At 39.6% G+C, this 144,179-nt stretch overlaps 1 protein-coding gene across 1 annotated transcript; it reads left to right on the top strand.

The window, feature by feature from the left end:
• The first annotated feature begins 47,494 nt into the window (after window positions 1-47,494).
• LOC128663633 (volume-regulated anion channel subunit LRRC8E) lies at window positions 47,495-131,082 on the top strand. Its single transcript, XM_053718054.1, has 3 exons — window positions 47,495-47,670; window positions 77,084-77,241; window positions 127,482-131,082. Exons 2-3 carry the CDS (start codon window positions 77,104-77,106, stop codon window positions 129,753-129,755), a joined length of 2,412 nt encoding a protein of 803 aa, XP_053574029.1. The 5' UTR covers window positions 47,495-47,670; window positions 77,084-77,103; the 3' UTR covers window positions 129,756-131,082.
• The last annotated feature ends 13,097 nt before the right edge of the window (window positions 131,083-144,179 follow it).

Below are 144,179 nucleotides of genomic sequence, written 5' to 3'. Positions count from 1 at the left end.
GCTGGCCAGGAGTGATATTCCCAACAGTAATTGATGATGCCGTGGACTCACCATATCTTAGGAAAGAAAATAATAAATTTAACAGTACAGTGTCACTTCCAATGTCAACATTTATTACAAATTTAAAAGGCTTTTGAAAAGTTTGGTCTAATTGAGCATCAGCATAATGTAGAGATTTCAGGCTTTCAGTGAAAACAAGCTACACAACTATTTGTTAGGTAATAATTGCAATTAAGTGTATTTTGATTGTACAACCAACCTGCAATCTTCCAACAACAGCCCAGTTACTCCCTCTGCCACCCTCTGCATTTTCCATCCAGCCACTGAGAATTAAGTCTCTTCATCACCATCTTCCTCATGCCTCACTATCTGCCCGCTCGACCCTATCTAATACCCTCCCTGTCTTCCACCCTCACTCACATCTTCAACCTATCTCTCTCTACTGGTTCATTCCCATCTTCTTTCAAACATGTAAAGGTCACTCCCATACTCAAAAAACCCTCCCTTGACCCTAATTCTCCTGAAAGCTACCGCCCCATATCACTGCTTCCACTAATATCAAAACTCCTTGAAAAACTAGTTTACATTCGCCTAACCCACTTCCTGTCCACCAACTCCTTGCTTGACCCCCTGCAATCTGGATTCTGCCCCAAACACGCAACTGAGACTGCCCTTACCAAGGTTACAAACGATCTTCTGCTAAAAGTAATGGCCACTACTCCATACTTATCTTACTTGACTTTTCAGCTGCCTTCGACACAGTTGACCACCCCCTCCTTCTACAGACCCTTAGCTCTTTTGACCTCTGTGACACTGCTCTTTCTTGGATTCACTCTAATCTTTCTCACAGGTCCTTTTCTGTGTCATTTGCTGGTGACTTCTCCTCTACAATGCCTCAGTCTGTTGGAGTACTTCAAGGATCTGTTCTGGGTCCTCTACTCTTCTCCATTTATACTTCTTCACTGGGTAAACTTATCAACAGTTATGGCTTCAAATATCACCTCTATGCTGATGACACCCAGATCTACCTCTCCACCCAGCTATCTCTCCCTCTGTCCTTTCTCATGTCAGTGACTGCTTATCTGGTATTTCTTCCTGGATGACCTCTCTCCACCTAAAGATTAATATGTCCAAGACTGAGCTCCTTCTAACCCCCCCCCCCCCCTCAAGCTCTATACCGACTTCTGACTTTTCTATTTCTGTCGACGGCATCACCATCTCCCCATTGCCCCAAGTCCGCTGCCTCGGAGTTACACTTGACTCAAATCTATCCTTTGTCCCCCACATCCAATCGCTTTCTTTATCCTGCCGTAACCTAAGCAATATTTCAAAGATTTGTTCCTTTCTGATCGCTAACACTACAAAGCCAATAACCCACTCCCTTGTTATTTCCCGACTTGACTACTGCAATAACCTACTTACTGGCCTTCCTCTTTCCCACCTCTCCCGCCTTCAATCCATCCTAAATGCCTCTGCCAGGCTAATCCACCTTTCCCGTCGTTCTGTTTCTGCTGCACTTCTCTGCGAGTCCCTTCATTGGCTCCCTATTCACCCTTACATACAAAGCTCTCACCAACACCGCTCCCCACTACCTATCCTCTCTATTCAACAAATATACTCCAGCCAATAATGACCTGCTTGCATCTTTGACTATCACCTCTTCCCATCCTAGACTGCAGGACTTCTGTTGTGCAGCACCTACCCTCTGGAACACTCTCCCTCGTCCTGTCAGGCTTTCCCCTAATTCTTCTTTTAAATGCTCCCTGAAGACTTTCTTGTTCAGAGAAGCCTACCAACCAACTCAATAATAAATTAATTTCACTTACCTAACATTTCCCTCATCTAACTCTGCATTAACATCTTTCTCAATATTGTAGTTCTCACCTCCTGTTTCTCAATCTCCTACCCTTCTAGATTGTAAATTCCCACAGGAATAGGGCCCTTAATTCCTCCTGTATGTGTTTGTAAAATTTCGCCTTGTCTCTTACAAGTTTTATATCATTGTTTTATTTAAATTAATTGTACCCATGGACAGAGCTGCTGTTGGCGCTTTATAAATAAAGTATAATAATAATAATAATACTACAATAAAAAAATATGTACTATAATTATATATTTATTATACAAACTGTTTATTAGCTAAGTGAAGGGACGTTTGATCAGGGTCGTAACTACAGAAGTCTCAATTGAAACCAGCCCACACACCTAGGGGGCCATCTGGTCCATTCAGTAGCCATGTTGCTACGGGGGGCTTGGGCTCCACCTGCTTCATATCTGAACCCCCTGTGTGCTCTCCCCCTGCAAAACAGGGCTCACATTGTATGTAAAGTATACAGTTTTGCCTTTGGAAATATGGTGGCAGGGTTTCTAAGATGGCCACCACTGTGTTGTTGTACAGACAAACTTGACACCATGGGGTAGATTTACCAAGCATCGGATGCTGCAATCTACCCCGATGTTTCCTGCACGCCGGAAACATAAGTTAAGAAGCAGTGGTCATAAGACTGCAATCATCCCGATCAGATACGACAGGGGGCGGCATTGCACAAGCATTTCACCAGAAATGCTTGTGCGATGTTAAATGCGGACAGTATATGCTGTCAGCATTTGGATATGCCAAGTGAACATGATTCCCTGCTGCGAATCATGTCCGCCACGCATTTGACAAATCGGCCCCCATATTTGTACAGGAAGGCTGCGCAAGAGCATTTTCTGTGGCTTAGACTAACCAAGGAGAAAGGAGGACTCACAGTCACATACATGGGTCAAGTCCTACAAAAAAAAGTGTGGGAACTCACCAAGTCTTCCACCCCCTCATAATTAATATTGTTTTATACACACACAGACTGTATTTATATGTATATAATCTATACACTTTGGTTGATTAAAGCAAATTAAAACTAATGAATGGTTGAATGGTTGCCTTTGGGCATGAGACTCCTCCTCTGTCACAGAGTCTCACCCACTTAAGGTGCAATAGTCCTATTTCTGCTGAGGGGAGCTAAATAACCCCAGAGCAAGCCACACAGAAATGTAAGTACCATGTCGCCCACACAGTGCAGGGTGATCACACAGCAGGACCGCTAACAGGCTTGAATTTAGTGTATTGTAGGAAGTGTTACTGCACATTACTAGAGGATCTCACTATCCCTCTAACCAGACTGTGCTCGAGCTCCTCCCACCAACAGCAGAAGTGTTTACTGAAGTGTTTCTGTTCTCTTTCCAGGGGAAACTTAGTTCCACCTGCAAAAATAGAATACATTCCCACTGGACTTGACCCCTGGCTGTAGCTCCTCTTGTTCTTATGTGGCTGAAATTGATCTATTGGAATGGGGGACTCTGCCTCAGCCTTTTCCCTGAGGACCAGTGAGGTATAGTTACCCCGCCAGGGTTTTATTTATTGTGGGAACCTTTATTATTACTCTGCATTATTATAACAATTGAAAGGATAAGTGCACTTATCATTTTAACTTACTGCTTGAGCAGTGTATTTATTAAGGGAGTTTCAAGTTGAGGATGATAAAGCTAGTGTGGTAGTTTGTATTATGTATGTTTTTATTTGTATTATATGGGAAGATCTAAAGTGGATCCACCTATATGGGGCAAAGGGTGGGTAGTCAAATCCTGTCCCTTCCCTATGGAGGACAATGAAGATCACATGGTAAGTATTACCTTATTTTTTTTATTTTATTTTTACCTTGTATTTTTTTTTTTTTACACATTACAGGTGTGTTTGTGGTTATAATATTAACATACAATTTCCAGTAACTGCTGTATTTCTCTTTTTACGCATTATGTATGACTTCCTTTTAAAAGGCTCTAGAGATCTGGATTGACTCATTTACACCATATACATTAGTGTATCGTTACATACATTACTAATGTATTTTTAACTCTATATACTGGAGTACATTAGCACAATGCAGGTTTATATATCAATAAAGGTCGGTACTGCTCCTTTAATACTGCCTCTAGTACATTAGAGCGTAGTTTCCTGTCAGGTAATGCTCCAGAAACCTACCTAGATATCTCTCCAACAAAGAATACCATGGAAACAAAGCAAATTTGATAATATTAGTAAATTGGAATAATTGTTTTAAATGTTATGCTGTGTCTGAATAAAAAACATTTTTTATTTGGGTTTCATATCCCTTTAAATCAAGATTTTTAGAGTGATTGCTTCACCCATGCAGGAGTTTAGATAGACCCGCTCTATCTATTGCAAGTCAGTAGTAGCAAATGCGCATGCGCTGTTGGTGCCGGTTTTGTGTGCATGCGAATGAGGAACAATTCTGCTGATAATTATATGCATAAACAGAGAATCCGATTGGTTTGTGATTGCATACACGTAGGTCCGAAAATAGTAGGCTGGATATCATGACGTGGTCGGCAAAAAATAAAATTTAATTTTCAAAGTAAATGAGGCTTCGATTTCCAAGAGGTTGGTAAAGTTTACTTTAATACATGTTAGTTAGAATATGTGTTTTTGTTATACAAAATCGGGCAAAAGTTTGTAATCCTTTAATTTTGACTAGACTATCCCTTTAAATAATTTATCCTTACCATCTCTAGTAGAAGTCTATTCCATGGGGCCGATTTATTAACCAGCATATGCTGCTCATTCCGCGTGAACCTTCCAGCTTGCCGGAATCAGGGGTTAAGAAGCAGCAGTCGTAAGACCGTTGCTCCTTAACACATCCACCTCTGAGGACTGACACCCCCTGCTAGCGGCTGATTAGCCGCGAATGTGCAGGGGCGGCATTGCACAAGCATTTTACCAGAAATGCTAGTGCAATGATAAATACCAACAGCACTACAGCGAATTATGTCCACCCGCCATTTGTTAAATCTACCCCATGAAACAACTGTCCTTTCGGTAAATACATATTACTCAAAAAGCTGCTGCAGCTTCCCTCCAACTCGAGATCATGACACCTTCATTTGGTCCTTTTCTGTGATTTTTTTTTTAATCTTTGGCATAATTAAATATTTTAATATAATTAAAGGACCAGTAAATACAGTTGAATTGCATAATCAAATGCATAATAAAAAGACAATGCAATAGCACTAAGTCTGAACTTTAAATGAGTAGTTTTTTTTTTAACAAATCAGACATCAGACAATCAAAAATGCATATACTCTGTGAATGAATTCTTGCACATGCTACTGTGCACATTTTGTTAATTGCATTATATTGTAAATTTGTTTAAAATTGCATGCTCTATCTGAATCATGAAAGTTTAATTTTGATTTGAGTGTCCCTTTAACTTCTTAATGACCAAGGACGTACAGGGTACGTCCTACAAAAACTGTCACTTAATGACCAAGGATGTACCCTGTACGTCCTCAGGGGTTTCAAGCGGTGGAAGCGATCGTGATCATTTCCAGGCGCTTTCAGGGAATTGCAGCGATGCCTCGATATTGAGGCATTGTGCAATACCCTTTTGTTAGCAACCGATGCAGAGAGAGACACTCTGTGGCCCTCTCTGCATCGGCCAGCAATGGTGCAAATTGTTGGTGGGTGGGAGCAATAGCAGGGAGGCGGGTGGGCGGCCCATCGCTGGAGGATATCCGGTGCAGTGGAAAGATCGCGCATGGGGGCGGGAGCATGCATGGGGGCGGGGGCGGTTGGGACCGCTACACTATGGAACTGTAAAGTGAAAGGGAAGGAGGGAGAGGGGAGGGGGATAAATGTTGTCCAAGGGATCTTGGAGGGTAGGTTATTGAGGGGGGGCAGCTACACTACAGAAAAAAAGTTTTGTTTTGGGGTTTTTAAAATAAAAAAAACGCCCATTTTATAGCAAACTGGTAGACAGCTGCCAGTACCCAAGATGGCGGCAAATAGGTAGAGGGGGAGGGTTAGAGAGTTGTTTGGGGGGGATCAGGGAGGTTGGGGGCTAAGGGGGATCCTACACTGTAGAATATATATTTAAATTTTTTTTTTTAAAAGCCTTTTATTTTAGTACTGACAGACTTTCTGCCAGTACTTAAGATGGCGGTGACAATTGTGGGGTGGGGGAGGGAAGAGAGTTGTTCTAGAGGGAAAATAATCCTAAATTACAATTAAAATAAAAAACCTTATTAAAATTAATAATAATTAAAATAAAAAACATTATTTAAAAAAAGAAAATGTATGCTTACCTGATAAATGTATTTCTTTTTTGACACAATGAGTCCACGGATCATTTTAATTATTTATTTATTTATTTATTGATTATCATTTATTTGTATAGCGCCGCCAAATTCCGTAGCGCTGAGTACAATGATAGGGGTATACAATGACAAAGATTTGTGATAAAATACAAAACATAACAAGACTAAACAAATCTAGCACAGGAGGAAGAGGGCCCTGCTCCGGAGAGCTCACAGTCTATAGGTTTAGGGTGCAGAGACATAAGGTTGGGGTAGCTTGTTACATTGGTTGTATTTGCAGCAGTGAGTCAGGCAGTTCATGTACATGTATTAGCTTGGTTCGGATGCGGGATGGAGGAGAGATGGTAAGCCTCTCTGAATAGGTGGGTTTTCAAGGATCGTCTGAAGCTATACAAGGTTGGAGACAGTCTGATGGAGCGGGGTAGAGAGTTCCAGAGGACAGGAGCAGCACGTGCGAAGTCTTGGAGGCGGGAGTGGGATGTAGAGATAACAGGAGTGTAGAGACGTAGGTCAGAGGTTGATCGAAGAGGACGGGATGGGGAGTATTTCACGATGAGAGAGGAAATATAGTTGGGAGTTAGACTGTTGAGTGCTTTGTAGGTTAGGGCTAATACTTTAAATTGTATTTTGGAGTGTATGGGGAGCCAGTGTGGAGACTGGCAGAGCGGAGCAGCTGATGTAGATCGTCGACTTAGGTGGAAGAGTCTAGCAGAAGCATTCATAATAGATTGGAGGGAGGAGAGGCGGTGTTTTGGAAGGCCATTTAAGAGTAGATTGCAATAATCAATGCGTGACAGGATGAGGGAATGAATAAGTATTTTTGTAGTTTTTTGAGTAAGAAAGGGACAAATTCTGGAAATGTTGCGTAGGTGTGAACGGCAGGATTTGGTAAGTGTTTGTATATGTGGGTTGAATGTGAGTTCTGAGTCTAGTGTGACCCCAAGGCAGCGGACCTGGGGTGAGGTGTTGAGAATAGAGTCTCCAACCATCGAAGAAATGTCAGGTGTTGGATGTTTCGAAGAGGGGGGGATAAGAAGCAGCTCAGTTTTGGACAGATTGAGTTGGAGGTAGTGTGAAGACATCCAAGAGAAAATTGCAGAGAGGCAGTCAGAAATCTGGTTGAGTAAAGAGGGAGAGATATCAGGAGAGGAAAGATAGATTTGGGTATCATCAGCATATAGGTGGTACTGGAATCCAAAGGAGGCTATAAGTTTTCCAAGGCAGGATGTATAAAGAGAGAAAAGCAAGGGACCCAAGACAGAGCCTTGCGGTACTCCAACTGAGAGAGGCATAGGATCACATAGGAAACTGAAAACGAGCGGTTTGAGAGATATGATGCAAACCAGGAGAGGGCTGTGTCTCGGATGCCAAATTAATGTAGTATTTTTAGGAGGAGAGGATGGTCAACTGTGTCAAAAGCTGCGGACAGGTCAAGAAGAATTAGTAAGGAGTAATGGCCTTTTGCTTTAGCTGATAACAGGTAATTTGTTACTTTAGTAAGAGCGGTTTCTGTTGAGTGTTTAGGGCGGAAACCAGATTGTAGTGGATCAATTACTATTGGGATTACCACTCCTGCCCTGCAGAAGGCGGCAAAGAGCACCACAGCAAAGCTGTTAAATATCACCTCCCTTCCCTCCCAATCAAGTCATTCGACTGAAGTAAAGGAGAGAAAGGAAGTAACAAGGTGCAGAGGTGTCTGAAATTTATAATAACCAACAACCTGTCTTTCCAAAACAGGGCAGGCCGTGGACTCATTGTGTCAAAAAAGAAATAAATTTATCAGGTAAGCATAAATTTTCTTTTCTTTTTAATGACACGATGAGTCCATGGATCATCTTAATTACTATTGGGAATCAACACCCAAGCTAGAGTACACAGATGATACGAGAGGGACAAGACAGGGAACCTAAACAGAAGGCACCACTGCTTGAAGAACCTTTCCCAAAAGCAGCCTCAGCCGAGGCAAAAGTGTCAAATTTGTAGAACTTTGAAAAAGTGTGAAGAGAGGACCAAGCTGCAGCCTTGCAAATCTGTTCCACAGAAGCTTCATTCTTGAATGCCCATGAGGAAGCAACAGCCCTCGTGGAATGAGCCGTAACTCTCTCTGGAGGCTGCTGTCCAGCAGTCTCATATGCAAAACTTATGATACTCTTCAGCCAAAAAGAAAGAAGTAGCCGTAGTTTTCTGTCCCTTACGTTTTCCTGAGAAAACCACAAACAAAGCAGAAGACTGATGAAAATCCTTAGTCGCCTGCAGGTAAAACTTTAAAGCACGAACCACGTCCAAATTGTGAAGAAGCCTTTCCTTCTGAGAAGTTGGATTAGGACACAAGGAAGGAGCAACAATCTCCTGATTAATGTTCCGATCAGAAACAACCTTAGGAAGAAATCCTAATTTAGTACGTAAAACTACCTTATCTGAATGGAAGATAAGGTAAGGAGACTCATACTGCAATACCGAGTGCTCTGATACTCTACGAGCAGAAGAAATAGCAACAAGAAATAAAACTTTCCAGGATAACAACTTAATATCTAAGGAATGCATAGGCTCAAATGGAGCCCCATGAAGAACGTTGAGAACTAAATTCAGACTCCATGGTGGAGTAACTGGTTTGAACACAGGCCTGATCCTGACCAAGGCCTGATAAAATGATTGTACATCTGGAACATCTGCCAGACGCTTGTGCAACAAAATAAATAAGGAAGATTTAACCCTTTAGTGAACTAGTTGATAAACCTTTCTCCAAACCCTCTTGGAGAAAGGACAAAATTCTAGGAATTCAACTCTACTCCATGAGTAGCCCTTGGATTCACACCAATAGAGATATTTACGCCATATCTTATGGTAAATCTTTCTAGTTACAGGCTTACGAGCCTGAATCATGGTCTCTATGACCGAATCTGAAAAACCCTGCTTGGATAAAATTAAGCATTCAATCTCCAAGCAGTCAGCTTCAGAGAAACTAGATTTGGGTGAAGGAAGGGCCCCTGAATTAGAAGGTCCTTCCTCAACGGAAGTCTCCATGGTGGCAGAGATGACATGTCCACCAGATCTGCATACCAAATCCTGCGAGGCCAAGCCGGTGCAATGAGGATCACCAATGCCCTCTCCTGCTTTATTCGAGCAATGACCCGAGGAAGAAGAACAAATGGAGGAAATAGGTATGTTAGACTGAAGGTCCAAGGTACCGCCAGGGCATCTATCAGTACTGCCTGAGGGTCCCTTGACCTCTACCCGTACCTCGGAAGCTTGGCATTCTGCCGAGATGCCTTGAGATCCAATTCCGGATGAAAGGTCTGCCTGCTCAGGAAGTCCGCCTCCCAGTTGTCCACTCCTGGGATGTGGATCGCCGACAGACAGCAAGAGTGGGTTTCTGCCCACTGAATTACTTTGGTTACCTCTGTCATCAATAAGGAACTCTTCGTTCCTCCCTGATGATTGATGTAATCCACTGAAGTTATGTTGTCCGACTGGAACCTGATAAACTGGACTGGGGCTAACTGGGGCCAGGCCAGAAGAGCATTGAAGATCGCTCTCAGTTCCAGAATGTTTATAGGTAGCACAGACTCTGACTGAGTCCAAACTCCCTGAGCCTTTAGGGAACCCCAAACAGCTCCCGATCCTAGAAGGCTGGCATCCGTTGTCACAATCACCCAAGATGGTCTGCAAAAGCAGGTTGCCTGGGAGAGATGATCCAGAGACAACCACCATTGAAGAGAATCCCTTGTCTCCTGTTCTAGAAGTATTCAAGGAGACAAATCCGCATAATCTTTGTTCCATTGCCTGAGCATGTTTATCTGCATAGGTCTGAGATGGAACCAAGCAAACAGGATGATATCCATTGCCGCCACCATCAGCCCAATTACCTCCATGCACTGAGCCACTGATGGCCGAGGAGTGGACTTAAGGGCTAGACAAGTATCGAAAATCTTTGATTTCCTGACTTCTGTCAGAAAAATCTTCATTGATAGGGAATCTATTATGGTTCCCAAGAAACCAAGGAATTCTTTTCCAAATTTACCTTCCACCCATGAGATCGCAGGAAGGATAACACCATGTCCGTGTGGGATCTTGCTTGTTGTAAGGATGGCGCCTGGACTAGGATGTCGTCCAGATAGGGTGCCACTGCAATGCCCCGTAACCGAACACCGCCAACAGCGATCCCAGAACCTTTGTGAAAATTCTGAGAGCTGTGGCAAGACAGAAGGGAAGAGCCACGAACTGGAAGTGTTTGGATAGAAAGGCAATCCTTAGGAACTTGTGATGATCCCTATGAATGGGAACATGTAGGTACGCGTCCTTTAAATCCAATGTTGTCATAAATTGACCCTCATGGATCAAGGGGAGAATGGAACGAATAGTTTCCATCTTGAAGGACGGTAAACTGAGAAATTTGTTTAGACTCTTGAGATCTAAAATTGGCCTGAAGGTTCCCTCTTTTTTGGGAACCACGAACAGATTGGAATAAAATCCCAGACCCTGTTCCTGAATTGGAACAGGAATTATCACTCAGATAGAGGTCTCCTACGCAGTGTAAGAACGCCTCTCTTTTTGTCTGGTCTACAGATAATCTAGAAAGCAGAAACCTGCCTCTGGGAGGAAAATATTTGAACTCTAGTTTGTATCCCTGGGACACTATCTCTACTGCCCAGGGATCCTGAACATCTTGAACCCAAGTCTGAGCAAAGAAGGAAAGTCTGCCCCCTACAAGATCCGGTCCAAGATCGGGGGCAGGCTCTTCATGCTGTCTTTGATTTAAAGGGACAGTCTACACCAGAATTTTTATTGTTTTAAAAGATAGATAATCCCTTTATTACCTATTCCCCAGTTTTGCATAACCAACACAGTTATAAATAATATACTTTTAACCTCTGTGATTATCTTGTATCTAAGCCTCTGCAAACTGCCCCTTTTTCAGTTCTTTTGACAGACTTGCAGTCTAGCCAATCAGTGCCTGCTCCCAGATAACTTCACGTGCACGAGCACAGTGTTATCTATATGAAATACGTGAACTAACACCCTATAGTGGTGAAAAACTGTTAAAATGCAATCAGAAAGAGGTGGGCTTCAAGGTCTAAGAAATTAGCATATGAACTTCCTAGGTTAAGCTTTCAACTAAGAATACCAAAGAAACAAAGCAAAATTGGTGATAAAAGTAAATTGGAAAATTGTTTAAAATTAAATGCTCTATCTGAATCATGAAAGTTTATTTTGGCCTAGACTGTCCCTTTAATCGCAGGCTTCTTGGATTGTTTCCCCTTATTCCAAGACTCATTGGGTCTCCAGGAAGGTTTGGACTGTTCCTGCTTGGAGGCGGAAGAGGAAGAATTTCCTTTGAAATTTCGAAAGGAACGAAAATTACTCTGTTGTCCCTTTTGTTTGTTTCTCTTATCCTGAGGGAGAAGATGATCCTTATGATTATTTCCGTCAAGCCAGGTCCAAACAAGGTCTTTCCCTTGTAAGGAACCGCTAACAGCTTAGACTTAGATACATCCGCAGACCAAGGTTTTAACCATAAGGCTCTGCGAGCTAGAACAGAGAAACATGAATCTTTGCTCCCAGTTTGATAACTTGAAGGGAAGCATCCGTAATAAAGGAATTAGCCAATTTAAGAGCCTTTATCTGTCCTGGATTTCATCCAGGGAAGTTTCAGTCCTGATAGCATCAGACAACGCATCAAACCAATATGCCGCCACACTAGTGACGGAAGCAATGCACACAGCTGGCTGCCATTGTAAGCCCTGGTGTACATACATCTTTTTGAATAACCCCTCTAATTTTTTTTCCATAGGATCTTTGAAAGCACAACTATACTCTATGGAAATAGAAGTTCTCTTAGCTAAGGTGGAAACAGCTCCTTCAACCTTGGGGACTGTTTGCCAAGCCTTCTTAACTGAGTCGGCTATGGGAAACATCTTTATAAATATAGGAGATGGAGAAAAAGGTATACCCGGTCTATCCCACTCCTTAGCAATGATCTTAGAAGCTCGGTCAGGTACCGGAAAAACGTCTATCGAGGAAGGTACCTCAAAATATTTGTTCAGTTTACTGGGTTTCTTAGGATTAACAACAATCGTGGAGTCGCTGTCATCTAAAGTAGCTAAAACCTCCTTAAGTAACAGCCGGAGGTGTTCTAGCTTAAACCTGAAGGATACAACTTCAGTATCAGCAAGAGGCATTACACTGTCAGAATCTGAAATTTCACCTTCAGATGCTACTACGGTATCCTCCTCTTCAGGCTACTGGGAGGGTGCATACTCAATAGGAATAACTGCATCAGAAACCTCACTTACTGAATGTCTGATTTTCCTCTTACGCTTTCCTTGCAACATAGGAAAGGCAGACAATGCATCTGAAACTGCAGAAGACATGAGAGAAGCGATGTCTTTTAAAGTAACCCCAACTGGAGCCACTGAGGAAACGCAGGGCACTGCATGTGAGGGCGGTAAACTTTGGGACGCTTGAGGAGAAAGCTGCGGCATAAATTGAACTTTATTATTAGATTCCTGACCAGCATCCTCCTTAGAAAATGTTGGCTCAGGAAAAATTCTATCCCTGTAACTTATAGTTCTCTCAATGCAAGAGGAACAAAAAGGGATTGGTGGTTCCACATTGGTATCAAAACATAAAGCACAGGTGACATTTTACAAGGTCTCATGGTCCATTCTCACTCTTAATGAATAGAACTAGCAATCAAAAAGTGAATTTTTTAAACAAAATTAAACTTGACAAAAAAAGTTACTGTCTCTTTAAAATTTAAACTGTAACTTTTTTACTATAAACTGCAGATTGCGGTAAAAACGATACTTAGACAAAACATTCAAACACTTCTACACCTCAGCTGTCTGCTGAGGTGCCTACCTGCCCCACAACACAGGAGATAAGCCCCACTGGCAAAACCAATGATCCGTAGAGCAGCAGGAAATGAGTTGAAAACCGCTCCTAGAAACGCTTGTCTTTTATGCACCCAAGTGCTTCTAGTCGGCCTGTAACTGTGTCACCTCCGTAGATGCGAGAGAAATGGTGCGTAATGCTCAAAATCTCATCACATTTAGCCCCGCCCCTCGTGGTTGTCTCTAATTAACAATCTCCCGGTCGGTATTATTCAAGTTAAACAGCCGGGAGCAGTGGAACCGCCATAAAAATGTTTAACTACGCAGCATCCTCAGACCCTTTTAGTGCCTGCTATGCTGTCTAATAGTCTCCTTCAGTAAGGAGAATAAAATGTCACAATTGAGAACAAAAAGCTCCTAACGAAACAGCCCTTTCCTCCTCTCAGTAAATATAGTGCCCACTTTTTCTGAGTGATCCAGAAATAAATAAGCACTTACCTGACCAATGCCCGACAGCAAGGCATCTCACCCGGCTTGAGAGGTCCTCTCCCTCACATAGGCCTGTGGACAAAAGAGACTGAGTATTTCCCCTCAGGTCTTCACAATTAGGGCAGCATAAATTCTATGAGAGGCGCAGTGAGAATTATGTCCCACCAGTTCTAATTGCTCTAACGCCACCACTGCACTACTGAAGAGACTGATGTGGACTACGGCTACACCCTAGGACAAAGCAGCACAATCTTGCACCACTTCAAAAATAAAAAAACTCTTAATTGAAGAATCTAAAATAACACCTAACTTTACCACTTCCTAGCACTTAACGTAGGCAAAGAGAATGACTGGGTTGGGAGGGAAGGGAGGTGATATTTAACAGCTTTGCTGTGGTGCTCTTTGCCGCCTCCTGCAGGGCAGGAGTGGTAATCCCAATAGTAATTAAGATGATCCGTGGACTCATCGTGTCATTAAAAAGAAAATAAAAAGCTTAAATTAAGCTAAAATTACAGAAAATAAAAAGTCTAACATTACATAAAATTATCAAAAATTAAAAAAATTAAACCCAATCCCTATGAAAATAAAAAAGACCCCCCCAAAAAACACACCCTAATCTAATACTAAACTACCATAAGCCCTTAAAAGGGCCTTTTGTATGGCATTGCCCTAAGTTAAACAGCTATTTTTCCCCCTAACAGTAAAAAACCCCCACCCACCAAACCCCCAAAATAAAAAAAACTAACACTAAAAAATCCTAAACTACCCATTGCTCCTAAAGAGGCATTTGTATGGGCATTGCCCTTAAAATGGCATTCAGCTCTTTTTCAATTGTCCAAAATCCCTAATGTAAAAAATAAAAAACGCCCCAAAAAAAAAAAAAGTCTAACTCTAACCCCCACATAGGTACTCACGGTTCCTGAAGTCCGGCGGTGAAGTCTTCTTCCAAGCGGCGACCTCTTCTATCTTTTTCCAGGACCATGGAACTGAAGACCGGCGACTGCGGAACCATGGAGCATGGAGGATCCTCTTCGTACGATCGCCGCCTTACAATGAATAGGGAATTTAAGGTAGGTGATTAAAAATATGGTGTCCCTTGCATTCCTATTGGCTGATTTGATTCTTTAAATTCAAATCAGCCAATAGGATGAGAGCTACTGAAATCCTATTTCAGTAGCTCTCATCCTATTGGCTGATTTGAATTTGAAGAATGAAATCAGCCAATAGTAATGTTAGGTTTTTTATTTTAATTGTAATTTAGGATTATTTTAATTTATGTAATGGGGTTAATTTAGGGGGTGTTAGGTTAGGAGGCTTAGTGATTAGTTATTTGCGTTGTGGGGTTTGGCGGTTTAGGGATGTAATAGGTTAATTATGATGTGGGTTAATAGCGGATTAGGGGTCAATAGTTTAAATAGATAGTTTGTGTTGTGGGGGCATTTGCGCATTAGGGGTTAATAGTTTAAATAGGTAGTTTGCATTGTGGGGCATTGCGGATTAGGGGTTAATAGTTTAAATAGGTAGTTTGCGTTGTGGGGCATTGCGGATTAGGGGTTAAAAGTTTTAATAGCTAGATTGCATTGTGGGGAGATGGCAGTTTAGGGGTTAATAACTTTGATAGATACTTTGCGGTATGGGGGTTTGCGGATCAGGGGTTAATAAATTAGTTATTGCGGTGGGGGGTTTGCGGTTGAGAGGTAGATATTGCGCATGCGTTAGGTTTTGATTTTATTTTAACAGCGAGCAACAGGTAAAATATACGGCGCCGCACTTGTATGCATGCCATATATGCAATCGAGTGTAGTGTAAGGTCGGGTTACCATAGTAACCTATTAATGTTTTAGAAATCCGGCATCGGGTGGAAGCGTTAACACAACGCAAAGCCGTAACCTTTTCAATAGAGACCTGGTACTAAAATGGAGCTGTAAATTACTTTTAGCTGTCGGCCGCTTCGGTAGCTCCATTTTTAACGGCTCAATGGAAGCGAGCTCTCAGTGATCTATAAAGTGACGTAAGAACTTTTTTGGCTGCCAATACCTTCTAGTCAAATAATAAATTGCAAGCATCTGTAAAGAAATACATTTCTCTGACATCTTTCAAAAACAGAAAAATCAATGTACTTTCTTTGGACAATTAGTTGTATGAATTATTCATAGGATTCAAAGAGAAGTTAACCTATAAGCAGACATTTTTCCTCGCTGGAGGGCAGTATACCTTGTTAAAGGTTTTTATTGTTCACTGCAAGAAGTCCTTTAAAGCAAATAATGTCACAAGCAGGTACAAGAACAATTGTCTGGGGGTTTTTTCCACCAGGGAGTAATAACATATAATGTTTCCTCTGCAGCTGAGGATTATGGGTAGTGACAGACTAATAATACTCTTATTGTATCACATTTGTCAAAATTCTTTAAAAAAAGGGGCGGGGAACTGAACTCTGAAAAGGATATAGGTATTAAGAAAAGCTTTGCTTTTCCACACAGGTGTGTCAAATCAGATGACGCAACCACAGACTGAATCACTGGATTCCAAACTTAGTATATTAATAAAACCTGTTCTGTTACTGACAGCTGAGTTCCACTGTAACTGAGAGGACAATCCATACTGGAAAACTAGGAGTTCTGTCAATTATATACTACTCTAGGATTAAAACAAAGAACTTGCAGAGCAAAGTACTAAGTAAGTTTACCTGGCAAGAAATCATCGGGTCATTACTTTTTTCATATATATATATATCTATATATATCTATATATATCTATATATATATATAGTACTTAAAGGGCCATAATAGTGTAAAAATGACATTCTCTAATTAGTTAGAGCAGGTAATTTTAAGACTATCAACCCTACACTACTGCATTTTTAACTCCTGCAAAGGGTCAATAGTTTTAAAATGACATGCTCTAATGGATAAGAATATGTATCTTTTCTACTGTAATGGCCCTTTAATTAACTAGAATATCTCTAGACAAGAAAGTCTCAAATTTACTTCCTTCTGTTGGTATCTAGGAGCCTACCTAAGTATGATTTTCAACAAAGAAGACAAATAGAACAAAGCAAATTAGTCATGAGAAGTAAATAGCAAACTTGTTTAAAATGCCATGCCCTATCACAAAAGTTTAATTTTGAGTTTACGGTCCCTTCAAACAGTTATGACTTTTCACACTTTTGAGAACTGGGGGTGCCTGTATCTGATAACCACCCCATCCTAGATCTGACACTAGATGCTTGTACATTCCTAGCCAATCAGAATAATACATGGAAGTAATCACTTAGACAGCAACTCAAATACTAGAAGCAGGTGTATAAGAACGGCAGTTTTGTTTAAAGGGCCATAATACCCAAATGTTTAAACACTTGAAAGTGATGCAGCATAGCTGTAAAAAGCTGATTAGAAAATATCACCTGAACATCTCTATGTAAAAAAGAAAGATATTTTACCTCAAAAGTTCCTCAGTAGCCACCTCCCATTGTAAAGGATTTCTAAGCAGCATTTTAGTGTGTTTGTCCTGGGACAACTGAAGGGACTAGCATCGTGCACTCTCATATTATTTCACCAATCAGGTAAAGGAAGCTTACTATGAAATCTTATGAGAGTTAAGTCAAATCTCATGAGATCACAGTAAGAGTTCATGACCTCAGCACTGCTGATGCTGATTGGCTGCTGTTCATTTCTTCATTTTTTTTAAATTTTTTTACCTGCAGCTGGGAGCAGCTGAGTATAACTTTTTACACAGAACTTACTCTGCTGAGCTGAGGAGATTGTGAGGTAAAATATCTTCCTTTTTTACATAGAGATGCTCAGGTGATATTTTCCTGTCAGCTTTTTACAGTTATACTGCATCAGTTTCAAGTGATTTAGCATATGAGTATTATGTCCCTTTAACAGCCTTTTATTATTGTAGATATCTATGGGGTCAATCACAATTTAGAAAAAAAAATAATCTTATCCACAGAAAATCCCCATTAAAGTCTATGTGAACCTTTGTAGATCAAACATTTGTAAACTCTTCTACAGGATTGCAATTGCCCTCTGTGTGATTGACAGCAGGAAAAGTAACAGAGTGAAAGTTAAAGGGACAGTCCAGTCAGAATTAAACGTTCATGATTCAGATAGGGCATGTAGATTTAAACAACTTTCCAATTTACTTTTATCATCAAATTTGCTTTATTCTCTTGGTATTATTATTTAAAAGCTAAACCTAGGTAGGCTCATATGAAAAAAAAAATTAAGCCCTGAAGGCCGCCTCTTATCTGAATGCATTTGACAGTTTTTCACAGCTAAAAGGCATTAGTTCATTTGTGTCAAATAGATAACATTGTGCTGACGCCCATGGAGTTATTTATGAGAGGCACTGATTGGCTAAATGCAAGTCTGTCAAAGGAACTGAAATAAGGGGGCAGTCTGCAGAGGCTTAGATACAGGATAATCACAGAGGTAAAACATGTATATTAATGTAACCCTGTTGGTTATGCAAAACTGGTGAATGGGTAATAAAGGGATTATCTATCTTTTTAAACAATGACAATTCTGGAGTAGATGGTCCTTTTAAAAATGCCTGGGACATGTATAGGCTATCCTAGGAAATAAGTAAGTTTACACTGTAAAAGTAATAGGGTAGACTTGATGGGCCTTTTGGTTCTTATCTACCGTCAAATCATATGTTTCTATGTTTCTATTTGCAGAACTTAAAGGGACATGATACCTAAAAATGTTCTTTCATGATTCAGATAGAGCATACAATTTTAAATACCTTTCCAATTTACTTCTATTATCAAATCAACTTTGTTCTCATGCTATTCTTTGTTGAAGAGATAGGTAGCGTGCACACGTCTGAAGCTCTACATGACAGGAAATAGTGCTGCCATCTAGTGCTCTTGCAAATGTATAACATTAATGCAAAACTGCTGCCGTATAGTGCTGCAGACACGTGCACACTCCTGAACTTACCTTCCTGCTTTTCAACAAAGGATAACAAGAAAACAAAGAAAATGTGATCATAGAATTACATTGTAAAGTTGTTAAATTGGGTTTTATGTCCCTTTAACCATATAGTTATCTACAAGCAATACTGCAATATTAAAATGTTCTAGCACATGAGTATTATATTATTGCTTCTTTATGTCCCACTGTTATTTTTCTACAATAAGTTTTATAGTGTATGGGCATTTATTTCTTTACTTTTTTCTATGTAAAGCTATATTTTATCCACCAGCCATGGTGGAATTATCTTTGTGATATAGATATGGATGTGAAAGTGCAGTTAATCACGGGCTGTACAAACAATTTATTTGATAGCACAGCTCTGTTATTCAAGCTCAAAGTAAGAGAAATCAAGAAAAAATGGTACAGGTTAAAGGGACAGTCTACTCCAGAATTGTTATTGTTTAAAAAGATAGATAATCCCTTTATTACCCATTCCCCAGTTTTGCATAACCAGCACAGTTATATTAATATACTTTTTACCTCTGTGATTACCTTGTATCTAAGCCTCTGCAAGCTGCCCCTTATCTCAGTTCTTTTGACAGACTTGCATTTTAGCCAATCAGTGCTGACTCTTAAATAACTCCACGGGAGTGAGAATGATGTTATCTATATCGCACACATGAACTAGAGCTGTCTAGCTGTGAACAAACTGTCAAAATACAATGAGATAAGAGGCTGCCTTTAAGGGCTTATAAATCAGCATATGAGCCTACCTAGGTTTAGTTTTTAACAAAGAATACCAAGAGAACAAAGCAAATTTGATGATAAAAGTAAATTGGAAAGTTGTTTAAAAATCCATGCCCTACCTGAATCATGAAATTTTAATTTTGACTGGCCTGTCACTTTAAAGGGACACTGAACCCAAATTTTTTCTTTCGTGATTCAGATAGAGCATGACATTTTAAGCAACCTTCTAATTTACTCCTATTATCAATTTTTCTTCGTTCACGTGATATCTTTATTTGAAAAAGAAGGCATCTAAGCTGTTTTTTTTGGTTCAGACTTCTGGACAGCACTTTGGGTTCAGTGTCCCTTTAAGTAGCTGCTCTCACTGGACCATCCTTGCTAATGCTGTAAATAATTGTGTATCTAAATTTAGTACTATGTGTGTAGTATTTCAAATTAATTTAAACAATGAGAACAACATTAGAATGAAAAAGGAATTATGTGCATTATACATTGGGGAGGGGGGGCAGCCATAGCCAGCAGTCGAGACAAACTCTTTCTCTAAAATGAAAGACAGGATATTCTTTCAAATTAGAGGTAACATGACTCTCTTGATATTATATGGCTGATGGAAATGGTGAACTATTATACAGATGCAGATGAGGTCAATATTAAAATTAAAAAACAATTTCTATATGTATTTGTGTAAACCTGTTACAAATATGTTGTGCATGGGAAAAAAAGACAAAGTAAAATGTATTTTTAATTTAATTTTTTGAGAGATGCATCTACAGGCCTGATTGCTCACTGGCTGATAACTAAATCCCCCACTGCTTTATTGATTAACGGTGGCATACCTCACAACCGTAACAAATGTAATACATTTCCTATTAGATACAAAAAAAAAACTATGGCTTTAGTATCCCTTTAAATTATCAGAAAACTGTTCTCTTGCTTCAATAGTTTGCCTTTTCTACACTAAAGTAAACATTAGTTAAAAGGACATCATATTATATCTTTCCCGCCCCCAAAATGTGTTCAAAATAATCAATTTAAACTTGCTGCAGTCTATTAAATTGCTTACAAATAGCTCCCCATTACCTTTATTTTGCTATTTGAAATAGCTGATTTTTCCCTGTTGAATACACCACATATACTAAAGAGGTAGTATCAGAAATAAACCTCACATCTGTTTGTCTGTGTACATTGCTTTCTGTAGCATTCCTAAACCTCAAAGGTGAAAACAGTTCTGAATTTACCATATATTCACAGTTACAATTCAGTCATTTAAAGGACCATTAAATTTGACATTTTAACAACGCATAAAATGTTTCATTATTGTAATACTACTCCTAAAGCCTGTTCACACGGGCCATTTTTTGCAGTACAGTGGTCCCACCCCTTGAGCTCTCTCTCTCCCCCTCTCTTTTGCTCTCTCTCTCCCCTCTTTTGTGCTCTCTCCCCCTCTCTTTTGTGCTTTCTCTCGCTCCACCTCTCTTTTGCTCTCTCTACCCCCTCTCTTTGGCTCTCTCTATCCCCCCCTCTCTTTTGCTCTCTCTCCCCTCTCTTTTTGCTCTTTCCCCTCTCTCTTTTTGCTCCCTCTCTCCCCCCTCTCTTTTGCTTTCTCTCCTCCCCCTCTCTTTTGCTCTCTCTCTCCCCTCTTTTGTGCTCTCTCCCCCTCTCTTTTGTGCTTTCTCTCGCTCCACCTCTCTTTTGCTCTCTCCCCTCTCTTTTGCTCTCTCTCCCCTCTCTTTTGCTCTCTCTCCCCTCTCTTTTGCTCTTTCCCCTCTCTTTTTGCTCTTTCCCCTCTCTCTTTTTGCTCCCTCTCTCCCCCCTCTCTTTTGCTCTCCCCCCCTTTCTTTATGGCTGCTGGAAGTGTTTTAAATTTTTTTTTTTTTTTATTTTGTTTAGCTTCCTTTTTATCAATGAGGGGGTTAATCCACTGCAGCTGGTGTATTAGGTACAAGTTAAATCCTTGTTGTGTTGTGCGTCAGAATGTGTTACTGGCGATCAAGCAGGTTAAGTCCCTATTAGTATTTAGTAACAAATGGGTTAACCCTTTCATGACAGGGTTAATCCCGCGATCATGCATGCGATCGCGAGATTCCAATTATAGGATCAAGTCAGTGGGGCGTCCCTATGACGCTAGTCACGCCCTCCAGACCACAATCACATCCTGGAAGCGCCAATGGCTTCAGGACAGCCAAACGTCTATGACGTATTCCGTCCTAACGACGCTAAAGCCCAGTGCCGTTTGGACTGAATACAACGCCATAATGGTGCTTAAAGGTTAAAAATGTGTGTATGTGTTTGTAGGTGTAAGACTGTGTGTTTGTATGTAGATGTCTCTAGTTATGCCCTTAGCATTGCATCAGTCCCTGATTTAAAGGGATAGTACCTGGATTTTGTTGTCTGTCCCTGAAAAAGTCCCCCTCCAGGAGATTTGGAGGGCTGCAGCTGAGCTGGGTCATGTGTGACACAAATTAATGGGAGGAGCTGCCGGCAAGGCTGTGTGTGCAGCAAGTACTCTGCTTGATCACTCAGAGCAGGTCTAGGCAGGGACTCCTTGTTGCACCTTCTCTGAGTGGTCGATGTTTAAACTGCCATAAATCAGATGAAAAAAAAAACTTTTAAACAGCTCCAACACAAAAGGTAAGGAGCTGGGCTGATTTGTTGTAAAAGAGGATGGATTACTTGGCTACTACTGTAAATAAAGTATTGCTTGCATCTTGGCATTATTTAGTCTGACAGTAATCGTCATATTTTAGCACTCTGTATCGTCTGCAGATTTAGCATGAGTTTTAAACATACACCACTTCCTACACACAGTGCAAAAATATGAGAATATAAAAAATATGAAAATTGTTGTCAGACTAAATAATACAAAAATAAATTTGCCCCAACAGCTCACCCAGCCGCCCAACATTTGGGGCGCGATCCGATAAAGATCGTAGTTTGCGGTGAAAGCGAGGGAACCCCCGCCGCCCGCAGTTTCAGCTCGCAACTCGAGCTATCCTATATACGGTGCCGTCAGAGGCTAAAGTGCCGTAAGTCTGACAAACCAGCTTTTGAAACTGGCGGCGCCTACAAAACCTGACTAAGTTATAAAATCCCCCGTACTGTCTAACACGCCTCCTAAACATAGCCCGACACGTCTACCTTACCTACCCCGTAAAGTGAGCCCCTACCCCGCCACCATCTACCTTATCTACCCCCTAAAGTGAGCCCCTTCCAACGCCGCCATCTATTTTAAAAATATTAACCCCTAATTTAATCCCCCTACACCGCCGCCAGCTATAATAACTATATTAACCCTAATTATATTAGGGTTAATATAGTTAATATAGTTATTATATTATATTATATATATTAACTATATTAACCCTAATTATATTAGGGTTAATATAGTTAATATCGTTATTATATTATATATATATTAAGTATAATAACCCTATCTAACTCTAACATCCCTAACTAAATTCTTATTAAAATAGATCTAATTAATATTAATATTATTAATTAAAATATTCCTATTTAAATCTAAATACTTACCTATAAAATAAACCCTAAGATAGCTACAATGTAATTAATAATTACATTGTAGCTATTTTAGGGTTTATATTTATTTTACAGGTAACTTGGCATTTATTTTAACTAGGTACAATAGCTATTAAATAGTTAATAACTATTTAATAGCTACCTAGTTAAAATAATTACCAATTTACCTGTAAAATAAATCCTAACCTAAGTTACAAATACACCTACACTATCAATAAATTAAATAAACTACAATTATCTAAACTAAAATACAATTAAATAAACTAAACTAAATTACAAAAAAAACCCCCACTAAATTACAAAAAATAAAAAAAATTACAAGATTTTTAAGCTAATTACACCTATTCTAAGCCCCCTAATAAAATAATAAAGCCCTTTAAATTAAAAAAAATTCCATACCCTATTCTAAATTAAAAAAGTTCACAGCTCTTTTACCTTACCAGCCCTTAAAAGGGCCTTTTGCAGGGCATGCCCCAAAGAATTCAGCTCTTTTGCATTTAAATAAACATACAATACCCCCCCACACATTACAACCCACCACCCACATACCCCTATTCTAAACCCATCCAAACCCCCCTTAAAAAAACCTAACACTACCCCCCTGAAGATCTCCCTACCTTGTCTTCACCCAGCCGGGCAGAACTCTTCATCCGATCCGGGCGATGTCCAATCAAGCGGCAGAGAAGTCTTCTTCCATCCGGGCGATGTCTTCAATCAATCGGCAGTGAAGTCTTCTTCCATCCGGGCGATGTCTTCAATCAAGCGGCAGAGAAGTCTTCTTCCATCCGGGCGATGTCTTCAATCAATCGGCAGTGAAGTCTTCTTCCATCCGGGCGATGTCTTCAATCAAGCGGCAGTGGAGTCTTCTTCCATCCGGCGATGTCTTCAAGCAAAGCGGCATCTTCAATCTTCTTTCTTCGCTCCTCCGCCTCAGAGCATCCATCCGGCACGAAGACTGAACGAGGAATGAGGTACCTTTAAATTACGTCATCCAAGATGGCGTCCGTCGAATTGTGATTGGCTGATAGGATTCTATCAGCCAATCGGAATTAAGGTAGAAAAATCTGATTGGCTGATTGAATCAGCCAATCAGATTCAAGTTCAATCTGATTGGCTGAACCAATCAGCCAATCGGATTGAACTTGAATCTGTTTAGGGGTTAAACACTTTATTAGGGATTGCGGCGGGGGATCGCGGTTGACAGGTAGATAGACATTGCGCATGCGTTAGGTGTTAGGTTTTATTTAGCTGCATTTTGTGGCGAGGTGAAAATGGAGTAAGATTTCTCCATTTTCGTCACGTAAGTCCTTACGCTGTATATTGGATACCAAACTGCGCTGGTTTGGTATACCTGTCTATGGCCCAAAAAACTACGGGCGAAGGCAGAAATATATGAGCGTTACTTCTAGGTTACGCCATATATAGGATACCAAACCAGCGCAAAATTCGGCGTCGCCGGCTTTTGCGGGCGACGCTGCATATCGGATCGGGCCCCTGGTGTGTGTGTTGTGACAATAACCATATGCCCAGAATGTGTTCCAGAGACTGGTATTGTCAATATTATGGGGTAGGTGTAAGAACTTGGTGCTGTAATCTGTATAATAAGCTATGGACAAGTCTAAATTATACTATTACTATCAAATGGGTGTGTTTTAATTGCAGAGCTGAGTGGGCAGAGCAGTTGAAGAATAGGTCATCAATACTCCAGTGACCGGCTTGCTTGCTCTGCTGCAAAGTGTCCCTGGAATTTATTTTTAAATGTTGGCGACTATGGCATTGTGAGTTGCTACCATGCCACCCCCTAAACAAAGCAGATCTTATGTCAGTTATTTATATAAAATATAAAAGTAAGCAAATATAGTAAGCCATGCATCTTTTTGGAGTTTATGTGGCATACATACTTGGTATAAATTGTACTTGGGAGCCACTGATTACAGGGTTTTAATGTGGCATAAAACTGACATACAATGTATAGTTTTCATTAAAATGCTATAATTTACAACAACCTTACTGTTAGTATTGCACAGTATGCATGTGCTGTGCTTGGGGTTGATCCTGAGACCTCATGCATGTGCTGTGCTTGGGGTTGATCCTGGGACCTCTGGCCGGTTGCCTTTTGCCTGAGCCACTGGAGGATTCAGGTTTTTGCATTAGAACTGCTTATTTTACTATCTGCTCTAGTTGGCCCTCTGGCTCCACAGTTACTCAATCAACAGCCTATATAAGCAGCTTCCTGCGTGTGCCTGTGTATAGGATCTTTTCCTGGGTGTGATTAACCTGAGAGACTTACGTGGCTGATCTTGTTGCAGACTTTGCTTGTTTTTGACCTCTCCTTTGGACCACCATTCTGTCTGCCTTTGCCTGGAAGTGTTTTAACCTTTTGCCTGGACTTTGTTACTCGTTGCCTACCGATTCTGTAATGTCTTTTGCCCGCTCGTTGCTGACCTCTGTCCTGGATATCGACTCTGCTTCCTCCCACTACTATTTTGGTCACGTCCTGGGTTTTATCCTCTGTGCTGGGACTGTGTTTTTATAGTCACACCCCAACCTTAGGGTCGCTTCCTGGACAGACAATATACTACCTGTGACAGTATACACAGGCCAACATGGACCCTGAGGAAGTGACTAAGGCAGTGACTCATCAGGGACAGTTGCTTGAAGTTCACGCTGCACAGTTTGAAAGTTTAGATTCGAAATTAGATCACCTCACTTCCATGCTTAAAGCTATCTACCAAGTCAGTCAATCTGCACCAGCTGCTTCCCAACCAATCACTCCTTTCATTGTCCGTGCTCCAGGTCCTAAACTACCACTCCCTGAAAAATTTGATGGTACTCCGGATGATTGTAAGGGATTTCTTAATCAATGTAGCCTGCACTTCAAGAACGATCCACATTCCTTCTCTATCTCAGATGCAAAAGTCACCTTTATGAAATCATTATTAAAGGGAAAGGCTCTCTCCTGGGTCTTTCCTCTCCTGGAAAAGAATGACCCAGTGCTACAAAACTCTGAATCAATGCTATACAAGTTGTCTTTGAAAAGCCTGGTAGAGTAGCTATGGCTGAGCACTCATACCTAGAATTGCAACAGGGTTCAGAGGCGGTGGCCCTATATTCTATAGAGTTCTGTATACTAGCTGCAGAAACAGACTGGAACACCGGGGCTCTGAAGGGTACATTCAGACGAGGTCTTTGTGAACATATAAAGGATGAACTGGTATATAGAGACATACCCGACTCCCTCAAAGAGTTTATCTCCCTCTGTATTAAATTACACTCACAACATCAGGAAAGACAAATAGAAAAGGACCGCAGCCGACAAACCTGTAAACCTATGATTCGCTTGGCTGCTCGCTTCAGTTCTCCACTTGCTGTAGTATCGTCTCCTCCTCCTGAGGAACCTATAGAAATCAGTTCCATCCATCTTTCTGAGGCTGAGAGGGCACGCAGATGTATATTGTGGCCAAAAAAGTAATCTAAGTAAAAGTAAAGAGTCCGAGCTTAATTCTATTTGGAGGGGCAGAATTAAGTCACAAGTCCAAAATACTCTCCAACAAGTCTAGAATACTACTACCAATAACTCTTCATTATGCCACCACCAAAGTACAGACTGTTGCTTTAATTGATTCTGGGGCAGCAGGAATCTTTATGGATAATACCTTTGCTACTCTTCAAGGCCTACCAGTTAAAGAGAAATCTCCACCCTCTTACGTTTCAACTATTTCTGGTCAGCCATTAGGATCAGGTATAATTACTCTGCAGGCCAAACCCCTTATCACCACTGTGGGAGTACTCCACACAAAAACTCATATTTGATTTGTTTTTATCACCTCATGTTCCAGTCATCTTGGGTCTCCCCTGGCATAGAAAACATGACCCTGTCTTTTCCTGGTCTACAGGAGAGTTATCTTCATGGGGTGCTGCTTGTTTTAACCAGTGTCTGTCAAGTCCTATAAAAAAGAACCGCACTACACAGCTTGCCTCTATTTCCCCCTCGGCACTTCCAGATGTGTACTCAGATTTTCAAGCTGTATTTTCCAAACGGAATGCAGAGATCCCTCCTCCACATCTAGAATGGGACTGTGCTATCAACCTGCTTCCTGGAGCACCTATTCCTAAGGGGAAGACCTATCCTATTTCTCACTCTGAATCCAAAGCTTTGGAGGAGTACATTTCTTAAAATCTTAAGCGAGGGTTTATCTGTCCATCCTCTTCCCCTGCGGGGGCTGGGTTCTTCTTTATTGAGAAGAAGGATGGGGGTCTCAGACCTTGCATAGACTACCGGGAATTGACCCGAATCACTGTTAAGGACTCTTAGCCTCTTCCGCTCATCCTTGAGCTTTTTGATTATCTAACAGATGCAACGATATATACCAAATTAGACTTACGTGGGCCTTATATTCTAATACTCATAAAGGAAGGAGTTGAGTGGAAAACTTCTTTCAACACTCGCCTAGGGCATTTTGAATACCAAGTAATGCCCTTTGGACTCAGTAATGCTCCAGCTGTGTTTCAGCGTTTTATTAACTAAGTATTTTGGGACTTTATAAATAAGTTCATTATCATTTACATAGACAACATACTTATATACTCTAAGAACTTGAGTGAGCATCAACAGCATGTCAAATTGGTACTACAAAGACTACGGGAGAATCGTCTCTATGCCAAGTTGGAAAAATGCCTTTTTCACCAATCTTCGATTCCCTTTCTGGGTTATATCATCTTATCCTCTGGATATGCTATGGATCCCTCAAAATTAGCCGCAATACAGCAATGGCCGCAACCTACCTCCCTAAAAGGTATTCAACACTTTCTGGGTTTTGCAAACTACTACAGACTTTTCATCAGGGGTTTATTTTCCATCACTGCACCCATGGATGCAGCCATGGATGCCCTTCAGAAACTTAAGCGGCTTTTCAGTACAGCCCCAGTACAGCCCCAATTCTGCAACATCCGGATCCTTACCTTCAGTACATTTTGGAGGTGGATGCTTCAGATATGGTTGCAGGGGCAGTTCTCTCTCAGAGAAATCTTAAATCCAGACAAATACACCCAGTAGCATTCTTCTGAAAGAAATTCTCAAGATCTGAAAAGAATTATGAGGTTACTAACAGAGAATTACTAGCCATCAAACTGGCCCTAGTTGAGTGGAGACACTTACTCAAGGGCACATCTATGCAATTCTTAATCTTGACCGATCACAAGAATCTCATATACCTACAAACTGCCAAACGTCTCACAGCCCGAAAAGCCCGGTGGTCACTGTTCTTTTCTCGGTTCAATTATAACCTATCGTATATACCAGGCTCCAAAGATAAAAAAACGGATGCCCTTTCAAGACAATTTTCTCCTCATAAGCCTTGGGAAGAACCTATGGATGTGATCCTCAAACCACAACAGGTCATTGCAGCCATTTCCACTTCCTTGCTTAAACAATTACAGGATGCACAAATCAAAGACCACCTGCTACACCCGCTAACACATTATTTGTTGCACCAAAGCTGAGAAAGACTCTGTTACAATGGGCTCATGACAGTACACTTCTGGTCACCCTGGCATTGAAAAGATGCTCCAACAACTTCAGCCTTACGTCTGGTGGCCTAAAATGTCCCTTGATGTTAAACAATATGTCTCAGCTTGTACTCATTGTTCGGCCAATAAGATTCCTCTTCAAAATCCTTACGGACTGTTACATCCACTCAAAGTACCAAAAACAACCGTGGACACATTTGAGTATTTCATCACAGATTTACCTAATTCAAAAGGAAACACCACCATCTGGGTAATTGTGGATAGATTTTCCAAAATGGCACATTTCGTACACCAAAGAAACCTTCAATCTGCCAAGGAGTTAGCAACTTGCTTCATATCACAAATCATACGACTCCATTGGTTACCTAGTAATATAGTTTCTGACAGAGGTACCCAGTTGATTATATCAAGATTCTGCAAATCTGAATGCCAAAATCTAGGAATTACAGTTTCTTTCTTCTGCCTCTGATCCGCAGTCTAATGGCCAGATTGAAAGAGTAAATCAAGATCTGGAAGCCTACTTAAAGAACTATATTTCAGAAACCCATGACAATTGGACTGAACTACTACCATTGGCTGAATTCTGTCACTATTCTACCTATCACTCTGCCCAACGAATGTCACCTTTTTTGGCTGCTTTTGGCTTTCAACAAAGAAATTTTCCTCTGGAACTATAGTCCACGGGGGTACCTGCTGCAGACCACAGAACTCTGTTACTTCAAAAACAGTGGAAAGCCATTCATCGGATATTACAGTTCACTAATGACCGTTATCAAAAGACCGCTAACCGTAAATGTTGAGTACCTCTGGATTATCGGGTAGGCAATTCGGTATGGCTTTCCACTAAACACATTAAACTCAAACAACCCTCAGCTAAATTAGGTCCCAGGTTCGTCGGCCCATTCCGCATACTTCGTCGAGTCATCTCCACTGACTTTAAGATCAAGTTGCCTTCCTCTTTTCGGATACATTCAGTGTTTTATGTTTCCCTATTAAAACCTGCTATATGCAACCAATACACCAAAAAGATGCAGTATCCTGCTCCAGTACTTGTTGATGGTGAACCTGAAAATGAACTTTTCAATATATTAAACTCTTGCATTCGCAATCAGCACCTACAATATCTTGTAGACTGGAAGGGGTATCCCACTTCTGAGAGGTGCTGGATTCCTGCCCAAGATCTCCATGCCCCTCTTCTGATTGCTTCATTCCACAGAGGTTTTCCTCATTGTCTTTGTAAGGTTTCCTGGAGAGGAATCTTGAGGAGGGGGTTATGTTAGCAATGCACAGTATGCATGTCCTGTGTCTGGAGTTGATCCTGGGACCTCTGGTCTCTAGCCGGTTGCCTTTTGTCTGAGTCACTGGAGGATTCAGATTTGTGAATTATAACTGCTTATTTTACGATCTGCTCTGGCTGGCCCTCTGGCTCCACCTGCCTGCCAGCTGCAGGTAGTTACTCAATCAACAACCTATATAAGCAGCTTCCTGCTTCCTGTGTGTGCCTGTGTATAGGATCCTTTCTTGGGTGTGATTATCCTGAGAGACTTACTTGGCTGCAGACTTTGCTTGATTTTGACCTCTCCTTTGGACCACAATTCTGCCTTTGCCTGGAAGTGTTTTGACCTTTTGCCTGGACTTTGTTACTCTTTGCCTACAGATTCTGTACTGTCTTTTGCCCGCTCGTTGCTGACCTCTGGCCTGGATATCGACTCTGCTTGCTCCCACTACTATTTTGGTCACGTCCTGGGTTTTATTCTCTGTGCTGGGACTGTATTTTTATAGTCACTTCCCAACCTTAGGGTCTATTCCTGAACAGACAATTTACTACCTGTGACACTTACTTCATGATTTCGCATTTGTCAAAATTTGAAAGGAGCAAAGTAGTACCTGGGCCAATGTGTTGTACTTGCCCAGTGGAACAAATTTTTCCAGTCCTCTCCTGATGCTAATATTTTTGTTTTGTAATTTTCCTTATGGGCTTTGCACCCAAGCTGGCCTGTGGTTAAAGGGACACTCAGGTCAAATTAAAATTACATGCTGTATCTGAATCATAAAAATTTAAACAACTTTCCAATTTACTTCCATTAAAAAAAAAGTGCATAGTCTTTTATATTTACACTATTTGAGTCACCAGCTCCTACTGAGCATGTGCAAGAATTCACAGAATATACATATATGCATTTGTGATTGACTGATGGCTGTCACATGGTACAGGGGGAGTGGAAATATACATAACTTTGAAATTTGTTACAAAAACAATCTACTACTCATTTGAAATTCAGAGTAAATGCTATTATATTGTCTTGTTATCTTGCATTTGTTGATTATGCAAATCTACTGTATTTACTGTTCCTTTAACTGTCTGAGTCACTGAGTGTTGTGTAGCTGTCTATGAGTGCTGGTGAGTACCCAGGGCTTTGAGGAATTTTGCAGTGACAGTTTTGCAGTTTGAAAGTGTAGTCCATTTCCATGGTTTAAATGTATTTAGGAAAATTACAAAAGTCCTGTGTCACCCTTGTTTGTATCTCAGTTTGGTTGAATGCATGCATTGTGTTCTTTTTTTCTTCTCTTTTTGGGCTGGCTTCTAGATTTTCATATTATATTTGTCAAGCCCTGCCTTATATCTAAGCATAAGCACCCTCTTGAGTCACTTTTCTGACACCAGTGAGCCAACCAATTATGTGCACCTCATGCCCACGAAGAGCAACTCTGTCTGCCTACCATGCTACCACTGATATTATTATACTTAGGTTATTTTATTTTTTGCCCCACCCCTGAAAAACATAATTTATGCTTACCTGATAAATTCCTTTCTCCTGTAGTGTAGTCAGTCCACGGGTCATCCATTACTTATGGAATATTTCTCTTCCTAACAGGAAACTGCAAGAGAATTACCCAGCAGAGCTTGCTATATAGCTCCTCCCCTCACCTATCATAGTCAGTCATTCGACCAAAGCAGACGAGAAAGGAGGAACCATAGGGTGCAGTGGTGACTGGAGTTTAATTTAAAATTTAGACCTGCCGTAAAAACAGGGCGGGCCGTGGACTGACTACACTACAGGAGAAAGGAATTTATCAGGTAAGCATAAATTATGTTTTCTCCTGTTAAGTGTAGTCAGTCCACGGGTCATCCATTACTTATGGAATACCAATACCAAAGCTAAAGTACACGGATGAAGGGAGGGACAAGGCAGGAACATTAAACAGAAGGAACCACTGCCTGAAGTACCTTTCTCCCAAAAATAGCCTCCGACGAAGCAAAAGTGTCAAATTTGTAAAATTTTGAAAAAGTGTGAAGCGAAGACCAAGTCGCAGCCTTGCAAATCTGTTCAACAGAGGCCTCATTTTTAAAGGCCCAGGTGGAAGCCACAGCTCTAGTAGAATGAGCTGTAATCCTTTCAGGAGGCTGCTGTCCAGCAGTCTCATAGGCTAAGCGTATTATGCTACGAAGCCAAAAAGAGAGAGAGGTAGCCGAAGCCTTTTGACCTCTCCTCTGTCCAGAGTAAATGACAAACAGGGAAGAAGTTTGACGAAAATCCCAAGTTGCCTGCAAATAGAATTTCAGGGCACGGACTACGTCCAGATTATGCAAAAGTCGTTCCTTCTTTGAAGAAGGGTTAGGACACAGAGATGGAACAACAATCTCTTGATTGATATTCCTGTTAGTAACTACCTTAGGTAAGAACCCAGGTTTAGTACGCAGGACTACCTTGTCTGAATGAAAAATCAGATAAGGAGAATCACAATGTAAGGCAGATAACTCAGAGACTCTTCGAGCCGAGGAAATAGCCATCAAAAACAGAACTTTCCAAGATAACAACTTGATATCAATGGAATGAAGGGGTTCAAATGGAACACCTTGAAGAACATTAAGAACTAAGTTTAAGCTCCACGGCGGAGCAACAGACTTAAACACAGGCTTAATCCTAGTTAAAGCCTGACAGAAAGCCTGAACGTCTGGAACTTCAGCCAGACGTTTGTGTAGAAGAATAGACAGAGCAGAAATCTGTCCCTTTAACGAACTAGTAGATAAGCCCTTTTCTAAACCCTCTTGTAGAAAGGACAATATCCTAGGAATTCTAACCTTACTCCATGAGTAATTCTTGGATTCGCACCAACGTAAATATGTACGCCATATTTTATGGTAAATTTTTCTGGTAACAGGCTTCCTAGCCTGTATTAAGGTATCAATAACCGCCTCCGAGAAACCACGCTTTGATAGAGTCAAGCGTTCAATCTCCATGCAGTCAGCCTCAGAGAAATTAGATTTGGATGTTTGAAAGGACCCTGAATTAGAAGGTCCTGTCTCAGAGGCAGAGACCACGGTGGACAGGACGACATGTCCACTAGGTCTGCATACCAGGTCCTGCGTGGCCACGCAGGCGCTATCAGAATCACCGAAGCTCTCTCCTGTTTGATCTTGGCAATCAAACGAGGAAGCATTGGGAATGGTGGAAACACATAAGCCATGTTGAAGACCCAAGGGGCTGTCAGAGCATCTATCAGCACCGCTCCCGGGTCCCTGGACCTGGATCCGTAACAAGGAAGCTTGGCGTTCTGACGAGACGCCATGAGATCTAGATCTGGTTTGCCCCAACGACGAATCAGTTGAGCAAAGACCTCCGGATGGAGCTCCCACTCTCCCAGATGAAAAGTCTGGCGACTTAGAAAATCCGCCTCCCAGTTCTCCACGCCTGGGATGTAGATCGCTGACAGGTGGCAAGAGTGAGACTCTGCCCAGCGAATTATCTTTGAGACTTCCAACATCGCTAGGGAACTTCTGGTTCCCCCTTGATGGTTGATGTAAGCCACAGTCGTGATGTTGTCCGACTGAAATCTGATGAACCTCAGAGTTGCTAACTGAGGCCAAGCTAGGAGAGCATTGAATATTGCTCTTAACTCCAGAATATTTATTGGGAGGAGTTTCTTCTCCCGAGTCCATAATCCCTGAGCTTTCAGGGAATTCCAGACTGCTCCCCAGCCTAGAAGGATGGCGTCTGTTGTTACAATCGTCCAATCTGGCCTGCGAAAGGTCATCCCCTTGGACAGATGTGGCCGAGAGAGCCACCATAGAAGAGAATCTCTGGTCCTTTGATCCAGATTTAGTAGGGGGGACAAATCTGAGTAATCCCCGTTCCACTGACTTAGCATGCACAATTGCAGCGGTCTGAGATGCAGGCGCGCAAATGGTACTATGTCCATTGCCGCTACCATTAAGCCGATTACTTCCATGCACTGAGCTACTGACGGGTGTGGAATGGAGTGAAGGACACGGCAAGCATTTAGAAGTTTTAATAACCTGGCCTCTGTCAGGTAAATTTTCATCTCTACAGAATCTATAAGAGTCCCTAGAAAGGGAACTCTTGTAAGTGGTAATAGAGAACTCTTTTCCACGTTCACCTTCCACCCATGCAACCTCAGAAATGCCAGAACTATCTCTGTATGAGACTTGGCAGTTTGAAAACTTGACGCTTGTATATAAAAAACGTTACTGTGCCTTTAAGAAGCACAGAAAAACTAACACAGTTGAAATAACAATGATCAAAAATAGTTATAGCAACCAAATTTTCACAGTAAATGTATTAAGTTAGCAAAGGATTGCACCCACCAGCAAATGGATGATTAACCCCTTAGTACCCAAAAAGGATAACAATTATATAATTAACGTTTTTCTCACAGTCAAATACACTGTCACAGGACTACTGTGACTGATTACCTCCCTCAAAATGGATTTTGAAGACCCCTGAGCTCTCTAGAGACGATCTGGATCATGGAGGATGAAGTAGACAGATTGTGACTGAATTTTTACTGTGTAAAAAAGCGCTAAAATAGGCCCCTCCCACTCATATTACAACAGTGGGGAAGCTCAGAAACTGTTTCTATGCAGAAAACAAAAATGGCCATGTGGTAAAAATCATGCCCTAATAAGTTTTATCACCAAGTACCTCACAAAAACGATTAACAAGCCAGTAAAACGTTTTAAACATACATTTAAAAGTTATGTATTATTATTTACATGCCTGCTACCAGTCGCTTTTACTGCAGTTAAGGCTCATACATTATTTCAGTATTTACAGTATTTTCAGAGTCAATTCCATTCCTTAGAAAATACATTCAGTGCACACACACACACACACACATCAGCCTGATACCAGTCGCTATCGCTGCATTTAAGGCTGAACTTACTTTACAATGGTATCAGCAGTATTTTCTCAGTCGATTCCATTCCTCAGAAAATAAATTACTGCGCATACCTCATTTGTTGCAGGGGAGCCCTGCATGCTATTCCCCTTCTCTGAAAGTACCTCACGCCTCAGATGAGAACAGCCAGTGGATCTTAGTTACGTCTGCTAAGACCATAGAAAGAAACCCAGGCAGATTCTTCTTCTAATGCTGCCTGAGAATAAACAGCACACTCCGGTGCCATTTAAAAATAACAAACTTTTGATTGTAGAAATAAACTAAGTTAAAAAAACACCACAGATCTCTCACAGCTTCCTACTAGTTAGGCTGCAAGAGAATGACTGACTATGATAGGTGAGGGGAGGAGCTATATAGCAAGCTCTGCTGGGTAATTCTCTTGCAGTTTCCTGTTAGGAAGAGAAATATTCCATAAGTAATGGATGACCCGTGGACTGACTACACTTAACAGGAGAAAACTTTCTGTGAACGTCCATGCATGTATACACATATCTATATGTATTTATACATACCTACAGATATTTAGACATGTAAATATGTGTATATATATATATATATATATATATATATATATATATACACACACACACACACACATTATAGCCCTTTCCATTCAAACACCATGTCATATACCTATATTTATTTTGAATATTTCTATGAATAATTTTTATTAGATAGTGTGTGTATATATGAGGGTAACGCCTTATTTAAATGTATTTATGTTGTGTTAAATGAAACGTTTTTTTCAACCCTAACCGTTTACGCAAGGACATTAATGTTGCTAACCTGACAAGCGCAAATTTAAATTTGTGCTTGTGCTGTCGCGTTTACTTTCAACTTGTAGTACACGCGAAAATTAAGTTGGGCGCAATGCTTGGTAACACAAAGTGCTAATCAGCCAATCACATAGCAGCAACTCAATGCATTTAGGCCTCTAGACGTAGTGAAGATGACTTGCTGAAGTTCAAACCGAGCATCAGAATGGGGAAGAAAGGGGATTTAAGTGATTTTGATTGTGGCATGGTTGTTGATGCCAGATGGGCTGATCTGAGTATTTCAAAAACTGCTGATCTACTGGGATTTTCACGCACAACTATCTCTAGGGTTTACAGATAATGGTCAGAAAAAGAGAAAATATTCAGTGAGCAGCAGTTGTGTGAACGAAAATGCCTTAAGATGTCAGAGGTCAGAGGAGAATGAGCTGACTGGTTCAAGATGATAGAAAGGCAACAGTAGCTCAAATAACCACTCGTTACAACTAAGGTATGCAGAATACCATCTCTGAACGCATAACACTTCAAACCTTGAAGCAGATGGCATACAGCAGCAGAAGACCACACCGGGTGCCACTCCTATCAACTAAGAACAGGAAACTGAGGCTACAATTCGCACAGGCTCACCAAAATTGAAAAAAAAGATTGGAAAAATGTTGCCTGATCTGATGAGTGTCACGCCACGCTGCTCTAGCTGTTGCTAGGGTGCGGCGTCTCCTTCCTGCTCGTTGTCAGGGGTTGTTTTGGGTGCAGATGCGTGCAGCACTGACATCGCTGCACGCTCCTCTCTCTGATGTTGGTCCGGATTCCTGTGGCGCGAATCCTGCGCCTATGTAAGTTGCTTGGAACGATCTATCACTGCCCAAGTATAGGTGTTACTTTGTGTGCTCCTGGCTGTGATAGATCGTTATTGCTCTGATTGCCTTATTCTTGATGAACCCTCCCTGTCTGACCACTCTGCCTGTTAACCCCTAAATTACTGGATTGATATACTGCTGCTGAACTCTGCTTGTCTGGCCACTCTGCTTGATTAACCCCTATTGTTCTGGATTGCCTCTTTGTTTCCAAACCCTGCCTGACCATTTTAGTGGTTTACCCTTGAACTGCTTTACCGTTGCCTGCCTTCCTGACCCTTTCTTTCTCTGGTCTGGGATATTCCCTATAATTCTGGGTCGACACCGGGATAAGAAAACTACTGGTCGAGTTTGTAAGATAGTAGACTATACGACGAGCATTACAATGAGTCTCCATTTCAGCTGTGACATTCAGATGGTAGGGTCCGAATGTGGCGTAAACAACATGAAATCATGGATCCATCCTGCCTTGTATAACGGTTCAAGCAGGTAGTGGTGGTGTAATGGTGTGGGGGAAATTTTCTTGGCACACTTTGGGCCCCTTAGTACCAATTGAGCATCGTTTAAATGCCACAGGCTACCTGAGTATTGTTGCTGACCATGTCCATCCCTTTATGACTACAGTGTACCCATCTTCTGATGGCACCTTCCAGCAGGATAATGCACCATGTCACAAAGCACTGTACTCCAATGGGCTCCAGTCACCAGATCTCAATCCAATAGAGCACCTTTGGGATGTGGTGGAACGTGAGATTTGCATCATGGATGTGCAGCCGACAAATCTGCAGCAACTGCGTGATGCTATTATGTCAATATGGACCAAAATGTCTGAATATGTTTTCAACACATTGTTGAATCTATGCCACAAAGAATTAAGGCAGCTCTAAAGGCAAAAGGGGGTCCAACACGGTACTAGCAAGGTAGCCTCAGTTTCCTGTTCTTACCTGACAGGAGTGGCACCCGGTGTGGTCTTCTGCTGCTGCAGCCCATCTGCTTCAAGGTTTGACGTGTTGTGCATTCAGAGATGGTATTCTGCATAGCTTGGTTGTAACGAGTGGTTATTTAAGTTACTGTTGCCTTTCTATCACCTCCAACCAGTCTGCCCATTCTCCTCTGACCTCAACAAGGCATTTTCGTCCACACAACTGCCACTCACTGGATATTTTCTCTTTTTCAGACCATTTTATGCAAACCCTAGAGATGGTTGTGCGTGAAAATCCCAGTAGATCAGCAGTTTTTGAAATACTCAGACCAGCCCATCTGGCACCAACAACCATGCCATGTTCAAAGTCACTTAAATCCCCTTTCTTCCCCCTTTGTGATGCTCGGTTTGAACTTCAGCAAGTCGTCTTTACCACGTCTAGATGCCTAAATGCATTGAGTTGCTGCCATGTAATTGGCTGATTAGCAATTTGTGTTACCAAGCAATTGAACAGGTGTACCTAATAAAGTGGCCGGGGAGTATATTTATGGCAAAATTAAAACAAACAGGCAGTGAAACTAATAATGGACTGCAATGTATTAAAGGGATATGAAACCAAACAATTTTCTTTCATGATTCAGACAGGGCATGCAATTTTAAGCAACTTTCTAACTTACTCCTACTATCAAATTTTTCTTCATTCTCTTGGTATCTTTATTTGAAAAGTTGGAATGTTAGCTTAGGAGCCTGCCCATTTTTGGTTCAGCACCCTGGGTAGTGCTTGCTGATTAGTGGCTACATTTAGCCACCAATCAGCAAGCTCTACCCAGGTGCTGAACAAAAATGGGCTGGCTCTAAAGCTTACATTCTTGTTGTTCAAGTAAAGATACCATTTAATATCCCTTTAAAGTTATAAATTCTTGTAGCCCTCTCTGTTGCAAATAATGCTGCCATAGGCTGCTTAGACACGTGCACTTTCCTAAGCTCCTATCAGCCTGCCTAGGTTTATGCTTCAGCAAAGAGAACAAAGCAAATTTGATAATAAAGTAACTTGGAAAGTTGTTCCAAAATTGAATGTTCTATTTGAATCATGAATGTTTCATTTTCTCCCTTTAACGCCTGAAGGTAAATCTCATATTTAATATAATGAAAAGAGGCAGTGTTAGCAACTATCTCGGAAGTTAAGGTTAGGACACTCGTGTTTGTTTACAGTCATCTGCCTACCAGCCTTAATACTCCTATGGGCAATACGTATTTGACTCCAGAGGCATCACATGCACCACCTAAGAGAGACCAGCGCTCTCTGCTGTTGTATCACCTGGGTAACATTTGCTATTGTTTTTTGATGCAATCATTAATCCTTCATTGTTATCTGCAATTCTTTCCAAAACGATCTGCTTTTTGTAATTGTTATTTTCCATTTATATAAATTAATAAACAATACAGAGTTATCTTTTTCATTTTTCTTAAGATTTTGAGGAGACCATATAACTTAATTTTATGTGTATACGCCTTGTATGTCTTTGGTCTAAATTTATATAGAGGTTTGACCTCTATAAAATGTTTATTTTTGTGCCTCTCTATTAGGATGTTGTAGAATATCTATATATAGACACTGGCTATATCTTTCCAGCTACAGTAACTTTCACTTACAAATGCATCTATGCATATAATGTAAATGTATTTCCAAATAAAGCTTTCAATGGTAGCTAAAAAGACCAGTATGGGGACAACAGAGAGAATCCTGCTCATTACAAAAACAAATATCAAGAAAAGATAAAAATGACAGATTTTTTTATTACAATATAATTTATAAAGTATATCATTTCTTAAGAATATTCCCTGTTAATTCATCCAGAGCTATGTGGGTGGGTGACACACTCTTTGGAATGCATTAACCAGATAACCCTATGAATGAGATTACTAAAATGATAATATCAAATGTCCTTGGCTACTCTTGTGTGGTCATCATAACTGAGATCATTAAAGTGACAATCACTTTGAGATATTAATTTATAAATATATGTAGTAAAACATTTTTTTGCAATATACTTTTTTTTGTTCACCTTTCCTGTGATTTAAAGGGATATGAAACCCAATTTTTTTCTTTCATGATTCAGATAGAGCATGTGATTTTAAACAACTTTTAATTTACTTCTAGTATCAATTTATTTGTTCTTTTGGTATCTTTTGTTGAAAAGCAGGGTTGTATGCTTAGGAGCCAGCCCATTTCTGAAGCCAAGAGCCCTAGATGACAGCACTATTTTCTGCCTTTTAGTGCTCCAGATGCCTACCTAAGTATCTCTTCAACAAAAAGTATCATGGAAACTAAGCAAATTTAATAAAAGAAGTAAATTGGAAACTTTTTTTTTTTTTTTAAATGATATGCTCCGTCTAAATCACAAAAGAAAATGTTTGGGTTTCGTATCCCTTTAATGCTGAATATTGTGGGCTTCCCAAATTCCTGTTAAAATTGGAAGGGCAGACACAGCTGTATTCCACACAGTCATTGGTTGCACAGTCTAGTAAGCAATTTATAACTGTCCCTAACTGGCCACAATATGGCGGCGCCCCCTGCTTTATAGACATTAGAATGTTACCCTTATTTTTTCAATATTTAAAAAACTAATCTATGTATAGATTAGTCTCAGGCTAATATTTGCTATAAATACATTATTCTATCAATGATATATTAAGTGTTTAAAGGGACATTAAACCCAATTTTTTTCTTTCAGGATTTAGAAAGAGCATGCGATTTTAAACAACTTTCCGATTTACTATTTACATTATCTCATTTGGTTCATTCTCTTGATATATCATAAATAAAGTATAGCTAAATAGGCTCAGTAGCTCCTGATTGGTTGCTGCACATAGGTGCTACGTGTCATTGGCTCACCTATGTGTATTGCTATTTCTTCAACAAAGGATATCTAAAGAATTAAGCAAATTAGATAATAGAAGTAAATTAGAATGTTGTTAAAAATTGTATTCTCTACCTGAATCGTGAAAGAAAACTTTTGGGTTTCATGTCCCTTTAATATTTTTTATTATCATTTGTTTATAAAGCACTGCTAAATTGCGTAGCGCTGAGTCATCAAGTTCATACTCTAAAAGTGTAGTCAATGTAAACGGATGCTTCGGCCATTGTTGACAATTTAGATGGTTCATTAGATACAAGCAAAATACTGTATATAATAATCCATAATTTAATAAAAAATTAATAATAAAACGTGTTCAAACCTTCTTTGCATTTGGGGCATGAAACTCAATTTTTTTTGTTTTGTGAGTGTAACAGAGCGTACAATTTTATATAACTTTCCAATTTGCTTTTACTATCCCATTTGCTTCATTCTCTTGATGTTTGTTGGAGAAGCAGCAATCCATTACTAGGAGCTAGCTGGACACAGCCTACCTAGATATGCTTTTCAACAAAGGATATCAAGAGAATAAAGCAAATTATATAATAGAAGTAAATTGAAACGTTGTTTTAAACTTTGTCCTCTATCTGAATCCTAAAAATGTCATTTTGACTTTACTATCCCTTTAAGATATACAATACAAGAGACACGTAAAATAAAATGTAACAACAAATTAGAAAAACATTAAAAACAGAAAGTCATCTTAGAAGGCACTGGAATAGATCTCAATGTAGCATTTGATACAGGAATGTTAAAGGGACACTGAACCCAAATGTTTTCTTTTGTGATTCAGATAGAGCATGACATTTTAAGACACTTTCTAATTTACTCCTATTATAAAATTTTCTTCATTCTCTTGGTATCTTTATTTGAAATGCAAGAATGTAAGTTTAGATGCCGGCCCATTTTTGGTGAACAACCTGGGTTCTTGCTGATTGGTGCTGTCCAGAGTGCTGAACCAAAAAAACGGCTTAGGTGCCTTCTTTTTCAAATAAAGATAGCAAGAGAACGAAGAAAAATTGATAATAGGAGTAAATTAGAAAGTTGTTTAAAATTGAATGCTCTATCTGAATCACGAAAGAAAAAATTTGGGTTCAGTGTCCCTTTAATACAGACAACCTTGATGCTACTACTTATATTGAGTTACCAAAGGCATTGTACCTGTGTATTAAAATACTGTCACTATTGCACTCTGTCTTCTGTTGATCACATTTTAATTCATAGTATCTAAAATAAGGTGCACTGCGGATGTAACAATTTAATTGACATATGTAGGAAAAAGACTTTTCCCTCAGGTATTGCCTCGCCTGCTATTAAAACTAGAATTGATTCACCACATAAACACAGATGCTTATACTAAAGGCAACAAGTGTTTCCATTCACAGAAAGCATTATTTCTTCTAATCCAATGGCTAACACACTACTGCCCCTTTCCTGTCCCAACATTAGTTAAAAAAAAAAAAATTAAAGGGACAGTAAAGTCTAAATTCAACTTTCATGATTCAAATAGAGCTCACAATTTTAACCCCTTCCTGCTGGGACTTATTTGTCTACATCAGAACAAAGTTCTGATGTAAACAAATAAATAAAATGTGAAATCACGTGATCGGGTCAGGGGGGAGTGCCTATGATGCTAGGAATGCTCTCCAGCCCACGATCCCACTTAGGAAGACCCTATTGCTTCAGGACAGCCAAATGGCTAGGACATTCCATGCCGTCCTAACAGCGCTAAAGCCCAGTGCAGTTAGGACGGCATGAAACGTCCTAAAAGCGGGAAGGGGGTTAAACAACTTTATTTACTTCTATTATCAAATTTGCTTTGTTTTCCTGGTATCATTTGTTGATAGCAGACTTAAGGTGGGCTCAGCAGCAGAAATGCACTACTGGGAAATACCTGCTGTTTGGTGGCTGCACATATATGCCTCTTGTCATTGGCTCACCAAATGTGCTCAGCTAGCTCCCAGTAGTGCTTTACTGCTCCTTGAACAAAAGATACCAAGATACTGTTGAATATTTTATAATAGAATTAAACTGGAAAAATTTTTAAAATGTTATGCTCTATCTGAATCATGACATAGGCATTGAGATGCCCTCTTAAACCCCTGCATACCCCCATTTTAGTTTATATTTACATCATACATACTGTATTTGCTGCAAACATACAGAGCTTTTAATTATTAATTCCTGACAGACACAAAAAAGCATGCAAAATGGATTTACTCTTTTGTAAGACAGTTTTAGAACAGTTATTAACAATGTATCTCTCCCTGGAGAGCATGGGAGCTGCAATGCATTAGGAATTCAAATTGTTCTTCAAAATATGCAGTCCCTTAAATACTGCTGCCCTAGGCACAGGTCTAGTTGGCCAAAGCTAAAATACACCCCTGCCTCCCACCATTGCAGCTCCCTGCTACATAACCAGTCCTGACCAAATGCTATTAACCTCCTACAACTCCCACTGCAACCTAACTGCAAGTCTAAGTATCAAAAACTTGCTGGAATGGAGAGCAATGATGCAAAATTTTTGTGGTTCTTTTTTGAGCATTTTGTTGTTGGGTCTGTTCTGTACACCCAGCATTACTCCATAATGGGATAAAAAATTCTCAAGGTAAAATTTGCCTTTCAAAGATTGTTTAAGGGACTTCACAATACTGATGAGACTTCTCTCCAGACCTGAGGGCTTGAGATCACAGGCCCCATGTTCTAATGAATCCCTACTACACTGGCTAAACTTACCACTATTAGACTTATCTTGCAATAAGAAGTAAGTTCAGCCAGTGTAGTAAGGATTCATTTGAACTGTTAATTCTACCACTGCAGTAAACCCCCGCTCCTCCAGTGTAAGCATCCCCTTCCCACAAGGGACCTCCCTCTATTCAAAACCGGTATCCCAAAATAAACTCCCAGTCCCTACGTGACCACTTCAGGGCCATCTTCATTATCCAAGAGACTCCCTACTCTTGGATAATGATCCTCATACATAATATCCCCTTTAGAATGCAACCGACCTCCTCACCTTTAGGCACAAGGGACAACCTATGCATTTAAGAAGTCCACACACAAAAACTCTAGAAAACAAGATCCAGTGATGCCTCTATTTGGCCTTTTCTGACCCTACTAAAGAAAGTCCCACTTAATCCACTTCCTATCCATGAGTCTAGTCTGGATTTCCTCTTGAAAATATTTTTTTTTTTTTTTTTTTTTAAAGAAATCCAGACAAAGATATTCAGCTTGGAGGATTTAAAAGGACACAAAAGCACATTTTTTTCTTACATGATTCATCTAGATCACTGGTTTTCAAACCTGTTCTCCAGGCCTCCCCAACTGTCCAGGTTTTCAGTATTACCTTGGATGAGAGCAGGTAAAATAACCGTGTTTACTAATCAGCTTATTATTTCACCTGTGATCCAGTTCAGATATTCTCATAATGTGGAGGCCCGAGGACAGGTTTGAAAACCAGTGATCTAGAGCAGTGTTTTTCAACCAGTGTGCCGTGGCACACTAGTATGCCATGAGAGATCCTCAGGTGTGCCGCGGCAGACTGACAACAGTGTGACATATTTTTTAAATGTTGCTTGTTTTTTATTCTGGGACGTTTTTTTATTTTGAGTGAGATGATGATTGAGGGTAACTGCGCAGCGGCAGCTCGCCTCCCCGACCCGTGTTCACACTTGGAAGGAACCCCCACCCACCACAACACGTTGACATGTATGTGTGCATGTATGTATGTATGCATTTGTATGTGTGTATGTATGTATGCTTGTGTATATCATTATGATAGTTTGTGAATGAATGTCAATATGTCATTCATAGTTTGTAGGAGGCATGGCATGACAGCACAGTACAGTGTGTGTGTGTGTGTATATATATATATATATATATATATATATATCACGTAATTGGGCTACAATGTGTGATTTTGTAAAATTTTGGGATGGTGGTGTGCCGCAGGATTTTTTAATGTAAAAAAGTGTGCCATGGCAAAAAAAAGGTTGAAAATCACTGATCTAGAGAATATAGTTTTGAACAACTTTGCCTTTTACTTCTGTTATCTCATTTGGTTCAGTCTCTTGGTATCCTTTGTTGAAGAAACAGCAATTCACTACTGGGAGCTAGCTGAATACATCAGGTGAGCCAATAACATGAGGCATATATGTAGAACCACCAATCAGCGGCTCCTGAGCCTACCTAGGTATCATTTTCAACCAAGGATACCAAGAGAACAAAACAAATTAGATAATAGAAGTAAATTGTAAAGTAATCACATGCTCTATCTGAATCTTGAAAAAAAAGGGTTTCATGTCCCTTTATTTCCAAAAGTAAGCCCTTCCACCGAAATCCTGCTTGGTTAATCTGAATCTCTTAAAGGGCATGAAAATAAAAATGTAACTTATTGAGCAAGAGCATGTTATTTAAACGACCAATACACAATGCATAATTAAAAAAGTGCATAATAAAAAGACAAGTGCAACTCTGAATTTTAAATAAGCAAAAAGATTGTTTTCTAACAGAATTAAAGGGGTATGAAACCCAAATTATTTTATTTCATGATTCAGATAGAGCATGCAAATTTAAACAACATTCTAATGTACTCCTATTATCAAATTTTACTTGTTCTCTTGCTATCTTTATTTGAAAAGCAGGAATGTAAGCTTAGGAGTCGGCCCATTTTTGGTTCAGCACCCTGGGTAGTGCTTGCTCAATGGTGGCTACATTTAGACACCAATCAGCAAGCACTACCCAGGTGCTGAACCAAAAATGGGCCGACTCCTAAGCTTACATTCCTGCTTTACAAATAAAGATACCAAGAGAATGAAGAAAAATTGATGGGCATCCCCATATGAAAAGAACTATTATACAAACAGGAGAATGCTGTAATCTGTAGACATCGGTATACATCTAAAACTTTTGGGCTTAGTTAGGAGTCTGAAAATCAGCACGATGTTATTTAAAAAGAAGCAAAACAATACATTTTTACAAAAACCCTCCCAGATTGGCTATATGAATGTATCATCTACAAAACATTTATGCAAAAAAAAATCTAGTGTACTATGTCCCTTTAGCTGCACATGTCCAAACAGCGTTCATTCATGCTATATCTGAATATTAGTTTGTGATTGGTTAGCATGTGTTGTTTTGTTCTGGGGGGGGGGGGGCAGGGAAATAAGTGAAAAGAAAAAATATAAAACAGTATATTAATTTCACAAAATAAAGCTGCATTTTTCTCGCAAAATTCTTCTCAGATATGAAGGGTACATTATCATGCAGCTTACAATTTGTTTTGAATGCCCCTTTAAGCATTTGGGCTTATGTTAATTAGTAATTAACTTAAAGGGACACTGAACCCAAATTTTTTCTTTTGGGATTCAGATAGAGCATGAAATTTTAAGCAACTTTCTAATTTACTCCTATTATAATTTTTCTTTATTCTCTTGCTATCTTTATTTGAAATGCAAGAATGTAAGTTTAGATGCCGGCCCATTTTTGGTGAACAAACTGGGTTGTTCTTGCTGATTGGTGGATAAATTCATCCACCAATAAAAAAAGTACTGTCCAGAGTCCTGAACTAATAATAAAGCTTAGATGCCTTCTTTTTCAAATAAAGATAGCAAGAGAACGAAGAAAATTCATAATAGGAGTAAATGAGAAAGTTGCTTAAAATTGCATGATCTGAATCACAAAAGAAAAAATTTGGGTTCAGTGTCCCTTTAAATAAGAAAGAGTTAACTGCACAAATACCATGCAGTGAGTTTTTAACAACCAATGATCACAAACACACAAGATAACTATTATCAATAATAAATCCGCTTTAAAGTTATCCACTAGCTGTTAATTTTGTGATTATCTGCAGGTCTGAAAAAATACCTATTGAATATAGACTTTCATATGTTTACCCAGATTAAGTGTAGGAAATCATGAAAATAGCAGGTTAGAATGATAATTTCATGTGGCTTTTCTAACACACTGGAATATGCTCCATCTATCTAAGAAAGCACAGTCATTTTACATAGCAGTGGATTTATTTCTGTGCTGTTACTGTGTATGTAATTGTGTAATTATTTAATGTTGGGCAGTCTGTCCCTCTTGTTTGCACACGTCACTTGTATGTCTGATTTGCCAATTAATTATATTATTTACATTGTAAATCTGCACCATTTATCTTTAAATTATCGTTAAATAGGAGCCCAATTAATAAACAAAGTGCAGCAAATAAAATGGTGACTTATTTTTTTAAAGGGACAGTCTAGTCAAAATTAAACTTTCATGATTCAGACAGGGCATACAATTTTAAACAACTATCCAATTTACTTTTATCCTTAAATTTTCTTTGTTCACCTTATATGCTAATTTCTAAGCCTTTGACGAATGCCTCTTATCTCATTGCATTTTGACAGGTTTTCACAGTTAGACAGCACTAGTTCATTTGTGCCATATAGGCTATAGCTAACTTTGTGCTCACTCCTGTGGAGTTACTTATGAGTCAGCACTGATTGGCTAAAATGCAAGTGTGTCAAAAGAACTGAAATAAGTGGCCAATCTGCAGAGCCTTAGATACAGGGTAATCAGAGAGGTAAAAAAATGTATTAATAAAACAGTGGTGGTTATGCAAAACTGGGGAATAGGTAATAAAGGGATTATCTATCTTTTTTTAGTAGATTGTCCCTTTAAGCTATTTAGTTCTCTTTTTTATTGTTATCAATTACTGTGTTATTACAACATTATATTATCAGGGACAAACCTATTTTAAAGTGGTCGGAAATAAGAGGCAGAGCATTGAAGAAAAAAAGATAGATTCAAAATAGGTAATTCTGAATAATGAAAACTACAAAGTACCAAACAGAATACATTTCACTTGTAACAAATCTCTTTCTTCTCTATGTTATCCATTTGAACAGATTCCCTAGCCTTATACTATTGGATAATAGGGGACCTGGATAGATGATAGCTCTGTATACTCGGGGGATTTAGGTGAGAGTTGGATCCAGAATGGAGCAGAGTGCTTGCTTTTAACCACAACACAGCACACCTCTGTTCTGCTTTTATCTTTCCCTCCTCCCTGTCTACCACTGGCCCCCCTCCCACACTTTCCTCCCCCCTTCCTGTCCCTCCCCCAGCTAATGTGGGTATATTTCCATGTGCCTAGTTTTCCATGTACATTTAACAGTAGCTACTAGATGTCAAATACATAAATATATAGATCCCTTTTCACAAATACATAAATGTAAAACCCTTTTCTAATGAGAGAGAATGGTGATATCTAAGAAAAACTTAATTATATGACTTATGACGTTTAAATTCTAGTATTCACACAGTTGTACACTGATCTTACTTTAATATAGTTTTGTATGTTCTATGGACTGAAAACTTTCTTTACCTAAAATATGCGCGTACTTTGTAGCTTTATTAAGAATGTCAGCGTCTCACGTATTTAGCACTATTGCTTTCATATACCATTATGTCTTAGTCACTCCACATCTGCCCTCCTATCCCACAGCTGCATTTTCTTCCTGCGGTAATTACACTTTATAGGTTTTTAGAGTTTGCGTGTTGGCTCCTCCCTGTTTTGTTCACCACCCTGTTCAGTTCATTCCTCCTTCCAGCCCCAAGGTGTCCCTCCCTTTTTTACAGTCATCCCAGCCCAGGCAGGCGCTGGGACAGGAGACGGACAGAGTTCTGTTCAAGCACAAAGTAGAAGGTTTTGTATGGAACACTTTATGGAACAAACCTCACCAAATCTGCATGATGGTATAGGATAGCCATTGCTGTGTTCCAGATGCTGACATTACTGGTAAGTTGCTGTATCCCTCACCTAGTTCTGGCACCGACTTTAAATATCACAGACGCTTTAAATGCGGTATCTAGTAATTTAAAGATTTGCCACTATACAATTTATATATGGAAAGTTATGATCTGTCTCTATACTGTGTACAATACTATTTTTATACCCTTATGTATAGATTGAAATCCTACACTGTGTATTCTATTTAAAGCATTTGCATTCTCTATGCAGTTATTTTTTACACAGTGTGCTTCTGTCCATGGTTTTGATAATACTTTTTATTCTGTACAGTCAACGAAAATTTTTTTTATAATCCTGACTCGTGGGACAGTGATTGTTTGCAGATTAGTGTTCCTATCCCATGTGGATGCATTTTTCTTTAGGATTATTCATGCTACTTTTTTTTTTTTGTTGGTGACCAAATTACTCATTGTTTTATTATGATGTTTACGATTGCTCTGCTTATTCTCCAGGAGACAAGAGATGGTTATGTAAATAATTAAGTATATGCTGTATTCGAGAATGGTAAAAACTCTTGTAAATGAGGCACATATGGACTTATATGTTGCAGCTCGTGTATATTAAATATTTATGACAATGATCTGGGTACAGCAGGAGAAAAAAAAATCATTTTCACATTTTCCAGAAAATAGTAAACTTTAATAAAAGTATAAAAAAATAACTTTTTAAAAGTAGGACACTATTTTATACAGGTATTATTAGTGTTATAGAAGAGTTGGAAACAATGGGAAACTCAAAATGTTAGAAAGAATACCCAGGTTAGTAACATAAGGCATGATGGTACTACAGAGCATTTGTATCTGGTACCCTTCACTTGTTTTAGACACTTTTACTTTTTCATTCCTCATCCACAACATACATAGTTGCCTTTATCTGCAACCAGTTAATTACTTTTAGGTCTTTATGGATGTAGTGTAAATATTTCCAAACTTATGTAGATTTGTAGTATTTACTTTCTTAAATAGTTGCATATATGAAGGGTGTTTTTATATAGTTGTGTTTTTTTTTTGTTTTTGTATACTGTCTAAAATTTGTACACAAGCTTTTTAAATGGGGAAAAAATATATATGCTTAAAGGGACACTAAACCCAAAATAATTATTTCATGATTCAAATAAAGAATACAATTTTAAACAACATTCCAATTTACTTCTATTATCTAATTTGCGTCATTATTTGGCTATCCTTTGTTGAAAAAATAGCAATCATACGAGGCATTTATGTACAGCAACCAATCAGCAGCTACTGAGCCTATCTAGATATGCTTTTCAGCACAGTATATCAAGAGAATGAAGCAAAATTAGATAATAGACGTAAATTAGAAAGTTGTTTAAAATTGCATGCTCTTTCTAAATGATAAAAGAAAAAATTGGGTTTCATGTCCCTTTTAAAGGGACACTGTACCCAATTTTTTTCTTTTGTGATTCAGATAGAGCATGAAATTTTAAGCAACTTTGTAATTTACTCCTATAATCAAATGTTCCTTATTCTCTTGGTATCTTTATTTGAAATGCAAGAATGTAAGTTTAGATGCCGGCCCATTTTTGGTGAACAACCTAGGTTGTCCTTGCTGATTGGTGGATAAATTCATCCACCAATCAAAAACTGCTGTCCAGAGTTCTGAATCATGAAAAAAGCTTAGATGCCTTCTTTTTTATATAAAGATAGCAAGAGAACGAAGAAACATTGATAATAGGAGTAAATTAGAAAGTTGCTTAAAATTGCATGCTCTATCTGAATCATGAAAGAAAAATTTTGGGTTCAGTGTCCCTTTAATTGCTTATATTGTTTTCCCCTATAAATAAGGAAGAACTGAAAACAAAAATCCACTAACACCAACAAAACCACAAGACACAACAGTAAGCCATTAAGAAGATGTTTTGATTATAGACATAGAAGCTTTTTAAAGAAGTCTTTACAAACAAAAGAAACAAAACACAACATTAGAACATTTTAATGTTTGGCAAATGTGTTTTGTTCCATAGGTATAGAAGCTAAACTCCAATTAAAAAAATATAATTTATTTTTGGTAAATTATTTATCAACTTGATGGGGCTACTAGTACATTCTCTTAAACCAATGTATCATTCTTAAAAAGGTAATTTTGTGGCTGAAATCTTGGATGAAAGGATTTATTTGTTCTCTGTTGAATCGATTTTTATCTTGGTTATTTTTTGGCATTTTAACAAATTAACAATGATATACTTTTTGTTTTTTCTTTACCTCCATAACTGTAGTATTTACACATTGAAAATGGAACAACCCACTTTATGGATTCTAAAGAAACCCAATGCATCTTTACACAACTTGAATGTTGCATTGAGCTACATAAATTGATATTAAACAGTAAATACATACATGACAAAATGGTCTTTTCAGAGCAAAGATTAGCCCTACAATAGTATTATAAGCATAAAAAAGTATTTGTACAATTATATTAGTTGTTTAAATATTGAAGATATTTGTGTAAAGGTTTCACTTCTGTAAAGTTATGAGCGCTGCTATGTTTAAACTGGTTTTCTATTTACCCTGAGAACAATTAGGGACATATATAAATCAGGCAATGAAATAGAGTTTGTGCAAACAAGGCGGTGTGGAAACCCTGTTAGATAATCCTATGCTTCACACAACCTTGTTTGCACAGTCTCTTGTCTGTTTTATATCTGTCTCTAAATGTTCTCAGCAGAAGAGTGAGATAAGTGGCAAAACTGAAACTCAAACATGATAGTACTCATTACTATATAGAAACACAGTGAAATTTAGACAAACAACAATTTTTAGAGTTAGATTACAGGAAAGAAGGACAAAATAAACGTATACTGCAACGTTGTAGTTTTTTTTTTTTTTTTTTTAGTTAAACCTAATTAAACATTGTATATTACAATTTTATAATGTTCAATATCCCTTTAAGTATGTGGATTCCACAAGAATTAACAAGATTACAAGATTAGTCCCATAGAAAGTAATAAGAATAGTACCATGGAATTTGTTGGAAATGTAATTTTGAAGCAATGCCACAACTTTACAAAATATTTAAATATCTACAGCTTGTTAAAGGGATATACACCCCAAAATTTTCTTTTGTAATTTTAGGTATAACATACACTTTTTTTAAACAACTTTCTAATTTACTTAAAGGGACAGTATACACTCATTTTCATATAACTGCATGTAATAGACACTACTATAAAGAATAAGATGCACAGATACTGATATAAAAATCCAGTATAAAATGGTTTAGCTCTGTTGAAAAGGTAGTTGGAAAGCCCACTGCAAGTGGGAAATAAGACACTCCCCCTTCTTTTGCATATGAAAAGACCCTTTACACAAACAGGAGCAAGCTGGAGAAGGTAGCTGACGGTATTCAAATAAAACTTTGGGGCTTGGTTAGGAGTCTGAAAATCAGAGCAATGTTCTTTCAAAATAAGCAAAATTATACATTTAAAAAAAACAAAAAACTTTATGGGCTTTATAAATAGATCATCTACAAAACATTTATGCAAAGAAAAAATGAGTGTATAATGGCCCATTAAAATGAATGTCAATTTTGATGCTAAAGTGCCCGGTTTTTAAAAATTTGATTCAAAACAGGAGCACTTTAATTCATCAAAATTTACATTTCACTCCTGTTGTGAAAAAAACTTACCTTTTACACTTGACAGCAGCTCCAGCTTCCTCCGGTCGTCGCAAGCCATTTCTGATGTCAGAAATGATGGATAGGTCATCCTCCAATCACGGCTTTCCCCCCGGGGAAATCAGTGTCTGATTCAACACCATGATTGGAGGAAGCTAGATTCCTCATTTTAGACCCAGGAAGAGGCTTTGCGACGGGTGGAGGAAGCTGGAGCTGCTATCAAGATTAAAAGGTAAGTATTTTTTCTCAGCAGGAGTGAAATGTAAATTTTGATGAATTAAAGTGCCCCTGTTTTTAATCAAATTTTAAAAAACCAGGCACTTAAGCATCAAAATTTACATTCACTTTAAATTATTGAATTTTCTTTGTTTTCTTGTTATCCTTTGTTGAAAAGCAGGGATGTAAGCTTAGGCGTGCGCACGTGTCTGCAGCACTATATGGCAGCAGTTTTGCAACAATGTTATACATTAGCAAGAGCACTAGATGGCAGCACTATTTCCTGTCATGTAGTGCCCCAGACATGTGCATACTACTTACCTAGGTTTCTCTTCAACAAAAGATAGCATGAGAAACAAAACAAATTTGATAATAGAAGTCAATTGGAAACTTTTTTTAAATGTTTCGTTCAGTGTAATGTGGTTCTCAATGAAATTTAAGTTGTATTCACTTTATACTTTGCATATTTATTTGTTTATGTTCTTTTGTATAGCAGTGTATACATACATTCAAATTATACCTACAATTTCAATATGTATTGTTTGCTATGAAGGATAAAATGAACGCAGCTCATCTTCTTTTGAGTAAAATACTGAATTTGTCTTGACTTGTCAGCCAGCAATATAGTGAACATCCCTAATCCCATCAAAGCTTTTAATAAACATAGGTAAAGAAATTAAGAGATCTGATGGATCTTGCACTAGAAGCTTCTTTTAAAATCTAACTTTAATGCATTTGGATTATTAAAGGTAAAGTAAAAATAAAACTTTCATGATTCAGACACAGAAAGTAATGTTAACCCAATATTGTTCTTTCATGATTAAGATAAATCATGCCATTTTAAAAAAAACTTTCTAATTTACTTCTATTATGAATTTTTCTTTGTTGTCTTAGTATCTTTTGTTGAAAAGCAGGGACGTATGCTTAGGAGCCGGCCCATTTCTGGAGCAATATATAGCAGCAGTTTTGCAAGAATGTTATCCATTTACAAGATGACTAGAAGGCAGCACTGTTTCCTGCCATGTAGTGCTCCAGATGCCTACCTAGGTATGTCTTAAAGGGACAGTCAACCCAAAATTTCTAATAAGTCATTCCTATAAACTTGCTAACGATTATTATTTTGAACTATAGCCCAATTTAGTAACAAAGCATTTATAAGTAATAGTACTTACTTTTGTCTCGCCTGGCTGTTTAAAATGTCCGCCTGCCCCCTCCCATATTTCGTCACAAATATCTTCATGGTTGTGCAGTGCTAACAGCTAATTTTTGCCCGTACACACTCCTGTGTTTTGCGCATGCGCAATGCGCTGATAACACTGTAGGGGAAAGTTTCAAAGAGGAACTGTAAATACGTTCTGATTTTCCTAGACGTGTCATTATTTGCAGCGTACCAGTGTACATTAGGTCAACGCTCTGGCTGCAGTTTCATTCCTTTACCATTTCACCCTTTGTATATGGTAAGTAATTTTAATAAGTCATTGTGTCGTATCTATTCATTGTGCCTGGCTGCTTCTTTGCAATCGGACTGCGTTTTCAGTCATCATTGTATACTGCCTTGTTTGCTGCTGCAAAAAAGCAAAACACAGGAGTGTGTACGAGCGAAAATTAGCTGTTAGCGCTGCACAACCATGAAGATATTTGTGACGAAATATGGGAGGGGGCAGGTGGACATTTTAAACAGCCAGGCGAGACAAAAGTAAGTACTATTACTTATAAACGCTTTATGTTACTAAATTGGGCTATAGTTCAAAATAATAATAGTTAGCAAGTTTATAGGAATGACTTATTAGAATTTTTGTGTTGACTGTCCCTTTAAACACAGAATATCATGGGATCGAAGCAAATTTGATAATAGAAGTAAATTGGAAACTTTTTTTTTTTTTTTTTTTTTATTTGGTTTGCTCTGTCTGAATCACAAAATATTTTTTTTCCGGTTTCATATCCCTTATAATTCACATCTATTATAAAAAATACTGCTTTTATCTTAGAATCCTTTGTTGAAAAGTGAATGGCTGTCTACTCACATTTGTGTCTTATCCTTGGCTCACTAAATGTGCTCAGCTAAGTACCAGTAGTGCAATGCTGCTCTAGAACTGACTTTAATTATGTGCTTAATACCTTTTGCAGAAGTAAAACACACAATTCTATGCAAACAATACTGAATGATAACATGCTCTCAAACTTGGCCCTCGAGAGGTTTTGGAACTACATTTCCCATGATGCTCAGCCAGTTGATAGGCTGGCTGAGCATCATGGGAAATGTAGTTCCAAAACCTCTGGAGGGCCAAGTTTGAGGATGTCTGTATTAGAGCATTTTCCGTTTGCACTTTTATATTAATTTTATAGGGAAATATTACTAATCCCGGTAAACCCGAAGGGAATGAGCATGTATAGCCATTTTAGTGTATTCTAACAATGAAAGAAATGTGCTCACTCCCTAATGCTCTTTAAATTGCTCCTTTTTTAATTGAAATGCTCATTAAATGGAAACATTTTCTGTCATGCATATGAAAGGGCGATCTTTACATGTGCTAAACATTAAAAAGGTTAGGTTAACGCTATTTGTTGATATTGAAACGAACAGGAAATGCATGTTTGCTCACAACTCATTTCCCCTTGTGATTGATCAATGGCTGAAGTGGACAATTAACACAATGCTGTTGATTGACAAGGACCATCCTTCACCCAGCATGAAAACAAAAAGTAGTTTTATTCAGGGCAGGAACATATATATATATATATATATATATATATATATATATATATATATATATATATATATATATATATATATATATATATATATATATATATATATATATATATATATATATATATATATATATATATAGTGGCGTATTTAGGTTTTGTGCTGCCCTAGGCTATGATATTTTTTGCTCATGGAGTAACATGAATGAAAGCCAACAGAACTAAAGGGAACATCTAGCTAAATAAATAAAATGTTCAGTTACCTCTAAACTGTAAGCTACATGGGCACTCTCTTATTATACCCCCTTGAATGTAAGCTCCTTGAGAAAAATCTCCCATTATATACTTGTATAATCCTTCTAAAATAACTCTAAGCTTCTTACAAATATAGCCATAAAAATGTGCTGGCCCCCCCCCCCATCCAATCTACTGCCCTAGGCAAGTGCCTTTTTTGCCTAGGCCAAAATACTCTATCTCTCTCTATCTATCTCTCTCTCTCTATATCTATCTCTCTCTCTCTATATCTATATATATATATATATATATATATATATATATATATATATATATATATATATATATATATATATATATATATATGTGTGTGTGTCGAAATTGGGTAATCTTAGGGGTTTTTTTTGTTTTTTTCTACACAATCTGTTTCTTTTCATTTTCTCTGCGATTTAACATATCTGCTTTTACTAAAGGAGCACTGTTTAATATCCGGAAACCATCATTGATAGAATTGTCCCGCATAATCCTTGTCACATTGTGAACTATAACAATGGTATCTAGCAGATTATTTTACATTTGTTTACTGGCTTTACAAATGTAGAGCAGACATCCAGAGAAGACCCCTTCTGAAAAGATTTGGAGAGGAAAATAAAAAAAAGTGCCACTACCTTTTACATGATAATAAATAACGTCAGTCAGCCATAGGTGGTACAGTCATTAAAGGGACAGTATACACTCATTTTCATATAACTGCATGTAATAGACACTACTATAAAGAATAATATGCACAGATACTGATATAAAAATTCAGTATAAAACTGTTTAAAAACTTACTTAGAAGCTGACAGTTTGGCTCTGTTGAAAAGGTAGCTGGAAAGCCCACTGCAAGTGGCAAATAAGACACTCTCCCCCTTCTTTTGCATATGAAAAGACCCTTTACACAAACAGGAGCAAGCTGGAGTAGGTAGTCGAGCGTATTCACATAAAACTTTGGGGCTTGGTTAGGAGTCTGAAAATCAGAGCAATGTTATTTAAAAATAAGCAAAACTATACATTAATTTAAAAAAAAAAACTTTATGGGCTATATAAATAGATTATCTACAAAACATTTATGCAAAGAAAAAATGAGTGTATAATGTCCCTTTAACTCCAGTAAATGTTTAATCAGTTCAAGAGCTCATAAATATATTTATCCCTAATTGGTTGTATCAGAGGATATAAACACACATATATATCTTATTTTAGTTTAACTAATAGGGCTACAAGCAGTATTGGGTACATGGCTAGTGAATCATTGTTAATTATCGGTAAGGGAAGCTAAAGTGTAACCTAACCTTATTATCAAATATAAGTCTGACTTGGCACTAGATAACAAAAAGACAATACTAAACCTAGAGAATTCCAATCCTTTGAATAGTCTATTAACTGATTAAAACGACCTCTGCTGTGAAGGATTTACTACAATACTAGCTGTATTCAAATGCAAACACAAAAAAAACCTACAAAATAAAAGTACTTTACAAAACTTTGGGGGGGGGGTCGGGTCCCCTTACATTCTTTTACTAGTTTTTACATTTGTAATGCCATTTTGTTTTGTAACTTTTCCGTTTCTACACAAGATTTTTACTCCTCAAAAGACAGAAGTTGGCAGCATGAAAAATATTTGGCTCAACAACTTTGAACATTTTTCCCCCCCTTTTAATCTCACACTACATTGGCCTGTGTTTAAGTCAGCCACGTGTCTGTACAAATAAGCTTCTAATTAGCTGGTAGTTTACCTTACTACCGCATATCTAAATCTTTTAATTCTCTATGTTTTAGAGTTTGCTATAACATTATGACCCCAAGTCCCAACACCATTCAATAGATCAAGAACAATTTGGGTGCTAATTTTTTTAGGGGCTTCTTAGTTTGCTTTATGGATAGAATGGAGAAAAAAAACAAAGAGAAAAAAGTTTTATTCTTAAAGGGACAGTCAACACCAGAATTGTTGTTGTTTAAAAAGATAGATAATCCCTTCATTACCCATTTCCCAGTTTTGCAAAACCAACACTGTTATAGTAATACACATTTTACTTCTGTGACTAACTTGTATCGAAGCATCTTCTCACCTCCCCTAATCACATGACTTAGTTATTATCTATTGACTTGCATTTTAGCCAATTAGTGCAGTGTCTGCCACTAGCCACAAGTGTGATCACAATGCTATCTATATGGCCTACATGCGCTTGCTCTCCCCTGCTGTGAAAAGTAAATAAAATAGAGGCGGCCTTCAAGGGCTTACAAATTATCATATGCACCTTCCTAGGTTTGCTTTCAACTAGAATACCAAGAGAACAAAGCAAAATTGTTGATAAAAGTAAATTGGAAAGTTGTTTAAAATTACATGCCCTATTTTTTGGACTTGACTGTCCCTTTAAAAACAAAGGTGAAGACTTTTATATATGTTCTATAAAAGTACAGCATTTTATGGCAAATTCGCTTTCCTTGAGCCAGTTTTAAAAAGGAGCAGGTGAAAAGTCAGTCTTTTTCTCACTGTCTCCTTCTTCCTTCCTTTTTTTTTTTTTTTTTTTTTTTTTTAGAGCAGCTTTCTTTTTTAATGTTTAAAGGGATTACTAACATTCATTTTTTCTTTCATGATAGAACAAGCAATTTTAAGCAACTTTCTAACTTGCTCCTTTTATCAAATTTTCTTCGTTCTCTTGGCATCTTTAATGTAACCAGCAAGCGCTACTCAGGGTTCTGAACCAAAAATGGTTGGACTCCTAAGCTTACATTCCTGTTTTTCAAATAAAGATTGCAAGAGAATGAAGAAAAAATGATAATAGGAGTAAATCAGAAAGTTGCTTAAAATTGCCTGCTCTATCCGAATCGTGAAAGAAAAAAATTGGGTTTCATATCCCTTTAATGTTTGAGTCTTACTTTCCTTCTCTATGCTGTAAAAACATTTTTATTTAATTTTTTTAATTTATGTTGTTGTCTCTTGTTGTAAACATTTGATAAAGGGAAGACTCTCATTCTCCCATCCCTATTTGATAAGCTTACAGGGCCATTAAACCCAGAAATTTTATTTCACGATTCAGATAGAGAATACAATTTTAAACAACATTCCAATTTACTTCTATTATCTAATTTACTACAATCTTTAGATATCCTTTCTTAAAAAAAAACAGCAATGCACAATGGTGAGCCAATCACGTGAGGCATCTATGTGCAGCCACCAATCAGAAGCTACTGAGCCTATCTAGATATGGTTTTCAGGAATGAAGTAAATTAGATAATAGAAGTAAATTAGAAAGTTATTTAAAATGGGATACTCTATCTGAATCGTGAAAGAAAAAATGTAGGTTTAATGTCTCTTTAACACTCACTTTAAGATTTTATTTTCAACCTGAATCATACAAGTTTTATTTATTTTTTTCAGGCAAAAATTATTTTTGACTTGTGTAACTGCTGCTTTTTCTTATGTATGATAGAACGTTTTGAGTACAATGTCCTTTAAGATGAAATCATTTAAATGTTTAACTTTCACTGCTTAGATATTTCACATCCCCATGCTGAAACCATATATACAATTTTATTTTTTCTCATGTACTTTTTAGAAAAGTTTCCCATGGTTGCCCATTTAGCATAATCTTTTCAAAACAATTGGAATTTGACACTTAAAGTGAAGGTCAATTTTCATCAATGAGTGCCCGGTTTTTAAAAATATTTTTAAAAACAGGGGCACTTTCATTGATGAAAATTTACATTGCACTGGATTTGAAGAAATACTTACCTTTTACTCCTGCAAAGCCGGATCGCCGATCTCAGCCTCAGTTCCTCTGTACTGACGTCAGAAATGACGAAAACCGGCTTCCTCCAATCATTGCTTGCACCCCAGAGCGTCCAGCTCGTGATGCCTGGCTGTGATTGGAGGAAGCCAGTTTCGTCATTGCTGTGGTCTACAGCAGGAAGGAGGAGGAGGGGGATCGTCGATCCGGCTATGCAGGAGTAAAAGGTAAGTATTTCTTCAAATCCAGTGCCAGTCAAAATCCAGGACCAGTCAACACATTAGATTTGCATAATCAACAAATGCAAGATAACAAGACAATGCAATAGCACTTAGTTTGAACTTCAAATGAGTAGTAGATTTTTTTTTTTTATAACAAATTTCAAAGTTATGTATATTTCCACTCCCCTTGTACCATGTGATAGCAATCGGCCAATCACAAATGCATATACATATAGTCTGTTAATTCCTGCACATTCTCAGTAGGATCTGGTGACTCAAAATTGTAAATATAAAAGACTGTGCACATTTTTTTTAATGGAAGTAAATTGGAAAGTTGTTTAAAATTACATAGTGTATCTGAATCATGAAAATTTAATTTAAGCTGAGTGTCCCTTAAATTTTCATCAATGAAAGTGCCCCTGTTTTTAAAAGTGTTTTTAAAAACCGGGCACTCATTGATGAAAATTGACCTTCACTTTAAAAGAAAAATATAACATTTGTCGTTTTGCTTCATCATACACTTTATGCATAAAACGAGTAACTGTAAAATATCTAAAACATTAAATAGATTAAAACCGCACTAAATTCTGATTTCAAAAAATTTTTTTTTGAAGGGACATGAAAGTCAAAATTAAACGGTCATGATTCAGACACAGCTTTCCAATTTACGTCTATTATCTAATTTGCTTAGTTCTGTTGGTATCCTTTGTTGAAAAGCATACCTAGGTAGGCTCAGGAGCTGGGAGCTAGCTACTTATTGGTGGCTGCACAAATATACCTCTTGTCATTGACTTACCAATGTGCTCAGCTAGCTCCCAGTAGTGCACTGCTGCTCCTTCAATAAAGGATACAAAGAATAAAGCAACTTTGACATTAGAAGAAAATTTGAAAGTTCGTTAAAAATGTATGTTCTGTTGGAACCGTGAAAGAAAAAAATTAGGTTTCATGTCCCTTTAAAGGGACAGTAAACACCTTGAGATTTTTATATAAAATGTTTGGTTATGTGTTATGAATCAACTTAATCAATATATTTTCATTATTTATTTTGTCCCATTTTCATGTAATTTAGCTCTGAAATTTGAACAATTTCTGATTCACAGAAGTTTAAAATGCACCCTGCTGATTTCTCAAGGCTAAATCTGCTATAATATATGTTTGTTCCTAATTGTCTTGATCAGATAACGACTGCAAAACAATGCCTTTTATACTAACTTTATAACTGTGACTAGCATTGTTGTCTGTGAACTAAAGCCAAATAAGGCAAATGGTTGGTGGAATCTGGCTATTGAAAAATAATTGCAGTTCAAAGGATGTTAATTCGTTTTAAAAACGTTAAAGGGACAGTTTACTCAAAAACATTCTCGCCTTTAATTTGTTCCCAATGATCCCCTTTACCTGCGGGAGTATTTCATTTACCATTATATTGTCATTTGAAATAGTTGATTTAGCCTGTGGCATCCCCACCTATTCAGAAAGTGTCTGGCCTTAGGTCCAAGCTCTAGATAAGCTATATAAACACAGCCAGCAGATGAAATTACACTCCCAGTGGGGTATAGAAGAGATGAGGTAATAAAATTTTACTTTTCCATTGTTCTGTCCAAGTATTGGTGATTGGTTTATGGACAGATATAAGATAAAGAAACGGTTATATGTACACAATGTGATAAAGTAATGGGATCTGATTATACTTACAAGCGTAACCCATTTTATTAGGTTGTGGCTTCAAAACACAAAATTAGCAATTGAATATATACAAATAAACCTTAAAAAGCAAATTCTCATACATTTTATACTCTGCAGCTGGTAAAAAAAAAAGTAATGGGAAACGCATTAAAGGAAAAACAATTTTACAGAAAACTGTCCCTTTAAGACTTGGCTGATCTGTTATTCTATAGCAACACAACAGAAATGTCTTGTCTTTACAAGGCATTTACAGTCCATTTTAAGAAGGCAATACATACATATTACATATCTTTGCAAATCGAGATATTTGCGTGTTGCCCTTTTACACCAGTAAATCTGGCGCTGAAAAAAGCTGAATGCCGCTATCTGTAGTCATATTCGGCATTCGTTTAGTAAACAAATGCCAAACAATGGAATTCTGCCCATGCTTAATTTTGAAGGACTTTTCAATGTGCTTGTATTTTCAAATTTACTTTATTCTCTTGGTATCCTTTGTTAAAAGGTACATTTATATAGGCCCCGATGTGGGCACATGTCTCTTGGTATCCTTTGGTGAAAAGCATACCTGGATAGGCTCAGGAGCAGTAATGCACTATGGGGAACTAGTTAGTGAATGTTGGCTACGCACATATGCCTCTTGCCATTGTCTTCAGCTAGGTCCCAGTATATCTTTAAAGGGACATGAAACTTAAAATGTTTCTTTCATGATTCAGATGGAGAATACAATTTTAAATAACTGTTCAATTTACTTCTATTATTTAATGTGCTTCATTCTCTTAGTATACTTTTTTGAAGCAGCAGCAATGCATTACTGGGAGCATTGGGAGAGCCAATAACATGACACATATATTTGCAGCCACCAATCAGCATCTCCTTAGTCTACCTAGGTATCCCTTTCAATTAAAGACTTTAAAGGGACACCATACTCACACATTTTCTTTCATGATTATGGTAGAGAATACAATTTTAAACAACATTTCAATTTACTTCTATTACCTAATTTGCTTCATTCTTTAGATATAATTTAATGAAGAAATAGCAAATGCACACGGTGAACCAATCACAGGAGGCATCTCTGTGCAGCTACCAATCAGCAGCTACTAAGCATATCTAGATATGCTTTTCAGCCAAGAATATCAAGAGAATGAAGCAAAATAGATAATAGACGTAAATTAGAAAGTTGTTTATAATTGTAAGCTCTTTCTAAATCATGAAATAAAAAAATTGGGTTTCATGTCCCTTTAACAGAACAAAACAGTTTAGATAATAGAAGTAATTTGGAAAGTTGTTTAAAATCACATATTCTATCTGAATCTTGAAAGAAAATTTTGGGGGTTTATGTCCCTTTTACCCCTTTGGAGTGGTTAAACACAGAACATTTTATTACACTATTGCTTGCATATAACACAGAGCATTTTCTTTATGCACTTTTATGTCCCTTTAATATACTTTGACAATGTATTCATGCTATATCACATAACCACATCCAATGTTTGTGTTGGAATAATAACTTTTTTAAAGGGACACTAAAAATAAAAATTAAACCTTCTTGATTTAAATAGAAGATGCAATTTTAAACTACTTTCAAATTTACTTGCAATTTTGCCCAATTTTTTTTATAGACACACATTCTGAGGCACCAGACCCTACTGAGCATGTGCTAGAGTTCTTGTTCTTGGTATGCTTATATGAGTCTGTAATTGGCTGATTACTGTCACATGGTACAGTGGGTAGGGAAGTAAAAATAATCTTTGAATATTGAAGGGGAAAAAAAATGCAGATAATTTGAAATTCAGAGTGCAAAGTGCAATTACATTGTCTTTTATTGTGTTTTTTGCAGATTATGTAATTCTACTGTATTAAATGGTGCTCATATGGTGTATTTATGTAAAATCAGAAAACCAGACATGAAATATTTAAAACAAAAAATAGTCCTATTTAGATAGCCCATAACACTCATCTACTTCTCCAGTTTATAAGGGCTGTCTTGTTTTTCCTCTTTGAAAAAAAAGGTGTGACTGGCAGGTATTTATTATAACTATAGAAATCACAGCTATGATAAATGACGGGACTCTTATATTTTAATTGAGTAGCCTTATGATAGAGGGGTGGTAAGAGGTAATTTTAGAGAGCCCTCCCCCATTAAGACCAGTGCATTTGTAAGACATTTATACTAATTGTCCCTTTCAAATAAGGGTTTTTACATCCCACTGCCTAATTTTAGTTCTTATGCACATGGTTTGATCATGTGATCACCATGACCAGCTTTCATCTTAGTTGAAAGAGAAAATGCTCATCAAATAGGTTTCTCTTGTGGTGCTTGAATAGGGTGCTAGATTTTCTTTGTTACCCCAGAATAATGTTAAACGCACCTATAGCAGTTGGCTGGTATCTGGAAGGACACAAGACCCCTTAACTAAAACCATGGAATCCCTTATTTCAGATGTGGGGTTCACATGCTCCTCTTAGTGCTGTGGGGGTGACAAGTGGACTATGTAAATCGAGACTTATGAAAGAAAAATTAGTCCCTGGCGCCCTGGTTTGGAGTCCTCAAGACACTCATGGATGCCTCCCATTTTCCACTACCGACTACGACGAGACCCACCAACTATAATACAGATCTAAATTGTAAACCTTTTATTTGGTAATTAAATAATTAGTGTGCATTAGGGGTCGACAAATTTTGTTTAAAATTTAGGAGCCAGTAAGAATATTTAGGAGCCAGACAGTGGTATCTGTATATAGATATATGGAGCCAGAGGTTAAAGGACCAGTCAATACAGTAGATTTGCATAATCAACAAATGCAAGATAACAAGACAATGCAATAGCACTTAGTCTGAACTTCAAATGAGTAGTAGATTTTTTTTTTTCTGACAATTTTAAAAGTTGACTTTTTCCACTCCCCCTGTACCATGTGACAGCTATCAGCCAGTCATAAATGCATACACGTACCATGTGACAGCGATCAGCCATTCACAAATGCATACACACTTATTCTTGCACATGCTCAGTAGGAGCTGGCGCCTTAAAAAGTTTAAATATAAAAATACTGTGCACATTTTGTTAATGGAAGTAAATTGGAAAGTTTGTTTATAATGACATGCTCTATCTGAATAATGAAAGTTTAATTTTGATTGAGTGTCCCTTTAAATTCTAGGAGCCAGTGGCTCACTGGCTACTGGGTTTGTCGAGCCCTGGTGAGTGTGTGTGTGTATGTGTGTATATGTATGTATGTCTATCTATATCTATCTCAATACAATTTTTGCATAGGAAATTAGCACATTCCTAATTTCCTATGCAAAAATTTTGTATTGATTAACTTTTGAGACATGAAGAATTTTAATCTCCACCATAATTTTAATGTGCACATTTTCTAGTCTGGGAGTACGGCTACATCGCCGACTAAAGATTAACTTCATTTTGAAGAAGGCTCATATGTGAGCCGAAACGTTGACTCTGATTTTCTACTTATGATACTTTTTGATTTGTCAAAATAAATACATTTGTCTTTCTAAAAATCCTGAGAGTGCCCTTCTTCACACACACACAAAATATATATATATATATATATATTATTACACACAGTAAGACGTAAATACTTGAAATGTAACACTCATTGTAAATTTAAAGGAAGACAAAACCCCCAACTTGTCTTTCATGATTTAGATAGAGTATACAATTTTTAAAATATTACCAGTCTCCTTCTACTATCAAATTTGTATTGTACGCTTTTGTTGCAATACCTAGGTAGGTAGAATGCATGTGTCTGGGGTGCTAAATGTCAGCAGTTTGTACAAACACTGCCATCTAGTGCTTTTGCTAATGTATAACTCTTAAGCCTGCCTACCTACTTTTCAACAAAGGATATCGAGAATTGGATAATTTGAAAATGTTTACTATCTTTGGGTTTCATGTCCCTTTCAATTAGCTTCTACTCAACTTTTTCTTACAAAAAAATAAACAAACCTGTATAACTGAAACTAGGCAGTCAGATCCATTCGTTTTTTTAAGGGACATCATTCTATTTTCTTTTATAAAGTATATGTATAGCATACATCATCAGACAAACATGGGGTTGGTTGCAATCTTGCGCATGTTTTTGGCAGATAATTTGTTGATGTTGGACAGTATGACAGTGTGTTTTTCCAATGATCACAATCTTAAAAAGCTTGGAATTACCCCCCCCCCACCTTGAAACAGAACCACTCCAACTGTAGGCCACATTGGGCTCAATTTATCAATCAAGGGCTGACAGGGGAAAACATATTCACCCCTGTCCGCCCAAGCTCTCTTCTGGCGGGCAGCAATCCGCTACATGAATTTAACATTGCACACGAGTGCTGTTTTGCGCTTGTGTGCAGCCCCGCCCCCCTGCCTGCGCACAGCCAATCAGGAGATGTGGACAGGAGATGTCAATCTCCCCGGTCAGACGAGAACAGGGAGATTGAAATGAAGTGGAAAAGAGGGTAGCGAAGCAGCAGTCTGATGACCGCTGCTTGATAATTCCTAACTGCAGGTTCCCTTTTGGAGAACCTGCAGTCGAAGGGAGGAAAAGGGCTTGATAAATCGAACCCATTGTATGTAAGTTGACTTATACTGATTGTGCTCAACGGCAGGGCATACCTCTCCTTTTGTATGACTCAATTATTGCACTGTTTGTTATGCAATATGCAGGTTTCAAGTGTAATGTACCCCTATTATAGCGCTGCGTCTGCTGGCGCTTTATAAATAACTGATAATAATAATAATGCTAATAGGTAAAATATGTGCAATACATTTTATCAACATTTATTTGTAGAGCACCATTATTCATGTAACATTGCTTATTATTCAATAGATATAAAAGTGCAAAAATAAACTTGTCTAATTTATTAGAGCATTTTATTATTGCTTGCTTATAACTATGTGGCTAACCCATGCAAAGGGATTAAATACAAAGTTACAGTCCACTCTGGTGAAACCATGCACTTCTAAGGCCTAGCTGAACACATCTGATGAGACATGGACAAGAGACAAATGTGTGTAGCCACCAATCACCAGCTAGCTCCCAGTAGTACATTACGGCAGCTGAGAGATGTACATATTATGTTCAACAAAGTACTACATACTTTAATTCATTAGAGCATATGATTTTAACATTAGCAGTCCTACAGTTTTCCAAACGGATATGGCCGCTGACCCAATTAACAGTGGTAGTCACATGACTGCTGGTCCCAAGTGTAAACTGCCAGTCACCCAATCAACAGTGCTAGTTCCAAAGCTGAGTCATGTGACTACCACTGTTAATTGCTATGTGTATAGCTCCTTTGCAGTATTTATTCACATAGTACTGCTTTTTTCGAACGGACATGGCCCTGACCCAGTTAACAATGGTAGTCACATGACTGCTGGTCCCAAGTGGAAACTTTATTACATAGCAGTACCACACACAGTGGTAGTCACATGATGCTTTGGAACTAGCACTGCTGATTGGGTGACTGGCAGTTTCCACTTGGGACCAGCAGTACTTTACCTATGTGTTTAATCACTTTGCATTGCAGGGTTGCTAGTGTTAAAAATTACATTCTCTTATGAATGTCAGTGTTTTGTGCAAAATCAATGTTTCATGTTTATAAGCTCCATTTAGCTGAATGAATGAAAAAAGCCCTGTAAATGTGGCATTAAGTATTGAGAATTTGGATTGTTTTGCAGTCAGGGGACACACTTGTTAAGGTTACAAGGTTACAGCATGCATTTTGACTCCTTGCTGAATTAGATTTTTTTATAGGAAATGGGGCAAAATAAATAATAAACATATATTGCAATGTTTATGTATGATTATATATTAACCCCTCAACGACCAACGCAGTAACCTGTACGGCGCTGCTGTCCTAGGTCAGGAGGGAGGCGGATGGGCGACCACTACACTGCAGAAAAAAATCCATACTGATAGCGGATAAGAGATAAATGGATTAAAAAACTGCGTACTGGCAGACAGCTACCAGTACCTAATATGGCGGAAACTAGTTGGAGAGCTTTTTGGGAGGGATCAGGAAAGTAAGGGGGTATTCCTACATTTGTAGAAAATAATAATTTAAAAAAAAACTAAAACTTCACATTGGCAGGCTCTCTCTGCAGCAAGCAGCACAGTAGCCAGTTTTTGCAGGTTGGGGTGTCTGTGATTGCATTTTGCAGTGAAACGTTGGCATGAAATATACCAAAATAGGTCTAGATCCATACCTTGGATTGGCTACTAAAATATATATATACCAGATGCGGTAACTAACCTTTCCATTTTTGCTTTTACATCTTAGCTGAGAGCTTGTGAGTGGAGTGCTGGGTTTTCTCTGTGTGTTGTATTAATTTGTTTTGTTATTTTCCCTATGGTTCTTGCACCCAGACCTGGCTGGGGTTAACTGCCTGTGACTCTGGGGACAGCACAGCACCCAGGGACAGCCAGTGGCACCCAGGGCTGAGCATGTTGCAGGGTCATGGGATGTGTACCCGGTTTGGTATGAGAGTGCAGTCCCCTTCCGTGTTTTGTATATGTGTAGGGTGATTACATATGCCTTTGCACCCTTCCCTTGTTCCCAGTTTGTTTGGATTTGAAAGCTTGCATTGTGCGGCTGTTTTAGGGTCCCTTGGAAAGGACCTTGACGAGGTAGCTGGGCTTGTCCCATTTGGCTGGGTTTTCTCTGGTCTTTTGAGCAAGTTTTAGACTGAAATGCCCATTCCGTAAGCGATTATATTCTCTTTTATAAAATACCTGGATTAGAGTTGCATGTAAACATGTATTTGTGTCTATTTGACACATGTATTTGAGCTCCTTATTTTTCCCCCTTCTTCAAAAATCTCCACCCCCCATGTCTCTCTATAACTGTTGACAACTCCATCATTACCCCAACCTCACATGCCTGATGTCTTGTGGTCACACTTGACTCAGATCTTTCGTTCACTCCTCACATTCAGTCCTTGGCTAAAGCCTGCCGCTTCCAAATTAAAAACATCGTTAAAATTAGACATTTCCTTACACAAGACACGACAAAGATTTGAATCCACTCTCTCATCCTTTACCGCCTCGACTACTGCAACCCTATCCTTTCTGGTCTCCCTAGCTCCTTTACAATCCATAAGGAATGCCTCTGCCAGGCTCATCTTCTTTGCGCGTCGCTCTTCATCTGCCCTACCTCTCTGCCAATCCCTTCACTGGCTTCCTCTTGCCTCCAGGATTAAACACAAAATTCTCACTCTGACACACAAAGCCCTCAACTGCATTTCTCCCCCTTACATCTCAGACCTTGTCTCCAGATACTCTGATTTCTCTAAACTGGCTTCCATCTTATGGAACTCTCTGCCTCGCTCCACAAGAATCTCCCCTAGTTTTAAAAACTTCAAACGCTCCCTGAAGACTCTACTATTCAGGGACGCTTACAACCTACACTAACCTTCCTATCCCCACTGCTATCCCCTAAAACCCCATAGCATGTAAGCCTATGAGCCCAGCTGTTTGTAGTCCACCTTCATAAGAGCCGACTACAACAGGGCAACTCTCGGCAGGACCCTACACCCATTTGATCCCTGTAATCATTTTTATATACCACCCATGTTCATTGCGCTGCGGAACCTGTTGGCGCTCTACAAATACATGATGATGATGATGATGATGATATATATCTATATTAAAATGTAAATTTCCCCCAGTTTTTGACAGGGGGGGTTACATGCAGACATGTAAGAAAAATAAGCTTCTGGTTGTATGTGCAAGTTTGCATGTGCAATTCTCAGAGTGAGTGAGAAAGGGGTTGGAACTTTTTACCTCCTCAGCAAACTTTGTACATAGAATTTCAGGACTTTAAAAACAAAACAAAAATAAAACATATTTTTTTTTCTTTAGTTATTATTGATAAGATCAGTCCAGGCACCTCAGTGCTTTTATAGCAGAGTTATCAAAAGAAGTGACATTTTGAGCAAACAGGCAAATGCCATCTAATGCTAATCATGCCATGATTAATAGTCTGTAAAGCTCAAAATGTCACCTTTTTTGGTGCTGGATCCATTGGAACAAACACTGAAATGGAATAGGAAACTGTACCTGTTTAGTTTGTGACAACACATGAAGCTAACATTAAAGGGAACATGATACTCAAACTTTGAAGTGATGCAACACATCTGTAAACATCTGACTAGAAAATGTCACCTGAACATCTCTATGAGAAAAATAAAAGATATTTTACCTCAAAATGACCTCAGTAGCCTCATCCCATTGTGAAGGGACTTTCAGTATCCAAGCAGCATGCTAGACTTGCAAATATGTGCAGATACAATCATGTTATTTCTCCCCCTTACTGTAAAGAACTTTACAATGAAATCTCATGAGATTTTAGTGAAATCCCATGAGATCACAGTAAAGGAAAGAGTTACCTCAGCACTGATGAAGCTGATTGGCTGCTGTTTTTTTTTCTTCTTTTCTTTTTCACCATGTAGATAGATGACAGTAAAAAGTCTAGCTCTGTATTACACAACAGTTAACACTGGTGAACTGAAGACATTTTGAGGTAAAATATCTTCCTTTTGTACATAGAGATGTTCAGGTGATATTTTGATCAGCCTTTTACAGTTATGAAGTATCCCTCTCAAGTGATTTAACATATGGGTATTTATGCCTTTTTAAGAAAAGGTTTCTATTATGCAGTTGTAGGGTAGAGGTTAAGATCCTAATGATTCTTCTCATTGATTTTATCCTTGCTGTAATAAAACAGCAGAGGCTGACACATCCCACACAGATGTCCATTAGCACTAAATACAAATTGGTCTCCCACCCCCACAAACCCACCCAAGAACTAACCATATTGCAAGATTTCATAGTAAACTTCCTTGTAAAAGGCACAGTACAAGAATATGGATTAGATGCTAAATGTTCTATAAAATGGTATGTGGCTACATAGAGATGGTTCTGTGATATTTTCTAGTCAGATTTTTTTACAGATGTGTATAATCAATTACAAGTGAATCAGTTTGGGTAATAGTAACTTTTAAATTAGTATATGAACTTCATATAGTAATTTAAAAGTATGTATTACCCAAACACTGAATCACTTGTAATTGATTATACACATCATATTATAAAGGATGGTAGACTGTTTATTGTAGCTTTTTTATAACCAGGCTGTGCCAAAGCTTTTTTTTTCTCAGGCATTTGGCTTCTCCTTAGACTCCTCCCCACCCCCTCACTGCCCAATTTGTCTGTTCATATAGGTTACACATGCTGCAGGGTGTGCAGGGAGGAATATAATTAGTGCTGTCCAGAACCACAATACATGTTCCTCCCTGCACACCCTGCAGCATGTGTAACTCATATGTGTCCAGGAAAACATGGCAGAGGTGGCAACCCTAGGTCTGTTACTGTTTTACTCTTAAAGGGACAGTCAAGTCAAAATTGAACTTTCATGATTCAGGAAGGGCATGGATTTTTAAACAACTTTCCAGTTTACTTTTATTATCAAATTTGCTTTGTTCCCTGGTTATTCTTTGTTGAAAGCTAAACTTAGGTAGGCTCATATGCTAATTTCTACACTCTTGAAGGCCGGCTCTTATCTCAGTGCATTTTGACAGTTTTTCACATTTAGACAGTGGAAGTTCATGTGTGTCATATAGATAACATTGTTCTCACTCCAGTGGAGTTATTTGAGTCAGCACTGAGTGGCTATAATGCAAGTCTGTCAAAATAACTGAAATAAGAGGGAAGTCTGCAGAAGCTTAGAAGCAAGGTAATCGCAGGGGTAAAATGTGTTGGTTATGCAAAACTGGGGAATGGGTAATAAAGGGATTATCTATCTTTTTAAACAATACAAATTTTCAAGTATACTGTCTCTTTAAAGGGACAGTTTACTGTTTTTTTCCCCCCCTCTTAATATGTTCCCACTGATCCATTTTACAAGCTGAGGTGTATTGAATTGTTTACAGGTAGCTTCTTTACCTTGAGTTTGTCATTTGGAAATAATTGTTTTTACCTGTTGTATCCCCACACATACTGACGTTTTCAGTACACAAGCACTGGTTATAGAAAAGCTATGTAAACAAGTTTAGGGAAAAAAACATATATGTGTTATCCGGTACAACATGGCTGGGCAGGGAAGAATCTGCAAAACAGTTGCATGACAGTAAGGCAGAAATAAAATACCTGAAGATTTTATAGAAAATAAAAAAGTGCAGCACTCGTGGGACACTTACGGTAAAATTCCAAATTTTATTTCATAATGTTAAAAACACAGGTTAGGATCAGGGAATTAACCCCTTACACGTTTCGTGCTCAGTTGGAGTACGAAACGCGTAAGGAGTTAATTCCCTGATCCTAACCTGTGTTTTTAACATTATGATATAAAATTTGGAATTTTACCGTAAGTGTCCCACGAGTGCTGCACTTTTTTCTTTTCTATGGACTTTTGCGGCTCACGCTTAGCCGCGCTGGAATTGCACCTCACGGGGCTGTGTTGAACTTGCCCTATCAGCTGGGCAGCATCGGACTCTCCTCCTAGCATCACGCTCTGCAGCGGCCTAGTCTTCTCACACCTGAAGATTTTACCTTGTTAAGTACAGTGCTAACAACATATGTTCGTGTAAAAATTTTCAGTCTCCCAATGGTTAAAGGGCCATAATACCCAAATGTTTAAACACATGAAAGTGCAGCAGCATAGCTGTAAAAAGCTGACTAGAAAATATCACCTGAGCATCTATATGTATATAAGAAAGATATTTTACCTTAAAAGTTCCTCAGTAGCCACATCCCATTGTAAAGGATTTCTAAGCAGCAATTCAGTATGTCTGTCCCGGGACAGCCAAAAGGATGAGCCTCGTGCACTCATGTTATTTCCCTATTCAGTTTAAAGGAAGTTTACTATGAAATCTCATGAGAGTTAAGTCAAATCTCCTGAGATCACAGTAAAAGAGTTCATGACCTCAGCACTGTTGATGCTGATTGGCTGCTGTTCCTTTCTTCATATTTTTTTTTTTTCCTGCTGCTGGGCTGCAGCTGAGTATAACTTTTTACACAGAACTTACTCTGCTGAGCTGAGGAGATTGTGAGGTAAAATGTCTTCCTTTTTTACATAGAGATGCTCAGGTGATATTTTCCTGTCAGCTTTTTACAGTTATACTGCATCAGTTTCAAGTGATTTAGCATATGAGTATTATGTCCCTTTGAATGGTTGAGCTGCCAGGGTGGTTTTACTATTATTTCTTACGTTGGCAACTCTAAAGAGAAGCCCATCCCTGCCCGGCATTTGTTAGTACTGAAGACAACATATATATATATAACGTTTAACTAATGCTCTTTTATATTCATGATAGAAAAGGGTTAAGAACCATGTACATTTAAAGAACTTGGATGGAAAAGAAAAAATAAATGAGGAGACATTTCTAAAATGCAAGAATTAGTAACAGGTTTGTATTTTTTATGTAATTCTTAGAATAAAAATAGGCAGAAATGATGAGCACTAAATATGGGCAGGGTTGTAACATTTTAAGTAAACAACTGCCTATGGATGCTATTCTGTCAAAGTATAAAAAATTAATTGTTACAAGATATTTTCCAATGCAATGCAGGGTGCTTACATTTCTGTGTGGCTTTCTCTGGGATTATTTAGCTCCCTTCAGCAGAAATAGGACTATTGCACCTTAAGTGGGTGAGACTCTGTGACCCAAAGACAACCATTCAACCCTTCATTGGATTTAATTTGCTTTCATTAACCAAAGTGTATAGATTATATACAATAAATACAATGTGTGTGTGTTTGTATAAAACAATATTAATTGGGGGGGGAGTCTTGGTGAGTTACCACACTTTTTTTGTAGGACTTGACCCCTGATGCAATGCATTATGGGAACTACTGTACAGCACAGTAAAAAAATATAGAGAAATAAGTTTTATTATATTAAATTATTTTAATAAATAGTGAGTAAAAAAGCATGACTCCTAAGATCATAGGGAATCAGCAATACATAAAATAGTATCAATTTATCTAGGGGTACCTCTCCTCAGTGTAAAAAATAGCATGCATGCAGTTAGAGGGGATTAGCAGTACCCCAAGGCAGAACACGCTGTGATCTGAGATGTCATCGCAGAAAATGCAGCATGTCTGGGACACATGCAGGAACTGTTGGCACTTTGACTTTGCAGCACTGCTCCACATTAGACAGTTCTCTTCAAACAAAGCTGTGCTCTGGCTGCACTGTGTAAGTTTTCCTTTAAGGGACAGTCAACCCAAAAATAATTTTAACTTATATCTATAAAGTTGCCATAGATCGTTTTTTTACAAATATAGCCCAGTTTTTACAGATATTCCGTTTGCAAGTAAAATCACTTACTTTTGCTGCCGCTTGAAAATGTCCATCTGGCCCCACCCCTTTTTTGTCATCCGTGACATCATGATCTTCTTGTGATCCCTGTAATTTTTCTAACTTACTCGTAACCGCCTTCAGCTCATGCGCAATGCATCTATTGTACTGTTGGGGAACTTTTTCACACAGGAACAAAAACGCTGGCTCATTATCTGAGCGGATCATAGTTGCAGCCTACCAGTGTCCTGTGCTCCCCTCCGGCAGCAGTTCCCAGCAGTTATCAGTTCCCACATTGGATTATATTGCAAAGTGTATAGTAAGTCTCTTCCACGTTGTTCTACTTATTTGGCAGCACTGTTTAAAGCAGTATAACACAGGTGTCCCCAAGATCCATGTTAGAGGATCGTCAAAATAACTGTAAACTTGGTAGGAAAGATTTTCTATAATAGAGCATTCCTATTTGCTGCTAGCCAGCCATTCCCCTCAACTGTTAGACATTTACACTCGCTGATAGCCATGCTTGAGTGAATCAGTGCAGCAGTCACGTTCTGGTGCTGATTGGCTCCCCCCCAAAGAGGCAGCTATGAGAGTTGCCTCAATTGGGAGCTTATGGGTCGCGATAAGCTATTATCAATGTAATTAATACAGTGTTTTTTTCTTGCCCATATGACTCCCCTGACTGCATGTCCCTGCTAGATACGCACATTGCATTATAATGCTAAAAAAAAACCCAATGATTTTGTATGATTACTCTCCATGTGGGCGAGTTTTTGTTCATCAGGCCATAAATTGTAGTTATTAGGCCTTAAGGATTTTGTGATATTATAGAGAAATAAACTAATGAGGTCTGCAAGCTCAGCCCATTTCCTTTAGTATCGGTGCTGATACCGAGTATTTGCACGAGTACTTGTGCAAATGCTCTGATAGCTCCAGATTTTAGATCTTACCCATATGCCATCTTGTGGCATTTCTTCAAACTGCATGTTCCCATTTCATTTTAAGCTGGAATGGAGACTTAGAGACATGATACCCAAATGTTTAAACACTTGAAAGTGATGCAGCATGCTTGTAAAAAGTTGACTAGACAATATCACCTGAACATCTCTATGTCAAAAAATTAAAGATATTTTATCTCAAAATGTCCTAAGTATTCACACCCCATTGTAAAGGACTTTAAGCAGCAAATCAGTATGCCTGCCCGGGACTTGCAAGGGAGTGTGCCTCATGCACACTCATGTTATGTCCCTATTCAGCATAAGGAAGTTTACTATTAAATCTCATGACATCACAGTTCATGACCTCAGCACTGCTGTTCATTTCTTCCTACATTTTTTTTTATACCTGCAGCTGCGCAGCAGGTGAAGTAAGACTGTATACCCAGCACTTACTTTGGTGAACTGAGGAAATTGTTAGGTGAAATATCTTCCTTTTTTACATAGATGCTCAGGTGATATTTACTTGTCAGCTTTTTACAGTTATGCTGCATCACTTTCAAGTGATTTAGCATATAAGTATAATATCCCATTAACTAAAAAAATTTCACTTCTGTTCTGCCAATGCAAATTGTTATTTGCATTATTGTATGTTTGAGAACAGTGCTCCAAAAGCTGCTTCTATACAGCTTAAAGTCTACCTGGAAAAGATTGCTGTAACTCGTCCAGCCACACCCCTGAAGTACTGGGCAGTTAAAAAAATGAGATTTCCAGCTCTGACTAAAATGGCCCAAAAATATCTCTCTGCCCCATGCAGTAGTGTGGAAAATGAAAGACTGTTCAGATTAGCGTCAAATGTCCTTACTGACAGCAGAAACAGACTTATAGCTGAACATGGAGAGATGCTTCTGTTCCTTTAAAAAGAACTTGCTACTAACTTTTGAAAAAATATTCTAAATGCTAGATTGCCTGTTATACTTCTAGTTCTTATCTTGCACAATTATGCTCAAAAACCAAAACACAGTGGTGACAAAAAGACAACACTGATAAAACCCCCGGCGCTGCTGAACACAGCTTAATTTGGTTAACCAATATAATACTCTCTTTGAGAAAATTTAAATCTATAATAAATAAATAAATGGCAACCCTAATATAGGTGTAAATATAAATAGAATTAATGGCTCACTGAGAAAATTAAATAAAAAATTAAATACAAATTTATTAAGACAATTTCAAACATTCAATTCATACACACAATAAAAAACAATAACCTAAATATACGCTGATCAGGCGTTTACAAGTCTAGTAGCAATAGTAAAACAAGTTCTCCCTATACAATCAATATAATAAATAGACTAAAAACAATTGCTGAAATTTGATGCAAAAAACGAAGATCCCAGAAAGAATCAATTTGAAATCCACATCAGCAGGAGATAGAAATTGTCTGGAGCTGCAACAAAATTGAAATCCAGATCAAAAGAGAGGAAGAGAGCCACAAAAAATGGTGTTCTCTGTAGTCTTAGGCTGTTTTACTTTGGCACTTGCAAGATAGTCACTGCAATCTCCCTTCTCTTGGCGGTTTATCGCAGGTACTTTGTAGCAAACAGACCAGGACCGCTTCTTGTGAGTCGTGTAGTCTTGAATCAGGATCACCTGAGTAATGGAAAGAAGTGGGCGGAGCAACGCGTTTCAGCCCGTTCTGGGCCTTTGTCAAGCTCCTGTTAGACGGAGTATCCGGCCTTTTAAACCGTCACTCTCTCAACCCATTGGCTGTGACTCAAACAAATGGACAAATGGTCATTCTTTCAGCATAACCACTATTACAGAGTTGTGACATTTAAGCTGCTTTTGGGTATTCTAATAGTGTTAGCATATATGCTACAATACCCTATTTCCATCACTATACTATTTGTAAACCACAATGAGTATATCTTTATATTATTGTGTAAATTTTTGATATAACACATTGAGACAGTATCCTAACTCGCAACATTTTGTCTCGTTTGATACCTTTTTAAAGAAACATCAACAGTATAAATTTAGTGTGCACAAAGTCACGATGTTAGATATTTGTTAGTAGTGCACATTAACTCAAAATTGACTCTTCAGTGTCACAAGTTGCAAATCCTAATGGACATTGTACTGTAATTTTTTCTCCACTTTTTAATGTGTTCTTAAAGGGACATGAAACCGAAATTTTTCCTTTCATGATTTAGAAAGAACATACAATTTTAAACAACTTCCTAATTTACTTCTATTATCTAATTTGCTTCATTCTCTTGATATACTTTGCTGAAAAGCATATCTAGATAGGCTCAGTAGCTGCTGATTGGAGGCTGCACATAGATGCCTCATGTGATTGGCTCACCCATGTGTATCACTATTTATTCAACAAAGGATATCTAAAGATTAAAATAAATTAGATAATAGAAGTAAATTAAAATGTTGTTTAAAATTGTAAACTCTACCTGAATCCTGAAAGAAAAAAATTGGGTTTAGTGTCCCTTTAATGATCCATTTTACCTGCTGGAATGTGTTTACCCCCATCTCATTTACCTTTATTTTGTCATTTTAAATAGCTGCTTTTGATTGTACAAACCACCACCTTCACTGAAAAAGATGAATAACATATGTATTATCTGTAGAAAAGCTATGTAAACAGGAGACAATAGCACTAATTAATCCCCCAGTACTAGGAGTAGGAGACAGATTTGTGTATATAAAATAGCTTGTTGTGCCCAGCGATAATTAGCATTAATAATACCTGTTTAGACATAGATAACATTAGCAGGTCTGCTTCATCTGCAGGTTCAGCCCTTTTTTATGGGCATGTCCTTGAGAAGAACAGGTGATGGTTACTAAGCAAAAACACCTATTTCAAATACTAAATTAAACATAAAGAAACAATTCCTCATATATTTAATACTCTGCAGTAGGTTCCACAAGTCATTTGGTGCTCATTAAAGGGAAGTTAAACTAAATTTTGATTCAGGTAGAGCATGTCATTTTAAACAACTTCCCAATTTACTTATTGTTGTATGTTCTCTTGGTAGTCTTTGTTGAAAAGAATACCTAGGTAGGCTCAGGAGCTGTTGATTGGTAGCTGCACATATATGCCTCATGTTATTGGCTCACCCAATGTGATAATTCCCAATAATGCATTGCTGCTTCTTCAACAAAGAATACCAAGAGAATTAAGCAAATTAGATAATAGAGGTACATTTGAAAGTTGTTTAAAAGTGTTCTCTATCTAAATCATGAAAGAAAGAAAAAATGTGGGGTTTTATGTCCTTTTTAAGGGAAATACATTTATAGTGCTGTGTCCCTTTAATGTATTGATTTACATAATAGCAAACAAGACACTCAACACTTTTCCCTTGTTCTCATATGCATTATTTCACTAGCCAGACCCACAAATCACCATTGCTGTGCACGTGAGGTAGAGCTACAATTCTTACAGGGTGTGGTTCTGTGTGTGCCCCCGATAAGAATGGCTTTGAAAAAAAATGTTGATAACAGATTATTCTTCTGGTTCAGTCTGAGCTTAGAAAGGGTTTGTGCATGATTGGTGGAAGCAAGGGGTTAAGAGGCTTGACAAGAAATAGCTGATGATGTGGGTAAAAGGAATAGTAAGGCATTGTAGGAAACCAGGTCTGACAAGGACTCTCCTCTCTTTTTTACAGCTCTGTTTCTCTGCATCAATATGATTCCCGTTGCTGAGTTCAAGCAGTTTACTGAACAAACGCCAGCTTTTAAAATTCTCAAGCCCTGGTGGGATGTCCTGGCTGAATATATCACTGTTGCTATGCTCATGATTGGGGTGTTTGGATGTACGCTTCAGGTAGGTCTATCCTTGCTGCTCTTCTATTTCACAGTTTATAGGTTCTCAAAAAAAAAAATCTAGTTGGAGAAAAAAAATATCTTTGTTAACTTGATTTTAAAGGGACATAATAGTTAAATGACCATTAAATACAGTAGGATGACATAATCAACAAATGGGTAATAAAGAGACAATGTAATAGAACGTAAAGTGATGGTAAATCATAGGGTTTTTGAAACTCTAAGATTTACCAGTGCTACAAATAAAAGGGAACTTTCAGTCATGAAGTATAAAAACTTAATTCTGAAAGTTTCTTTATTTGCATTGAGTTTATACAGAGCACAGCTCCTCCGGCCGCCCACGGCAAAACGCTATTTCCTCAATGAGGTGACATTTTCACCTCTTAGCCAATAGCGTGCTAGCTATCTGGCATAATTCCAATTTGCCCACACATCTAATGGCTATGAGGTGGAAAAATCGCCTCATTGAAAAAATAGCTCTTTGCCTTGGGCGGCCAAAGTCGCTCAGCTCGGCATAAAATCGCTAAAAGTAAAGGAAGGGTTTTTTTTATACTTTATTACATAAAGTCCCCTTTATTTGTAGCACTGGTAAATCCTAGCATTTAAAATTTGTTAGAAATATTTACAATTTATTTGAAAGTCAGATTAAAGTGATGGTAAATCCTAGTGTTTTTTAAAGTTACTTCAATTTTCCTTCTCCCTGCATCAAGTGACAGCCATTGGCCAATCACAAAATGTGTGTGTATATATATATATATATATATATATATATATATATATATATATATATATATATATATATATATATATATATATATATATATATTTGCATATGCTCAGTAAGAGCTTGTTCCTCATTAAGGTTACAGATTACAAGTGGAGCGCTAATTAACTGTGCTAGAAGTTCAGGTTTTTGTGCACGTATTACGAGTTGAAAGTAAACAGTTTTTGCTTCCACGCTAACCCCATGAGCGCCAAAAGCCAAACTTAGAATATGACGTGGGCATTCACGTATTCCCCCATAAGTCAATGGAGCAAAACAAGTGGAAAAAATACCTAACACCCCACTTGCACGCAAACACGATTGCATATTCTTATGTGCACATAACCAACATAAAAATATGATTATTTCACATTCCAGTGTTCTTCACATAAAAGAATATATAATTACAGATGTTTATGTATGTCTATGTTAAGCCCTTTGGCTGCCTTTTTTTCTCTAATACCTGCGCTGTCATATCGTTGCGCCTTTACCTTTTGTGTGCAATATTTTATCTTAATAATTTTAATTAGATGGTATTTTTATGAGGGTAACTTTACTCTGTAATGTATTTTTGATGTGTTTTGTGACACTTTTTAGTTTTGCAAAACAGGTAACCAAAGCTCTGAGGACGCGGTAATCATTCGAGCGTAAATTGTGATTGCACTTACTGCGTTTGTTTTCAACTCGTAATACCAGCGGTAAACCCGACGATTTTAAACACCTACGAAAAAACCCTTATAGCTTTTGCGCAAAGGCTTGCACTCCACTCGTAATCTGGCCCTAAAAGGGACACTCAAGTCAAAATTAAACTTTCATTATTCAGATAGAGCATGCAATTTTAAACAACTTTCCAATTTACTTCCATTAACAAAATGTGCACAGTCTTTTTTATATTTAAACTTTTTGAGTCTAGCTCCTACTGAGCATGTGTAGAATAGATGTGTATGCATTTGTGATTGGCTGATGGCTGTCACATGTTACATGTGTGCATTTGTGATTGGCTGATGACTGTTACATGGTAAATGAGTGGTGGAAATACAAATAACTTTAAAATTGTCAGAAAAAAAATCTACTACTCATTTGAAGTTCAAACTATGCTATTGCATTGTCTTGTTATCTTGCATTTGTTGATTATGCAAATTTACTGTTGACTGCATATGAAAAGATTGTACACATTTTAAAAAGGGAAGTGAATCAGAAAGTTATCTACAATTGTGTGCTCTATCTGAATCGTGAAAGTTTAATTTTGACTTTAGTGTTCATTTAAAACTAAAATGCATATAAGTGCAACAGACATAATAGCACAAAAAATGCTTCTAATGGAAGATATTGTTTTACCAGTGTGTACAAAATTTGGACTATTATGTTCCTTTAAAGATAGAGAAAATCAGAGTTTTCCTATTTTGTCTTTTTCAATTTCTTACAATTATGAAACTAAATGGTAACATAAACAGCCCCTATACCCTTTGCTGCCAAGCCTTTTTTCACATTCCCGTGTCAAGCTAAGTTTCAGCCTTTTTTACTTACATTTAAACAGTGCTGTCCTATTCCAGTGAGTAAACTACACAAGTTATATATTGGAGTTTTTGGGGATTTTTTCAGCAGGCCCAACAGACTCGGAATATACCATTATTGAATTTAAAGAGCCATTATAGTGGTGGGGGGGGGGGGGGGGGATTACATGATCTCATTTGTTGGAACTTGTAACTATTGAGCGTGCAAATATATGTAAGTTGGTTAAACACATATGTAAAGTACAGCCCAGGAGACGCAGAGAACTGCTGGTCCTGAGTGGAAACTGCTGCTGAGCCATTCATTAACAGTGTAACAGTCATAAGCTGACTATACAGACAACATTTTTATATTCATTTATTTTAAAAGAGTTTTTATTGAGCCTATAATGATCCCATCTCTAGCAAATTCCCATGTTGTGCCTTTTTGCTTTGTTTTTTTTTTTTTGTTTGTTTTTTTGTCCCTTTCAAAGGAAGTGTCACCATGCACGCTTGTGGCTACATTACTGGTATTTCCATTAAGGCCTGTGAGTGCCTTCACTATACATCAACAATTGGCTACCTGTTTTGCTGGGGATCCACAATCCTCATTCATGATGAACATGATTTGCCATTCATGCACAGTCTTTGAAAGCCTATATCTCAGCCCCCAAACCACATACAGGAATAAGTAATGTTGTGTGTACGAGGGTGTATGGCCACTTTAAGTGGTTTTGCAGGCTATTTGCAGTTTTCCAGCAATTACCTGCATTTCACAGGGACAAGAGAGACTCCACTTGAAAGAAGGGAATATGTCCTTTCAAATAAGGAGTCTCTCAGGGCCGGATTGGCCTACCAGGATACCAGGAGATTTCCCGGTGGGCTGCAGCAGCTGGGTCTGGAAAGCTACAATTTAAAGGGCTGACTAATGGATGCAACTGGGTTGTAGGGTGCCTATATAACATCAATCTGATATTTTTATTTAATACAAAGTAATATAATTTAATTCTGAAAAAAATATTTTTTGGAAGGAGTGTCACAGTAATCCCCTTTGAGAAAAATGGGACGTGTGCATTCTACCGACTCAACGGAAAATAAGGCTGGTCTTCATATTTTTCCAGGGCTGATTTTTATTCCCAGTCCGGCCCTGGAGTCACTTGTTTGTTTAGCATAAACAAGGGGAGATAGGGACTGTGTAAGAGCTCCCCTTCCTCTTAGGGCAGGGATTGACAAACCCAGGAGCCACTGGCTCCTATAGTTTTACCCCTGGCTCCTAAGTTTTTGGGTTATTCTCCATATATCTATATACAAATACCATTGTCTGGCTCCTAAATATTAAACACATTTGTTGACCTCTACCTTAGGGTAAACCACACCTTCAAGCTTTAGGTTATTGCTGCTTTAAAGGGATATGAAACCCAACATTTTTCTTTAATGATTCAGATAGTGCATGCAAATTTAAACCACTTTCTAATTTACTTCTATTATCAATTTGTATTTGTTCTCTGGGTATCTTTTGTTGAAAAGCAGGGACGTAAGTTTAGGAACTTGCCCTTTTCTGGAGCACTATGTGGTAACAGTTTTGCAAGAATGTTCTCCAATTGCAAGAGCATTAGACGGCAGCACTATTTCCTGCCATGCCCCAGATGCCTACCTAGGTATCTCTTTTTAACAAAGAATATCATGCAAACAAAGAAAATTTGCTAATAGAAGTAAATTGGATTTTTTTTTTAAATTAATTATATGCTCTGTCTAAACTTATAAAACAAATAAAAAAATGTACAAATAGGTGATATTTTGTAAAAGTATATATAGGATGACTTGGTACAGCTAATTTTTATTTATTTTTATATTTTTTGCTGCTCTCTGGAAAATCAGAATTTTGTGTAATTTTAAAATATATTTAACATTTGTATAGGTAGATGTTTTATACCTATTCATTTTCTGCATAAATTACAAGATGGTGCACAGTGCCAAAAATTATATATTTTATTTTTCTGATTTTCAATTATCAATTGTTATTGAAAAATATAGATATAAAATCCTGTTGCTATATGTGAAACAACACATTGTAGATTTGAAACATTTAGGAAATTACGACTCCCGTTCTGCCATTTAGAAGTACGCAAAATAAAAATATATATTTTTTTTAACAATCTCTCTTTTCTTTCCTATGGCATGGAGAGTCCACAACGTCATTCCAATTACTAGTGAGATATTTAACTCCTGGCCAGCAGGAGGAGGCAAAGAGAGCACCCCACCAAAGCTGTTAAGTGTAACTTCCCTTAGCCATAATCCCCAGTCATTCTCTTTGCCTTTGTTAACGAATGATGTGCGAAGTTGGTGTCTGAAGATATTTAATCCTTTTATGGATACTTTTCCATGCAAGAAAGGATTGGGGGTCTAGCTATGTCCACGTCAATCTTTTGAGTAAAAGTAGTGGTGGCTTTTAGCAGTTGCGGCGAGGAAGTCTTTGCTTTACTTCTAACAAGTTTGCTACCCCTTTGCTGAAAGCCAGAGTTGGTTACTCTGTTCTTTCTTTTACTACAGGTCCATGACAGGGAGTGCAGTGCCTGTCACACCTAAGTAGCTGCTATCTGCCCTGCAGCTGGATCCACAGGTAAGTGACCTTTCCTTCTAGGTACTGAAGGACAGCATTTTAGAGGTTAACCTTCAGGTGGATTTTTTTGGGACATAGTTATCCTTTATCTGGTTAAGGGTACATTTTATGGGCATCTTTACTGGCACTTGCAGCTTTACTGGCATTTATCTGTCAAGAGGTTAATGCCTCATGTTAAATTTTATTGTCAATTTTGAGACATATTGCGGCTGAGTAGATATGGGGGCATGACAGTACCTCTGTTTTTACCAGGAACAGGGAATTTGCCGCCTCCATTGCCGGAAATTTTTTATTAAAGAGCCAGACTTTATGGTGTGTGAGGACCGGGTATTAGGGAAATACTTACACTCCTCACACTTTATATTCCCTGGATGGACGTTTTTACGGATGGCTGTGACGTAGTATGTGCTTATTTATTTAAATGGGCACTATATTAATACATGTGGTATGTCAGGTTATATGCCCTCTTTTTCCTCTGCTGATCGTGATCGCGACAGTGAGACCGCTTTGCGGGCTTGGGGGTAGTTGGGCAGATTGACTCTCCATGTGGTTGGAGCCTGTATCTTGTCGGGTGCTTATCTACAGCATCTCACAAAAAAGTGAGTACACCCCTCACATTTTTGTAAATATTTTATAATATCTTTTCATGTGACATCACTGAAGAAATGACATTTTGCTACAATGTAAAGAAGTTAGTGTACAGCCTGTATAACAGTGTAAATTTGTTGTCCCCTCAAAACTCAAAATAACTCGGCGCACAGCCATTAGTGTCTTAACCGTAGGCAACAAAAGTGAGTACATCCCTAAGTGGAAATGTCCAAATTGGGCCCAAAGTGTCTATTTTCTGTGGCCAACATTATTTTCCAGCACTTCCTTAACCCTCTTGGGCATGGAGTTCACCAGAATTTCACAGGTTGCCACTGAACTCCACTTCCACTCCTCCATGACGACATCACAGAGTTGGTGGATGTTGCGCTCCCCCCACCTCTCGTATGAGGATGCCCCACAGATGCTCAATAGGGTTTAGGTCTGGAGACATGCTTGGCCAGTCCATCACCTTTACCCTCAGCTTCTTTAGCAAGGCAGTGTCGTCTTTGTGGTGTGTTTGGGGTTGTTATCATGTTGGAATACTGCCCTGCGGCCCAGTCTCCGAAGGGAGGGGATCATGCTCTGCTTCAGTATGTCACAGTACATCAGTGACGTGCAGTGACGTCAGAGGCTAGTGAGGCACATATATGAACCCAACAGAGGCAGCTTAAATTTATGATTAAATTGGCAGGTTGCAGGTCGAATTAACTGCTAATATTAAATTTGCTTCATTCTTTTGGTATATTTTGTTGAAGGATATGCAGCAATATATATATTTACAGTATATAAACATACACACACAGTGCTATATATTGCAGGATCATAATTGCAGGATACACTCCAGCCATATTTTCATTATAGACATAGGAGTTCTTATCAGGGATTTTTTTTATCAACCATACTAAATGGAAATGTATAGTGATTTTCCCCTTAACCTATGTATTGAGGATTGATCTTATTTGTATTTGTAGAACTGTTAAAATGGAGGGAGAAGTTTTTCTGATCAAATTTGATATTTTTCTATCTGCTTTGGTTAGTGGGGAGACTTTCTTTGCATTCAGCAAAGCCCAAATGCAAGTACATTTGGAATTATTTAAAAACTGGTTATATCTTCATTCCACAACAAACAATAGGAAGTGGACAGAATATCCCAGAGGTTTTAGTTTCCTGTATTTAACCAGGGCTCTGCTTTAGGGGTGCATTCATTTCCACCATAAACCTAATATACAGTATATTACACTTAAAGTTGACCAGTCTCAGGGCATGAAATGCCATATAACTTGTTTTAGAAGCTCCACTTTGCTCATAGATTACTTTGAACTGATACTGAATTCCCCTAGAAAACACAGGACTTGTTTACCAACCAATTCACTGAGCTTAAGTTCAGCATTATTATTTGCAATAATTCCTTTGAAAAATAATTTCTTTAAAAAAATATGTTTTTCTTTTTTTTTAGTTTCCTAAAACATGAATGTAGTACCATATCATAACTATATGACACACAATGCATAGGAATCTGAGAAAGAAAGAAGGAAAGAGAGAGAGAAAGAAAGACAAAGAGAGAAAGAGAAAGAAAGAAGGAGAAAAGGAAATAAGGCAATATTTCCCTTCACCTTCCCCCCTCTAAGTCAGAAGCAGGCCATGGTTGTATAATATCTCCTTCAAACTATGAGAGGAAAGGCTATTACCAGCTAATAACCATCAAAAGCTTTGAGAAACTAACCTGCTGTCAAAAAGGCAGCAAATTTATAATGAAAATAGTACATGCTAAACCTCCACAAACTGAGCTCCCCTTAGCCAGGGAGTTGCCAGTAAGACCTGCATACTTGCATAGGAAAGACAAACTCTGACAAAAGTAGCAATGTTCCTTCAATAGCATAAAGCAAAGTTTGGACACCCCTGGCATAAGCATTAAAAGCAAGTCACTGTTGGGAAAAATGCATTATTGAAGCCAGGATTTCTAACTCACTGGAAATACAATATGCAACTATGCAGTAAATAATGTATATGTAATTGTACTTGGTTTGTAAATTTACTAACACTTATAATATAGTAAATTCCATGGCATTTGTTCAGGCAATATGCTATCTTGGCAATTGGCACATCTGAGTGATATATATTCTGCATGATTCCTATAAACATCCAAAATATCTACATGAACAATGATTAATAAATCTGATTAAGACAGTTTAAGATATCTGGCTGGCCTGCTTTGATATTTCTTATTTTCACCATGCTCTGATTTTAAATGCATGGTTTAAGCTCTAAAATGTGTAATAAGCCTCTTTCTGCTCTGTGTAAATTCTAAAACAATTTCCTTGTGTACTCATATTTAAAAGGGACAATAAGCAATATATCTATATTATTACAGTGCAATAAATAATATATATATGTTGTTTATTGTCTCTTTAAGGAAGGGTAGTGGTACACAAGGAAATATCAGTTTTATATTGCACACAGAGCTGAAAGAGGCTTATTACACATTTTAGAGATAAACCATGCAAAATTAGAGCATGGTGAAAATGAGAAATATCAAAGCTGGCCAGCATAGCATATTAACACACTAGGGGTTAAAACAAAGCAGTGTTGTGCTGTGCTGGGGAACTGTAGTAAAGAGCCTGGTTACAATCCTGCTCAGCCCCCATCGCAGTGCACATGAAAGAAACTCTTAATGTTATGAGCTGACCATACTTTGTGCAGCACCCTTATTGCCCTCACCCCCTAGGTTCAGTGTCAGATTTAAGGCTATAAATTAAGCTGCTGTCCGTTTTCTGCCTTATGTTAGAGGCTGACTGCACTGTGCTCCGGGAGGAAGGGGAGGGGACTGGCTTAAGTGAGAGAAGCTGCAGCTTGCTCAGAATCAGCCCAGTAGTTTAAGAGGAAGCAGTGGCTGGGAACATTATACCCCCAAAAGCTACTATCTGGGGACAAAACCCCCCCAGCAGTGCTCAGCAGTCAGCACTAGTAATAACATTTAAATTAAAACAGATGTAGCACAACCACCTTTTCATGTGAACAAAAAAAATGGAAAAAAAAGCATTTATTTTGTATTTTATTTTTTTTTATATAAAAAAGCATGTAATTCCCACATTGGCCAGGGGAGGCACTGCCTCACCTGCCTCCAATGAATGCCCGTCACTGCAGTACATGTTCCCTCAATGAACTGTAGCTCCTCAGTGCCGGCAGCACTCATGCAGGCCCAGACCATGACACTCCCACCACCATGCTTGACTGTAGGCAAGACACACTTGTCTTTGTACTCCTCACCTGGTTGCAGCCACACACGCTTAACACCATTTGAACCAAATAAGTTTATCTTGGTCTCATCGGACCACAGGACATGGTTCCAGTAATCCATGTCCTTAGTCTGCTTGTCTTCAGCAAACTCTTTGCAGGCTTTCTTGTGCATAATCGACAGCCATGCAGACCAATTTGATGTAGTGTGCGGTGTATGGTCTGAGCACTGACAGGCTGACCCCTCACCCCTTAAACCTCTGCAGCAATGCTGGCAGCACTCATACGTCTATTTCCAAGAGACAACCTTTGGCTATGATGCTGAGCACGTGCACTGTTTGGTCGACTATGGCGAGGCCTGTTCTGAGTGGAACCTGTCCTGTGAAACCGCTGTATGGTCTTGCCCAACGTGCTGCAGCCCAGTTTCAGGGTCTTGGCAATCTTCTTATAGCCTAGGCCATCTTTATGTAGAGCAACAATTCTTTTTTCAGATTCTAAGAGAGTTCTTTGCCATAGCTCGTTTATCATTTTTAGAATGCAGGAATAGGAAGTCTGTAGACAGCAAAATGAAGGGAAGATTAACAGGGGAGCATCCTGATTTTAGAGGTACGTGAATAGAGACCCTGTCAATCTGCAACTATTCACTGCACTCTGGTGTTTTTCACTCTCCTGTAACTCTCTTCTGGTACGTGAATAGAGACCCTGTCAATCTGCAACTATTCACTGCACTCTGGTGTTTTTTACTCTCCTGTAACTCTCTTCTGGTACGTGAATAGCGACCCTGTCAATCTGCAACTATTCACTGCACTCTGGTGTTTTTTACTCTCCTGTAACTCTCTTCTGGTACGTGAATATTTACATAGAGCAAATGATTTTAGTTTGTTAATTTAGTCCTACATCTGTTGTACTGTTATCCAATGTCTTATTTCTAATGTTCATTTAACTGCCATGTGATGTTCAATCCTTATCAATACTTGCTATTATTCTTAAATGTATAGCTGTCTTATTCCATAGTTTTAACTTCCCCCAAATTTTATTGTCTGTTTACTTAACATCTCACCCTGACCAGACCAGAATCTAACTTTCCAATTGGCCTTTCCAATTGTCTTTGATTAGCAATCAACTAAATTTAGTGAACTCGGCTGACTGCCCTCCCTGCATATATTTCACACCAGTCTGGGATGTGCATTGCACTGGGATGTGCATTGCTATAACAACATATGTTCACATTTTCAAAGTGAACATTTTATAAGTGAGGCACTAGCAATAGAATTATACAAGAATTAAGTGAACATTTTATAAGTGAGGCACTAGCAATAGAATTATACAAGAATTAAGTGAACATTTTATAAGTGAGGCACTAGCAATAGAATTATACAAGAATTAAGTGAACATTTTATAAGTGAGGCACTAGCAATAGAATTATACAAGAATTAAGTGAACATTTTATAAGTGAGGCACTAGCAATAGAATTATACAAGAATTGAACAAGGATTGGGCAAGGGGCAAGAAAAAGGCAGGTACTTTTGTAATATTATGTTTGGTATACCTTACTGTTTTCTTATGCAATTGCTACTGTAATACTGTGTCTTATGTGTTTAACTGGTTCCCTCTTTTGTAAAAATGCCTAATATCTTCTTATTCCTTTTTTGCTGCCTTCTGTCTCTATAACAAACTACATTATTCAATTACTCCTTCTCCCTCTCCACCTGCACTATTCATTAGCCCATCTCTCTTAAACTCACCTTACTTTTGTAGTCATGAACTTTACCTATACCTAAACACTCTCTCTCCCCCCTGCACCTTGTCTCAAAAGCAGTCTCACTACTGCAAATCTGTATCTCATCTCATGTCACTCTCCCTCTTGCTTTTACTAACTGCTGGTGACATCTCCCCTAATCCTGGTCCCCAACAACTGCCTAGCGGTGCACATCCATGTATACCATCCCACAGACTCAAAAAACAAAACTCTTACAACCTTATTTCCTCTTGCATCAAAAGCCACTTCCCCTTTCACTTGTGCACTTTGGAACTCTCGCTCTGTTTGCAACAAACTCACTTCTATACATGACCTCTTTATCTCCCACTCCTTCAACCTTCTGGCCCTAACAGAAACTTGGCTCTCTCCCCTAGAGACAGCATCCACTGCTGCTCTGTCACATGGGGGTCTCCACTTCAGCCACACTCCTAGGTCTGGTAATAGACAAGGAGGTGGTGTAGGTTTATTACTTTCCTCTCGTTGCACCTTTCAACAAATACATCCCATCTCTTCCCTCACATTTTCCTCATTTGAAACCCACATGATTCGCTTATTCTCTCCTCTTTCTATACGTGTTGCAGTCATATACCGTCCTCCTGGCTCCTCAACTCAATTTCTAGATCACTTGGCTGCCTGGCTACCTTATTTCCTTTCCTCAGACACCCCTTCCCTCATTCTTGGTGACTTCAACATCCCTCTTGACAATCCCACTGCCTCCTCTGCAAAACAACTTCTGCAGCTCACTTCCTCTTTCGGTTTGTCACAATGGACTGATTCTACCACTCACAAAGATGGTCACTCCCTTGACCTGATCTTTAGCTATCGATGCACCCTCTCAAACTTCACAAACTCCCCCTTTCCTCTTTCTAACCACCATCTCCTTACGTGCAACATATCATCCCTCCCTACAACTCTCCCTCCTTCTGCTCCTCACACCAAACTTCACAGAAGCATTATGTCATTAGATCAACAGCTTTCTAATTCCCTCAAACCTCTCCTCTCATGCTTCTCCTCCTTTTCATGCCCTGACCAATCTATCTGCCACTATAATTCCACCCTTACATCCGTCCTTGACAATCTTGCCCCGCTTACCATAGCTCGGAAATCAAACACTCATCCTCAGCCCTGGCATACTCCTCTGACACGATACCTATGCAGATGTTCCCATACTGCTGAGTGGCACTGGAGAAAATCTAGGAGTTCAGCCGATTTTCAACATTACAAATTTATCTTGAACTCCTACTACTCTGCCCTTAATTTCCATAAGCAACACTACTTCTCTACTCTTATCTCTAATCTTTCTTCAAACCCAAAACGTTTGTTCTCCACTTTCAATACTCTTCTCTGCCCTCCCCCACCTCCTAATACAACTTCTCTGTCAGCTCAAGACTTTACCAACCACTTTGATAACAAAATCGACTCCATCAGAAATTAAATCAGCTCTCAACATAATTCCATTCTCTCACCCCCTCAAATGCTCTCAATCAACCACAACCCACATAACCTTAAACTTAGCTCATTCTCCCTTGTTACTGAGGAAGAAGTTTCGGCACTTATACTGCCCTCTCACCTCACTACCTGTCCCCTTGACCCTATCCCCTAACAGCTACTCCCCTCCCTCTCTGCCACCCTTACCCTATACTCACACACACTTTCAACCTCTCCCTCAGCACTGGTATATTTCCCTCATCGCTGAAACATGCACTGGTCACACCTATCCTCAAAAAACCTTCCCTTGATCCTACCTCCCCATCCAACTACCGCCCTATTTCCCTCCTCCCTCTTACATCAAAGCTTCTCGAAAAACTAGTTTTTGCACGCCTATCCCATTTCCTTACAATAAACTCCCTCCTTGACCCATTGCAATCTGGATTTTGTCCCCATCACTCCACAGAGACAGCAATTGTTAAGGTTACCAACAACCTACTTACAGCAAAATCAAAAGGCCACTTCTCTCTGCTTATCCTCCTTGATCTGTCCGCAGCCTTTGACACTGTTGACCACCCTCTCTTGCTCCAAACCCTCCAATCCTTCGGCATATGTGACACAGCCCTCTCGTGGCTCTCTTCCTACCTGTCAAACCGTACCTTTAGTGTAGCCTTCTCTGGGGCCTCCTCTGCCCCGTCACCACTTTCTGTCGGAGTACCGCAAGGCTTTGTCCTCGGTCCCCTTCTCTTCTCAATCTACACGTCATCACTAGGTTCCCTAAAAAAGTCCCACGGTTTACAATATCATTTGTATGCCGATGACACCCAAATCTACTTCTCTACACCAGACCTTTCTCCTTCCTTGCTAACCTGTGTCACTAAATCTCTCCAAAACTGAGCTCCTTATTTTCCCCCCTTCTTCTAAACTCTCCACCCCCAATCTCTTTATAACTGTCGACAACTCCATTACCCCTACCCCGCATTCCCGATGTCTCGGGGTCACATTTGACTCAGATCTTTCTTTCACTCCTGACATTCAGTCATTGGCTAAAGCCTGCCGCTTCCACCTTAAAAACATCTCTAAAATTCGACACTTCCTTACACAAGACACAACTAAGATTTTAATCCACTCTCTCATTCTCTGCCGCCTCGATTACTGCAACTCTGTCCTCTCTGGTCTCCCCACCTACCGCCTAGCTCCTTTACAATCCATAATGAATGCCTCTGCCAGACTCATCTTCCTTATACGTCGCTCTTCATCTGCTACACCTCTCTGCCAATCTCTTTACTGGCTTCCTCTTGCCTCTAGGATCAAACTCAAAATTCTCATTCTGACATACAAAGCCCTCAACTGCACTGCTCCCCCCTATATCTCAGACCTTGTCTCCAGATACTCTCCCTCCCGTCCCCTTTGCTCTGCTCACGACCTCCTACTCTCCTCCTCTCTTGTCACCTCATCACACTCACGTTTACAGGACTTCTCCAGACTGGCTCCCATCTTGTGGAACTCTCTGCCTCGCTCCACAAGACTCTCTTCTAGTTTTAAAAGCTTCAAGTGCTCCCTAAAGACTCTACTGTTCAGGGATGCATACAACCTACGCTAACCTTTCTTTTTACCAGTTCCTCTCCTCCATTGCTATCCCCTGAACCCCCTTAGCATGTAAGCCTAAGAGTTCAGCTGTTTGTTGATCACCTTCTCAAGAGCTGACTACAACAGTGCAACTCTTGGCAGGGCCCTCTACCCATTTGATCCCTATAATTGTTTTGTTGTACTCCGCCTTTGTTAACAGCGCTGCGGAATCTGTTGGCGCTCTACAAATAACCGATAATAATAATAATGAGGTGCCATGTGGAACTTCCAGTGACCAGTATGAGAGAGTGTGAGAGCTTTAAAACCAAATTTAACACACCTGCTCCCCATTCACACCTGAGACCTTGTAACACTAAAGAGTCACATGGCTGATTGTGCCCAATTTGGACATTTCCACTTAGGGGTGTACTCACTTTTGTTGCCCACGATTTAGACATTAAAGGCTGTGTGTTGAGTTAATTTTGAGGAGACAGAAAATTTACACTGTTATACAGGCTGTACACTCACTACTTTACATTGTAGCAAAGTGTCATTTCTTCAGTGATGTCACATGAAAAGATATAATAAAATATTTACAAAATGTGAGATACTGTATATATCCGCCGTTGTGGGCGGTTCCTTTAGCACCACTATGCTTATTTCTTTAGGATGAGATCAACAGCTGACATTAGAATTTAGAATCTCTTACAGAGATTGTATGGGGGTTTTCTATGTTAGAGCAGTTAGGACTGCGTTTTCCCCTGCCTTTTGTCTTTACATGCGCCTCCGCTGTTTATAGGGATCCGCAGACTACAGATATCTTTGTCTTCACTGTTTGAATGGGGACTGAATCTGTTGTGTTTTTTTACACAGGTACAAACATAAAGGCACGACTTGTATTCAATCAACCCTACTAAACGCAGTGTTAATTATGGCTGTTGTAATTTTGAATACATTTATGACTCCTTTATACTTTTTTTGTTTTTACTTGCTGAGGTGTTTCCCTTAGTATTTACTGCCACCTAGTGGCAGTCCTCTGTAAATACATGCTCATTTTTATATTATCATGTATAAGATGTCTCCCTCATCTGAGGAGTACATGTATTTATATTTTATTTTAAAGGGTTTCTAAACGGATCAATTAATATTTTATCCTTTATGGTGTGCGGGCTAATATAATTTCTCCAACATAGGTGTGTCCGGTCCACGGCGTCATCCTTACTTGTGGGATATTCTCCTCCCCAACAGGAAATGGCAAAGAGCCCAGCAAAGCTGGTCACATGATCCCTCCTAGGCTCCGCCTTCCCCAGTCATTCTCTTTGCCGTTGTACAGGCAACATCTCCACGGAGATGGCTTAGAGTTTTTTAGTGTTTAACTGTAGTTTTTATTATTCAATCAAGAGTTTGTTATTTTAAAATAGTGCTGGTATGTACTATTTACTCTGAAACAGAAAAGAGATGAAGATTTCTGTTTGTAAGAGGAAAATGATTTTAGCAACCGTTACTAAAATCGATGGCTGTTTCCACACAGGACTGTTGAGAGGAATTAACTTCAGTTGGGGGAAACAGGGAGCAGACTTTTGCTGCTTGAGGTATGACACATTTCTAACAAGACGATGTAATGCTGGAAGCTGTCATTTTCCCTATGGGATCCGGTAAGCCATTTTTATTACATGAAGAGAAAAAAGGGCTTCACAAGGGCTTTTAAGACTGTAGACATTTTCTGGGCTAAAACGATTTATATATAAGCATATTTTATACTCCATAGCCTTGAGGAATTATTTTAATCTTGGGAACTATGTAAAATAACCGGCAGGCACTGTATTGGACACCTTATTCTCTAGGGGCTTTCCCTAATCATAGGCAGAGTCTCATTTTCGCGCCTCTATTGCGCACTTGTTTTTGGGAAGCATGACATGCAGATGCATGTGTGAGGAGCTCTGATACATAGAAAAGACTTTCTGAAGGCGTCATTTGGTATCGTATTCCCCTTTGGGCTTGGTTGGGTCTCAGCAAAGCAGATACCAGGGACTGTAAAGGGGTTAAATATAAAAACGGCTCCGGTTCCGTTATTTTAAGGGTTAAAGCTTCCAAATTTGGTGTGCAATACTTTTAAGGCTTTAAGACACTGTGGTGAAATTTTGGTGAATTTTGAACAATTCCTTCATACTTTTTCACATATGCAGTGAGGCCCCTAGTACATCTAGTGCGCCAATACTCCTTACTATGCAACAATTAACGGCTGTAATGGATAATTCTATCAAAAACATTTTAGCCAAAATGCCCACTTATCAGCGAAAGCGCGACTGCTCTGTTTTAGAAAATACTGAAGAGCATGAGGACGCTGATGATATTGGTTCTGAAGTGCCCCTACACCAGTCTGAGGGGGCCAGGGAGGTTTTGTCTGAGGGAGAAATTTCAGATTCAGGGAAAATTTCTCAACAAGCTGAACCTGATGTGATTACATTTAAATTTAAATTGGAACATCTCCGCGCTCTGCTTAAGGAGGTGTTATCTACTCTGGATGATTGTGAGAATTTGGTCATTCCAGAGAAATTATGTAAAATGGACAAGTTCCTAGAGGTCCCGGGGCCCCCCGAAGCTTTTCCTATACCCAAGCGGGTGGCGGACATTGTAAATAAAGAATGGGAAAGGCCCGGTATACCTTTCGTCCCTCCCCCCATATTTAAGAAATTGTTTCCTATGGTCGACCCCAGAAAGGACTTATGGCAGACAGTCCCCAAGGTCGAGGGGGGCGGTTTCTACTCTAAACAAACGCACCACTATACCCATAGAAGATAGTTGTGCTTTCAAAGATCCTATGGATAAAAAATTAGAGGGTTTGCTTAAAAAGATGTTTGTTCAGCAAGGTTACCTTCTACAACCAATTTCATGCATTGTTCCTGTCACTACAGCAGCGTGTTTCTGGTTCGATGAACTAGAAAAGGCGCTCAATAATAATTCTTCTTCTTATGAGGAGATTATGGACAGAATTCATGCTCTCAAATTGGCTAATTCTTTCACCCTAGACGCCACTTTGCAATTGGCTAGGTTAGCGGCGAAAAATTCTGGTTTTGCTATTGTGGCGCGCAGAGCGCTTTGGCTAAAATCTTGGTCAGCGGATGCGTCTTCCAAGAACAAATTGCTTAACATTCCTTTCAAGGGGAAAACGCTGTTTGGCCCTGACTTGAAAGAGATTATCTCTGATATCACTGGGGGCAAGGGCCACGCCCTTCCTCAGGATAGGTCTTTCAAAGCCAAAAATAAACCTAATTTTCGTCCCTTTCGCAGAAACGGACCAGCCCCAAGTGCTACGTCCTCTAAGCAAGAGGGTAATACTTCTCAAGCCAAGCCAGCCTGGAGGCCAATGCAAGGCTGGAACAAAGGAAAGCAGGCCAAGAAACCTGCCACTGCTACCAAGACAGCATGAGATGTTGGCCCCCGATCCGGGACCGGATCTGGTGGGGGGCAGACTCTCTCTCTTCGCTCAGGCTTGGGCAAGAGATGTTCTGGATCCTTGGGCACTAGAAATAGTCTCCCAAGGTTATCTTCTGGAATTCAAGGGACTTCCCCCAAGGGGGAGGTTCCACAGGTCTCAATTGTCTTCAGACCTCATAAAAAAACAGGCATTCTTACATTGTGTAGAAGACCTGTTAAAAATGGGAGTGATTCATCCTGTTCCATTAGGAGAACAAGGGATGGGGTTCTACTCCAATCTGTTCGTAGTTCCCAAAAAAGAGGGAACATTCAGACCAATCTTAGATCTCAAGATCCTAAACAAGTTTCTCAAGGTTCCATCGTTCAAAATGGAAACCATTCGAACAATTCTTCCTTCCATCCAGGAAGGTCAGTTCATGACCACGGTGGATTTTAAGGATGCGTATCTACATATTCCTATCCACAAGGAACATCATCGGTTCCTAAGGTTCGCATTCCTGGACAAGCATTACAAGTTTGTGGCACTTCCGTTCGGATTAGCCACTGCTCCAAGAATTTTCACAAAGGTACTAGGGTCCCTTCTAGCGGTGCTAAGACCAAGGGGCATTGCAGTAGTACCTTACTTGGACGACATTCTGATTCAAGCGTCGTCCCTTCCACAAGCAAAGGCTCACACGGACATTGTCCTGGCCTTTCTCAGATCTCACGGGTGGAAAGTGAACGTAGAAAAAAGTTCGCTATCTCCGTCAACAAGGGTTCCCTTCTTGGGAACAATAATAGTTTCCTTAGAAATGAGGATTTTTCTGACAGAGGCCAGAAAATCAAAACTTCTAAACTCTTGTCAAATACTTCATTCTGTTCCTCTTCCTTCCATAGCGCAGTGCATGGAAGTAATAGGTTTGATGGTAGCGGCAATGGACATAGTTCCTTTTGCGCGAATTCATCTAAGACCATTACAACTGTGCATGCTCAGTCAGTGGAATGGGGACTATACAGACTTGTCTCCGACGATACAAGTAGATCAGAGGACCAGAGATTCACTCCGTTGGTGGCTGTCCCTGGACAACCTGTCACAAGGGATGAGCTTCCGCAGACCAGAGTGGGTCATTGTCACGACCGACGCCAGTCTGGTGGGCTGGGGCGCGGTCTGGGGACCCCTGAAAGCTCAGGGTCTTTGGTCTCGGGAAGAATCTCTTCTCCCGATAAATATTCTGGAACTGAGAGCGATATTCAATGCTCTCAAGGCTTGGCCTCAGCTAGCAAAGGCCAAGTTCATACGGTTTCAATCAGACAACATGACGACTGTTGCGTACATCAACCATCAGGGGGGAACAAGGAGTTCCCTGGCGATGGAAGAAGTGACCAAAATCATTCAATGGGCGGAGACCCACTCCTGCCACTTGTCTGCAATCCACATCCCAGGAGTGGAAAATTGGGAAGCGGATTTTCTGAGTCGTCAGACATTTCATCCGGGGGAGTGGGAACTCCATCCGGAAATCTTTGCCCAAATTACTCAATTGTGGGGCATTCCAGACATGGATCTGATGGCTTCTCGTCAGAACTTCAAGGTTCCTTGCTACGGGTCCAGATCCAGGGATCCCAAGGCGACTCTAGTAGATGCACTAGTAGCACCTTGGACCTTCAAACTAGCTTATGTATTCCCGCCGTTTCCTCTCATCCCCAGGCTGGTAGCCAGGATCAATCAGGAGAGGGCATCGGTGATCTTGATAGCTCCTGCGTGGCCACGCAGGACTTGGTATGCAGACCTGGTGAATATGTCATCGGCTCCACCATGGAAGCTACCTTTGAGACGAGACCTTCTTGTTCAAGGTCCGTTCGAACATCCGAATCTGGTCTCACTCCAACTGACTGCTTGGAGATTGAACGCTTGATCTTATCAAAGCGAGGGTTCTCAGATTCTGTCATTGATACTCTTGTTCAGGCCAGAAAGCCTGTAACTAGAAAAATCTACCACAAAATATGGAAAAAATATATCTGTTGGTGTGAGTCTAAAGGATTCCCTTGGGACAAGGTAAAAATTCCTAAGATTCTATCCTTTCTTCAAGAAGGTTTGGAGAAAGGATTATCTGCAAGTTCTTTGAAGGGACAGATTTCTGCCTTGTCTGTGTTACTTCACAAAAAGCTGGCAGCTGTGCCAGATGTTCAAGCCTTTGTTCAGGCTCTGGTTAGAATCAAGCCTGTTTACAAACATTTGACTCCTCCTTGGAGTCTCAATTTAGTTCTTTCAGTTCTTCAGGGGGTTCCGTTTGAACCCTTACATTCCGTTGATATTAAGTTATTATCTTGGAAAGTTTTGTTTTTGGTTGCAATTTCTTCTGCTAGAAGAGTTTCAGAATTATCTGCTCTGCAGTGTTCTCCTCCTTATCTGGTGTTCCATGCAGATAAGGTGGTTTTACGTACTAAACCTGGTTTTCTTCCGAAAGTTGTTTCTAACAAAAACATTAACCAGGAGATAGTCGTGCCTTCTTTGTGTCCGAATCCAGTTTCAAAGAAGGAACGTTTGTTGCACAATTTGGATGTAGTTCGTGCTCTAAAATTCTATTTAGATGCTACAAAGGATTTTAGACAAACATCTTCTTTGTTTGTTGTTTATTCTGGTAAAAGGAGAGGTCAAAAAGCAACTTCTACCTCTCTCTCTTTTTGGATTAAAAGCATCATCAGATTGGCTTACGAGACTGCCGGACGGCAGCTTCCTGAAAGAATCACAGCTCATTCTACTAGGGCTGTGGCTTCCACATGGGCCTTCAAGAACGAGGCTTCTGTTGATCAGATATGTAAGGCAGCGACTTGGTCTTCACTGCACACTTTTACTAAATTTTACAAATTTGATACTTTTGCTTCTTCTGAGGCTATTTTTGGGAGAAAGGTTTTGCAAGCCGTGGTGCCTTCCATCTAGGTGACCTGATTTGCTCCCTCCCTTCATCCGTGTCCTAAAGCTTTGGTATTGGTTCCCACAAGTAAGGATGACGCCGTGGACCGGACACACCTATGTTGGAGAAAACAGAATTTATGTTTACCTGATAAATTACTTTCTCCAACGGTGTGTCCGGTCCACGGCCCGCCCTGGTTTTTTAATCAGGTCTGATAATTTATTTTCTTTAACTACAGTCACCACGGTATCATATGATTTCTCCTATGCAAATATTCCTCCTTTACGTCGGTCGAATGACTGGGGAAGGCGGAGCCTAGGAGGGATCATGTGACCAGCTTTGCTGGGCTCTTTGCCATTTCCTGTTGGGGAGGAGAATATCCCACAAGTAAGGATGACGCCGTGGACCGGACACACCGTTGGAGAAAGTAATTTATCAGGTAAACATAAATTCTGTTTTCTTTCCTAAGATATGGAGAGTCTATGACGTCATTCAATTACTAGTGGGAATATCACTCCTGGCCAGCAGGAGGAGGGAAAGAGCACCACAGCAAAGCTGTTACGTGTCACTCCCTTACCCATAATCCCCAGTCATTCTCTTTGCCTCTGTCAATGGAGGAGATGAAGTTTGGTGTCTGAAGAAATGAATTCCTTTTTCGGGTACTTTTCCCTGCAAGCAAGGATTTGGGTTTAGCTGAGTCCACATCAATCTCTTTAGTAGAGTAGTGGTTGCGTTTAAGCAGTTAGGAAGTTGTGAGGTATTCCTTGCTTGGTTTCCAAACACATTGCTGCCCATGGTACAGAAAGCCAGAGTGGGGTACTCTGTCCTTTCTTTTTCTACAGGTCTCTGTAAGGAGTATGTGTCCTTTCACGCATTGTAAGCTGTCTTCCTGCCGGACAGCTAGACTGCAGATAAGTGCTTTTGTCTTCTAGGTCTTGGAGACTTGTACTTCAGAAGAATATTTCATATGCAGTAGATGGGGACATTTTAAAAATCCTTTATCAGGATTCTCTTTGGCAGTGGGCAGGCACATTATATATGTTGAGACTAGGGGTTAATCTTCCCTTTATTGGGACGTTTTTCCTCTTTGTGCTAATTTTGTTGAAATACTTTATTAGTATGTGTGTGGGGCTTATGTTTTATACAGGGATTTATGTATAAACTTAAAATTTGGCAGTTGGTTTTCTTTGCTTGCTTACCTAGAACAGGCGAACTGACAGACTGTTTGAGCGTTTGTGTAAATTTAGCTCCGGTATTGTAGGCAGAGGGAAATGCACGCCTTTTTCCTCTCTCTGCCGGTCATGTGACTTCTCTCTGCTGTCGGATATTAACAGAGCAGCGTCATTGAATTTCAGTCTCTTCAGTGTCGATCTACTATACGAAAGTTTTAGAGACTTCTGGCAGCCAAATTGTGTATAAGTGTTGGGCTAAGGCACCTCAGCCTGTCTGATGTGTAGGGAGCCTGATTAGTTTATTATTTTAAATAATTTTTGCATAACGTTAAGCGGCTGTGGTATTAAAAATTCTTAAAGTGACAGTGTATTTAAAAAACAGAATTTATGTTTACCTGATAAATTACTTTCTCCAACGGTGTGTCCGGTCCACGGCGTCATCCTTACTTGTGGGATATTCTCTTCCCCAACAGGAAATGGCAAAGAGCCCAGCAAAGCTGGTCACATGATCCCTCCTAGGCTCCGCCTTCCCCAGTCATTCGACCGACGTAAAGGAGGAATATTTGCATAGGAGAAATCATATGATACCGTGGTGACTGTAGTTAAAGAAAATAAACTATCAGACCTGATTAAAAAACCAGGGCGGGCCGTGGACCGGACACACCGTTGGAGAAAGTAATTTATCAGGTAAACATAAATTCTGTTTTCTCCAACATAGGTGTGTCCGGTCCACGGCGTCATCCTTACTTGTGGGAACCAATACCAAAGCTTTAGGACACGGATGAAGGGAGGGAGCAAATCAGGTCACCTAGATGGAAGGCACCACGGCTTGCAAAACCTTTCTCCCAAAAATAGCCTCAGAAGAAGCAAAAGTATCAAATTTGTAAAATTTAGTAAAAGTGTGCAGTGAAGACCAAGTCGCTGCCTTACATATCTGATCAACAGAAGCCTCGTTCTTGAAGGCCCATGTGGAAGCCACGGCCCTAGTGGAATGAGCTGTGATTCTTTCAGGAGGCTGCCGTCTGGCAGTCTCGTAAGCCAATCTGATGATGCTTTTAAGCCAAAAAGAGAGAGAGGTAGAAGTTGCTTTTTGACCTCTCCTTTTACCAGAATAAACAACAAACAAGGAAGATGTTTGTCTAAAATCCTTTGTAGCATCTAAATAGAATTTTAGAGCACGAACTACATCCAAATTGTGCAACAAACGTTCCTTCTTTGAAACTGGATTCGGACACAAAGAAGGCACGACTATCTCCTGGTTAATGTTTTTGTTAGAAACAACTTTCGGAAGAAAACCAGGTTTAGTACGCAAAACCACCTTATCTGCATGGAACACCAGATAAGGAGGAGAACACTGCAGAGCAGATAACTCTGAAACTCTTCTAGCAGAAGAATTTGCAACCAAAAACAAAACTTTCCAAGATAATAACTTAATATCAACGGAATGTAAGGGTTCAAACGGAACCCCCTGAAGAACTGAAAGAACTAAATTGAGACTCCAAGGAGGAGTCAAAGGTTTGTAAACAGGCTTGATTCTAACCAGAGCCTGAACAAAGGCTTGAACATCTGGCACAGCTGCCAGCTTTTTGTGAAGTAACACAGACAAAGCAGAAATCTGTCCCTTCAAAGAACTTGCAGATAATCCTTTCTCCAAACCTTCTTGAAGAAAGGATAGAATCTTAGGAATTTTTATCTTGTCCCAAGGGAATCCTTTAGATTCACACCAACAGATATATTTTTTCCATATTTTATGGTAGATTTTTCTAGTTACAGGCTTTCTGGCCTGAACAAGAGTATCAATGACAGAATCTGAGAACCCTCGCTTTGATAAGATCAAGCGTTCAATCTCCAAGCAGTCAGTTGGAGTGAGACCAGATTCGGATGTTCGAACGGACCTTGAACAAGAAGGTCCCGTCTCAAAGGTAGCTTCCATGGTGGAGCCGATGACATATTCACCAGGTCTGCATACCAAGACCTGCGTGGCCACGCAGGAGCTATCAAGATCACCGATGCCCTCTCCTGATTGATCCTGGCTACCAGCCTGGGGATGAGAGGAAACGGTGGGAATACATAAGCTAGTTTGAAGGTCCAAGGTGCTACTAGTGCATCTACTAGAGTCGCCTTGGGATCCCTGGATCTGGACCCGTAGCAAGGAACCTTGAAGTTCTGACGAGAGGCCATCAGATCCATGTCTGGAATGCCCCACAACTGAGTAATTTGGGCAAAGATTTCCGGATGGAGTTCCCACTCCCCCGGATGAAATGTCTGACGACTCAGAAAATCCGCTTCCCAATTTTCCACTCCTGGGATGTGGATTGCAGACAAGTGGCAGGAGTGAGTCTCCGCCCATTGAATGATTTTGGTCACTTCTTCCATCGCCAGGGAACTCCTTGTTCCCCCCTGATGGTTGATGTACGCAACAGTCGTCATGTTGTCCGATTGAAACCGTATGAATTTGGCCTTTGCTAGCTGAGGCCAAGCCTTGAGAGCATTGAATATCGCTCTCAGTTCCAGAATATGTATCGGGAGAAGAGATTCTTCCCGAGACCAAAGACCCTGAGCTTTCAGGAGTCCCCAGACCGCGCCCCAGCCCACCAGACTGGCGTCGGTCGTGACAATGACCCACTCTGGTCTGCGGAAGCTCATCCCCTGTGACAGGTTGTCCAGGGACAGCCACCAACGGAGTGAATCTCTGGTCCTCTGATCTACTTGTATCGTCGGAGACAAGTCTATATAATCCCCATTCCACTGACTGAGCATGCACAGTTGTAATGGTCTCAGATGAATTCGCGCAAAAGGAACTATGTCCATTGCCGCGACCATCAAACCTATTACTTCCATGCACTGCGCTATGGAAGGAAGAGGAACAGAATGAAGTACTTGACAAGAGTTTAGAAGTTTTGATTTTCTGGCCTCTGTCAGAAAAATCCGCATTTCTAAGGAGTCTATTATTGTTCCCAAGAAGGGAACTCTTGTTGACGGAGATAGAGAACTTTTTTCTACGTTCACTTTCCACCCGTGAGATCTGAGAAAGGCCAGGACAATGTCCGTGTGAGCCTTTGCTTGTGGAAGGGACGACGCTTGAATCAGAATGTCGTCCAAGTAAGGTACTACTGCAATGCCCCTTGGTCTTAGCACCGCTAGAAGGGACCCCAGTACCTTTGTGAAAATTCTTGGAGCAGTGGCTAATCCGAACGGAAGTGCCACAAACTGGTAATGCTTGTCCAGAAAGGCGAACCTTAGGAACCGATGATGTTCCTTGTGGATAGGAATATGTAGATACGCATCCTTTAAATCCACCGTGGTCATGAATTGACCTTCCTGGATGGAAGGAAGAATTGTTCGAATGGTTTCCATATTGAACGATGGAACCTTGAGAAACTTGTTTAGGATCTTGAGATCTAAGATTGGTCTGAATGTTCCCTCTTTTTTGGGAACTATGAACAGATTGGAGTAGAACCCCATCCCTTGTTCTCCTAATGGAACAGGATGAATCACTCCCATTTTTAACAGGTCTTCTACACAATGTAAGAATGCCTGTTTTTTTTATGTGGTCTGAAGACAATTGAGACCTGTGGAACCTCCCCCTTGGGGGAAGCCCCTTGAATTCCAGAAGATAACCTTGGGAGACTATTTCCAGCGCCCAAGGATCCAGAACATCTCTTGCCCAAGCCTGAGCGAAGAGAGAGAGTCTGCCCCCCACCAGATCCGGTCCTGGATCGGGGGCCAACATCTCATGCTGTCTTGGTAGCAGTGGCAGGTTTCTTGGCCTGCTTACCTTTGTTCCAGCCTTGCATTGGCCTCCAGGCTGGCTTGGCTTGAGAAGTATTACCCTCTTGCTTAGAGGATGTAGCACTTGGGGCTGGTCCGTTTCTGCGAAAGGGACGAAAATTAGGTTTATTTTTGGCCTTGAAAGACCTATCCTGAGGAAGGGCGTGGCCCTTGCCCCCAGTGATATCAGAAATAATCTCTTTCTCCAACATAGGTGTGTCCGGTCCACGGCGTCATCCTTACTTGTGGGAATATTCTCTTCCCCAACAGGAAATGGCAAAGAGCCCAGCAAAGCTGGTCATATGATCCCTCCTAGGCTCCGCCTACCCCAGTCATTCTCTTTGCCGTTGCACAGGCAACATCTCCACGGAGATGGCTAAGAGTTTTTTGGTGTTTAAATGTAGTTTTTATTCTTCAATCAAGTGTTTGTTATTTTAAAATAGTGCTGGTATGTACTATTTACTCTGAAACAGAAAAGAGAAGAAGATTTCTGTTTGTGAGAGGAAGATGATTTTAGCAAACGTTACTAAAATCGATTGCTGTTTCCACACAGGACTGTTGAGATGAAGTAACTTCAGTTGGGGGAAGCAGTTGGCAGACTTTTCTGCCTGAGGTATGATGGCCACATTTCTAACACGACTTGGTAATGCTGGAAGGCTGTCATTTTCCCTATGGGGACCGGTAAGCCATTTTCTTAGATTAAGTATAAGAATAAAGGCTTTATAAGGGCTTAAAAAACTGGTAGACATTTTTCTGGGCTAAAACGATTACTTGCTAAGCATATTTGACAGATTATAGCGCTTTATAGTTATTATAATCTTGGGGATTGTTGTTAAAAAACGGCAGGCACTGTATGGACACCTTTTTCAGATGGGGGCCTTCTCTAGTCATAGGCAGAGCCTCATTTTCGCGCCACTAATGCGCAGTTGTTTTTGGAAGGCAAGGCATGCAGATGCATGTGTGAGGAGCTAAGATCCACTGAAAAAGCTTATAGAAGGCATCATTTGGTATCGTATTCCCCTCTGGGCTTGGTTGGGTCTCAGCAAAGCAGATTCCTGCGACTGTATAGGGGTTAAATGTAAAAACGGCTCCGGTTCCGGTATTTTAAGGGTTAAAGCTTTCAAATTTGGTGTGCAATACTTTTAAGGCTTTAAGACACTGTGGTGAAATTTTGGTGAATTTTGAACAATTGCTTCATACTTTTTCGCATATTCAGTAATAAAGTGTGTTCTGTTTAAAATTTAAAGTGACAGTAACGATTTTATTTTAAAACGTTTTTTGTGCTTTGTTGACAAGTTTAAGCCTGTTTAACATGTCTGAACCATCAGTTAAACGATGTTCTATATGTATGAAAGCCAATGTGTCTCCCCATTTAAATATATGTGATAATTGTGACAGGGTGTCCAAACAAAGTAGGGACAATGATGCCACAGATAATAATAGTGCCCAAGATGATTCTTCAGATGAGGGGAGTAAGCATGGTACTGCATCACCCCCTTCTGTGTCTACACCAGTTTTGCCCACACAAGAGGCCCCTAGTACATCTAGTGCGCCAATACTTATTACTATGCAACAATTAATGGCTGTTATGGATAATTCTATTGCAAATATTTTATCTAAAATGCCTACTTATCAAAGAAAGCGCGATTGCTCTGTTTTAAACACTGAAGAGCAAGAGGACGCTGATGATAACGCTTCTGACATACCCTCACACCAATCTGAAGGGGCCAGGAGGGAGGTTTTGTCTGAGGGAGAAATTTCAGATTCAGGAAAAATTTCTCAACAAGCTGAACCTGATGTTGTAACATTTAAATTTAAATTAGAACATCTCCGCGCACTGCTTAAGGAGGTATTATCTACTCTGGATGATTGTGACAATTTGGTCATTCCAGAGAAATTATGTAAGATGGACAAGTTCCTAGAGGTTCCGGTGCCCCCCGATGTTTTTCCTATACCCAAGCGGGTGGCGGACATAGTAAACAAGGAATGGGAAAGGCCCCGGCATACCTTTTGTGCCTCCCCCTATATTTAAGAAATTATTTCCTATAGTCGACCCCAGAAAGGACTTATGGCAGACAGTCCCTAAGGTCGAGGGGGCGGTCTCTACTCTAAACAAACGCACTACTATTCCCATAGAAGATAGTTGTGCTTTTAAAGATCCTATGGATAAAAAATTAGAGGGTTTGCTTAAAAAAATGTTTGTTCAGCAAGGTTACCTTCTTCAACCAATTTCATGCATTGTTCCTGTCACTACGGCAGCGTGTTTCTGGTTCGAAGAACTAGAAAAGTCGCTCGATAAAGAATCTTCGTATGAGGAGGTTATGGACAGAGTTCATGCACTTAAATTGGCTAACTCTTTTATTCTAGATGCCGCTTTGCAATTAGCGAGATTAGCGGCGAAAAATTCAGGGTTTGCTATCGTGGCGCGCAGAGCGCTCTGGCTAAAGTCTTGGTCAGCGGATGTGTCTTCCAAGACAAAATTGCTTAACATCCCTTTCAAGGGCAAAACACTGTTTGGTCCTGATTTGAAAGAGATTATTTCAGACATCACCGGAGGAAAGGGCCACGCCCTTCCTCAGGATAGGTCTTTTAAGGCTAGAAATAAGCCTAATTTTCGTCCCTTTCGCAGAAACGGACCAGCCTCTACTTCTACATCCTCTAAGCAAGAGGGTAATACTTCTCAACCCAAACCAGCCTGGAGACCGATGCAAGGCTGGAACAAGGGTAAGCAGGCCAAGAAGCCTGCCACTGCTACCAAAACAGCATGAAGGGATGGCCCCCGATCCGGGACCGGATCTGGTGGGGGGCAGACTTTCTCTCTTTGCTCAGGCCTGGGCAAGAGATGTTCAGGATCCTTGGGCACTAGAAATAGTTTCTCAAGGTTATCTCCTGGAATTCAAGGAACTACCCCCAAGGGGAAGGTTCCACAGGTCTCAATTATCTTCAAACCAAATAAAAAGACAGGCATTCTTACATTGTGTAGAAGACCTGTTAAGGATGGGAGTAATTCATCCAGTTCCAATAAGAGAACAAGGGATGGGGTTTTACTCCAACCTGTTCATAGTTCCCAAAAAAGAGGGAACGTTCAGACCAATTCTAGATCTCAAGATCCTAAACAAATTTCTCAGGGTTCCATCGTTCAAAATGGAAACCATTCGAACGATCCTTCCTACCATCCAGGAAGGTCAATTTATGACCACGGTGGATTTAAAGGATGCGTACCTCCATATTCCTATCCACAAGGAACATCATCAGTTCCTAAGGTTCGCTTTTCTGGACAAGCATTACCAGTTTGTGGCACTTCCATTCGGATTAGCCACTGCTCCGAGAATTTTCACAAAGGTACTAGGGTCCCTTCTAGCGGTTCTAAGACCAAGGGGCATTGCAGTAGTACCGTACTTGGACTACATCCTGATTCAAGCGTCGTCTCTGTCAAAAGCAAAGGCTCATACGGACATCGTCCTAGCCTTTCTCAGATCTCACGGATGGAAAGTAAACATAGAAAAAAGTTCTCTTTCCCCGTCAACAAGAGTTCCCTTCTTGGGAACAATAATAGACTCCTTAGAAATGAGAATTTTTCTGACAGAGGTCAGAAAATCAAAACTTCTAAGCTCTTGTCAAGTTCTTCATTCTGTTCTTCGTCCTTCCATAGCGCAGTGCATTGAAGTAATAGGATTGATGGTTGCAGCAATGGACATAGTTCCTTTTGCACGAATTCATCTAAGACCATTACAACTGTGCATGCTCAGACAGTGGAATGGGGATTATACAGACTTGTCTCCGACGATTCAAGTAGATCAAAGGACCAGAGATTCACTCCGTTGGTGGCTAATCCTGGACAACCTGTCACAGGGAATGAGCTTCCGCAGACCAGAGTGGGTCATTGTCACGACCGACGCCAGTCTGGTGGGCTGGGGCGCGGTCTGGGAACCCCTGAAAGCTCAGGGTCTATGGTCTCGGGAAGAATCTCTTCTCCCGATAAACATTCTGGAACTGAGAGCGATATTCAATGCTCTCAAAGCTTGGCCTCATCTAGCAAAGGCCAAATTCATAAGGTTTCAATCAGACAACATGACGACAGTCGCATATATCAACCATCAGGGGGGAACAAGGAGTTCCCTGGCAATGGAGGAAGTGACCAAGATAATTCAATGGGCGGAGGATCACTCCTGCCACCTGTCTGCAATCCACATCCCAGGAGTGGAAAATTGGGAAGCGGATTTTCTGAGTCGTCAGACATTCCATCCGGGGGAGTGGGAACTCCACCCGGAAATCTTTGCCCAAATAACTCAATTATGGGGCATTCCAGACATGGATCTGATGGCGTCTCGTCAGAACTTCAAGGTTCCTTGTTACGGGTCCAGATCCAGGGATCCCAAGGCGACTCTAGTGGATGCACTAGTAGCACCTTGGACCTTCAACCTAGCTTATGTTTTCCCACCGTTTCCTCTCATTCCCAGGCTGGTAGCCAGGATCAACCAGGAGAGGGCTTCGGTGATCTTAATAGCTCCTGCGTGGCCACGCAGGACTTGGTATGCAGACCTGGTGAATATGTCATCGGCTCCACCATGGAAGCTACCTTTGAGACAGGACCTTCTTGTTCAAGGTCCATTCGAACATCCGAATCTGGTTTCTCTCCAACTGACTGCTTGGAGATTGAACGCTTGATTTTATCAAAGCGTGGGTTTTCAGATTCTGTAATAGATACTCTGATTCAGGCTAGAAAGCCTGTAACTAGAAAAATTTACCATAAGATATGGAAAAAATATATCTATTGGTGTGAATCTAAAGGATTCCCATGGAACAAGATAAAAATTCCTAGGATTTTTTCCTTTCTACAAGAGGGTTTGGAGAAGGGATTATCTGCAAGTTCTCTGAAGGGACAGATTTCTGCGTTATCTGTTTTACTTCACAAAAGGCTGGCAGCTGTGCCAGACGTTCAAGCGTTTGTTCAGGCTCTGGTTAGAATCAAGCCTGTTTACAGACCTTTGACTCCTCCCTGGAGTCTTAATCTAGTTCTTTCAGTTCTTCAAGGGGTTCCGTTTGAACTCTTACATTCCGTAGATATTAAGTTATTATCTTGGAAAGTTTTGTTTTTGGTTGCAATTTCTTCTGCTAGAAGAGTTTCTGAGTTATCTGCTCTGCAGTGTTCTACGCCCTATCTGGTGTTCCATGCAGATAAGGTGGTTTTGCGTACTAAGCCTGGTTTTCTTCCGAAAGTTGTTTCCAACAAGAATATTAACCAGGAGATAGTTGTACCTTCTTTGTGCCCGAATCCAGTTTCAAAGAAGGAACGTTTGTTACACAATTTGGACGTAGTCCGTGCTCTAAAATTCTATTTAGAGGCCACTAAAGATTTCAGACAAACTTCTTCTTTGTTTGTTGTTTATTCTGGTAAAAGGAGAGGTCAAAAAGCAACTTCTACCTCTCTTTCTTTTTGGCTTAAAAGCATTATCCGTTTGGCTTATGAGACTGCCGGACGGCAGCCTCCTGAAAGAATCACAGCTCACTCCACTAGGGCTGTGGCTTCCACATGGGCCTTCAAGAACGAGGCTTCTGTTGACCAGATATGTAAGGCAGCGACTTGGTCTTCACTGCACACTTTTGCCAAATTTTACAAATTTGATACTTTTGCTTCTTCAGAGGCTATTTTTGGGAGAAAGGTTTTGCAAGCCGTGGTGCCTTCCATTTAGGTGACCTGATTTGCTCCCTCCCTTCATCCGTGTCCTAAAGCTTTGGTATTGGTTCCCACAAGTAAGGATGACGCCGTGGACCGGACACACCTATGTTGGAGAAAACAGAATTTATGCTTACCTGATAAATTACTTTCTCCAACGGTGTGTCCGGTCCACGGCCCGCCCTGGTTTTTTTAATCAGGTCTGATGAATTATTTTCTCTAACTACAGTCACCACGGTATCATATGGTTTCTCCTATGCATATTTCCTCCTGTACGTCGGTCGAATGACTGGGGTAGGCGGAGCCTAGGAGGGATCATATGACCAGCTTTGCTGGGCTCTTTCCCATTTCCTGTTGGGGAAGAGAATATTCCCACAAGTAAGGATGACGCCGTGGACCGGACACACCGTTGGAGAAAGTAATTTATCAGGTAAGCATAAATTCTGTTTTCAAGTCAGGGCCAAACAGCGTTTTCCCCTTGAAAGGAATGTTAAGCAATTTGTTCTTGGAAGACGCATCCGCTGACCAAGATTTTAGCCAAAGCGCTCTGCGCGCCACAATAGCAAACCCAGAATTTTTCGCCGCTAATCTAGCCAATTGCAAAGTGGCGTCTAAGGTGAAAGAGTTAGCCAATTTGAGAGCATGAATTCTGTCCAAAATCTCCTCATAAGAAGAATCTTTATTGAGCGCCTTTTCTAGTTCATCGAACCAGAAACACGCTGCTGTAGTGACAGGAACAATGCATGAAATTGGTTGTAGAAGGTAACCTTGCTGAACAAACATCTTTTTAAGCAAACCCTCTAATTTTTTATCCATAGGATCTTTGAAAGCACAACTATCTTCTATGGGTATAGTGGTGCGTTTGTTTAGAGTAGAAACCGCCCCCTCGACCTTGGGGACTGTCTGCCATAAGTCCTTTCTGGGGTCGACCATAGGAAACAATTTCTTAAATATAGGGGGAGGGACGAAAAGTATGCCGGGCCTTTCCCATTCTTTGTTTACAATGTCCGCCACCCGCTTGGGTATAGGAAAAGCTTCGGGGGGCCCCGGGACCTCTAGGAACTTGTCCATCTTACATAATTTCTCTGGAATGACCAAATTCTCACAATCATCCAGAGTAGATAACACCTCCTTAAGCAGAGCGCGGAGATGTTCCAATTTAAATTTGAATGTAATCACATCAGGTTCAGCTTGTTGAGAAATTTTCCCTGAATCTGAAATTTCTCCCTCAGACAAAACCTCCCTGGCCCCCTCAGACTGGTGTAGGGGCACTTCAGAACTAATATCATCAGCGTCCTCATGCTCTTCAGTATTTTCTAAAACAGAGCAGTCGCGCTTTCGCTGATAAGTTGGCATTTTGGCTAAAATGTTTTTGATAGAATTATCCATTACAGCCGTTAATTGTTGCATAGTAAGGAGTATTGGCGCACTAGATGTACTAGGGGCCTCCTGTGTGGGCAAGACTGGCGTAGACGAAGGAGGGGATGATGCAGTACCATGCTTACTCCCCTCACTTGAGGAATCATCTTGGGCATCATTTTCTCTAAATTTTGTGTCTCATAAATCACATCTATTTAAATGAGAAGGAACCTTGGCTTCCCCACATACAGAACACAGTCTATCTGATAGTTCAGACATGTTAAACAGGCATAAACTTGATAACAAAGTACAAAAAAAAAAAACTTTTAAAATAAAACCGTTACTGTCACTTTAAATTTAAACTGAACACACTTTATTACTGTAAATGTGAAAAAGTATGAAGGAATTGTTCAAAATACACCAAAATTTCACCACAGTGTCTTAAAGCCTTAAAAGTATTGCACACCAAATTTGAAAGCTTTAACTCTTAAAATAACGGAACCGGAGCCGTTTTTATATTTAACCCCTATACAGTCCCTGGTATCTGCTTTGCTGAGACCCAACCAAGCCCAAAGGGGAATACGATACCAAATGACGCCTTCAGAAAGCTTTTTCTATGTATCTGAGCTCCTCACACATGCATCTGCATGTCATGCTTGCCAAAAACAACTGCGCAATAGAGGCGCGAAAATGAGGCTCTGCCTATGATCAGGGAAAGCCCCTAGAGAAAAAGGTGTCCAATACAGTGCCTGCCGGTTATTTTACATAATTCCCAAGAATAAAATAATTCCTCAAAGCTATGAAGTATTAAAAATGCTTATATATCAATCGTTTTAGCCCAGAAAATGTCTACCAGTCTGAAAAGCCCTTGTGAAGCCCTTTATTCTTATGTAATAAAAATGGCTTACCGGATCCCATAGGGAAAATGACAGCTTCCAGCATTACATAGTCTTGTTAGAAATGTGTCATACCTCAAGCAGCAAAAGTCTGCTCACTGTTTCCCCCAACTGAAGTTAATTCCTCTCAACAGTCCTGTGTGGAAACAGCCATCGATTTTAGTAACGGTTGCTAAAATCATTTTCCTCTTACAAACAGAAATCTTCATCTCTTTTCTGTTTCAGAGTAAATAGTACATACCAGCACTATTTTAAAATAACAAACTCTTGATTGAAGAATAAAAACTACATTTAAACACCAAAAAAACGCTAAGCCATCTCCGTGGAGATGTTGCCTGTACAACGGCAAAGAGAATGACTGGGGAAGGCGGAGCCTAGGAGGGATCATGTGACCAGCTTTGCTGGGCTCTTTGCCATTTCCTGTTGGGGAAGAGAATATCCCACAAGTAAGGATGACGCCATGGACCGGACACACCTATATGGAGAAATTATGCCTAGAAGCACACATTGTTTTGCCTATGCAATTCTGTGCTTCATGCTTAGCTAGAACATTTCAATTTAAAGATAAATTGTTGCCCGCTGAGCCCAATGTCTCTTGGGATGATGCTGTTCAGGCAATGCCACAGCTTTCTCCTTAAACGTCCCAAGCCTCTATGGTGTCACATACAGTGCCCTGCAGATCCTCTCAGCCTCCTGGAGGAGTTTATTTGCCTGCAGATTTTGCTGCACAGGTATCTGCGGAATTATCTGCTTTTCCTATGCTGGGAAAACGCAAGAGTAAAATTAGACATTCAGATAGTAAGGTTTCTGTTCCACCTACTGATGAGGAGGATACGTTAGTAGCCTCTGAGGGTGAAATCTCAGATTCGGACAGTATTATTCCTTCATCTGATACTGAAGAAGTAAACTTTTATATTTAAGCTTGAACACCTTTGTGTACTGTTAAAGGAGGTATTGGCTACTTTGGACAACTCTGATACCTCTGTCGTTGTCGACCCTAAGAAGTCTAGTAAACTTAATAAATACTATGATGTTCCTTCCTCTGTGGAAGTTTTTCCTGTCCCAGACCGTGTGACGGAGATTATTTCACAGGAATGGGAGAAGCCAAGGATTCCTTTCTCCCCATCTTCCGTATTTAAAAAGATGTTTCCTGTTGCTGACTTCTTTAAAGATTCTTGGCGCACGGTGCCTAAAGTATAAGGGGCTATTTCTACTCTGGCTAAGAGAACTACGATCCCTATAGAGGATAGCTGCTCCTTTAAGGATCCCATGGACAAAAAGCTGGAAGCTTATTTGAAGATGTATGTTCATCAAGGTCTTCAATGGCAACCTGCAGTTTGTATTGCCACAGTAGCAAGTGCGGCATCTTATTGGTGCAACGCCTTGTCTGAATCAATTTTAGTAGAGACTCCGTTGGAGGAGATACAAGATAGCATTAAGGCTCTCAAACTAGCCAATTCCTTTATTTCTGATGCTAACATGCAAGTTATTAGACTGGGAGCCAAGATGTCTGGCTTCACTGTCCTAGCCCGCAGGGCATTGTGGCTAAAATCTTGGTCAGCTGATGTTACCTCCAAGTCCAAGCTTCTGGTGCTTCCTTACAAGGGTAAGACCTTGTTCGGACCTGGTCTGGCAGAAATAATTTCTGATATTATGGGTGGAAAAGGGTCTTTTCTACCGCAAGACAGGGAGAACAGACTCAAAGGACGTCAAAGTAATTTTCGTTCCTTTCGTAACTTCAAAGGTCAAGTCTTCCTCTTCCAAGCAGGAGCAGTCCAAGTCTTTTTGGAAGCCCAATCAGTCTTGGAGTAAGGGGAAGCAATCAAAGAAACCTGAGCTGAGTCTTAGTCCGCATGAAGGGTCGGGCCCCCGATCCGGGATCGGATCAAGTGGGGGGCAGACTTTCCCTGTTTTGTCAAGTGTGGAGATGAGATGTCCCAGATCCTTGGGCTGTAGACATAGTATCTCAGGGTTACAAAATGGAATTCAAAACTACCCCTCCCAGGGGCAGATTCTACCTCTCAAGATTAACTGCAGACCAGGTAAAAAGAGAGGCATTCTTGAACTGCTTTCAGGACCTTTCCTCCCTGGGAGTGATTGTTCCAGTAAGGGAACAGGGTCTAGGATTCTATTCAAATCAGTTTGTGGTGCCCAAAAAAGAGGGAACTTTTCGACCTATTTTAGACCTAAAGTGCCTCAACAAGTTTCTCAGGGTACCTACCGTCTTTCAAAATGCAAACCATTCGTTCCATTCTTCCTTTGGTCCAAGAGGGTCAGTTCATGACGACCATAGACCTGAAGGATGCATATCTTCATGTTCCTATCCACAGGGATCATCACAAATTCCTGAGATTCGCCTTTCTAGACAAACATTTTTCGTTTGTGGATCTTCTGTTTTGGCCTTGCCACAGCTTCCGGAATTTTCTCAAAGGTTCTGGGGGCTCTCTTGGCAGTGATTAGGTCTTGGGAAACTGCAGTGGCGCCCTACCTGGACGACATATTGGTTCAGGCACAATCTTTTCAACTAGCAAACTCTCACTCAGAGATCTTGTTGTCTTTTCTACGCTCCCACGGTTGGAAAGTGAATCTGGAAAAGAGTTACCTTGTTCCAGCTACAAGGGTGGTTTTCTTAGGGACCATAATAGATTCCCTATCTATGAATTTTTTTCTGACAGAGGTGAGAAAATCCAGAATTCTCTCCTCTTGCCTCTCTCTACTGTCTACCGTTCGGCCATCAGTGGCTCAATGTATGGAGGTAATTGGTCTGATGGTCGCTTCCATGGACATCATTCCCTTTGCTTGATTCCATTTGATAGCTCTGCAATTATGCATGCTCAGACAATGGAACAGAGACCATTCGGATCTGTCTCAGAGGATAGATCTAGACCAGTCGACAAGAGACTCTCTCCTGTGGTGGCTTTCTCAGGACCATCTTGTCTCAGGGCACATCCTTCCGGAGACCTTCCTGGGTGATTGTGACCACGGACGCCAGCCTGCTAGGCTGGGGAGCAGTTTCTGACTCGTTAAAGGCGCAGGGACTAAGGACTCAGGAGGAGTCTACTCTCCCTATAAACATCTTGGAATTGAGAGCGATTTATAATGCTCTGATAGCTTGGCCTTAATTGTTCTTAGCCCGGTTTATCAGGTTTCAGTCGGACAACATCACCTCAGTGGCTTACATCACCTAGTGAAGATGTCATCTCGGCCACCTTGGAGGTTGCCTCTGAGGAAGGACCTTCTAACTCGGGGTCCATTCCTCCATCCAAATCTCATTTTTCAGAAGCTGACTGCTTGGAATCGGTCATTGAGAGTCGGTCATTGAGACCATGATCCAGGCTCGCAAGCTTGTACTCGAAAAAATTTCCATACGGTATGGCGTAAATACCTTCATTGGTGTGAATCTAAGGGCTACTCTTGGAGTAGGGTCAGGATTCCTAGAATTTTGTCTTTTCTCCAGGAAGGTCTGGAGAAAGGGTGGTCAGTCAGTTCTCTGAAAGGTCAGATTTCTGCATTATCTATTTTGTTACACAAGCGTCTGGTGAATGTGCCAGATGTTCAATTTTTTTGCTCAGAATCAGGCCTGTGTTTTAAACCTGTTGCTCCTCCTTGGAGCCTTAATCTTGTTCTTAAAGTTTTGCAGCAGGCTCTGTTTGAGCCAATGCATTTCATAGATAGTAAGTTGCTATCTTGGAAGGTTTTGTTTCTTATTGCTATCTCTTCTGCTTGGAGAGTTTCGGAACGCTCTGCTTTGCAGTGTGATTTGACTTATCTTTCATGCAGATAAGGCGGTTCTTCGTACTAAATTGTGGTTTTGGATTGAAATATTAATCAGGAAATTATTGTTCCTTCTCTCTGTCCCAATCCTCCTTCTCATAAAGAATGTCTGATGCACAACTTGGATGTTGTGCATGCTCTAAAATTCTACCTACAGGTGACTAAGAATTTTTGCCAGTCTTCAGCCCTGTTTGTTTGTTTGTTTCTCAGGAAAGCATAAGGGTCAAAAGGCTACTGCTACTTCTCTTTCCCTCTGGTTGATAAGTATCATTCGTTTTTCTTTTGAGACTGCTGGACAGCAGCCTCCTGAGAGAATTGCAGCTCATTCCACTAGGGCAGTCTCCTCTTCTTGGACTTTCAAAAATGAAGCTTCTGTGGAACAGATTTGCAAGGCTGCAACTTGGTCCTCTCTGCATACTTTTTCCAAATTTGATACTTTTGCCTTGGCTGAGGCCTCTTTTGGGAGAAAGGTTCTTCAAGCGGTGGTGCCTTCTGTTTAGGTCTGCCTGTCTTGTTCTCCCTCCTGTTCATTCTTTGTCCTCTAGCCTGGGTATTGGTTCCCACTAGTAATTGAATGACGTTGTGGACTCTCCATATCTTAGGAAAGAAAACAAAATATATGCTTACCTGATGCATTTCTTTCTTTCCGGATACGAGTCCACGACCCCACCCTTTATTAAGACAGTTATTTTTTACTAAACCTCAGGCACCTCTACACCTTTTGTGTTATTCCTTCGGTTGAATGACTGGGGATTATGAGTAGGGGAGTGACACTTAACAGCTTTAATGTGGTGCTCTTTGCCGCCTCCTGCTGGCCAGGAGTGATATTCCCACTATTAATTGAATGACGTTGTGAACTCTCCATATCCGGAAAGAATTTTTTATCAGGTAAGCCTACATTTTATTTTGTTATCCGAGTAGCCTTATGTCTCAAAGTGTTCTATTTGTGTACATATTTATATGTCTTCACAATTTTATGACAGATCTCTGGCGGCTCAGTGGAAAATCACTGAGATACTTCATGAGAGATCAGAGTTCCAGACCTCACGTGTCATATCCCCTGTGGAAGAATAGCGATCCTTTCCAGATTTTTCAGTGGAACTCCGTGTAATATAAGCTTTCATCTGGGGTGAAATTTTCAAGTGGCTGTGACATTTCTGTTGCACTGTTTTAAAATTAAGGGCTTCTTTTAGGCATATGGAGGCGATGTTTGCTAAATGTCTTGTTCCATGATTGCGTAGTGGTAAACTTTGCTTCCTTCATAGCTGAAGGTTGAGAGTTCATATCCAGCTGTGACTAAGTATTCCTCACAGTGAGTGTATTTTTTACTGATGGATTTCAAATAGCCCTGCTTTAATCATGATTTGCAGGCTACCATATTTATTTCTATAATTTTTTTTGTAGGAATATTATATTAGAATAATTCACCCATTTGAGGTGATTTTTTCTAATGCCTGTGTCTTTCATTGTCTTTAATCTCCTAATAGGTTTAATTTAGGTAGCGTGGCCGAGCAGTCTAAGGCTCTGGTTTAAGCCTCCAGTCTCTTTGGAGGCGTGAGTTCGGATCCCACCGCTACCAGAGTCCAGTTAACGTGGTGAATGGACATTATTTCCCCCCCCCCCTATTTAGACATTTATTATTTTGTTAATGTTATAATTATATAATTTTATTATAATATAATAATGTTAGACATTATTTATTTTGTTCCAGATAACCTATGTGGTGAACGTACATTATTTTTTTTTTCCCTATTTCCTTCAGTTCTCCAACGTCTAAGGATGTTTTTTCTGTTCCAGACAAGATGTCTGAAATTATTGCACAGGAATGGGATAAACCTGGGGTTTCCGTTTTCCCCTTCCCCTGTTTATAAAAAGTTGTTTCCTGTTGCTGACTCCATTCGGGCCTCGCACTGCACCTAAAGTAGAGGGAGCTATCTCTACTCTAGCTTAAAGAACTACCATTCCTATAGACGATAGTTGTTCTTTTAAGGCTTACTTAAAGGGACAGTATACACTAGTTTCTCTTGTAAGGTGTATCCAGTCCACGGATCATCCATTACTTGTGGGATATTCTCCTTCCCAACAGGAAGCTGCAAGAGGATCACCCACAGCAGAGTTGTCTATATAGCTCCTCCCCTTAACTGCCACCTCCAGTCATTCTCTTGCAGCTCTCAACAAACATGGAAGCAGTTAGAGAGATGTGGTGTAATTTAGTTGTTTTTCTTCAATTCAAAAGTTTATTATTTTTAAATGGTACCGGAGTTTTACTATTTTGGTCTCAGGCAGAAAATAGAAGAATAATCTGCCTGTGGTCTCTAATGATCTTAGCAGGTTGTAACTAAGATCTATTGCTGTTCTCACACATAACTGAAGAGAGAGAGGTAACTTCAGCTTGGGGAATGGCGTGCAGGGTCTCCTGCTATGAGGTATGTGTAGTCTAAATTTTTCTAGAGAAATGTAAATGCTAGAAAATGCTGTTAATACCGGATTTATCTGAGGTAAGCCTGATTACATTGATTTAACAACAACTAGCATCATGCTTGCTGTTAGAGGTAATACTCTTATTATTTTTCACATTTCTGACATAAAAAGTTTGCTGGAAGTGCTTAAACGTTTTTATATGCATATTGGTGATAAAACTTTATTGGGGCTTAGTTTTTTCCACATGGCTGGCTAGATTTTGCCTAGGTATAGTTTTTTTTGGCCTTCACTGTGAGTACAGGTTGGGAGGGGCCTAATTTTAGGCCTAAATCGTGCAGTAGTCTTTACAGCTTGAGACTTCCTGCTTCCCTTGGAGTCCCCTGAACACTTAGGACCACTACAAAGGGTTTTTGTGCTTTCCAAAGTCGATTGTATGGGAAGGTAGGGCCACAGCAGAGCTGTGGCAGTTTGTTGTGACTGTTAAAAAATGTATTTCATTTTTTTGATCCGTTTTTGAAACTAAGGGGTTAATCATCCATTTGCAAGTGGGTGCAATGCTCTGTTAGCCTATTATACACACTGTAAAAATTTCGTTTGATTTACTGCTTTTTATCACTGTTTTTCAAATTCTGACCTTTTTATTTTTCTTAAAGGCACAGTACCGTTTTTATTTTTTGCTTGTTAACTTTTAGTAAAGTGTTTTCCAAGCTTGCTGGTCTCATTGCTAGTCTGTTTAAACATGTCTCACATAGAGGAAACTCCTTGTTCATTATGTTTAGAAGCCATGGTGGAACCCCCTCTTAGAATGTGTACCAAATGTACTGATTTCACTTTAAGTTATAAAGACCATATTATGTCTTTAAAAGATTTATCACCAGAGGAATCTGACAAGGGGGAAGTTATGCCGACTAACTCACCCCACGTGTCAGAGCCTTTGACTCCCGCTCAAGGGACTGACGCTCAAGAGGTGCCAAGTACATCTAGCGCGCCCATGGCGTTTACTTTACAAGACATGGCGGCAGTCATGGATAATACAATGTCAGCGGTATTATCCAGACTACTTGGGTTACGAGGAAAGCGAGACAGCTCTGGGGTTAGAAGAAATACAGAGCACTCTGATGCTTCAGTAGCTATGTCTGATACCCCCTCACAATATGCAGAAGCTGAGGAAGGAGAGCTTCTTTCTGTGGGTGATGTGTCTGACTCAGGGAAGATGATGCAACCTGATTCTGATATGGCAACATTTAAATTTAAGCTTGAACACCTCCACGTGCTACTCAGGGAGGTTTTAGCTACTCTGAATGACTGCGACACCATTGCAGTGCCAGAGAAATTGTGCAGATTGGATAAATACTATGCAGTGCCTGTTTTCTCTGATGTTTTTCCAATACCTAAAAGGTTTTCAGAAATTATTACTAAGGAATGGGATAGACCAGGTGTACCGTTCTCTCCCCCTCCTATTTTTAAGAAATTGTTTCCAATAGATGCCGCCACATGGGACTTATGGCAAAAGGTCTCTAAGGTGGAGGGAGCAGTTTCTACCCTAGCTAAGCGTACTACTATCCCTGTCGAGGACAGTTGTGCTTTCTTGGATCCAATGGACAAAAAGTTAGAGGGTTACTTTAAGAAAATGTTTATTCAACAAGGTTTTATTCTGCAGCCTCTTGCATGCATTGCCCCAGTCACTGCTGCGGCGGCCTTCTGGTTTGAGTCTCTGGAAGAGGCTTTACAGGTAGAGACCCCATTGGACGATATACTTGACAAGCTTAGAGCACTTAAGCTAGCCAATTCATTTGTTTCTGATGCCATTGTTCATTTGACTAAACTAACGGCTAAGAATTTTGGTTTTGCTATTCAGGCGCGTAAGGGCGCTATGGCTTAAATCATGGTCAGCTGACGTCACTTCAAAGTCTAAGCTTCTTAATATTCCCTTCAAGGGGCAGACCCTATTCGGGCCTGGTTTGAAGGAGATCATTTCTGATATCACGGGAGGAAAAGGTCATGCCCTCCCTCAGGACATGTCTAATAAATCAAGGGCCAAACAGACTAATTTTCGTGCCTTTCGAAACTTTAAGACAAGCGCGGCATCAACTTCCTGTAATACAAAACAAGAGGGAACTTTTGCTCAGTCCAAGTCGGTCTGGAGACCTAACCAGGCTCGGAACAAAGGTAAGCAGGCCAAAAAACCTGCTGCTGCCTCTAAAACGGCATGAAGGATTGGCCCCCGATCTGATAACGGATCTAGCAGGGGGCAGGCTTTCTCTCTTCGCCCAGGCTTGGGCAAGAGATGTCCAGGATCCCTGGGCGTTGGAAATTGTATCCCAGGGATATCTTCTGGACTTAAAAGCTTCCCCTCCAAAAGGGAGATTTCACCTTTCACAATTATCTGCAAACCAGATAAAAAGAGAGGCATTCTTACATTGTGTTCAAGACCTCCTAGGTATGGGAGTGATCCACCCAGTTCCAAAGAAGGAACAGGGACAAGGATTCTTTTCAAATCTGTTTGTGGTTCCCAAAAAAGAGGGAACCTTCAGACCAATCTTAGATCTCAAGATCCTAAACAAATTTCTCAGGGTTCCATCATTCAAGATGGAGACTATTCGTACCATCCTGCCTATGATCCAGGAGGGTCAATACATGACTACAGTGGATTTAAAGGATGCTTATCTTCACATTCCGATACACAAAGATCATCATCGATTTCTCAGGTTTGCCTTCCTGGACAGGCATTACCAGTTTGTAGCTCTTCCCTTTGGGTTAGCTACAGCCCCACAAATCTTTACAAAGGTTCTGGGGTCACTTTGGCGGTCCTAAGGCCGCGGGGCATAGCAGTAGCCCCTTATTTAGACGACATTCTGATACAGGCGTCAAATTTCCAAATTGCCAAGTCTCATACGGACATAGTTATGGCATTTCTGAGGTCGCACGGGTGGAAAGTGAACGAAGAGAAGAATTCTCTATCCCCTCTCACAAGAGTTTCCTTTCTGGGAACTCTGATAGATTCTGTAGAAATGAGGATTTACCTGACAGAGACCAGGTTATCAAAACTTCTAAATTCTTGCTGTGTTCTTTATTCTACTTCTCGCCCTTCGGTGGCTCAGTGTATGGAAGTAATCGGCTTAATGGTAGCGGCAATGGACATAGTGCCCTTTGCCCGCCTACATCTCAGACCGCTGCAACTCTGCATGCTCAGTCAGTGGAATGGGGATTACACAGATTTGTCCCCTCTACTAAATCTGGATCAAGAGACCAGGGATTCTCTTCTCTGGTGGCTATCTCGGGTCCATCTGTCCAAAGGTATGACCTTTCGCAGGCCAGATTGGACAATAGTAATGACAGATGCCAGCCTTCTAGGCTGGGGGGCAGTCTAGAACTCCCTGAAGGCTCAGGGATAGTGGACTCAGGAGGAGACCCTCCTCCCAATAAACATTCTGGAATTAAGAGCGATATTCAATGCTCTTCAAGCTTGGCCTCAGCTAGCCTCAATGAGGTTCATCAGATTTCAGTCGGACAACATCACGACTGTGGCTTACATCAACCATTAAAGGGACAGTATACACTCATTTTCATATAACTGCATGTAATAGACGCTACTATAAAGAATAAGATGCACAGATACTGATATAAAAATCCAGTATAAAACTGTTTAAAAACTTACTTAGAAGCTGTCAGTTTGGCTCTGTTGAAAAGGTAGTTGGAAAGCCCACTGCAAGTGGCAAATTAGACACTCCCCCCTCCCCCTTCTTTTGCATATGAAAAGACCCTTTACACAAACAGGAGCAAGCTGGAGAAGGTAGCTGACAGTATTCACATAAAGCTTTGGGGCTTGGTTAGGAGTCTGAAAATCAGAGCAATGTTATTTAAAAATTAGCAAAACTATACATTTATTTTAAAAAAAAAAACTTTATGAGCTATATAAATAGATCATCTACAAAACATTTATGCAAAGAAAAAATGAGTGTATAATGTCCCTTTAAGGGGGAACAAGGAGTTCCCTAGCGATGTTGGAAGTTTCAAAGATAATTCGTTGGGCAGAGTTTCACTCTTGCCACCTATCAGCTATCCATATCCCAGGTGTAGAGAACTGGGAGGCGGAACTTCTAAGTCGACAGACTTTTCATCCGGGGGAGTGAGAACTCCATCCGGAGGTGTTTGCACAATTGGTTCAACGTTGGGGCGAACCAGAACTGAATCTCATGGCGTCTTGCCAGAACGCCAAACTTCCTTGTTACGGATCCAGGTCTAGGGATCCCAAGGCAACGCTGATAGATGCTCTAGCAGCGCCTTGGTCCTTCAACCTGGCTTATGTGTTTCCACCGTTTCCTCTGCTCCCTCGTCTGATTGCCAAAATCAAGCAGGAGAGAGCTTCAGTGATTTTGATAGCGCCTGCGTGGCCACTTAGGACTTGGTATGCAGATCTAGTGGACATGTCATCTCTTCCACCATGGACTCTGCCTCTGAGACAGGACCTTCTACTTCAGAGTCCTTTCAACCATCCAAATCTAATTTCTCTGAGACTGACTGCCTGGAGATTGAACGCTTGATTTTATCAAAGTGTGGCTTCTCCGAGTCAGTCATTGATACCTTAGTTCAGGCACGGAAGCTTGTCACCAGGAAAATCTATCATAAGATATGGCGTAAATATCTTTATTGGTGTGAATTAAAGGGTTACTCATGGAGTAAAGTCAGGATTCCCAGGATATTATCTTTTCTCCAAGAAGGATTAGAAAAGGGATTGTCAGCTAGTTTCTTAAAGGGACAGATTTCTGCTTTGTCTATTCTTTTGCACAAGCGTCTGGCGGATAGTCCAGACGTTCAGGCGTTTTGTCAGGCTTTAGTTAGAATCAAGCCTGTGTTTAAACCAGTTGCTCCGCCATGGAGTTTAAATTTGGTTTTTAAAGTTCTCCAAGGGATTCCGTTTGAACCTCTTCATTCCATAGATATCAAGCTTTTATCTTGGAAAGTTCTGTTTTTGGTAGCTATTTCCTCGGCTCGTAGAGTTTCCGAGTTATCTGCCTTACAGTGTGATTCCCCTTATCTGATCTTCCATGCAGATAAGGTAGTTTTGCGTACCAAACCTGGGTTTTTACCTAAGGTGGTATCTAATAAGAATATCAATCAGGAGATTGTTGTTCCGCCTTCTTCAATGAAGGAATGTCTATTACACAATCTTGACGTGGTTCGTGCTTTAAAGTTTTATTTACAAGCTACTAAAGATTTTCGTCAAACATCTGCTTTGTTTGTTGTCTACTCTGGACAGAGGAGAGGCCAAAAGGCTTCGGCAACTTCTCTTTTGTTTTGGCTAAGAAGTATAATCCGCTTAGCTTATGAGACTGCTGGCCAGCAGCCTCCTGAAAGGATTACAGCTCATTCTACTAGAGCTGTGGCTTCCACATGGGCTTTTAAAAATGAGGCTTCTATTGAACAGATTTGCAAGGCGGCGACTTGGTCTTCGCTTCATACTTTTTCAAAGTTTATAAATGTGATACTTTTGCTTCTTCGGAGGCTATTTTTGGGAGAAAGGTTTTACAGGCAGTGGTACCTTCCGTTTGAGTTCCTGCCTTGTCCCTCCCTTCATCCGTGTACTTTAGCTTTGGTATTGGTATCCCACAAGCAATGAATGATCCGTGGACTGGATACACCTTACAAGAGAAAACATAATTTATGCTTACCTGATAAATTTATTTCTCTTGTGGTGTATCCAGTCCATGGCCCGCCCTGTCATTTTAAGGCAGGTATCTTTTATTTTTAAACTACAGTCACCACTGCACCCTATGGTTTCTCCTTTCTCTTGTTTGTCTTCGGTCGAATGACTGGAGGTGGCAGTTAAGGGGAGGAGCTATATAGACAGCTCTGCTGTGGGTGATCCTCTTGCAGCTTCCTGTTGGGAAGGAGAATATCCCACAAGTAATGGATGATCCGTGGACTGGATACACCACAAGAGAAATAAATTTACCAGGTAAGCATAAATTATGTTTTTCATATAACTGCATGTAATAAACACTACTATAAAGAATAAAATGCACAGATACTGATATAAAAATCCAGTATAAAATGGTTTAAAAACGTACTTAGAAGCTTTCAGTTTAACTCTGTTGAAAAGGCAGATGGATAGCCCACTGCAAGTGGGAAATAAGACACTCCCCCCCCGCCCTTTCTTTTCCATATGAAAAGACCCTTTACACAAACGGGAGCAAGCTGGAGAAGGTAGCTGACGGAATTCAAATAAAACTTTGGGGCTTGGTTAGGAGTCTGAAAATCAGAGCAATGTTATTTAAAAATAAGCAAAACTATACATTTTAAAAAAAAAACAAATTTTATGGGCTTTATAAATAGATCATGTACAAAACATTTATGCAAAGAAAAAATGAGTGTATTATGGCCCTTTAAGAAAGATGTACATCCATCAAGGATTACAGTAGCAACCTGCGGCAAGTATTGCCAAGGTTGTGGGAGCAGCATCTTATTGGTACAATGCCTTGTCTGATCTGATTTCAGAAGAGACTACGATAGAGGAGATCCAAGACAGGATCAAGGTTCTTAAACTGGCTATTATCTTTATCTGTGATTCAAACATGCAGGTAATTAGACTGTGAGCTAATATGTCTAGCTTCACTGTTGTAGTTCACAGAGCTCTGTGGTTAAAATCTTGGTCTGCTGATGTTTCTTCAAAGGCCAAGCTTTTGGCCTTACCTTATAAGGGTAAGACTTTATTTGGGCCCAGTCTGGCGGAGATCATTTCAGAAGCAATATCTCATACAGAGATGTTGTTGACTTTTCTACGTTCCCACGGGTGGAACGTGAATCTGAAAAGAGTAGTCTAGTTCCAACTACAAGAGTGTGTTACCTAGGGACAATCATAGATTCTTTGTCCATGAAGATTTTCCTGACGGATGTCAGAAAATTAAAACTTTTTGCTTCTTGCCTTTCCCTCCAGTCTGCTTTTCCTCAGTGGCTCAATGTATGGAGGTGATTGGTCTGATGGTGGCTCCATGGACATCATTCCTTTTGCTCGGTTCCATCTGCGACCGCTGCAGCTTTGCATGCTCCGTCAATGGAACGGAGACCATTCAGCTTTATCGCAGAGGATACATTTGGACCCTCTATCGAGAGACTCTCTCTCGTGGTGAATTTCACAGGAAAATCTGTCTCGGGGGAACTTGCTTCTTGAGACCTTCCTGATTGTGACTACGGACGCCACGCTGGGGAGCTGTTTGGGATTCTCTGAAAGCTTAGGGCCTCTGGTCTCGGGAAGAGTCTTCTCTTCCCATAAACATCTTGGAGTTCAGAGCAATCTTCAATGCCTTGACAGCTTGACTTCAATTATCTTTAGTCAGGTTTATCAGATTCCTGTCGGATTATCACCTCAGTGGCTTACATCAACCACCAGGGAGGAACTCTTGAGTTCCTTGGCCATGAAGGAGGTGATTCTGCAGTGGGCAGAAGCTCACGATTGTCTCCTACAATCCACATTCCAGGAGTGGACATTTGGGAAGCAGATTTTCTGAGCATACAGACTTTTCAACCCAGGGAATGGGCTCTCCATATGGAAGTGTTATCCAGGATAACCCTCTGGTGGGGGTTCCGTAGTTGGATCTGATGGCGTCTCATCAAAACGCCAAGCTTCCAAAGTACAGTTCAAAGTCAAGAGATCCTCAGACCGCCCTGATAGATGCTCTGGCGGTTACTTGGGATTTCAGACTAGCATACCTATTTCCTCTGTTTGCTCTCCTTCCACGAGTCCAAATCTAGATTCTCTGAAGCTGACTGCTTGGAGATTGAACGCCTAGTCCTGTCTAAATGTGTTTTTTTCGGATGCAGTCATTGATACTATGCTTCAGGCTTGTAAATCTGTTACTCGTAAGATTTACCCTAAGATATGGTGTGAAGCTAAAGATTTTTCTTGGAGTCGGGTGAGGATTCCACAAATTTTATCTTTTCTTCAGGATGGCCTGGAGAAAGGTTTGTCAGTCAGTACTCTGAAAGGTCAGATTTCTGCTCTGTCTATCCTTTTGCACAAACGTCTGTCAGAATTACCAGATGTTAAAGCTTTTGTTCAGGCCCTGGTTAAATTCAGGCCTGTGTTTAAACCTATTGCTCCTCCTTGGAGCCTTAACCTAGTTTTTAAAGTTTTGCAGTAGGCTCCGCTTGAGCTGATGCATGTTGTTGATATAAATTTGTTATCTTGCAAGGTTTTGTTTCTCCTTGCTATTCCGCTCGCAGAGTTTGAGCTTTCTTCCCCGTACTTTATTTTTTAATGCAGATAAGGCGGTCCTTCGTACTAAATTGGGATTTCTCCCTAAGGTGGTGTCGGTTCAAAACATTAATCAGGAAATTGTTGTTCCTTCTTTTTGTCTTAATCCTTCTTCTCATAAGGAACATCTTTTGCATAACTTGGATGTTGTGCATACTCTAAAATTTTACTTACCAGCTATTAAGGATTTTCGGCAATCTTCTGCTCTGTTTGTTATTTTCTCTGGAGAGAAGTATGATTTGTTTTGCTTATAACACTGCTGGACAGCAGCCTCCTGAGAGAATTACGGCTCATTCCACTAGGGCTGTCTCTTCATCTTGGGCTTTCAAGAACGAAGTTTCTGTGGAACAGATTTGCATAGCAGCAACATGGTCCTCTTTGCATACTTTTTCCAAATTCTACCAATTTGATGCTTTTGCCTCGGCTGGGGCTTCTTTTGGGAGAAAGGTTCTTCAAGCGGCGGTGCCTTCTGCTTAGGTCCTCCTGCCTTGTTCTCCCTCCCTGTTCATTCCGTGTCCTCTAGCTTGGGTATTGGTTCCAACTAGTAATTGGAATGAAGTTGTGGACTCTCCATGCCATAGGAAAGAAAACAAAATTTATGCTTACCTGATAAATTTTCTTTCCATGCATGGAAAGTCCACGAATCGTCCTCTCTCTCTTTTTTTTTTTTTTTTTTATTATTATAATTCAGCAGTTTTTTTGAGTATACCTCAGGCACCTTTTTCACTCTTGCGTTTCTTCTTTCCATTTTCCTGGGGATTATGGGTAAGGGAAGTTACACTTTTGCTGGGGTGCTCTTTGCCTCCTCCTGTTGGACAGGAGTTGAATATCCCACTAGTAATTGGAATGAAGTCGTGGACACTCCATGCTCGGAAAGAAAGAAATTTATTAGGTAAGCATAAATTTTGTTTTTATTGAAAAGATCAAAAGAAAAACAATTTGCATCCTGTATTGAATGCCACACACAAAGTTTTATAATACAGAAGTGTGATTTGCAGATCACAAAAACAAAAGAATAAACAATATAACAATATCACATTTCTAATGAATTATTCTTCTTAATGTTAAATCATCTCACCTGAAATATTCTATTTCTACAAATAACAATAGACAGTGTATTAAATCATTAACCAACATTTGACTAATTTGTAAAGGACAAGGTGCTCAAAAGGCTCGATTTATCAAGCTACGGCGGACAGGGGCGTACATATGTGCCCCTGTCAACCGCGGCTCGTCTCTGGCGGACAGAATTCAGATGGCGGAATTTAACATTGCAGGCAATCGCTATTTTGTGCTCCCATGCAATGCTGCCCCCTGCCCGCGCACAGCCAATCACGCCAGTCAATCTCCCAGGTCGGACGAGACCGGGGAGATTGAAACTCTCCTAAGAGGTCAAGAAGAGTATAGGAAGCAGCCGTTTGATGACCACTGCTTGATAAATATCAAGCCCTTAATGTTCCTTAAGGAAAAAAACTATAGACTAAAACAGACTGGATGGAGGGGGAAGCAAAAGAAAATGTTCTCCTATATTTTATTTCTACAAACCAAACTTATTTTCAATAATGATTTGTCAACTGAAAAAAAACAAGGTATAATTTCTGTGGATACTTCACAGAAATATAATGTAAAAGGGGTCGACAAATCGGTTTAAAATGTATCGCTCAAATGTGTGGTTTTTTTCTATTTTCTTCTTCTGCTGCTAGACACACATACTGCAGAATACAGGTCTGTGCAACATTTTATACAGTGATTGCTTGATTAATACAAAAGCTCATCAATATCCCTAGTGGACAACAGTAAAGACTATAAAACATACTAAAGAGTTTGTGTTTTGTTTTTTTTTTATTCAAGGTTTTCCCTGGACACGATAGATATTGATATATAATTTATTTATTAAACTTTTTAGTTATACAATTTATAGAGCGCCAACAAATTCCGCAGCGCTGGCCATGGGTACAAAAGTTAACGAAGTACAACGATGATAATAAGTGTGTGTATATATATATGTGTGTATATATATATATATATATATATATATATATATATATATATATATAAATATAATATTTTAATTATGTTTGCTGCATCTTGTAATTTATATTATATTAATTATGTTTGCTGCATCTTGTAATTTATCTAGATGGTGTAGTACATATACCATATTTAAGTATGGTGTTTGCTTGACCCTGCTACATAAAAATTATATATCCGCGCAGAAGTTTTACTTTTGAAGAGGTGTTAAGATAAATATTTGAGAGTTTTTAAGCACTTCTAAAACTTTTTTTTATGTAGAATTTAGTGATGCATTGATTATTAACTGATGTAAACGGTGTATATGAAATACTTTTAGTATTTATGAAAATAATATACAACATTCCTATTAAAGATGATATTACTCCTCAATTTGAGTATAATTTATATTTAATCTCTAAATTATTTGGCTGCCAAACATTTTATACTTTACAAAGTATAAAATACTGCACATTTTTAATCTTACAATATTCATTTGGGATCTGGTTGTGTTCTATTATTTTTCTTTGTCTCATATATCTTGCTTGTTATTCGCTTTTCACTTCTCTGTTTATTTTTAATTATTTCCTGCTTTAAAGGGACATCATATACTTTGATCTAATGCTTCCTTTAGACTGATCCCTTACTGGCCTCTGCAGTGACTATAAGCACCTATTTAACAGGCACACCACCGAATGATTATACTGACCACCTAGCTGAACTTAAGCAATATTCAACTAATATTAAATTGTTTTAATGTTTGTTGCAGAAATTATCTTTAGATCAATTTTATTTGCATTATGCAATTCATTTGTACTTTTGATAGCTTAAGCTGCGTTAAAAAATAACAAAAAAATGTATAATTTTGCAAAGTATTTCACTGCTTCCACCAAACTACTTCATAATGCCATCCAGCTGGCAAAATTTTCTGGAAAGACTGTTATTAATTACTTTGTCATTCTTTCCTCCATACATTTTTTTTTCACCATCCTCTCTGTGACATATATTGTTGGTTCCTCAGTGTTAAGTTCCTGTTATAAACTTCCCTCATACTTAATTTCCCTTCATTTTTGTATAATTTCTTCTCTAAAAACCTCAATTTAAACGTCTCTTTCATTACTTTCTAGATAACTCAGGACAAGATCATCTGCCTCCCAAACCACATATCTGCTGATGCTGTTTCTCAGATTTCATGTCAACAGTTTATCCAAAATCCACCAGCCTCTAACTCAAGCGATGAGGACTATCCCGCTTCTACCCCTACTCCTAGTTCTACTAAAAGTCCACCACGGGAGATGAGTGGCTTGCGCAACAACCTAGACCTCCAACAGTACAGCTTTATTAACCAAATTTGCTATGAGACTGCTCTACACTGGTATGCAAAATACTTTCCATACCTAGTGGTTATCCACACTCTAGTCTTCATAATTTTTGGCAATTTTTGGTTTAAGTTTCCAGGTACTAGCTCCAAGATAGAGCATTTTATCTCTATCTTAGGCAAGTGCTTTGACTCACCATGGACAACACGAGCACTGTCTGAGGTGACCGGAGAGACCCCACAGGAGAAGGCAATAGACAGAGATGTCTCCAAGTTGAATTTGGAAGAGAATGGTAGTCCTGCCATTGCACCAACAATTCCAGATAAGCTGGTTGCTGACACCTCCTCAGCTAGTGTCCTGGACAAGAAGGAGGGTGAGCAGGCTAAGGCACTGTTTGAGAAGGTTAAGAAGTTCAGGCACCATGTGGAGGAGGGTGACCTTCTCTATTCCATGTACATGCGGCAGACAGTTTTAAAATTCTGTAAGTTTTTGCTTATCACAATTTATAATGCAGCCTTAGTAGGCAATATACATTTTATTGTCCCTTGCAGTGTCCACACTGAAGAGATGACTGGTTACAATAGCTTCTGCTGCAATCACACTAAAGCCCATCTGTTCTCAAAGTTGGCAATCACTTACATCTGCTTTCTAAGTGTTTATGGATTGACATGTATGTACACATTATATTGGCTTTTCCGACGCTCATTAAAGGAGTATTCCTTTAGATCAGTACGTGAAGAGACTGGGATAGGGGATATCCCAGATGTCAAGAATGACTTTGCATTTGTACTACATCTGGTAGACCAGTATGATTCTCTTTATTCCAAGAGGTTTGCAGTTTTTCTCTCAGAAGTGAGTGAGAGCCGACTGAGACAGTTAAACCTTAACCATGAATGGCCTGCAGAGAAGTTGAGGCAGAAGCTTCAGGAAACACCAGAGGGAAGACTTGAGCTACATCTTTTCAAGCTCCCAGGCTTGCCTGACACAGTATTTGAGGTTACTGAAATGGAATCACTTAAATTAGAGATGCTTAGTGAGGTCATTATTCCTCCAATGGTGTCTAAACTGGTTAGGTTGCAAGAACTGTCCCTCTTCAATTGTTCGGCAAAATTACAAAATGGATCCCTGGCATATCTTCGTGACCACCTAAGAGTCCTACAGATTAAGTTTGATACTATCAAAGAAATACCACTGTGGGTTTTCAGTCTTCGGGCACTGGATGAACTTCACTTAATTGGCTTTGTATCTCAAGATCTCTCCAAAAATGCTGCCTTTGAAAGCCTTAAAGAGCTTAGGAGTCTCAAAGTTTTGACATTCAAAAGCAACCTCTCTAAAGTACCTCCAACTGTATCAGAAGTTGCTGGTCATCTGCAGAAACTTAGTATACACAATGATGGGACCAAGCTTTTAACAGTTAATGCTCTGAAGAGACTTTCCCTACTGAAAGAGTTAGAACTCATTCATTGCGACCTAGAACGAATCCCCCACGCTGTTTTTAGTCTCAGTAATTTGCAGGTCTTAGATCTGAGAGAGAATAGCCTACACACTATTGAGGAGATAATAAGCCTGCAACACTGTCGGAAATTAAGTGTTCTAAGACTTTGGCACAACCAGATAGCTTATATTCCAGAACACATTCGTAAACTGAAGAGTCTGGAAGAGTTGTGCTTGAATCGCAACAAAATTCTAGTGCTTCCACCCCAGCTTTTCCTCTGCACCAAACTCCGACACCTAGATTTGTCTTACAATGAGATCCGGGAATTGCCTCCAGAGGTTGGGGTTTTACAGTTACTTCAATACCTGAGCTTGACTGGAAACTTTTTAGAAGAACTTCCCAATGAACTTTTCTTTTGTCAGAAGCTAAAGACTCTAAAATTAGGGCACAACAAGTTAGGGAGCCTGTCCCCTAAGGTGGGAAGTCTAGTAGGTCTTTTAAAGCTTGAACTTAAAGGAAACAGGCTAGAGGTTCTGCCCCAAGAGATAGGTCAGTGTGTGAGCTTAAGGAAGTCTGGGTTGGTGGTTGAACAATCATTGTTAGATACTCTGCCTACAGAACTGAGGGAGAAACTGAGCGAGGAATGAGAGGAAAATGAAATAAGAGAGGGAAAAAATTGTAAGGAGAGGTGTATAAAGGACCGAATATGAAAGAACAGTATGATACAAAATTGAGGGCACAAACCCAAAAGTTATTTAAGACCATGAGAACTGGGACGAGAGATTAAATGTAGGTAGAGGAATGAAGTTTAAGGGTGGAGAGAATAAATGGAGGCAAACTGTGTTTTAGGGATATTTCTAGGACAAATTAATAGAATGTAATTTGTTCAGGAATTGAATTACCATTACCTATCTCTGTCTTGCATTTCCCAAGTCCAGTCTTTGGACTATTAGCATGTCAGTATTTTAAGGCTCTCTGTACCTTGGCATATTAAACGATTAGCTGTTTGATTAGCCCAGGACTTCGTAAATTTAAAAACCTAAGTTGTCGGTACAGCAAGAGTGATTTGTGTCCTTAGATACTAGTAACCTTTTGATTTACAAACACACAGGGAATCAAGGCGTTAATCTGTATGATTTAACACCTTGATTTCCAGGTAAGTACATACCACTCCAGTGACCGCTACTGTATAGACAAAGAGGCATACTTGGTATAGGCACAAACTATGTAGACCTGTATGTGAAATGCAGCAAACGGCTACGTAAATATAAATATAGGAATTGCCCATATTCATGTCCTAGCACTTTGGGGAACTAACTGTGCAGATAGGTACCCAGTAATCCCAGGTATATGAATATACTGCCTCACAGCAAAAATGTGCGTGTTGTCCCAGCTTATGCCAAGAATTGTATGTAGTCTGTGGTCTCCTGCCAGGAGATGCAAACATTCATTTTCTAGGCTCTCACTGAGCAATGTTTACAGGCTTTGTGTTTCCCACTACCATTTCTGTTATTCAGTGTGCCTTTTTTTTATTTGAAGGGCAGTAAAGGGGTAAGACAGGTCAGAGCTCACAAACCTTGGTGCAATGCCTTGGTATTAAGGCTACATTTGACTCTGGATTTGTCAAGTCCTGGGTTAACCAATTTGTGATCTAGTAGGTTACCATTAACGTCCAGCCTGTTAGGTATTCCTAAAGAAAGAAGTTTAGAAACACCATGACATACTCATGGGGAGAAAAAAAAAGTAAAGATGAATGAAAAATGTTAGAAGTTATGTCTAGGATGCCCTAATACTTAGAATTGTTTTTAGAAGGGGAATTTTAGGACTCTCCATCAAAACATTTAGCAACTGTTGATCTAAGGACTGACCAGCATATATTTAGGAAGGATGGAAATATGTATTTTAATGTTAGCTGCATGTTCTTAATAATGTTCATTTTTTTAAGTTATTAAATGAAATAAACATTTCAGTTAACATTTTGTGTGTGCATTACTAGTAATTAAACAGTAGAGGGGGCTACTAAGCAAGATGGCAGCAATTAGCCAATACTGATTGTTGTTAGAATTAATGTTAATGGAATACTGCTATTCATAGCACTGATCTCTGGATATCTATATTGAGTGCTCAAATAATAAGTAATGGTATTAGATGAAGCTGCTTTGCAGAAATTAAATGAGGTGACATCTGTTTGTGACTAACACTAAATAATCATAAAATACAGCATAACAGATTAAATATGATGCAACTGCTTATGTAGGAGTGCAGCCTGCTAAAATAACAGTGCTGGAGTAATTGTGGAACATTTGGTTAGCTCTGGAAAAAAAGTGTGTTTTATGCAGAGACACAGCTTTGTGTACAATTGAAGAACGCTGCAAAACCTAATCATAAAGGATGTGTGAACACTGGGAAAGAAGATTATTTCATTAATGTAAAGAGGTGCTTTTTTATTATAGGGACAGTACTGTTAAATTGTTTTACCTTAATGTGTTTCCAATGACTTGTTATACCAGCTGCAGAGTATGAAATATGAGAAATTGCTCCTTTTTATGTTTATTTTTGTCTTTAAAATATTTGGTTTTGTTAATTGAAACCATAACCCATCAAAATTGGTTGAGCTTGCAGGTAAATCAGATATCCTTATTGTATTGCTTTCTGTACACGCATATGCCTATATGTAACATTTACATTTGTTTTCCTTTTTTTTTTTCTTCAGTATTTTACATAACTCTGATAAAATCTGAACTGTTCACTAAAGTACAAGGCACCAAGCAGTTCCATGACTATGAGGTTATCATTATTTAGACTATTATTAATTTTTGGGAAATTAAACATTTGTCTCATGGTAACTTAGAGGGCATGGTAATTTGTCTAAAAACAGCAGAAGGGTTGTAAAAAGCATGGTACAATGACAATTGTCTGAGGTTGTGGCTGGAATATTAGGGAGGACACTGATACGCCTTTGTAATTGGGAAAGCTGGCGTCTGTAATTACATGGCCACGACTTAACTCTGAGTCACAAAAGGTATCAGGGAGAGGCCATTTCTGGACATATGACCCTTTTTCTGTCTTAAAACGTGAGATATAGCAACACCTAGTGGTAATAACTAGAAATTCCATTATGGGCATTCAGAAATAGCACAAGTTATAGCTTGTCTTTCATCTCATTGACAAATTCAAACCCTGCTAGCCTTATTAGATAGTAACAATTTGCTCTTATCCCGTCTGGCAAGTTGTGGTTTTTTTTTAATGTGGTTTTTTTTTTAATATAAATTAAAGGTCCAATGTTTTCATACAAAATCCCTGTATTCTAATGACTTTGAACTGCATACCCATCATATTGACTGAGAACCTTAGTTAGCCGAATTCCTATCCACCAGAAAACAAATTTTAATGCAACTTATTATATAGTAGTACTAATTATTTATTACTTCAACACATTTACCTTCTTGAAAACCTGTTTCCTCATTACAAATCTTTACACTCTGGGTGTTTGTTTGTTTTTAATTTGCTTAGTTCTCAATTTAACACAAATTTCCCTTTTTTAAACTATAGAGCCTGTTCAAAAATAGAATATGTTCATTAATTTTGCAATTATATTTCTGGAAGTTTAAAAAAATAATATATATGACAGGGCTAGTTGCACACATCAGGAATGAAACATGTAGGTATTTCCAAGAAACTGCAGTGAAATAAAATGGTCTTAACAACAACATACCCCACAAACACACACAAAACATTCTATTTCATATTTTGGAATGCAAAATTTGTTTAGGTTCAAGCTGTTCCTCCAAATAAAAAAAAAATATGGCTCCAATCATTACAAAGCTTTTGTAAAAACAAGCAACAAAGAGCCCCCCATAGTGTACCAAGAGATCATCTTCTATGACAGGGTCTGACAAATTTGTTCAAAATCTAGGAGCCAGCCCAAAAAGTTAGGAGCTAGATATTTTTAGGCAGCCCAATATATATATATATATATATATATATATATATATATATATATATATATATATATATATATATATATATATATATATATATATATATATATATATATATATATACACATACATACATACATACATACATACAGACCAGTGTTTCTCAATTCTAGTCCTTCAGGGCAGATTTTCAGGATTATCTTAGGTGAGAGTGGGTTAATATCCATGGTTACCAATCAGCTGTTTGTTTAACCTGTGTTCTAGTTCAGATAGCCTAAAAATCGGGTTTGTTAGTGTGTCCTGAGGACTGTAGTTGGGGAAACACCGTTGTAGACCACCATTGGCTTCTGTATATTTGTGCATGGCTCATGCAGTCTGTCTGTAGTCTGGACTCTAGAGAAGATGGTAAAGATAGCATTTAGTAAAAGTCTTTTGCTTAATTGCCCCGTTTTACTCATGTCCCTTTTAATTAAAATCATATCAACAGAGAACAAGCATAAGCCCAACTACATAGGGAGCTAATATTTTAGTAAGTATTAAAGTCTGTATGAAAACATGACACATGATGTGAGTCAGTCGACTATAGTAAAAAATACAAAGCCAAAAAAGCCTAGTCATTTATTTTTCCTTACATTTATTATTCTGTTTTTTAAAAAGGTAAGCTGTGTATTATGGAAGGTCCATACTAGTCATGTGCATTAATTTCATTACAAATGCACATTCATTAAAGAAACATGGATATTTGTCTTGTTGTTTTTACAAAACGAATATCCAAATGAATATAGCATGGAATTTAAGGAAAATAAAGGAGTAACTAATTTGTCAGTATTCATTAATTTCTTTAAATAGTTAAAATACTTACCTTTAGCGTGCTAGAGAGCCACACTAACCTGTTCCTCTTGTTCTCCAGAGCCTGGCTACTCTAATAGGAGGCCTAGCGCGGCAGCTCCTAGTACCTGCGCTAGAGAACAAGGTGCCTTAGTGCAGGCCCTGGGAGCCACTGCGCTAAGCCTCCTATTAGAGCAGCGAGGCTCGGTGAAGAAGAGGAGCGAGTTAGTGTGGCTCTCCAGCAAGCTAAAGGTAAGTATAAAACTACAGGTGAACTTTTTCACCTGTAGCTTTGGAACATTTACATTCCTTTAACAAAAACTAATGTAAATGTTCCACAAATGGTCGGTATTCATTTTATTTTAAACTAGATGAATGCTCAATAGCATAGGGCCCCCGAATATTCGAAATACAAAGTAACGAAAGATTCAGCATAACCGAAAATTTCGCCTGTTTTATATGACTAGTTAATACAGATGTGACCGATACGGACCCTTCCACTTTTTTAGGAAAACGCATAATTTTTCTCTAAACTAAGCAAAAATTTACAAAAGTGTTTTGTATCCACCATTTTTTATTTCATATATACTGTAATAGAACAGAAACTTAACCTTTTATTTATGCCTTCACATATTACTTTAAACAGTAAAAGAACGATAACGGCACAGACAAAAATCTTGGTACTCCCAACCTAATATGTCGTAGCACAGCCTTTGGCGACAATAACTGCAATCAAGCGTTTTCTGTAGCTCTGAGTAAGATTTCTACACTTTTTCAACTGGTCCACTCTTCTTGAGTAAACTGCTGTAGTTCTCTCAGGTAGATGGATGCCTTTTCTCAACTGCGAGTTTCAGGTCATTCCACAGATTTTCGACGGGATTCAGATTTGGACTTATAGAAGGCCACTTCTAAAAAGGTCCAATGTTTTCTACTCATCCATTATTGGGGGATTTTTAAGGTAAGTTTTAGGTTAATATCCTGGGACACAGCTTTCTGCCAGTGCAGTACGTTTCTGATAGGATTTCACCGTGCCCTGCACAGATTCTAGACACCAAAGCAACCCCAACACATAATTGAGGATCCTCCATGTTTTAGGTATGATATTCTTTCCTGTGAAAGCTCTTTTTTCCTTCTGTAAACGTGGTGTTCTGATTTGCCAAAAAAGCTCTACTTTTTGTTTTGTCTATCTAAAGGATTGGCTTCCAAAAGGACTGTGGCTTGTCAACATGCATTTTGTCAAACTCCAGTCGGGCTTTTTTTGTGTTTCGCTCTTAAAATGCAAGGCTGCAAAAAACAAGGAAGAGGGACAGGGGGCAACGCTAAGTCTGGTTATCTCAAGTAGCCCCTAGCCTTCTTTCCATGCAGCTCACAACAAAGATTTCAATCCTGTGCTGCTAGTTTTATCTCCTTTGTGTTCCACTCTCTCAATTTCCTCTCTATTCTTTCACTCTTTCCTCTCTTTCTCTCCTCAGTCTCCCCTTCATTCTCTCTGCTATTCTCTTTTTGGGGTAGATTTATCAAATGTCAGGCGGACATGATCCGCTTTAGCATCGATAAATGCAGACAGTATACGCTGTCGGCATTTATCATTGCACAGACATTTCTGGTGAAATCCTTGTGCCAGGCCACCCCTGCACATTCACGGGCAATCGTATCCGATCGGAATGATTGCTGCCTCAGTGGCGGCGGATGAGTTAAGGAGCAGCAGTCTTAAGACCGCTGTTTCTTAACTTAAGCTTCAGGCGGACCTGAAACTTTGGGGGTAGATTGCAGCATCCGCTGCTTGATAAATCTACCCCTTTATCTCCACCTGTCTTCCTAATTCTTTCTTTTCCGTCTCTCTTCCTATTTCCCCCTCACCTTATATCTCTCTCCTGACTGTCTCCTCTCATTCTTTCTCCCCCTCTTCTTTCTCCTCTTTCCCTCCCCATACACTCCCCATTCTCTGAATTCAACTTTGTCTTCTTTCACTGCCATCTCTCTCCCCTCAATTTTCCCTACTCTCTTTCTCATCCTTGTCTTTACCACACTCCCCTTGGTCCCTTCTCTAGCCACTCTGTATTCTCTCTTCCTTTTCCCTCTTTCACCTCTCCTTTTACTCTTTCTCCCTTTTCTCCTCTCTCACCCTCTATGCTCTTTCTCTGTACCACTCTACCACCTATTTTTCACTTTCACTCTCATTGTGCTCTCTTTTCTCTCAACTGTTTCTCTTCTCTTTTCCTCACATTAATATTTAGTTCGCTTCCAATGGAAGTCAAAAGATAAATTATTACATAAAGAAAAAATAAGGAAAAGTATTATACACAACCAGGCATACAGTACAGGAACTTATTTAGAGCAAGATTACGAGTGGCAGGCTAACTGTTGCGTGTGAGTGGAAGTAGCACATGTATTACAAGTTAAAAGTAAACGCGTTCCCTTGAGCACAATTGAATTTAACTTGCGTCAAGATAGAGCGACTTCAGAACTCTAGTTAGCTGTTATGCTCAACAAAAAAGTTGCACAAAACACATCAAAATTACAATTTAAAGTACCGTTACACTCATAACACTGTCTAAAAAAATTATTAATAAAAAATATTGCATAAAAAATATGAGGTCTTAGGTGTTAGAAAAAAAGGGCTGCAAAGAGATACATACATATACATGTCTAAATATGTATATATGTGTGTGTGTGTATATATATATATATATATATATTGTACATATGTATTTGTGTTTATATGTATTTACAGATATATATATATATATATATATATATATATATATTGTACATATGTATTTGTGTTTATATGTATTTACAGATATATATATATATATATACGTACACATATAAACGCAGAATACAAATGTATCCATATATAAGTGCATTGAAGCCCTTTGCAGTCAAGTAGCTGAAAACATGAAAAAGCATATTTATGCAATATTCATATTTAATAAAGTGTCACACTGTGTATTTACTGTAAATATTTTACATTCTAATAATCTTTACATAGGGCAATATATTCTAAGTATTTTTAAATAAATATTTATTTATATATATATATATAATCTGTATATATCTGTACATATATATAATATATATATATATATATATATATATATATATATATATATATATATATATATATATATAAAATATGTATTAAAGAATAAATAGAACATATTCTGCAGAACATTGGAATGTAAAATATTAATATTTCATGTCGGGTAAACATACTTGAGAAAAGTCAATCAGGTTTGCACGCGAGTAAAGGTGTTATTTCTCCCCCCACACACACACACTTTTTGGGCTCCTTTGAAGTGAATGGGGTAATACAATAATGCGGTTGCTATATTCGAAGTTCGGATTTTTGTGCACATTGGGTTAGTGCTCGTGCAAGATTTTTTACTTTCAATTTGTAATATACACGCTATGCGATGCACGCTAAAAGTTTACTTTTAGTGAATGTATCGCTTGTGTGAGAGCACTAAATATAGCCCTTAATGGGCAATAAAGGTAAACATAAGGGAAGCCTCATATCTGATTTTTTTTCTGTCATGATTCAGATAGAGCGTACAATTTTTTAAAAACATTTCTATTTAGTTTTTATCTAATTAGTGTCATTCTTTTTGTATCATTTGTTGAAAAGCCTACCTAGGAGCTGGTAGCTAGCTGCTGATTGGTAGCTATGTGTTTGGCTGCCTCCCAGTAATGCATTGCTGCTCCTTCAAGAACTGCTACAAAGAGAATTAAGCAAAATTGCTAAAAGAAGTAAATAGTTGTTTACAAATGTATGCTTTATCTGAATCATGAAAGAACATTTTTTGGGGAGTTCATATCCCTTAAAATCCAGAGTCTCTTCTGCTGGCTGATTCTGGTCATGTAAACCCAAACTGCAGGTGTCTAATCCAGATGCTAGGCCTAAGACAAGGTCCTGGCTGTGGGCGTTTCCAGGTACTTCAGAGGCATGGCCTGTTTTTGTTTTTTTACCTAGATGTTCAAGCATACGGAATTCTTTTTTTTTCTTATCAGTTCTAGCCCTCTTTTAATAACTTAAATGGACAGTCTAGTCAAAATTAAACTTTCATAATTCAGATAGGGCATGCAGTTTTAAACAGCTTTCCATGTTTCTTTTATCCTCAAATTTGCTTTGTTCTCTTTGTATTCTTTGTTAAAAGCTAAACCTAGTTAGGCTCATATGCTAATTTCTAAGCCCTTGAAGGCTGCCTCTTATCCCAGGGCATTTTGACAGTTTTTACAGCTAAATAGCGTTGGTTCATGGGTGCCATATAGCTAACATTGTGCTCTCCTGTGGAGTTACCTAGGAGTCAGCACTGATTGGCTAAAATGCAAGTCTGTCAAAAGAACTGAAATAACGGGACAGTCTGCAAAGGCTTATATACAAAGTAAAATCATAGAGGTAAAAAGTATATTAATATAACAGTGTTGCTTATGAAAAACTGGGGAATGGGTAATAAAGGGATTATCTATCTTTCTCTTGTTAAGTGTATCCAGTCCACGGATCATCCATTACTTATGGGATATTCTCCTTCCCAACAGGAAGTTGCAAGAGGATCACCCACAGCAGAGCTGCTATATAGCTCCTCCCCTCACTGCCATATCCAGTCATTCTCTTGCAACTTTCAACTAAGATGGAGGTCGTAAGAGGACTGTGGTGTTTTATACTTAGTTTATTTCTTCAATCAAAAGTTTGTTATTTTTAAATGGTACCGGAGTGTACTGTTTATCTCAGGCAGTATTTGGAAGAAGAATCTGCCTGCGTTTTCTATGATCTTAGCAGAAGTAACTAAGATCCTTTGCTGTTCTCACATATTCTGAGGAGTGAGGTAACTTCAGAGGGGGAATAGCGTGCAGGTTTTCCTGCAATAAGGTATGTGCAGTTCAAATATTTTTCTAGGCATGGAATTTGCTAGAAAATGCTGCTGATACCAAAGTAATGTAAGTAAAGCCTTAAATGCAGTGATAGCGACTGGTATCAGGCTTATTAATAGAGATACATACTCTTATAAAAGTGTATTTTAAAACGTTTGCTGGCATGTTTAATCGTTTTTTATATATGTTTGGTGATAAAACTTATTGGGGCCTATTTTTTTCCACATGGCTGGCTTGAATTTTGCCTAGAAACAGTTCCTGGAGGCTTTCCACTGTTGAGTGGGTGGGGCCTATTTTAGCGCTTTTTTTGCGCAGCAAAAATTACAGACACAGACATCCAGCTTCTTCCTGCATGTTCCAGGACTTCTCTGAAGGGCTCAAAAGGCTTCAAAAGTCGTATTGAGGGAGGTAAAAAACCACAGTAGAGCTGTGGCAGTTGTGACTGTTTAAAAAACGTTTTTGTCATTTGTTATTCTGTTTTTGGTATTAAGGGGTTAATCATCCATTTGCAAGTGGGTGCAATGCTCTGCTAACTTGTTACATACACTGTAAAAATTTTGTTAGTGTAACTGCCTTTTTTCACTGTTATTTCAAATTTGGACAAAATTTGTGTTTCTTAAAGGTGCAGTAACGTTTTTTATATTGCTTGTAAACTTGTTTTAAAGTGTTTTCCAAGCTTGCTAGTCTCATTGCTAGTCTTTTTAAACATGTCTGATACAGAGGAACCTACTTGTTCATTATGTTTGAAAGCCATGGTGGAGCCCCATAGGAGAATGTGTACTAAATGTATTGATTTCACCTTAAACAGTAAAGATCAGTCTTTATCTATAAAAGAATTATCACCAGAGGGTTCTGTCGAGGGGGAAGTTATGCCGACTAACTCTCCCCACGTGTCAGACCCTTCGCCTCCTGCTCAGGGGACGCACGCTAATATGGCGCCAATTACATCAGGGACGCCCATAGCGATTACCTTGCAGGACATGGCTGCAATCATGAATAATACCCTGTCAGAGGTATTATCTAGATTGCCTGAATTAAGAGGCAAGCGCGATAGCTCTGGGGTTAGGAGAGATGCAGAGCGCGCAAATGCTGTAAGAGCCATGTCTGATACTGCGTCACAGTATGCAGAACATGAGGACGGAGAGCTTCATTCTGTGGGTGACATCTCTGACTCTGGGAAACCTGATTCAGAGATTTCTAATTTTAAATTTAAGCTTGAGAACCTCTGTGTATTGCTTGGGGAGGTATTAGCTGCTCTGAATGACTGTAACACAGTTGCAATTCCAGAGAAATAGTGTAGGCTGGATAGATACTATGCGGTGCCGGTGTGTAGTGACGTTTTTCCTATACCTAAAAGGCTTACAGAAATTATTAGCAAGGAGTGGGATAGACCTGGTGTGCCCTTTTCCCCACCTCCTATATTTAGAAAAATGTTTCCAATAGACGCCACTACACGGGACTTATGGCAGACGGTCCCTAAGGTGGAGGGAGCAGTTTCTACTTTAGCAAAGCGTACCACTATCCCGGTTGAGGACAGTTGTGCTTTTTCAGATCCAATGGATAAAAAAATAGAGGGTTACCTTAAGAAAATGTTTATTCAACAAGGTTTTATTTTGCAGCCCCTTGCATGCATTGCGCCTGTCACTGCTGCGGCGGCATTCTGGTTTGAGGCCCTGGAAGAGGCCATCCATACAGCTCCATTGGAGGAAATTATTGACAAGCTTAGAACGCTTAAGCTAGCTAACTCATTTGTTTCTGATGCCATTGTTCATTTGACTAAACTAACGGCTAAGAATTCCGGATTCACCATCCAGGCGCGTAGGGCGCTATGGCTTAAATCCTGGTCAGCTGACGTGACTTCAAAGTCTAAGTTACTCAACATTCCTTTCAAGGGGCAGATCTTATTCGGGCCTGGCTTGAAGGAAATTATTGCTGACATTACTGGAGGCAAGGGTCATACCCTTCCTCAGGACAGGGCCAAATCAAAGGCCAAACAGTCTAATTTTCGTGCCTTTCGAAATTTCAAGGCAGGAGCAGCATCAACTTCCTCTGCTTCAAAACAAGAGGGAGCTGTTGCTCATTCCAGACAGGCCTGGAAACCTAACCAGTCCTGGAAGAAGGGCAAGCAGGCCAGAAAACCTGCTGCTGCCCCCAAGACAGCTTGAAGGAACGGCCCCCTATCCGGAAACGGATCTAGTGGGGGGCAGACTTTCTCTCTTCGCCCAGGCGTGGGCAAGAGATGTTCAGGATCCCTGGGCGTTGGAGATCATATCTCAGGGATATCTTCTGGACTTCAAAGCTTCTCCTCCACAAGGGAGATTTCATCTTTCAAGGTTATCAGCAAACCAGATAAAGAAAGAGGCATTCCTAAGCTGTGTGCAAGACCTCGTAGTAATGGGAGTGATCCATCCAGTTCCGCTGACGGAACAAGGACAGGGATTTTATTCAAATCTGTTTGTGGTTCCCAAGAAAGAGGGAACCTTCAGACCAATCTTGGATCTAAAGATCTTAAACAAATTCCTCAGAGTTCCATCATTCAAAATGGAAACTATTCGGACCATCCTACCCATGATCCAAGAGGGGTCAGTACATGACCACAGTGGACTTAAAGGATGCCTACCTTCACATACCGATTCACAAAGATCATCATCGGTTCCTAAGGTTTGCCTTTCTAGACAGGCATTACCAATTTGTAGCTCTTCCCTTCGGGTTGGCTACAGCCCCGAGAATCTTTACAAAGGTTCTGGGCTCACTTCTGGCGGTTCTAAGACCGTGAGGCATAGCGGTGGCTCCGTATCTAGACGACATCCTGATACAGGTGTCAAGCTTTCAAATTGCCAAGTCTCATACAGAGATAGTTCTGGCATTTCTGAGGTCGCATGGGTGGAAAGTGAACGTGGAAAAGAGATCTCTATCCCCACTCACAAGAGTCACCTTCCTAGGGACTCTTATAGATTCTGTAGAGATGAAAATTTACCTGACGGAGTCCAGGTTATCAAAACTTCTAAATGCTTGCCGTGTCCTTCATTCCATTCCACGTCCGTCAGTGGCTCAGTGCATGGAAGTAATCGGCTTAATGGTAGCGGCAATGGACATAGTGGCATTTGCGCGCCTGCATCTCAGACCGCTGCAATTATGCATGCTAAGTCAGTGGAATGGGGATTACTCAGATTTGTCCCTTCTACTAAATCTGGATCAAGAGACCAGAGATTCTCTTCTCTAGTGGCTATCTTGGGTCCATCTGTCCAAGGGTATGACCTTTCGCAGGCCAGATTGGACGATTGTAACAACAGATGCCAGCCTTCTAGGTTGGGGCGCAGTCTGGAACTCCCTGAAGGCTCAGGGATCGTGGACTCAGGAGGAGAAACTCCTCAAAATAAATATTCTGGAGTTAAGAGCAATATTCAATGCTCTTCTAGCTTGGCCTCAGTTAGCAACCCTGAGGTTCATCAGATTTCAGTCGGACAACATCACGACTGTGGCTTACATCAACCATCAAGGGGGAACCAGGAGTTCCCTAGCGATGTTAGAAGTCTCAAAGATAATTCGCTGGGCAGAGTCTCACTCTTGCCATCTGTCAGCGATCCACATCCCAGGCATAGAGAACTGGGAGGCGGATTTTCTAAGTCGTCAGACTTTTCATCCGGGGGAGTGGGAACTCCATCCGGAGGTGTTTGCTCAACTGATCCATCATTGGGGCAAACCAGAACTGGATCTCATGGCGTCTCGCCAGAACGCCAAGTTCCTTGTTACGGATCCAGGTTCAGGGACCCGGGAGCGACGCTGATAGATGCTCTAGCAGCTCCTTGGTTCTTCAACCTGGCTTATGTGTTTCCACTGTTTCCTCTGCTCCCTCGACTGATTGCCAAAATCAAGCAGGAGAGAGCATCGGTGATTCTGATAGCGCCTGCGTGGCCACGCAGGACCTGGTATGCAGACCTAGTGGACATGTCATCCTTTCCACCATGGACTCTGCCTCTGAGGCAGGACCTTCTAATACAAGGTCCTTTCAATCATCCAAATCTAATTTCTCTGAGACTGACTGCATGGAGATTGAACGCTTGATCCTATCAAGGCGTGGCTTCTCCGAGTCAGTCATTGATACCTTAATACAGGCACAAAAGCCTGTCACCAGGAAAATCTACCATAAGATATGGCGTAAATATCTTTATTGGTGTGAATCCAAGAATTACTCATGGAGTAAGGTTAGGATTCCTAGGATATTGTCCTTTCTCCAAGAGGGTTTGGACAAAGGATTATCAGTTAGTTCTTTAAAAGGACAGATTTCTGCTCTGTCTATTCTTTTGCACAAGCGTCTGGCAGAGGTTCCAGACGTCCAGGCATTTTGTCAGGCTTTGGTTAGAATTAAGCCTGTGTTTAAAACTGTTGCTCCCCCGTGGAGCTTAAACTTGGTTCTTAAAGTTCTTCAAGGAGTTCCGTTTGAACCCCTTCATTCCATTGATATTAAACTTTTATCTTGGAAAGTTCTGTTTTTGATGGCTATTTCCTCGGCTCGAAGAGTCTCTGAGCTATCTGCCTTACAATGTGATTCTCCTTATCTGATTTTTCATGCAGATAAGGTAGTTCTGTGTACCAAACCTGGGTTTTTACCTAAGGTGGTTTCTAACAAGAATATCAATCAAGAGATTGTTGTTCCATCATTGTGTCCTAATCCTTCTTCAAAGAAGGAACGTCTCTTACATAATCTGGACATAGTCCGTGCCTTGAAGTTTTTTTTTTTTTTTTTTTTTTTTTTTTTTTATTGAGGTTATAAAAAAAAATGATACAGGCAAATAGCATCTCAGTTACAAAGACAGAGGAGAAGCACAATACAATATACACATTGAGTGATACGATAAACATACAGTCGATTGCCCAGTTATACAAAGAAAAGTTAACCTCAGGTTTTCAGTTAAGGATTATCCCCTTAAGCTATGCTATTAAGTCAGATACAATTATTTCCCTCTATGAAAGATAGAGGCCTCTCTTGGACCTCCTGGAAAAGAATTTAAATCAAAGTAGGGAATTGTTAGGGGGGAGAAATAAAATAACAAAATGGGCCACTTTTGGACCCCAAGTGAAACCTACTGGCTTATGGAATAACATACTTATTGTAGGGTTGATATATGTTAAGAACCTTTAAACAAACACGAAATAGCATAGTAACCATCTATGATGGAATTGGAGTCTTCCATTAGTTCTAATATAGTATGTAATATACCCTTCTATAATAGCGAGAAGAGAGAGCTTTCTACAGACATCTTATAATCCCTGTGAAGATATATGAGGGCATTCTTGGCTTTTGTGCTAAGTCAAGCTATAGGAGGTCAACCACTATAAGGAGAGTGATTTTTGGGTTCGATATAACATACCTCATTTATTTTATTTTCCTTTATGTATCTAAGCTTTAACTTAACTAACGCTTAC

Source organism: Bombina bombina, chromosome 6 (assembly GCF_027579735.1).
Source record: "Bombina bombina isolate aBomBom1 chromosome 6, aBomBom1.pri, whole genome shotgun sequence".
NCBI classification, from domain to species: Eukaryota; Metazoa; Chordata; class Amphibia; order Anura; family Bombinatoridae; genus Bombina; species Bombina bombina.
This window is presented reverse-complemented; position numbering and strand designations above follow the sequence as displayed.

Excerpts from the sequence above, each read along its gene's own strand:
- LOC128663633 (XM_053718054.1), top strand. The coding sequence starts at position 77,104 with ATGATTCCCGTTGCTGAGTTCAAGCAGTTTACTGAACAAACGCCAGCT. Across the intron at positions 77,242-127,481 it reads TGTTTGGATGTACGCTTCAG|ATAACTCAGGACAAGATCAT; the intron begins GTAGGTCTATCC and ends ATTACTTTCTAG.